Genomic DNA, 103,180 nt, shown 5'->3' with positions numbered 1-103,180 from the left:
AGGCAGCAGGAAGCAGAAGAGAAGCCAAGTTGCTTGAAGAATAAAATTAATGATCAAACAGGTTGAATGTGCATTTTTAAAAGAAGGACCCATGCCCGTTTCCTCTTCTTATTGGCTGACATTTAAGGGCAGGTGAGGCTCTGCCTGGCTGGTTATCCTTAATGACCTGCCTTCCTTCTTTCCTCCTGAGAGCACTCCTGCTAGGTAAGCCTCGGGGCTTGACAGGTTGGTTCCTGCCCCCTTGTGGTCCAGAGTGTTCGTGGTTATGGTGAGACCTGCAGTCTTCAGTCCATCTGGTGGATCAACACACTGAAAATGTTGGTATTGGCCATATGTGTCCCACGAATCTTAGTAGCCTCTGTAGTATATAAGAGGAAATGCAGCTGGACAGAACAGGCTTGCAGACCCCGGGGACGGGGGGGAGGTCAAGGGCTGTAAGTGAATTTATCCAGAAACAAGGTAGAGCCGATTAGAGCCAGACGGCCCAGGATCAAATCCTAGCTCCACATTTACCAGCTGTGTGTCCTTTGACAAGTGACTCCAGAGTCAGGGTTCAACATAGGTCTGCCCTTGTTATTCTTCCTGCCTCTCCTTGCAATGCCTGTGGCTGGGGAAAGCAGGGCTGAGGATCATGTTGAGCAGCAGAATGGGGTGTGGGATGGAGCAGTTGGGGAATGAGCAGCAGCTCCTCGGAGCTCCCTCCTGCAGGCCTGGCTACCTGGTTCCCATCCGAGCCCCACCCCTCCCCAGCTGGGTAGATTTGGGGATTTTACTTAACATTTCTGTGCCTCTGCAAAAGGAGGCCAATAATAACAGTACCTACTGCAAAGGGTTGTGTTGAGAATTCAGTAAGTCATTACAAGTAAAGCACTTAGCTTGCCCCTGGAGCTCAGTCAGCACTCAATAACTGTTAGCTGGTCACTGTTATTATTTCAGCTAAGTGATCTTCACACACCGTGTGCCTCAGAATTGTCCAGAAGCTTATTCCCAGGCTCCCCCTCCAGAGAGTCTGACTCAATGCATCAGAAGTGACCTAAGAATCTGCATTCTTACAAGTCCCATCTCTCCCTCCAAAATTTGGTGATGCTCCCCTGGAAATTCCAGTTTTTCCGTTTTCCCTTTGCTTTCTCCAGGCCACCCTCAGAACCCAGAATCGGTCAACTCTTCCTTTGTCAAACCCAATAGGCCATTCAGAAATGGTCCCCACTCTGTCCTCCCCTGCCACTTTAAGGAAATTCGTCTTTGGATTAAAGTTATACGTGTATATACGTATATACACACATACATATATGTACATATATATACACACACACACATATATATTATATATATAAAGAATGGAACAAACGAATGACTAGATGAACAATGAATTCCATTCCTTAGAAGAGTAATTCTCAAAGTATGGACTGAACCCCCTGCATCATCTCTCTAGGGTGTTCATTCCAAAGGCAGCTCCCAGCACCTCCGCCAGCCCCTTCTAAATCAGATTCAGGAATCTGCATTTAATGCTTCTGCCTTCTCTGCTGTTCCCTGGAGTTTGGGGACCTCTGCCTTTTGCTAGGGACCTGGAATTTCCTTAGGGCCCCAAGGAGAGGAAGTGGACACCCCAATTGGCCATTGGAGATCACAGGTGTGCATAAGCCTGCTTGGCCCAGAGTTCTGCCAGGGGAGGTTCCTGCCTCCTTGTCCCACTGGACAGCTTCTTCCTGCAGCCAGGGATGTGAGACAGGCCCTCTCCCTGGGCACATGGGTACAGACTTCTCACCCTGTAGATCCAGCCACTACTGTCTTCCTTTCTTCCTCCAACCTGCTGAGCCCTTTCCCACCTGAGGGCCTTTGCCATCGTGGTTCCCTCTGCCTGGCTCCCCTTCCACATTTTGATACTCAAGGCTGGCTCCATCACCTCCTCTCCTCCTGGGCTCTGCTCGAATGTCACCTGAGACCTTCCCTAGCCCCAGTCTAATGTGGCCTGCTTGCTATTTCCAATCTCACACTAAGCTTTTCCCCTTAATACAATTTATGGTTATTTGGTTTCTTGTTTATTTCACCTTGTTCTGATTCCCTCGCCAGATGATAAGCTGCTGGTGAACAGGGTGACTGTTATTCCCTAGAGTCAAGCACAGTGCCAGGCACATAGTTGGTCCACAGTAAATAATGGTTGGGTGGATGGATAAACGAATTTTTTTCAAAGTCACACTCCTTGAAAGCCAGTTTCCCAGGAGAGCAAGTGTTTTACCAGTGAACCCATGGGCATGCCTTAAGAGGTCCATGGCAATCCTGGTACTGTGTGCAACATTTTTTAGCTTGGTGCATTTTTTTTTTCTAAAAGACAAACCAAAACTTCCAGTGCATTTTCAAAATGTCCCCCAAGAAGGTAAAGAAGCTTGTTTTAAGGAAAGCTATTTGGAATACTGAAAGAGGCTGCTAATGTGTGAGGCTCAGTGGTGTTCCACAGCTCCAGGGCCTGAGGAAAACAGTATCTGAGGCAGTGCTAGGGAAGGCAAGAGAGCCCGCTGGGATGCCAGCTCAACCTCTTCCTGGCTGGGAGCTTAGGCAGCTGCTGGGTTTCTCTGGGTCCCTGTCTCCTCACCTTTGTAGCGTGAGGACAGCATAAGATAGACCACAGAGCAGGCTTAGCACGGGGAACGGGTCCCAACGGAGAAACACCAGCCCCGCCAACCTCCAGGTAGTTGCTCATTAAGGAGCAGCCCTCACTCCACCACCGTCCTCCCTGAAAGCACCAGCGTGGGGTGCCCAGCCAACTAGGGCTTTTTCCCTTGAATGTCAGCTGAAACTCCACCTCCTCAGGGAGGTCTTTTCTCTGACATCCCTTTTCCCCCATTGACCAGGTATCCCCTCACTGTGCCCTCCCACAGTACCTCCCACCTCCTTCACCGCTGGGCCATACTTCATAATCCTATGCTCAGTTGCAGGGATAATTGAAGACTGTGTCTCCCCACTGGTATGTGAGCTCCATGAGGACAAGGACCCTGCCTGACCAGTCTCTGTGGGATCCCCAGAGCCCACGACTCCTGGCACTCAGTGCTCAATGATTTTAGTGGTTTTATTCATTGAATGAATGACAGCAAAGCCCACCATCTGAACAACCACGCTCAAGCTCACTCCAGGACCATCACATCCTCACTGCTGTCTCAGCCTCTCTGTCATTCCTGCCTGCCTTCTGCAGTTGCATTTCATTCGTGAAAGTACTTGATACAGGTGACTCCCGCATTCGTTGCACACGTGTCCCAGGAACCATCTCAGGACTCTCATGCTCCATGTCACTGACTCCATCAGCTTCCCTGGTTTACAGGTGAGGAAGGCTCAGAGGAGTAAGGACAAGGAGGAGGATCATCATAATAACATGGTTTTGGAGCACTGGCCCAAACATGATTCGCTTTAATCCTCACTATAGCTCTGAGGTCTGCCCTGTGATCCTTTTACAGACCTGGGAGCTGAGTTTGCCAAGAGACAGAGTCAGGAGTTGAACCCTGGTCTGCGTGACCCCAAAGCACATGTTCTGGACTGCATGTGATCCTGCACTGAGTTGGCTTCAAATCCAGTCCCCAGCCCCTGAACAGGGCCCTCTCATCCCTCCAAATCTGCTCTCTCGTCATGCATCAAGCTCTGAAAATCTATACCCTCCACGCTGTCCTTTCATTAGGCTCTGTGGCCCTGAGAACCACAGCCTGTGATGAGGAGGGATCAACAGCCCCCACCCCATTTTAAGATGTCCAAAGAGCCAAGCACAACAGATTTGTTCCTCCCGACAGTGCCCACTCTTCTGTTTTCTTGACAAAACAAACAAACAAACAAACAAACAAATTCCAACCACTTACATAAGACCAGGAAGGCTAGAAAAACACATTTTGAAGTAAGTGATACTCTACAAACATCCCAAGGGGAGCATGAACTCCACGAAAGGACCTCAAATAGGGAAAGCCAACACCCTGAGCCACGGCTTTCTCAGTGTGGTCTCTTACAACACCACAGTAAATTGCCCAAGAACAGCCCCAAGGCTTCTGTGAAATTTGCAAAGGACGTTCCCATCCCTCCTCCACATGGGGCCCTCTACGTCCCCCGCAGTATGGGGAAACAGCACAGGGACAGTGACAAATGCCTTTGTCTCAGAGCTCACAGCAATGGCACCGTGGGGCCCAGACCCCCGAGACCTGTGCTGCTGCAGTATAGTGGGCAAGAGAGAGCTGCAGGCAGTGCGGTCCAAGAGGATGCAGGGACCCTCCTGGGCCTGGGAGGTGTTGTGTGGAAAGTGGCTTTTGCTCTGTGTGCAGTAGGAAATGCTGGACGGTTTTGAGCAGAGGAGTGGCATGGTCTACCTTACATCTTTTTTTTTTTTGGATGGAGTCTTGCTCTGTTGCCAGGCTAGAGTGCAGTGTGGTGTGATCTCAGCTCACTGCAACCTCCGCCTCCCAGATTCAAGCAATTCTCCTGTCTCAGCCTCCCAAGTAGCTGGGACTACAGACGTGTACCACCACACCCGGCTAATTTTTGTATTTTTAGTAGAGACGGGGTTTCACCATGTTGACCAGGCTGGTCTCGAACTCCTGACCTCCTGATATACCCGCTTCGGCCTCCCAAAATGCTAGGATTATAGGCATGAGCCACCGCACCCGGCCTATCTTACATCTTAAAATGACTGTCCAGGCTGCTGTGTGGAAGAGATTGTAGGCGGGCACAGTTAAATGCTGGGAAACCAGCCAGGACCCACTGGCAATAATTCAGACCAAGCTGATGGTGGCTGAGGAGTAGTTGTGAGACGTGGTCATGTTCTGGAAGTGTCAGCAGAATCTCCTGACAGATGGGTTGTGGGAGATGGGAAAAGGGGAGGAAAGGGCAACTCCACGGGCTGGGACTGGAGCAACTAGATGGACTTGGCACCACTTCCTGAGAGTAAGGACAGGGGACTTAAACTGAATTCTCTCTGAATCCCAATCCCAGGGCTCCAAGGTCAACCTGCTGCTTTGGCTTCAAGACTCTGTAAATCTTATCCAGAAAGATAAGATCTATCCATCCAGTCATTCATTCATTTGTAGCATTAACAAACATTCACCAGTACTTACCATGTGGCAAACATAGGAGGCACTGTAGACATAAGGATTAATTAGACTCATACCCTGCCCTCAAGAAACTCATAATTTGGAGGAGATTCAGAGATCAGCCATCTCCATTTATCAATTCAGTCGTTTGGTCACTCAACAAACATTCATTAGCACTCAGTTTCTGACAAGCAAGTGTCATGGTAGAGATTGAAGTGGTTGGTCTTGCCCTTAAGAAAGTCCTAGCCCAAATGGAGAGCTTGGGGTTAGCCATCCTCACTCAAATGTGTTCATTCATTGGTTCACTAAAGAGTCACCAACATCCAGCCTGTGCCAGGGTCTGGGAGAGGACTCCTGTTGGATGACCCAACAATAGGCTCTGGTGAGTGTCTCCAAGCAACAAGGCCTTCCTCTGGAGCCCTGGCCTCCCCCCAGGGTTCCACCTGTTGCTCTCCCAATGTGAGCAAGCCCTGGTGGCAGCTGCCAGGGTCCAGTGTACCCCCTCCCCACAACATGCTGGGGGCTAATTCTGATGTCATCTTTCTGCAGAAAACCATGAGCCCATCCCTCCAGACTGCCACCCTCAAAGCCATCTGCCCAGGCCCCATCTGACACTCTCGACATCCGCAGGTCCCAGACCCTACAATGTGTCCACTCTGGAGGCTCCTCATCCTCCTCGAGTTGCTGGCCTTGCCCTTGGCACCGCGCAAGCAGCCTTGGTCTGGCCTGGCCCAAGCCCACAGAGACAACAAATCCAGCCTGGCAAGAAGTAAGCTAAGCCCCAGGCTCTGCCTGCTGCCCACAGGGTCGGGGAGGTGGGAAGGTGCCATCTGGGCTCCACCGCTAACCTGCTGGGTGACTTCAGGTTAGTCACTTACCCTCTTTTTTTCTTGGACCTCAAGTACAGAAAATTGAGGTTGTGTTGATTATATGCCAACTTCTAGCACATCCTCATTGGCACAAACTACTTCAAGGTCCCCCTTTTGTTTTATTTTCTTATTTCCCCCTTTATCCCTTATTCTCACTCCCGTATCCCTACTGCCTTGGCAGGCACTGCAGTGTGTTTAATGGATATATTTAAATATGCCTGTGTCCTTGTATGTTCGGTACTTTAATTTACATAAATTGTATTGCCATATATATCCCATTCTGGTTTTTTTACTGGTTTCACTCAGCACTACGCTGTTGACATCTATGTTGCTTCAGCTGGTGCAGAAAGAGCCATAAGATTCATCCACCCCAGTTTATTTGGCTGTTCCCCTCTGGATGAACATGCAGGTTGTCTCTAACTCTCCACGATTATAAAGTACACTGAGATGAACCTCCTTGCACGTGTCCCTGTTACGGCCTGTGGGAGAATTTCTCTGGGATATACCCAGAAGGAGAGTGGCTGGGTCCTGAGGTAGAGGTAAACTCAATTTAACCAAAACTGCAGGAATCCTCTCTAGAATGGCCACGTGATCTACACGTGCTCCGGTAAGAAATGACTATACCTGTCTCCCCATGTTCCCCAGCACTGCCGAGTACTGAGCTGTATCAGTCAGCTAGGGCTGTCCTCACAAGATACCACAGACTGGGAATTAAACAACACATATTCCTTTTCTCACAGTTCTGGAGGCTCGAAGTCCAAGATCAAGATGCAAATAGGGTTGGTTTCTGGTGATGCCTGTCTTGCTGGCTTGCAGACAGACACGTTCTCCATGTCTCCATATAGCCTTTTCTCTGTGCATGCAGAGAAAGAGATCGCTTCTGTTTCTTCTTATAAGGACACCAATCCTGTCAGTTTAGGGCCACATCCTAATGACCTCGTTTAACCTCAGTTAGCCCTTTAGAGGCCCTGTCTCCAAAGACAGTCGCACTGGGGGAGGAGAGGACACAATTTGAACTGACATTACTTTTAGACTTTTTTTTTTTTGCCAGTTTGATATGAAGTTGAGTGATAACTACTTGTTTTAGCTTGACTTTATCTGGTGAGTGGGAAGTTTGAGCATCTTCTACTTTTGTTAACCATTTTGACTTTTTTTCTTGGAGACAGAGATTCTCGCTCTGTCGCCCAGGCTGGAGTGCAGTGGCATGACCTTGGCTCACTGCAATGTCTGCCTCCCAGGTTCAAGCGATTCTCCTGCCTCAGCCTCCTGAGTAGCTGAGATTACAGGTGCATGCCACCATGCCCGGCTAATTTTTGTATATTTAGTGGGGAGGGGGTTTCATCTTGTTGGCCAGGTGGTCTTGAACCCCTCACCTCAAGTTATCTACCCACCTCGGCCTTCCAAAGTGCTGGCATTACAGGCGTAAGCCACCATGCCCAGCCCCATTTTGACTTCTTTGAATTCCCTGTTCTTACCTTTTGTCTGTTTTTAAATTTGCTTTTCTGGGTTTTTTTAATCCTCTTTGATTTGAAGAAACATTACTTAATTCTTGATATTAGCCCTTTGTCAGATTTATGCATTGTGAATATTTCTCCCAAACTGTCATCTGTTAACTTTGCAGGTCCTTCCCTGAACAGGAATATTTTCAAATTCATCAATATTTTGTTTTATAGTTTGTGTTTGGAGAGTCTTAAGACCTGGCTCCTACCTCAGACATATTCTACTTTGTTTTTTTCTCATAGCTTTATAGTTTTACCTTTCACATTTAAGATTTTAACCCATCTCTGGAGGCTATCTTTATGTATGCCTGTGTATGTAAGGCAGAGATTCAGCTTCTCTTCTCTGCATGTGACTCAGTTTCCCTAACTCATCTACTAAATGATCAAATTCCCAAAAATGAGGATTCACTGCTAAGCTCCCTGTGCTGTATCTGTACATTTGTTTTACGCCAATAACATAGTATTGTAAATACAACATCTTTGTAAACTGCTGTTTTATCTAACAGACCTATATTCTTCCAAATGAGTTTTAGAGTGTGTTGAGTTCCTTTAAAAAATTCATCTGGTGGGGCATGGTGGCTCCCTAGCACTTTAAGAGGCTGAGGTGGGAGATCACTTGAGCCTAGGAATTCAACACCAGCCTGAGCAACATATCAAGATCCTGCCTCTACAAAAATAAAATTAGAAAATTAACCAGGCATGGTGGCACATGCCTGTAGTCCCAGCTACTTGGGAGGTTGAGGTGGGAGGATCACTTGTGCCCAGGAGTTTGAGACTGCAATGAGTTATAATTGTGCCACTGCACTCCAGCCTGAGCAACAAAGACCCTGTCTCTTAAAAAAAAAAAAAAAATCAGGCCAGGCACGGTCACTCACGCCTGTAATCCCAGCACTTTGGGAGGCCAAGGAGGGCAAATCACGAGGTCAGGAGATCGAGACCATCCTGGCTAATACAGTGAAATCCCATCTCTACTAAAAGTACAAAAACTTAGCCAGGCATGGTGGCGAGGGCCTGTAGTCCCAGCTACTCAGGAGGCTGAGGCAGGAGAATGGCTTGAACCCAAGAGGTGGAGCTTGCAGTGAATGGAGATCACGTTACTGCACTCCAGCCTGGGCAAGAGAGTGAGAGTCTGTCTCAAAAAAAAAAAAAAAAATCATCTGGAAATTTGATTGGAGTTAAAATGAATTTGTTAATTTAAAGGGAGTTGATATTTTTTACTTCCCAATCATAAACGTAGTGTATCTTTTCATTTATTCAGATTTTACTATATATCCCATAATATAATTTTAAAGTCCTATCAATGTCTCAAGCATGATTTGTTAACGTGATTCCTAGAGAATTTATAGTTTTCATTGCCATGTAAATGCTACCTAATCTATTATATTTTCTAGTTGGAATTGCAGGTACAGATGGAAGGAAAGCTGTTGACTTCTTCTGATATTCAAAAGCCTTGCTGACCTCTTTTAGTTTTATTGTTTTATTTATTCTGTGAGTTTTTCTATCTAGAGTATTATATTATCTGTAAGTAGTAATAGCTTTATCTTTCCTCTTCTAAGCCTTACACTCCCTGTGCCTTTTTCTTATCTTGCATTGTAGCCAGAGCCTTCTACAGAAATGGAAATGAATCCAGAATTCCCCTCCAAGCATATTTTCTGTAGGTTTTTGGAATATAGTGTTTATCACATTAAGCTTGTTCCTTATGCCCCTAGTTTTATGAATTTTTCTTAATCATAAGTCAGTATTGACCTTTAACAAAAGTTTCTCTGCATCTAAAAGTTAATCACTTTTTTCCTCCAACCTACTAAATGATAAATTGTATTAATAGATTTTTCTGCGGTTGAACCTTGCCAACATTTCTAAAATGAACGTTTTTATGATGTACTAGTAGTTTTTTGTGTGTGTGTTTGTTGTTGTTGTTTTGTTGTTGTTGTTGTTGTTGTTTTTGCAATGGAGTCTTGCTCTGTCACCCAGGCTGGAGCATGGTGGCGGGATCTCAGCTCATTGCAACCTCCACCTCCCAGTCCAGGTTCAAATGATTCTCCTGCCTCAGCCTCCCGAGTAGCTGGGATTGCAGGTGCCCCCACCATCACACCCTATGGATTTATGTATTTTTAGTAGAGACAGGGTTTCACCATGTTGGCCAGGCTGGTTTCAAACTCCGGACCTCAGGTGATCCGCCTGCCTCGGCCTCCCAAAACATTGGGATTACAGGCGTGAGCCACTGCACCTGGCCAAGATTTCATTAACTAATAATTTGTTTAGGATCTTAGCAAACTTTTCATACATAAAACTAATATGTAACTTTCTTTTCTTGGTATTGTCCTTGAGGCTAGGAAAGTTATACTAACCTCAGAGAATGAATTTAACATCTTTCTGTTTTTCCATTTTCTTTCACAGTTTTCTCTTTATAAAAGTTTGATAAAACTCTCTGTAAAATCTTCTAGGTCAGAAGCTCTTGGAGAATGAGATCTTCAATCACTATTTTTATTTGTTAAGAAATTTCTTAATTTCTTTGGTTATGAATGTTTTCTATTTTTCCTCATCAGAACTTGGGATGTTGTGGTTTATCATAAATGTATCCTTTTCATTTAGGTTATTGAATATATTGGTGTATAATTCTGAATCCAGGTAACCTCATTTATACAATGAGTGCAGTTAGAATGTTAGTTCATGAAGCTGCTTTTCAAACTTAAATGATGAAAAGTATGTGAAAAGTGCTTTGACTGTGCATATGTTTATTGCTATGACCAGTAGCAGCTTCTCTGCAGTAACCCAGAGTTCTCAGCGAAGGGCCTGATCTCAGGTAGGGTCAAGAAGTGAAATTATATTATCAGTTAGAGTACTTAGCAGCAGGCAACAGAAAACCCAACTCAACCTGGCTTACACAATAAAAAAAGTTGTCATTTTACATAACTGAAAGTCAGAGGTAGGACAAGCTCCAGGTTTGGTTCAGTCATGAGTTCAAAGCTTACCTCCAGACTAGATTTTGTCTATTTTTCAGCTCTGCTATCATCATGGTTTTATCCTCATGCTGGTTCCCAGTGTGGTAAGAAAATGGCAACCCATGGCCATTGGCACTATAGGCTGTCTTGCTTCTTTCTGACAGGAGAAAGAGAAAAGAATTTTCCCCTCAAACGTGAAACATGAGCTCTCCTGTTTGGTCTGATAGAGCCAACTGGGTCATGTGCCAACTTTGAACCCAAAACAGTCAGTGAGGGTGAGGCACACCTGATGGTTCAGATAATCAACAGCCTCATCTAGACTAGGAATTTAAAGGAGTACTTGAATCAAATCAGGGTTCAGATGAGGAAGATAGAATGAATAAATGGATAAGTGGATGGATGAATGGAAAGATGGATGGATGGATGGATGGATGGATGGATGGATGGATGGATGAATGGATGGATGAGTGGATGGATGGATGGATGGACAAATATTAGACTGGCAACCACTGGTATCTGCTGCTCACAAATTCCCAAGCACCACTATAATCACGAACCAAGAACTACCAAGAGCTCTGGCCATACCTATAGGTTCACTCTATCCTTGAAACTATTTGTTTAATATTTATCTCCCCTAGTAGACACAAAACTGGTTTGAATCCTCAGTGCCCAGTTTGGGGCCTGACACCCAGTAGATGCTCAATAAATATTTGTTGGATGAATGAATGAATGGTCTTAATATTCCTCACAAGGACCCTGTGAGGTACTGCCCCTGTTATACAGATGAAGAAGCCAAGACCCAGGGAGATGATAGAGCCAGGATTTGAATCATGATCTGCTACTCCAGACACATTCTTGTTTGTAAGCGACAGAAACAAACATTGCTGAAACAAACAGCTCCAAGATGCTGTCTTGGAGGAGGGGGATGGGGTGTGACAAAGGTTTCTGCTACTCTGCAGTAACCCAGAGTTCTCAGTGTGGGACCTGATCTCAGGGCAGGTAAAACCAGTGAAATAATGTGCCCTGTGGTACACTCTGATGTTCATCAGAGCTGGATCCTCATCCCAGGCAGGAGGGTCTAGAGACAAAATAGGCAGGACTTAAGCATCTCCAATAGCTTTAAAAATTCCTTCCTTTGGGAGATTTATTCTTTTCTGGTGGAAGCTCCACTGGGTCCTGCAATTTATTCTAGATATGGTGTGGAGCAATTTACATCTATTCTCTCCACACTTACCCATCTAAATTTTCTCTTCAACCAACATTGACTCTGATCTACATCCCGTATATTAGCTCCGTGCTCCAGACTGAAATACAGTGTTGGGTGAACTTTCAACCAGGATACCCTCCTTTGAGCAGCTGTTTCTGCCAGACCCTCTGCAGGTTTTTTTCTTTATTTCTCACATCAGTCTTGCAAAGCATAATTTCATTTCATAGATGAAGAAGGTAGATCTCCATGGGGAGGCGGTGACATGCACCACTCACTAAGCAATCAGAGCTTGCACCAGCCTGCAACCCAGGTCTCTGAATCCCAAGCCCCCCACCTTTTCCATGACACTGTGCAAAGTCAGTGGTCCTTGTGCATTTCCAGTTATTGCTCAGGGCCTCATAAAGCACAACGCAGAAAGCCGAATCCAGAACATCCACTTTGGGGACAGACTGAATGCCTTGGCACAAGTGGCCCCAGGGATGGTGGGCTGGCTAATCAGCGGCAGGAAACACCAGCAGCAGCAAGAGAGCAGGTGAGACCCTGAGTTCCATCCCTGGCCCTGGAACTCTTTATAGAGCTCTAGATAGAAGGGTGGAGCTGATGGGGGGCTGGAGAGGTTCAAGGCCTGTAAAGAGGGAAGGTAGGAAGATTGAAAGAAGAGAAGGTGGAAGGCCCACACGAGGAAGAGTGGGGGCCCAGCTGCACAAATCAAAACTGTGTGGCACTGTTAGGGCCACTCTGGGGCAGCTTGCAGTCCAGGGCTCCCGCACCTGACTCTTGCCCTCAGAGCATCTATAAAAGAATCACACTCCAAATCCCATTGCCAGGCCCTCTTTATAGACGGGACAGTCTTGTTTCTCAGCAGGAAGCCTTACCTGTTCTGAGGTCCCTCACCCTTGCGGGGCCTCTGCTCTTTCCTTGTGCAGCATCAACATCACCAACATGCAGCTGGACTATGGTGGGATCCAGATGTCATTCCATAAGGAGTGGTTCTCGGCAAACATCTCGCTTGAATTTGACCTTGAATTGAGACCGTGAGTCATACAGAAGCAGCATCTGAGAGGTGCTAGCCCTCCTTGCAGGGAACCTGGGAAATCCAGATCTTTCTGATCCCAACCTAAATTCAAATCCTGGCTTGCAAAGCCACTTGCTGTGTGACCTTGGGCAAGTCACTTCGCCTCTCTGAGCCTTGGTTTCTTCACCTGAAATATGGATTACAATCATTAGTCAGTGGAAGGAAGTCATTTGCTCATTCAAACCTATGAGAGTTCACAACAACTGGGCTTGATAAAAGAGAGAAAGGGAGAACTGCTGTAATCATCTCATCGCCCCTGCTCACCATCCTCCTGTTCAAACTATCCTTTGACATCCACTGCCCCCAAGAAAGGGAGGATGCAGCTAAATGGGAAAGATTTTTGAAACAGAGATTAGCTCTCAACGTTTGAATTTCCAAAGGCCTATTTAAGGGATTTTCAAAGTTACTCTGGCTACAGCTGTTTTCTCTTTAATCACTGACTTCGGGATTTAACTGGGCCTAGTTTGTTGAAAGGACTCAGAGTGCCAGGGGAAGCCCTGACAGTGGACAGTGCCCATCTTTGCCAACACGGAGATTTCTACTCTTTCTCTACCTCCTCCCCTTGCCCTTCCTCCTCCTCCTTTCTCATCTGCAGGCCCTTCGATAACAACATCATAAAGATGTGTGCACACATGAGCATCGTTGTGGAGTTCTGGCTGGAGAAAGACGAGTTTGGCCGGAGGGATCTGGTGATAGGCAAATGCGATGCAGAGCCCAGCAGTGTCCACGTGGCCGTCCTCACCGAGTAAGACCCCAGCTGCCCCTCCCCAGAGCTGGGCCTCCTTCCTGACAAGCCCCAGCTGCAGCGTCACTTCCTGACCATCTCCTAAATTAGTCCAAAGCAGATCTCATCCTTCCCCCAGGATCTGCTCTTCCTCCCGTGTTCCCAACCGTGATGACCCTACCACCCTCCCAGAAGGTGGTAGACTCTTCTCCCTAGACTCTTCTCCCTCCCTACTCCTCAGGCCCATCATCACCAGTTCCCATTAGTGACTTCCTAGTAGCCCTCAGGTTCTCTCTTTCATCTCCATCTCCTACTCCACTACCCGGAGCACTACAAGAGCCTCCTCCTGGCTTTCCCGGATGTCCCCTCCTACTCTCCATTTCCCATCCTGCAGCAGAAATAACTTTCTAACACAGAAATTTGGCCATGCCCAAGCCCCTGCTCCAAAGCCTCCAGTGGTTCCCAGTGCCCTCTGGATAAAGAGCAACTCCCAAATTTCACTCAAGGCCCTGCTTGTCCTCTCCCCTGCCAACTTTTCAGCCCTTTGTCCTCCACCACACACCACGCATTTTTACACCACTGTGCCTTTGCACATGCTGATCCTGTTGCCTGGAATGCCCTTCCCATCTTCCCTGAAGCTCCTCCTTATCCCTCATTCATTCATATGTTTCCCAAAAATCTACTGTATGCCAGCACCACATCTGATGCTAGGGATACAGTGGTGAACAAGACACAAAATACAGCTTTAATAAAGCTCCATAGATTGGCTGACCAAGTCTTTCAATTTCAACTGACTGTAAGTCCCTTGAAGGCAAGATTTGTGCCTGATTTATCTCTGTAATTCTGGAATGCTGAAAGCAATGAAGACCTCAGTGGATGTCTGATCATTTGTTCATCAGATATTCATTGAGTACCTAGATTGTACCAGACATTCATGGGAGGACAGTGTAAGGGAAAGACTCTGGAATCTGGTGCTCTATTGCCATGTTTCTTATATAACCAGCACTTATTAGCTGTGTGACCTTGGGCAAGGTCCAAGCTACCCCTTTGACGATCACTGACAATGATACTTCTGGCATGGGGCTGAGTGAGGATTAAAAGACTGTGGAAGGCGTACTCAACACATACCTCCTGGCTTTAATGTTGCCTAGATTGCTCTGTTCTGTTCTGTACCTCTACCTTTCTTTCTAGGGCTATCCCACCAAAGATGAAACAGTTCCTCCACAACCTCAAAGATAACCTGCAAGAAGTTCTCCCACAACTGGTAGAAAGTCAAGTAAGTTTAGAAAAAACTTTGCATCTTGAGCAATCTTGAGTCCGAGGGTCAAGGCATATCCACTGGCAATTTAGCAAAGGATTTCAAACATTGGGTTTTGGAGCTTGAAATATCTCAATTTGAAACTTCAGGTTGGCCATGAGTTTTGTCAGGCTATCCTAGAGCAAGAGACTTTGCCTCCCTGAGCCTCAGTGTTCCCACCTGTAGTATGGGAACCACCACAGTCCCTGTCTTATATGATGAGGATTTGTGGAGACAAAGCGTGGAAGTGTTGTGCATGACACTGAGCAGGTAGTTGGCGCTCACTACCAGGGAGCCACTCTGGCCATGATTCCTACTAGAAAAATCCCATGGACTTAAAGTTTCCTGCCACAGGCACTTCAGTTTTCCTTTTCCAGCCCCTGGCCTGATCCTTCTCTCTGTGCTGATGGTCCAGGTATGTCCTCTGATCGGTGAAATCCTCGGGCAGCTGGATGTGAAACTGTTGAAAAGCCTCATAGGTGAGTGTCTGGTCCATCCAGTGAGGACTCCTTAGGACTGGCAAGGGGCTGAAAGAGGTACCCCTGTCCCTGGAGCCCCCAGGGAGGCCTGCTAAGGGGCATCTGCATGTGCTGTGAGAACACTTTAGAGGTGACCATATTATGATGACCACACTGTCCCCCAAGAGAGCTGGGACAGCAGAACGTACCCCTACCAAGCAGGCTGTGCCCTGCCAAGTCACTGAAGTCATCAGGTTACCAGGGATTCTAGCTTCTCCCAAGATCTCCACCCAATCCAGTAGGGAGCACTGGTCCCACCCCAAACCTGAGACCATCTCTACTCCAGTTACAGATAAACAGTTACAGTCCCTGCTCATATAGAGCTCATAGACTAGTAAAGTGAAGACACCAAGAAGCAAATAATTCAGCATCATTTGGGGAGGGTTTTCATGTGAACACTCCCGACACCCGCCTTTGGTCACCATGGATAGATGATGGTTTCCCTTCAGTGTGGGAGTTGGGAGGTGGGCACGCTGGTGACAGATGCTACCTTTTCTCTTTACAGAACAGGAGGCTGCTTATGAACCAACCCACCAGGAATCCAGCCAACCCTCTGCATGCCAGGCTGGGGCGCCCCCCAGCTGACTACTGCTGATCAGAAGGAAAGTCCACATCTTGGGACCTTAAGTCTCCCTTAGAGTGGGGCTTCTGCTACCCTAAAAACTTTGCCCCAGACCCTGTGGACATCCCATCCTCTCCCACAATAAACTCTAGCTCTGAAGGATGCACAGGTCCCTCCCGCCTGGGCCCTGGGGTTTAGGTCTAGAAGTCAGACCTGATGAAGTATCCTCCTAAGAACAAATATCCCTACGGTTGCTCATCAGCCCAGAAATGCCGACAAAAAAAAAAAAAAAAATGCAGGGAGGGGCCTGTTGAGATTTCTCATTCTCTCATTCTTTCATTCTATATTTACTGGGCACCTAATATGTGTCAAGAATACTGCTGGGCTCCAAGGGGGTGTAGAGAAAGGGTGAGAGAGTGGAAAAGTGAAACCATGGGCACCAAACACACCTGAGCTCACCTTCAATTCGGCCCAACTGGCAGTTCCATGAGGGTGTAGGTGCCATGCAGCATGGTGACCCATGCCCCAGCATACAGCTGGCACAGAGTGCGTGCTCAGTAAATATTTGTGGCTCAATGAGTGGTTGGATTCTAGTCTTAGGCTCCACTAGCTGCATTTGGGACAAAGCTTGTTACCTTTCTGTCTTCATCATTTGCAAAATGGGAATAGAAATCTTGCAAGATGTGGAACAACAGAAGCCATCCAACGCTGCTGGTGCGAGATCAGTTCTACCACCACTTTATAAGGCATCTCTTAAAGTTAAACATAGGCTTGCTTTACAACTCAGCAATTCCACTACTTAGTGTATTCTCAGCAAAAATACATGCAGGTGTGGAGCAAAAGGCAAGGAAGCTCGTAGCAGCAACGTTCATCATAACCCCAAACTCAGCATCCCCTCATGCCCATCAAAAGAATGAATAAATAGAATGGGCAGATATCTTGTGGGATGGGCACCCACTGGAATCTCTATAGTGATGGAAATGACCAAAAATTGCCCACAGCCACATGGACGAATCTCATAAACAGAATGTTACATGAAAGAAGCCATAGGCAAAAGGGCACGTGTTGCGTCTCCCATTTATGTGAGTCCCAAAACAGCAAAACTAATCCGTGCCACCAGAGATAAGATAGTGGTTACCTTGGGGCAAGGGTTAGATGCTAAGAGGGCATTGAAGGGGGCTTTGGGAGAGCTTATAACATTCTGTTTCCTGATCTAGGTGCTGGGTATGGGAAGGGATGTTTGGTTTCTGAAAACTCATTGAGCTATTTACATATATGCATTTTTCTTACGTGTAATGCACTTTAACAATTTTTTTTTTTTTTTTTTGAGACGGAGTCTTGCTCTGTCGCCCAGGCTGGAGTGCAGTGGCCGGATCTCAGCTCACTGCAAGCTCCGCCTCCCGGGTTTACGCCATTCTCCTGCCTCAGCCTCCCGAGTAGCTGGGACTACAGGCGCCCGCCACCTCGCCCGGCTAGTTTTTTGTTTTTGTTTTTGTTTTTGTTTTTGTTTTTGTTTTTTTTTTTTTTGAGACGGAGTCTCGCTCTGTCGCCCAGGCTAGAGTGCAGTGGCGCGATCTCAGCTTACTGCAAGCTCCGCCTCCCGGGTTCACGCCATTCTCCTGCCTCAGCCTCCCGAGTAGCTGGGACTACAGGCGCCCGCCAACTCGCCCGGCTAGTTTTTTGTATTTTTTAGTAGAGACGGGGTTTCACTGTGTTAGCCAGGATGGTCTCGATCTCCTGACCTCGTGATCCGCCCGTCTCGGCCTCCCAAAGTGCTGGGATTACAGGCTTGAGCCACCGCGCCCAGCCACTTTAACAATTTTGCAATAAAAATATTGGCCGGTTGTGATGGCTCACACCTGTAATCCCAACACTTTGGGAGGCTGAGGCTGGAGGATTGCTTGAGGCCAGGAGTTCGAGACCAGCCTAGGCAATGCAGCAAGACCCTATGTCTACAAAAAGCTTGAAAACTTAGCTGGAGGTAGCAGCACGCACCTGTAGTCACCACTACTTGGGAGGCTGAGGCAGGGGGATTGCTTGAGCCTAGGAGTTCAAGGTTACAGTGAGCTATGATTGCAAAACTGCACTCCAGCCTGGTGATAGAGCAAGACTTTGTCTCTCTAAAAAGTCCATATATGTATTTATAACGCAGGATGCTTGTAAGGAGTAAAGCCATGAAAAACCATTTGCAGTATATTTCATATGTGATGGGTTCATGGAAAATGCTTATTAAATGTCACTTAATCCAGCCAGGCACAGTGGCTCATACCTGTAATCCCAGCTCTTTGCGAGGCCAAGGTGGGTGGATCATTTGAGCTCAGGAGTTTGAGACCAGCCTGGCCAACATGGTGAAACTCCGTCTCTACTAAAAATACAAAAATTAGCCAGGCATGGCGATTTTGTTGCCTGTAATTCCAGTTACTCAGGAAGCTGAGGCAGAAGAATTGCTTGAACCCAGGAGGCAGAGGTTCAGTGAGCCAAGTTCATTCCACTGCACTCCAGTCTGGGCAACAGAGTGAGGCTCCATCTCACCAAAAAAAAAAAAAAAAAAAAAAAAAAAAAAAAAAAAAGTCATTTAATCCATTGTTAATGATTTGACTGTTGATTATTCAATTATTAAATATGGATTCCCACTCTCCTCCAACCAAGAGTTGAAAAAGCAACCTGAGAAATCAAGGGAAAATAAAACACACATATTAATCACAGTAGCACACACATTAAGCACTTGTTATATCCAGAGCTTTTTGGTGCTCAGAGCTTACATCCAGCATCTTATCACTGCCTCCCAGCAACCCCACCAGATACAAAATTTCAGCTCACTTTATACATGAGAAGCCTGACGCTCGGAGAATAAAGTCACTTGTCTAAGGTCACACTTAAGGAAATGGCCACATTGACTGCACTCAGGCAGCCAGCTCTAGAGCCCACGCTCTCAACCACCGTCAGTCCTCCCTCCCAGTCTTCCCTTCCTTCCAACACCCCCCACCCAACCACACACACACTCACACACACACACACACACGGTGGGGACTGATGAAATATGTGTTCAGTGGGACTGACAAGCTCAAATAAGGAAATGTCAACAGCTCAGAGATGAGAATAGGGCAGGAGAATCTCACATCTCTGTCTTTGAATTCAAGCTCCCTAATCCGAAATGCTTCACCGGGGATTTGCAACCCTAAACGCTAATGTTCCCCTTGCCAGCCGTGAGCTTGTGGGGTTCTTCCTGCTCATGATTCAAAGAGCAAACACAGGAGGGCCAGGCCTGGTCCCCAACAAGGCTACCTGGTTCACTGGTGAAGGCAGCTTTTGTCTGCCTTCCTCCTGACCGTTTCTGGGCTGGCGCAGGGCTCCCTGTAGGGACCTCCTTGGGTTTCTGGCATTCTGTTTTCATTTTAAGGTTCATGGAGCACAGACTCATTACATTTCCTCCTGGAAGGGCTTGTTGGACAATGGACCTCTATTAGGATACTGGGGTTCACAATGGGGGATGGTTTAAGGCTCCAATTCAGCCCCAAATGTTCAGAACCTCAGTCCTGGCTCTGCCCTTCTGTGCCTTATAACTTCCATGCCCTCCCACTACTGGGCACTGACTCTGTGCCAGGTATTGGGCTGGGAGCTACATGTGTTTCCCCAAATTGGAGGGGGTGCAAAAAATCAGTTCTAGAGATCTGTCATACAACATTGTGCCTACAGTTAACAAGGTTGTGTTGTACACTTAAAACTTTGTTAAGGCCAGGCACAGTGGCTCACGCCTGTAATCCCAACACTTTGGGAGGCTGAGGGGGGCGAATCACCTGAGGTCAGTTGTTTGAGACCAGTCTGATCAACATGGTGAAACCCTGTCTCTACTAAAAATATTAATACAAAAATTAGCTGGGCATGGTGGCACACACCTATAATCCCAGCTACTCGGAAGGCTGAGGCACAAGGAATCACTTGAACCTGGGAGGCAGAAGTTACAGTGAGCCGAGATTATGCCACGGCACTCCTGCCTAGGAGACAGAGCAAGACGAGAGAGAGAGAGAGAGAGAGAAGGAAGGAAGGAAGGAAGGAGAGAGAAAGAGAGAGAGAGAGAAAGGAAGAAGAGAGAAAGAAAGAAGGAAAGAGAGAAAGAAAGAAAAGAAAGAGAAAGACTCTGTTTAAAAAAAAAACAAAACTCAGTGGCTGTCATGTTAAGTGCTCTTACTACAATAAAATTTCTTAAGGCTGTGCACGGTGGCTTACACCTGTAATCCCAGCACTTGAGAGGCCAAGACAGGCAGATCACTTGAGCCAGATCACTTGGCAAAACCATGTCTCTACAAAAAACATGAAAATTAGCCAGGCGTGGTGGTGCACACCTAAAGTCCCAGTTACCTAGAAGGCTGAAGCGAGAGGATCACCTGAGCTCGGGAGGTGAGGTGGCAGTGAACTGTAATGGCACCACTACGGTTCAGCCTGGGCGACAGAGTGAAACTGTCTCAAAAGAAAAATGGGGGGTTTGGCAGGGGAAGCGCTCCATCAACGGGAGGGCTCCAGGGAAGATGGGCAGGTGCTTTCTGAACTGAAAACTGTGATGCAAACTTGCACTTAAAGTAAGGGCACTGAAGCCAAAGATGACAGTCCGACTTCACCTCTTCCCAGCTGAGATGACCCTGGGCAAGTCACTGTCCTCCCTGAGCCTCAGTTTCCCCACAGGCTTGTTATAGGTGGCATAAAGCACTAGTGTCTCACGAAAGGTTGTTTATCATTAGTAGTAGTATTTTTATTTTTATTTTTTATTTTTTTTGCACTTTAAAAGCAAGATTAATCTCAAAAGCAAGGGAAGCTTGCCTGAAGCAAACCCTACTTGATAATATATATTTGTTTCATCTAAGTTGGGGTTCCTGGCTCTCTGGGAATGCTCTGGAGCTTCCAAGTCCATCTGAAGACCCTCTCTAACTCAGTCCCCATCCTGAGCTTTCTCCTGGGGAGCAGATCCCACATCCCATTCTCACATTCTGGAGAAGAGACCTTTCATACTAGCATAGGTCACAGCCCTTTGAAAAATCAAACCAATTCTGCCCTTTAGAAATGGATCTTTTGTTTGTTTGTTTGTTTGTGACGGAGTCTTACTCTGTCACCCAGACTGGAATGCAGTGACACAATCTCGGCTCACTGCAACCTCCACCTCCCAGGCTCAAGCAGTTCTCCTGCCTCAGCCTCCCGAGTAGCTGGGTTTACAGGTGCGCACCACTAATGCCTAGCTAATTTTTGTATTTTTAGTAGAGATGGGGTTTCGCCATGTTGGCCAGGCTGGTCTTAAACTCCTGACCTCAAATGATGCACCCGCCTCGGCCTCCCAAGGTGCTGAGATTACGGATGTGAGCCACCACACCTGGCCAGACATGGATCTCTTGATTGACAAAACACCCTCAGCAAAGGCTCCCAAACACAATTGCAATCTGAGAAGTAGGAAGGAAAGGCATCACCTACAGTTTCTGAGAAACACATGGGGAGGGTACTGATGTCACCAGTGTGGGGTAAACCTCTTAAAACGTTCATGGTGTGTCCTTCCATTTGTTTCCTGGTGCCTTGAGACCTTTCCCCTGTTCAGGGCATGGAGCATGCAATCCCTGTGGCCACAAGGGAGGGCAGTTTCAACAGAAGCAGAAACAAGGCTCTTGACTTTCAGGAGCCTGAGTTTTTGATAAAGTGGTGGTGGTAGTGACAGAGAACAAACAGGTGGTTGCCAGCAGATGGGGGCAGGGGGTGACTGTAAAGGGACCCATGAGAGCGCTTTTTGGGAGGATGAAACTGTTCTGTACTCTGATTATGATGGTGAGTACACATAGTAAGACTCAAAGGACCATACCACTAAAAGAAGTCAATTTTACTGTAAGTTTTTTTGTTTTTATAGTCTTGGCTTTTGACTTGTTAAAATCAGGGCATAGGGGAGTCTGAGAACAGCACGCACATAAAGAAGGTGAAGCAAAACTTCCTGCCCACAAGACTAGAAAATGCCCTATGTTGGGTTGGTGAAGTGTGAGGGTCCAGGAGAACCGGAAGGAGCATAGTTCTGGTGGGTTCTGATGGTGACTCAGTCCCTTGCTGCTCCCAGGCAGACCTGGGTGTGGGAGGAAGGGAACAGAGTCCCAGGCACATGTGTGGGATCCAGGGACAGAGGGTGTCTGTGTCCACGCTCCCTCCCAGAGCCTGAGCCAGAAGAGAGGATGAGACCCCGGGGAGAGAAGGATAACGGGAAGGTCTAGGTGGATCCAGGCAGGTGGGCTTGGGCAGACCCTCACAGCCCTGTATCAGGCCCAAGGGACTGGCGAACAGCAGAACAATTCTGTGTCTTACGAAGCAGTTGAAAGTAAATGCTAAATCCGAAGGGACCTTTCACCAGGAGGGAAGTACAGTGTCTCCGCAGTCTAGGAGCAGACGGCACATGGCTGTCTCCATATTGCCAGCCAAAAACAGGGACAGGCAGCCCCCTTGGCACAAATGAAGCCCCTAGCACAGACATGAAACCCCAGGGGGGAATGGGGACATTTCTGTTCCTGAGCAAAATGGTATTTGAAATGGTAAAGTATAGATAAATCAGAAAGATGTGTGGACGCCCAAGTTTATGAACTGTGATTCATACCAGCTCCCCAGACATCATCTCCCCATAGCCCTGTGAGGCGGATTTTATTCTCCCCAAATTTTACAGGCGAGGAAACTAAATGAAGTTCAGGGGACTGGACTGACTTGCCCAGGGTCATAGGATTTGAACCAGAGCCGTTTGAGCCCAAATTCACCCACTTTCGGATGCAGCACAGACACAGCCTCCCGACCTCAAACCAGAGGGTGTAAAGCTTTCATTAACTGGCTGCACAAACTCTACTAATTCCTTGCCTTATCTGCCTCAGTTTTCCCACAAGGATAGTAGCAACCTGACCCGACCCACAAGAGTCATACGATGGGACCACTGTGAGGATGACTGCCATGTACAAGATGTGGGCAGAGTCCAGCAAGTACCTTGAATGGATAATGAAGGTCAAAGCCACGGCCCCAAAGCCTTGGAGGCCCCACCCAGAATCTGGAGAGCAGTGGAGCAGGCCGGTAAAGCCCAGTGTGAGGGAGCAGTGTGGCCCACTGATTACCAGGGACTCAGAAAGACATGGAGGGTGGCGGGGTCAACTGACTCCAACACTCACTCGCTGTGTGTCCCCAGGAGGCAGTCACCCTTTCTGACCCTCAGCCTCCTCATCCAATGTATGAGAGACAACAATACCAACCACTCCTGAAGAAGATGAAGTTCAAATATGGAGAGCACCTGGCATGCAGTCAGCGCTTAATAAATGCATATTTCTTCCTTCTCTCTCCACTTTTGCTTATAAGATGTTAGGTTTTGCTGCGCTCACTGGTCCAGGACCTTGGCCTTCCTGTGTCTTCATCTTTTCATCTGCTAAACAGACTCCAAGGGCCCAAGTGGTGGGGATAAATGCCTGATTACTCCACTTAGGGAAAGGTAGAAGAAAGGGTAGGATAGAGACCATGAGGCCTGGGAACCCAGAAAGTCTTTTCCAGGATATAAAAGAGAAGTGGCCCAGCACTTTGGGAGGCCGAGGTGGGTCACCTGAGGTCAGGAGTTCGAGGCCAGCCTGACCAACATGGTGAAACCCCATCTCTACTAAAAATACAAAAACTTTGTGGGGTGTGGTGGCACTTGCCTGTAGTCCCAGCTACTCAGGAGGCTGAGGCAGGAGAATCGCTTGAACCCGGGAGGTGGAGCTTGTCGTGAGCCAAGATCGCACCACTGCACTCAAGCCTGGTTGACAGAGCAAGACTCTGTCTCAAAATAAAATAAAACAGAATAAAAATTAAGTGAAAATTTAAAAAATAAAAAGGGAAGCATGAAAGCATAAAGTTCACAGGTGGGGAAATCAAAACGGCCAGCAAGTGTGGGGAGGCACCTTCGTCTTTTAGCACAGTGATACGGGGAAAGGACCAGAGTGTGGATCTCTCACCCCAGGCCAGCAGTGCATCTCTGGACAGCTCGCCTCACACTCAGCCTCAGTTTCCCCCTTGTAGAATAGGAGTACGGGGCTGTGAGGATTTTGTGAGATGCTGCATGTGAACACGGTGGCAGGCTGGGCATATAGCAGGAGCTCGGCCAGTGTCTGCTGTTGGCACTGTTTTTGTTGTTTTCATTCTCCAGTCAGTTGCATTCTAACTGTGCTGCATCCTTTCTGGGTCTTTGGGCACTTGTCCCCACTGGAGCTCAGTTTCCTCCTCTATAAAAAAGGAGCAGTAACCTCTCTCTCTCAGGGTTCTTGTGAGGACAGAGAGCTCCTGATGTGCAACAGGGGCTCTGAAAACAGAAGACCCACTGTGTTTCACCAACATGGTGAAACCCCGTCTCTACTAAAAATACAAAATCTTTGTGGGGTGTGGTGGCACTTGCCTGTAGTCTCAGCTACTCAGGAGGCTGAGGCAGGAGAATCCCTGGAATGGAGACACACCCCAGATGTCGGATGCAGTGTCTCTTTTGACACTTTAGGAGAAAGAATCCTCCAACAATTGGAGCAAAACAATTAGAGCAGGAGAGGAAAGAGTCCAACAGATGAGACTGAAGTCCCTTCCTGGGCTCAGACTGGCTGGTTGCTCCTTTCAATGCTCGAAGCTACCTAGAGAGCGTGGGTCCGCAACCTTGGCCCCGCTCAGGAAACCATAAAGTCTTGAGTAACATCCCATCTCAGGTTTTTCTGTTTATCTTGTCGACCAAATAGTTTAACCGTCCCACCTGCTAATATGATTGGCAATTATTTGCTTTGGAAAGCCCTGAAAGACGCCGCCAGATTGCAGAATTCTCAATTATCTAGAAACCCATCACCCAACACACGCTTCCTGGTCCCCATACTATAAAAGAGGCTGCATCCTCGGCAGAAGTGAGTGGGGGAGACAGAGGAGACCAGGACAGCTGCTGAGACCTCTAAGAAGTCCAGGTAAGAGCTGTCCATTCTGCAGCCCCTCTGCTACCCTTGACGGCAGGGATCTCAGGCTCCTCACTGTGGGGCAGGCAGACCATACTCAAGATCACTCACTGGGGGCCATGCAAGAGAAACAGACCTGGCCAATGTCAGGGATGTGGGAATGGCCATTTGCTCTGCTGTCCTAAGAGACCAGTAATATTGATATAAAATGAGCACTATTAATGCCCTAAATCAAAACCCCTAAGGCAAAAGTTTTAACTTGAGGTTACCAATGTGGATACAGATGATCCAGAAAGCTCCTAAAATTCTTCTCCCAATTTTAAACATTTTGATGCATTTTTCTGAGACTAGGATCTTTAGCTTCCACTGGATTCATAAAGGGTCTGTTGCCCAAAGGAGATTCAGAGGCTGTGGTCAAAGTTACCTCCCTAAGAAGGGCACAACTGGCTCTTTGGACCAAAAGACCTTTCATTTCCAGCCTTCCACCACAAGAATGGAGCTTTAGCTGAGTCAGCCAATAGATGGAATTTTGCACAAAGCCGCCAGTTGTCTCCAAAGTGTGGGTACTAGTGCTGGCTCTGGACAACTTTACTGGCTGCCAAATAGACCTGTGGGAGGTCTGCGAGCCAAACCTCAGGGGGTGCCCAGAATTCCTCCAGGGCAGCTTGAAGAAGAAGAGAAAGGTGTCAAAACGATAGAACGCATGTTTGTGTCTTGAGTGAGGGGAGGGTTGGGAGACCTGCCTTCAACCACAGCTCTACCATCAATTTATTCTATGACCTTGGGAAAGTCACTACCTCTCTTTGGTCCCCTGGTTCTTTGCATGCAATGAAGACTCTGATGGCCCCAGGAATTCCCCAACACATGTCTGCATGAGATGGTGGCTGTGGCCATGCGATCCCTATATTGTGTGACTTTCAAGGGCATCCACCAACCGTCAGGCCAAAGGACTGAACGGGGATGATGCAAAACAGCTCAGTTCTTCAGCACTTGCATGTTTAACCCTTCTCACTTGCTTTGTCTGAAGAGCAGCAATGATTCAAGCCATTGAAGCAAGCCTGACTGGAGGATAAATCTGACGGTTACTTAATTTAACAGAGGGTTCACCTGGCTCTAGCTTCCAATCCTCTCTCCACTGTGTACTTGTGACCTTGGGGAAAGTTACCCACACTCAGGCCATGAGTACTTGGGTACATGAGTGGTACTTGGGTACATGAGTGGGTTTCAAGAGGTGATGGCAGTACATTTGAAACTCCCAACTGGAAACTCACTTGACCTCTGTGAGCCTTGGTTTCTCCTACTGGAAAATCAGATAACACAACTGTGGGCAAGATGGAGTGAGGTGAGGCTGGGATTCTTGGCAAGGAGGAAAAAAACCCTCTTCCTTGGAATGTGCTGGAGCCAGATACCAGTGGGGCTGTCTCCTTTTCAGGCCCCTGATCAGTGGCCCTCACCTGTGCACTGCAGGTAACAGGTGCCCATGTCTTAGGGTTGTGATGAAGATGAAATTGTGTAAAGCAGTCAGCCTGCTGCCTGGCAAGGAGAAATTGTTCAGCAGTGTTAGCTATTACTAGTGACCCCCTGGTGTTCTGGGGAGCAAACGAATGACAACCTCACCCCCTAGGCGGCAGGGGCAGGTGGTGCATAAATTCCTCTCTGATATCGATGCCCTGTTGGACTTGTCATTCTGTCCACAGATACTAAGAACAAAGATGTTTCAAACTGGGGTCCTCATTGTCTTCTACGGGCTGTTAGCCCAGATCATGGCCCAGTTTGGAGGCCTGCCTGTGCCCCTGGACCAGGCCCTGCCCTTGACTGTGAATCCAGCCCTGCCCTTGACTGTGAATCCAGCCCTGCCCTTGAGTCCCACAGGTCTTGCAGGAAGCTTGACAAATGGTGAGTCTGTGACAACTTCTTTCAGGGGTGTGGGTGTGTGTGTGTGTGACAGAGAGAGAGTGTGTCCAACCCTGCGAAGCGGGGAGGGACAGGGCTGGATGGGGGAGGGGGCCTGAGGATCTGGAATTGTCAGATCTGACCCCCAGAGACCCTTATGCCCATTTCCAGCCCTCGGCAATGGCCTGCTCTCTGGGGGCCTGTTGGGCATTCTGGAAAACCTTCCGCTCCTGGACATCCTGAAGCCTGGAGGAGGTACTTCTGGTGGCCTCCTTGGGGGACTGCTTGGGAAAGTGACATCAGTGATCCCCGGCCTGAACATCATTGAGTGAGTTGCCCTAAAATAGAGCTTTGATCTCCGCCGGGGAACCCCAGGTGAAGATCTGCCAGCCCCAGGCAGTGACACTGAAGCAGTGAGGTGGCAGCCTGAAGGGGGAGCCAGGACTCAGTTCTGAGACCCATCTCCAGTCTGGCAAACCAGCAATGCCCTCAGTTCTAAGCATGTCCTGAGGCCCCAGCATCATCTGTAATCCTCACAACTACCCTCTGAGGTCGATTTAATAATCTTCAGTTTGCAAATGGGAAAACCAAGGCACAGAGGTGCTTGTGTTCCCGCTGTTAGAGTGATGCCAAGTGAGTAAGGCTCTCACTCTACTTTCCTAAGTCCAAAGCCAAGGCTCTTCCCACTACACTGTGGTCATTTTGTTCTCTCTACCTGTGAAATCCCTTAGAACACAGATGGCCTTTGATGTAAGCGAGAGTGATATCACCAAGATATCACCTTGATGATATCAATGTGATGAAGAACAGTGTGATGTCCATGGAAAGGTCTAATGTGGTGTTTCCCATGAGACAGCCAAGAGCTCGCAAAGCACAAAGCAAGAATGGAAGATTGATGCCAGTGAGCTGGGAAAGCCTGGGTCCTGGATAGGACTGGATCAAAGCCATTTCCAAAATCCTACCCACCCAGGGTCTCGCTCCCTGACTTGGAGACAGACAGACTTCTTGACTTCGATTTTCAAATGTACCTGTTGGATGACCTGGGACAGGACACCCTGTCTCTCTGTGCTTGGTTTCTCCATCTGTAAAATGTAGATTATAGAACCCACAGAGGAAGTCTATTGGGAGGACTGGAAAAGGTGTAAATCACCTGGCACAGAGGCTGGCTCAGTGAATGGCTTCACCCATCAAATGGCCTCCCTGCTTGGTGGGTGAGGTCAGACGGCTGGCTTCTCCTGGAGACAACAGGGTATGATGATGGATGGATGGTTGGAAAGATAGGACAATGGGAGAAAGGCTTCCTTCCACCCTCTCTGCACTCTCCCTGACTTCCTGCTCCTCAATCCCCATGATAAACTTTGGTGATCAGCCACCTGACAGAGTGGGTGATTCTTACCCATAAGTGTTTGTGCAGGTTTACTTCCAGTTGCACCTGCATCATTCATTCATCCACTGACCAATCCATCATCCAGTTATTCATCCTTCTACCTAATCACTTACTCTTCCATCCATCCACCCACGTATCCACTATCCACCTTCTCATCAATCCACAGTCAACTAATATGAAGTAGCCACTTTCTTTGTAAGGCTCTTAGCTGGCATACAGGATGCAAATATAATCCAGACACAGTTGCTCTCCTGAATACATCATAGACTGGAGATGAGGAAAGGGCACTGTGTGTGTGTCAGATCTGTTCCAGGGCAGAGGCTGGAAAAGACCTGATGTGTGACTCAGACTCATGTGGCTTAGGCTGCAAGACTCCCCTCCCGTCTCCCTATCCTGGGTGGGAAGTTCTACCTCTGGGATGAGTACTGTTAGGTTAAAGATGGTTTCTGGATTTGGAGTTAGAAGAGCTAATATTTCCCCCTCCAATATTACTCCCTGGACAGTATAAAGGTCACTGACCCCCAGCTGCTGGAACTTGGCCTTGTGCAGAGCCCTGATGGCCACCGTCTCTATGTCACCATCCCTCTCGGCATAAATCTCCAAGTGAATACGTGAGTGGGTCCCAAGAGGGGGTGAGAGGATGGCTCACCAAGGGAGACCCTGGTGACCATGGGTAACCATGGGTAACCATAACAGGGGTATTGGAGTCTAACAGACCTAAGCCTCCAACTTCAGCTCATTTGTTGCTATGCTGAGCAGCCTTGGGTCACTTGGGAAGCTCACTTGACCTCTTAAGCCTTTGTTTCTTCTGCTAGAAAATGAGATAAGTACAACTGTGGGCAAGATGGAGGGAGGTGAGGCTAGCATTCTTGGCAAGGAGAAAATAACCCTCTTCCTTGGAATATGGTGGAGCCAGATACCAGTGGGGCTGTCTCCTTTGCAGGCCCCTGGTTGGTGCAAATCTGTTGAGGCTGGCTGTGAAGCTGAACATCACTGCAGAAATCTTAGCCGTGAGAGATAAGCAGGGGAGGATCCACCTGGTCCTTGGTGACTGCACCCATTCTCCTGGAAGCCTGCATATCTCTCTGCTTGATGGGTGAGGCCAGAGGAGCAGCTTCTCCTGCCCAGAGATGACATGGTGTGATGCTGGATGGATGGTTGGAAAGCTGGGACAATGACAGAATAGATGAGTGAGAGGCTGAAAGGGTGGGAAAATGGATGGGAAGGAGGGAGGGTGGAAAGATGGATGGATGGATGGATGGATGGATGGATGGATGGATGGATGGATGGATGGATGGATGGACTGACAGATGGTTAGTTGGTTGGGTGGATGGAGAGAAGGATGAACAGATAGATGGATGGATGGTTAGATAGATAGATAGATACATACATAGATAGATAGATAAGTAGTCGCTTATCCCTTCTTAGACCAAGATAACCAATTTTATGCTGGATCTAGCAACAAGAAATTGGAGTTTAAGCCCTGCATATTACATAGGAATGGGGATAGAGGGCTTCCTATGTGAACTTGGGTAGTGCTTCTCCAATTTAGTTCTAAGTTTACTTATCTGCAGTATGGAACTGCATTGGAGTTATTGATAGAATCTACCAAGATAATAGGTGTGAAAGTGCTTTGTCCCAGTAAGGGGTAAAATAGACATGGATCCTAACTAGGTTACTTATTTCAGTTACCTGTCACATGGGGAGACTGTGTCATACCTATTATGCAAAAGTTGCCCATGTGGTTAACTTTTAATGAGCACATACATTGGGCTTCACATGTGTCATCTCATTGGATCCTCATGACAACTACATACTAAGTAGTATCCATTCATTTATGGACTCTGCAAAGCCTTATTGACACCTGCTTTTTCTGAGAACCATGTGTTTATCCTACACATACCTGTGTGTGCACTGCTGTACACAAATGTAACTCCCTTTCAATAGGACCCTTGCTGTTGGCCTGCACACGGGTGTAGACAGACAACACTCTGCTTTAGTGACTGAGTGTTGAGACTGTGGGGTTCACAGTGGGGTTCACTGTGGGGTTCACAGTGTCCCCCTCTGGAGCCTTCTCCACACCAACTCCAGGTCACTGCATCACCCATGGCTTTTCTCTTTCAGACTTGGCCCCCTCCCCATTCAAGGTCTTCTGGACAGCCTCACAGGGATCTTGAATAAAGTCCTGCCTGAGTTGGTTCAGGGCAAAGTAAGTGGGCAAGGTGGGGATCCCCTGATCTAAACCAAGTTTTAGAACTTCTTGCACTGAAACAAAGCCCTGGGCTGAGTGGGTCCAAGTCCTTCAATTTGATAAGTAACTTCCATTCATCAATCTATTTGTCCATTGATCCATCTGTCCGTGTTTCTTCTTTACATCTTTCCAAATGCATTGATAAGTCTCTGCTCTAGGCCAGGCCCTGCCTGTCCACACTGAAGCTGAAAAGGATTGGCCCCTGTTCTGAGAAGTTGGAGAAGTTCCCTGCCCAGCTTTCTATGGCCACAGACAGTCTTCCAACCTATGCCTGGGTGTCTCCTATAACCAGAGCACTCCACTCTACTTAGAATCAGATGTGATGTCACAGAGTGAACACTGGGCTTGTGTGATTTGGGGTCCTTCACAACATCCCTCATGCCTCCAGTTTGTCCTCGTGCATGTGTGGTCATTGATCTGTGGGATTGCTTAGAATCACTTTCACACTGAAAAATGACAGGAAATTTCCCCAGAGAACCCCCGCTGGGGATTCTGCTGCTCCAGGGTGCCACTCTGCCTAACTCACCCCTCTGCCCCTGGCCAGGTGTGCCCTCTGGTCAATGAGGTTCTCAGTGGCTTGGACGTCACCCTGGCGCATGACATTGCCAGTAAGTACCTGCTTTCCAGCCCTCTGTCCCCCTCTGCAGGAGCAGCAACTTCCCCCAAGGAGTTTTTTTCCTGCACACCCTAGGATACTAGGTCCCTCTGGCCTCAACTCTCACCATTTTGGGCTTCTTTTTCCCCGGAATAATCCAGATGATTTTGAGATAGACACTGTGTCTCCTGCCTCAGCCCTGACACTGAGGACAGCTGGGCTGGTTGGTAGAAGGAGGCCTGGCTTCCTCCAAGCATGCTGAACACAGTCGGATCTCCAGAGGCCTCCATTCCCTGGCCCCCCACCTTTAGGAATGTGGACTCCTTCACGTTGAGATCATGACTGTGGTCTGTTTTTTTTTATTGTTTGTTTGTTTGTGTATTTGTTTGTTTTTCTAGACATGTTGATCCACAGACTACAGTTTGTCATCAAGGTCTAAGCCTTCCAGGAAGGGGCCTGTCCTCTGCTGAGCTGGTAAGTGCCCCTCCACACACCCCAGGATTTTGGGGGCTGGCTGTTCTTCTCCTGGTAGAAGGCAGCCGGCAGCTTGGGACAATGACATCCAAAGAAAGAGACAAACATCTACAGAGGTACACACAGGGATGCACAGAGAAATCCACAGAAAAGCTGACAGAGGTGGAAGGATGCAGGCAGCACAGCTACCAGGAGAAACACACACACAAATGCCCAGACACATGGCCACTGATACAGACGCACACACTCTCACACCAGCATACTCACACACGCCCACATCGGTGGACTCACCACACACAAGTACACGTGGATACACAGACACACACTCACTCAAACACACGCACACGGAGCCCTGACCCCAAGCCTGATGCCTTCCCCAGGGTCTTGGCCTCCTCCTGTCCCTTTGAGGCATGAGTTTGATGATGAGTCAATACCAGTAACACTCACTGACCTTGAGTCTCCATCCTGATTCGGGTCTTCCCCCAACAGAACTATTTCTTGCTGCTCAATCCATTCCCTCTGGCCCAGCTTCCCAGTGCTCACAGATGACTGACCCATGTGCTGGAAGATGACACAGTCGCCTTCTCTCCGAGGAACCTGCTCCCTCTCCTTTCCCACCAGGCGTGTGTAACATCCCACGTGCCTCACCTAATAAAATGGCTTCTTCTGCATCAGGGACCTTGTCATCCTTCACCATCACTTGAGGGCTCCTGGGTTGGAAACAGCCCTGACCTGGGTGATTGGGGCCATGGCACAGAGTTTGGCACCTACTTTGTAGATCTGAATAGTCTTGAGCAGGTCAAGGAGGTGTTCAAGTGTGTGTGGATTTCAGAAGGCTTTCCCAGGCATCCTTAGAGAGGGGGGATAAGGCGTTCAGGGTAGATATAATACTCCAGGTACGGTTAATGACACACAAGCTTGCCACACCAGGAATGAAAATGGCAGATTTGTATTAGGGAAATGCAAATTAAAACGACAATGAAGGCCAGGTGTGGTGACTCACATCTGTAATCCCAACATTTTGGGAGGCCAAGACAGGCGGATCACTTAAGGGCAGACGTTCAAGACCAGCCTGACAGATATGGCAAAACCCTATCTCTACTAAAAATACAAAAATTAGCCAGGGGTCAAGGCGTGTGCCTGTGGTCCCAGCTACTCGAGAGGCTGAGGTGGGAGAACTGCTTGAGCCCAGAAGGTGGAGGTTGCAGTGAGCCAAGATAGTGCCACTGCACTCTAGCCTGGGTGACAAAGTGAGACCCCGTCAAAAAAAATTAAATTTAATTTTTAAAAACACACAATAAGATGCCATCTCACACCAGTCAGAACAGCTATTATTAAAAGGTCAAAAAATAGCAGATGCCAGCGAGGTTGCAAAGAAAAGGAATGCTTATACTGCAGGTAAGAATGTAAACTAACTCAGCCACTGTGGAAAGCAGTCAGGAGATTTTTTAAAGAACTTAAAATGGACCTACCATTCGACCTGGCAATCCCATTACTGGACATATACCCAAAGGAATATAAATCCTTCTACCAAAAAGATACACACACATTCATTACAGCACTATTCACAATAGCAAAGATATAGAATTAACCTAGATGTCCATCAATGGTGGACTGGATAAAGAAAATATGGTACATATATACCATGGAATACTACACAGTTATTAAAAAATGAGATCATACATGGTGAAACCCGATCTCTACTAAAACTACAAAAATAAGCTGGGCATGGTGGTGCGCACCTGTAATCCCAGCTACTCAGGAGGCTGAGGCAGGAGAATAGCTTAAACCCGGGAGGTGGAGATTGCAGTGAGCCAAGATCACGCTACTGCCCTCCAGCCTGGACGACAGAGTGAGACTTCATCTCCAGAAAAAAGAGAGATCATAGCCTTTGCAACAAAATGAATGCAGGTGGAGGCCATTATCCTAAGAGAATCAATGCAGGAACAGAAAACCAAGCATCTCGTGTTCTCACTTACAAGTGGGAGCTAAACATTGAGTACACATGGACACAAAGAAGGAAATAATACACACCAGACCTATCTGAGGGTAGAAGGCGGGAGGAGAGTGAGGATTGAAAAACTACCTATGGGTACTATGGTGATTACCTGGATACACAATTATCTATACAACAAACCCCCACAACACACAGTTTACCCGGGTAAAACATGTACCCCTTGAATGTAAAATAAAAGTTGGAAAGAAAAGAAAATGGCAAATTTGAAAGATGTTCAGAAGGTGGATCTGGAAGGATGTGAGAGAGGACATGGGTGAGGTGTGTGTCCAGGTGTCAGGCTGAGGAGCTGTGGGTACCTGGGGATCTGGGAGGATGAACTGATTCCAGCAGATAAAGTATGCCCTTGGCTGCGGCTACTCTGTGTGGAAATGCCTGGGACACCCTGAGGATCCATCCAGGAAGCCGACGGTACACAAGTCACCTACCACCCATTTTTTGCTTCCTTGCATGCAGTCATACTGACCTCTTGTCAATTCTGTAAGTAAGAGGAGGACGAAATGAAAAGGACAAACTGGTGCAAAGTGTTCACTGCTGAGGGTTTGAGAAGGACAAACATAGAGAAAGGGTCACTGGAATTGTAAGTAAGCAGCAGCTTCTTGATATCCTGGGTGGGAGTCATATTGTTGGAGGAAGAAGCCTGAATTTAAGGAACTGAGAAGAGGAGGAGAGGTAAGAAAGTTGAGTCTGTGTATGCAGATAAGATTTATGAGGCCAGGCACAGTGGTTCATGCCTGTAATCCCAGCACTTTGGGAAGCCGAAGCGGGTGAATCGTTTGAGTTCAGGAGTTTGAGATCAGCCTGGGCAACATAGGGAGATTCCATCTCTACAAAAAGAAAAAAAAAAAGACAGAAAGAGAGAGAAAGAAAAAAAGAAAAATTAGCCAGGCATGGTGACATGTGACTGTAGTCCCGGCTACTTGAGGGACTGTGGCAGGAGGATCGCTTGAGACCTGGAGGTCAAGGGTGCAGTGAGCCATGTTCACGCCACTGCACTCCAGCCTGGGTGACAAAGCAAGACCCTGCCTGAAAAAAAAGAAAAAGAAAGAAAAGAAAAGATTTATGAAATACTGGCTGTGAGAAGGAAAAAGAATGGGGCTACCCAGACTGAAGAACACTGACCCCCTCAAATAAAAAGTACATACACTCTCAATGTTGAGGTCTTTAGGGACTAGTCCAACTCTTTCATTACACAGATGAGATACTGAGGCCTTGGGGTTGTGTGAATGACTTGCCCAAAGCCACAGGGAGACAGAAAGGCCAATCAAAGACTGGAAACATCCCAGACTTTACAGAAAACCATGTCACTTGCTCTTTGGAGACCTTGTTGACCTTGTGAGAATGAGAAGATTCAAGTTCATGTTTTTCAAATCTTTCTGATTCTAAGAGTAATAAACGAGGGACCTACCCATTCCCCAACCCCTGTCAAACATCAATCATCAAGTCCAGACCTGCCACTATCTCCACTTACTGTTGCCTCCAATCAACATGGCATCCTAGAAGGACAGTCCCATAGCTCAGACTTCGAGATTTGTTGTGCGACACTATCATGTGTCTTCAGGGAGAATTTAAGACAGGAAGCATATTCCACACCACAAAAGTTCTCTGAGCTCAGGTGAGTAATTAAATCCCAGCAAGCAGCTGAATGAGCACTGGGAATGTCCACCTAGGCACTGACCGGAAGTGCAGAAGGACCTTTCAGATAGGAAGCCAGCAACTGCGGCTTCCCGATTGTGCTAGAGAGGCTCCAGGAATCAGCTACCTTCAGGTCCTATCTGGGCAGGCACTGGGTCAGCACTGAGAGTCCCCTGTGTCTGAGGTCCCAAGAACCAGGGTGGATGGAGCATGGGGACACACATCTAGAACCATCAGCGCTGGGCCTTCTGCCCTCTGACCGTTGTGCTGAACCATGTTCCTGCCTCACACCCTTCCCCTGGCCATCTCTGGATATGATTTTCCCCCTGCTCCCCTGGACTTCTTCCTATAGTCCACAGAAGGGTCCTCTCCTCTCTGACAAGTTCAATCTCTAACTAGCTAATCTAGAATTCCCCAGGATACAAGACCTCCTGCCAGGTCAAAACACAGTTATGCCCTTTAAAGAGTGAAAACACTTTCACATTTTAAAAACTCTCTGGGATTATGTCAGTGAAAGTGGCAAAGGAAAGGTCTCTGAAAATTTTTTTCTACATAAAAGCAATGAGAAAACTGACAGAAAAGGTCTTAACTAACATTTTCAGAGCTCTGGAAATTAACCAAAGCTTGTAGCAATCTGGGGAGAGTTTATTCAATACAAATTATGGAATCTCAGCAAGAACAGAGAGCTTTGTGGCATTTTAATTTCTCCCATCTCCCCTTGCTCCAGCTCCATAGCCAACTTGAAAACGAAAAGCCCACAGTGAAAACCAGCAGCCCAGTAGCCACTGGAGAGGTGAGGAGGGAGTTAGAGCAACTCATTCACAGAGAATTGTCATTGTTTGACCGGCCCATTGGTTTCCCAGGAAGACTCATTCTCATGGTTGTCATTACTTGACCTGACACAGAGTTTTCCCCTGGTCTGAACAGCCTTTTCCCCAAATACATTTGTCAAAAAATAATCAGAGGCCACAACATCACAGCTGCCTGGGGGGATTTAATATTTGGAGCAAACAAAAAACTAACCAAAAAGCTGGGGAATAAGATATCTATATGAGCTTTGAAAATCTCCAACATACTCCTAGGACTCTAGGAGGCCATGTGCTTACAGGGAGCTGTGTTTATGTAAGGAGTAAAGATTAAGGCAGAATTGTGTTAAATAAAAATTAGAAAAGGCCACTGTTTTGCACTGAGCTCCTGCACTAGGTCCAATAGACCAGACCAAACCAGAATGGAGCCACTCAGGCATGAGATCACGTCATCAAACTAAATTTTAAAAACAGGCCAGTTTTCCAACCAAGCAGAAGGGGCCCAGTCTACCTGAGCCAGAGGGTAAGAAAGTTCCCTCTTCCTTAACGCTACAAGGAAAGTAACTTTGATATGATCAATCTGCTTTTTGTTCCCTGCTTCCGCTTCTTTTATACCTATAAAGCCCATCTCTGCTCAGCTCACAGGAGCTCACAGGAGCCTTTCCAAATCTTTAGATGGGATGCTGCCCAGTTTGCTAATCTATCAGAAAAGCCCATTAGAACATATTCCTATGTTTAAGGTAAGCTTTGTGAACAGGGTATTCAGTACCTGTGGATCTGAACCCACACGGAGGGTCACACTCTTACTGGGGCCCCCATCAGATTGGCAACATGTCACATGTGGACTATTCATGCCTGGAGGGAAAACTCCAAATACACAGGTGGCAGGTCCACAGTGCTTCAAATCCGCACCTACTGCTGCCACTGCTAATCTTCACCAGTGTGTTGTCAATCTAGGCACTACTGGGCACTCTAATGAAACAAAAAGGGGAAAGATTTGCTTCCCCATCCTCTACCCTCTTCTCATACTTTGTGGCTGGAGGTGTTTCTATTACCTGCAGTGCTGGCTGTCCAGGTATTGCACCCCAGGCTGTGTGTCCGCATCCTGAGACTACCTCTGTGGACACCCATTGCTCTTCCTGCTTGACCCAGAACTTTCAGCCTCAATTGTCCAGTCCAGGAAGGGAGATCATGTACTGCAGAAATTTAACAGGTCTGATGATGTTGCCCACCTGAGTGGAAGGATCAGATGTCCCTGGAGCCACTAATGGGACCCTAACATCCTGGTACTCCTTGGTCTCATCCACTATCCCTGTGGCATCCCATAAAAGAGAGGTGCATCACCACCAGATTAGAGTTAGGGGGCCCCATCTGAGTATTATGACACCCTGAACCACAAACTACCCCAGAGACATGCACTCCATAGGGAAAAGGAAAAAAGGAATGGTTGAGAACACTGAGATTGGAATTTCACAGGCACAGCCTAATCAAGCATTGCCCAGTCCATGTCCACCTCAAGCCCCAAGAAGCTCAGTGTTTCCCAGCATGTGCTGCAGTATTTACTGTGCACACTGCCCTAATCAGGCAGGAGTACCAGCCCATTAGCAGACCACCTTAATGTCCTTTCGTCAGTTGCTACTTGAGTCAGCCACTCCATCATTCATTGGCTCCATTGGCCTGCAGGAGATAGGGTGCACATAAAGTTCATCATATGTCATGAGTTCGAGCCCATTGTTGTGTTGCTTGGGCAGTAAAATATATTCTTTGGTCAGAGCAAAGTCCCACAGGGCATCCAAAAACATGACATAGTTCTTTTCAAGAGCATCCATGGTAGTTTCAGAGTTCACATGTTGGTCTAGAATGGTAATACCACAGCCTGAGTAGATGTCAATGGCAATGAGGATATGAGTGCCCATGACAGGAGGCCAGAGGCCTGTTGTGGCCAATCTGCCACACCAGGGCAGTTTCTAGCCCTCAGTTAATGTATCCCAATTCCTCTCTTAGAACCATTTGTGCCCCTTGGCAAGAATCACAAGATTATACTGTGTCCCTAGTCTTGGCATCTTCCAGGATGCTCGTTCTTGCATCTGAGGAGGATGTCTGAGTCCATTTTGTGTTGCTATGAGGAAATACCTGAGGCTGGGTAGTTTCTAAAGGAAAGAGGTTTATCCGGCTCACAGTTCTGCAGGCTGTACAAGAAGCACGGTGCCAGGATCTGCTCAGCTTCTGGAGAGGTCTTTTGTGTGGTGCCACAACTTGGCAGAGAAGGCAAAGGGGAAACAGGCACGTACTGAGAAGGGCCAAACCCGAGGGGTGTCCTGACTTTGTAACAACCCTCTCCTGTGGGTGCTAATACATCCTCCCAGAACCAATCCAGTCTTGTGAGAGCAAGAACTCCATCACTACCAGGAGAATGACACTAAGTCATTAGTGAGAGATCCACCCCCATGACCCAAACACCTCCCACTGGGCCCCACCTCCCAACACCATCACTCTGGTGATCAAACAAACGATATCCAAACCATAGCATAGACTTTCAGTGGTCAATTGTTGCTGGCTGTTGGGCACAAGCTTAATTGGCACAAGACTTCCATCCATATTCCATTTCCAAAGGTCCTTTGCTATGAGCATCCACTGGAGTGACAAACATTTGTCCCTTCCAGGCAGCAAGCTGCTGTCACTGTTTTTGTTCCCACACAGGGGATCCTGTGATGGTTCATTCACTCAGTTACCATTCTCCTGACAAGATGGCTAGGCTGTTGGCAACGGCCCTTGAGTCAGTGAAAATGTAACAAGATATGGTGGTAGGCATGGCCTCCACAGCTGTCATCACTGCACATAACTCAGCTCATTAGGCAGAATGTCCAGTTCCAATCCCAGCCAAAAAATGGCCATCTGCTGGCTGGGGGGCAGCTGCAGTCCGGTGGATCCCGTTTGCCTTCAGTTTTGCAGAGCCATCAGTAAACCAGGTCATACTGTCAGTAGGCACATCTTTGAATCCTGGGTCCCAGTTAGCCACAGGAAGGTTCAGAGCATCCCCCTGTGGGTTGCTTGGTGCTTCTGGGAAGCTGGCTATTTGTTCATGGAGTCTACTGGTCCTAGTTGACTTGGATGTACCATTCCCAGTTAATGATTGAACTCTGTTGAGCTTGTCCGGTTTTATTCGTGGGATTTGTAAGCACCCAAGTACAGGTCACAGCATCACAGGTGGCACTCCTGCCATAAAATGCTCAGTCTCCTCTAGTGAGTGCCCAATAGCAAGCAAGGAGTTGCCCTTCAAAAGGGGTGTATCTGATGGCCACCACAGGCAAGTCATGTATCCAATAGCCGAGAGGCTGGTGCACCCCAGTGGCAGTTTCCCGTTGCCACAGATTCCAATCAGCATGCTTGGCGGTCATGGACACGTGCAGTCTCACTGAGCTAGCAGGCTCCAAAGGTCCCAAAGGCAGTACCTGAGCCATGGCTTGTTGCACTGCTTCCAAGTCCTGCTGCCACAAGGGGCCCCATTCAAAATTGGTGGTTTTGTGGGTCACCTTGACTAAGAAGGCCAAAAGAACACCCAGATAGGGCATATGCTGTCTCCTGTACACAAATAGGCCTATCAGCTATTGGGCCTCCTACTTATTAGTGGGTGTCACCAGGGCCAACAATTGTACTGGGGATACTTTTTTGACTTCCTATACAAGCGATCCCTGGGAAATACATCTATTGTGCTGAGTCCTGGACTGTATCTGGATTTATAGTCCAGCCAACACCAACTATTGTATCAATGGTCTGTTTTTCAGTAGGCCCTACTATCAGGATGCCATTTATGCAATGGGTGACTAAATCTTCTATGAGGTCTTGGGCTTGTTGAGCGTCAAGCACCACCCACTGATGGCATATCGCAGGGGAACTGAGGTATCCCTGAGGAAGAATAGTGAAGGTATTATGCAGAATAGTGAAGGTATATGCAGAAGGCAAATTGATCACAAGGCGATTGAGTAAAAGCACTAACCCAGTTAATAACAGCATGCTAATCTCCAGTAAGGGTTCCCACTCTCTCAGTGACAGTGATGACATCTGACACCTCATGGGCCCAGGGCAAACCCCAACATTCAGCCTGCATTCTGCCTACCATCAGCCACCATACCCTGGAGGCTTTTCGATCAGCCAGACTGAGCTGTTACATTGACAAGGTAGTTTGTAACATTCCTACAGGAGCACATCCCAAATTCAGAGTAGTATCCTGTTCTCCACTTGGTATGCAGTACTGTGTTTGTGGAATAACCTACTGAGGCTTGGGTAATTTAGGTGGCAGGTAGGAGTGGACACACCTCACTGCTATGGTTCAAATTCTCAGCTGTGAGGGGGAACACCCTCTCAGACAGCGGTGATGTTCTGTGCTACAAGCCGTCAAAATATCAATGCCTGTAATGCACTCAGCACAAGGAACCGTGGTCACCAGCACTCAAAATGGCTCAAAGAGCCTCACTCGCAAGCACATAAGTACCACAAGCAGATAGGCACCATGGATCACCATGTTAACCTTCAAACCATCCAATGACATCAGTTTAATTTTTCCCCTAAGGAAATCCAGAAATATTGTCACATGGGCACCAGTATCCAGGAGCCCCAGAAAAGTCTGAATCTCTTTCTTTTCCCATTTATCTTGACAGGGGTATAAGATCACTGGTCTCCAGTGGGAAGCCAGGGGCCTTGGCCCCATTCCTAACTGTGCCATTCAGCCTGAAACATTTGAGTCTGCAATATTCCTTTATCAAACAAACGCACCATCCAGGCTGTATGAGACTTTCTGGCTTTTGTCCACATTTTCTCTTTTATTGTCTGATGTCCCCTTCAGAGAATGACCTCCTTTCAATAGTCTAGTTTTCAGCAATGCCTTCTGTCGTTCAGCACTTTTTGGAAACAGGCCTTACTTCAGGCCTGCAAGCAACCTGGACCAGGCAGGATTCCCTGCACAGGGCCCCCCATTCCCCCCAGACATCATCTGTTGTCTGGGACACCATGAGAGTTGACACTATGTTCCATTTATCCCTGTGCAGCCAGCACCTCAGTCAGTTTATAACCCCTCTGAGGAGCTGGTACCACCCCTGGGCAATGGGTCTGACAAGCCCTGCCTTTCCATCATGGTCTATTTCTTTGGCAACCCTGCACACTGTCAAACTGTGAAGCTGAACATCCTGTACCAGTGGCCAGTCCCAGGGGAGAGGAACGCCGTGCACGCTTACCAACCCCAGGAGAGGGCTCCAAGCACTTCTGCCCATTTCATCTTGTTCTGGGAGTCACCAAGGAAAACACAACACTTCACTTATGTAGAGAAGGAACAAAGCAAAATCAGCTTCAATCGTATGCATGTGTCCTCCAGGCCAGCAGATCCCCTCAACAGCCAATGCAAGGCATTTGGCTATGGACACCCCTCCCATGCCACGGATGGACTCTGACTCTCTCCTGCGGAGCTGGAAATGCCAAAAGCTGGGGGCATATCTGAGGGCCATTGACATATACACTTAAGCAGAACAAACAGGCACACACTGAGCCTAAAACAGGGAAATAGATTCCCATGCAGGGCCTGGAACAGGCCGCACAAGCCCTTTATCTCTTGGTAAGGAAGTGTTCCAAGCCCAAGACATATTCTTTTTTTTTTCTTTGTGATTTTTTTTTATTATACTTTATGTTCTAGGGTACATGTGCACAACGTGCAGGTTTGTTACATATGTATACATGTGCCATGTTGGTGTGCTGCACCCATTAACTCATCATTTACATTAGGTATATCTCCTAATGCTATCCCTCCCCCACCCACCCCACAACAGGCCCCGGTGTGTGATGTTCCCCACCCTGTGTCCAAGTGATCTCATTGTTCAGTTCCCACCTATGAGTGAGAACATGCGGTGTTTGGTTTTCTGTTCTTGCAATAGTTTGCTGAGAATGATGGTTTCCAGCTGCATCCATGTCCCTACTAAGGACATGAACTCATCCTTTTTTATGGCTGTGTAGTATTCCATGGTGTATATGTGCCACATTTTCTTAATCCAGTCTGTCATTGATGGACATTTGGGTTGGTTTCAAGTCTTTGCTACTGTGAATAGTGCTGCAATAAACATACGTGTGCCTGTGCCAAGACCCATTCTTACATGGCTGAGTGGGGGTCGAAAGGCTGCATGCCTGAGACTGGCTTTCCCAACACAATCATTAGCTGACCACTAAGCTAACTAAGCAGACACTGCAGTAGCCACACATGACAAAGAATACAGACTTTACAGAATTAGTTCAGAAAAATCAAGAAACAAACTACTACAAGAACAAGTAACAGCCAAAAACTCTGGAGAGGAGGGAGAATCCAATTTCTGAAACTGCCATGTTATATTATTTTAAACACCAGTGTTCAACAACAACAACAAAAAAATGAGATATGAAAAGAAACAAGGAAGTATGACTTCCCAAGAAGTATGACACCCAAAGATATCTCTGAAGAATCTCAGATGTTGAACTTACTAGAAAAAGACTTTAAATCAGCAATTTAAAATATGTTCAAAGAACATATGTTTAAGAAACCATGCCTCAGAACTAAAGGAAAATATCAGAATGATGTCTCACAAATAGAGAATATCAGTAAAATTACAGAAATTGTTTTAAAGAACCAAATAAAAAAACTGAAGTTTAGAAGCATAATGACAAATAAAAAATTCAATAGAGGGGCTAACCAGCAGATTTTAGCAGGCTGAATAAACAGTCAGAAAACTTGTTTTAATTTTTTATTTTAATTTTTGTGGGTACATAGTAGGCACTATATATCTACATATAGTATATATAGTATATACATATATATACTATATACTCACACATATATATATTTATGTGTATATATATGGTACGTGAAATGGTTTTTCTTTTTTTTTTTTTATATGGAGTCTCTCTCTGTCACCCAGGTTGGAGTGCAGTGGTGCAATCTCAGTTCACCTCCAAGTCCCAGGTTCAAGCAAGTCTCCTGCTTCAGCCTCCTTAGTAGCTGGGACTACAGGTATGTGCCACCACACCTGACTAATTTTTTGCATTTTTAGTAGAAACAAAGTTTCACCATGTTGGCCAGGTTGGTCTCAAACAGCTGACCTCAGGTGATCCACGCACCTCAGCCTCCCAAAGTACTGGGATTACAGGCATGAGCTACCAAGCCCAGCCATGGAATGTTTTAATACAGGCATGCAATGCTTAGTAACCACATCATGTAAAATGGAGTATCCATCCCCTCAAGGATTTATCCTTTGTGTTACAAACAATCTAATTATACTCTTTTAGTTATTTTTAAATGTACAATTAAATTATTATTGACTATAGTCAACCTATAGTTTATATATATGCTATCAAATGCTGGGTCTTATTCATTCTTTCTAACTATTTTTTGGTCCTCATTAACCATCCCCATCTGCCCCCATCCTTGCACTACCCTTCCCAGTCTCTGGTAACCATCCTGCTGCTTTCTATGTCCATGAGTTTAATTGTTTTGATTTTTAGACCCCACAAATCAGTGAGAATACACAATGTTTGTCTTTCTGTGCCTGGCTTACTTCACTTAGCATAATGACCTTTAGTTTCATCCATGTTGTTGCAAATGACAGGATCTCATCTTTTTTATGGATGAATAGTACTCCATTGTGAATAAGTACCATTGTGAATAATATCCATTCATCTGTTGATGGACACTTAGGTTGCTTCTAAATTTTGGTTATTATGAACAGTGCTGTAACAAATTTGAGAGTGCAGATGTCTCTCCAATATCCTGAGAATCAGAAAACTTGAAGATTAGTCAATTAGGGTTATACAGTCTGAGGAATAGAAATTAAAAATTATAACGAAGACAATAAAAACAGAGTGTCAAAAGACTGTGGCCACCATAAGCATGCTAACATACACATCATAGGAATTTCAGAAGAAGAGGAGATAGAGATGGGGATGAAGAGAGAACATTCGAAAAAAAAAAAAAATACTGGGCCAGATATGGTGACTCATACCTGTAATCCCAGCACTTTGGGAGGCTAAGTGGGTGGATCACGTGAGGTCAGGAGTTCAAGACCAGCCTGGCCAACATGGTGAAACCTTGCCTCTACTAAAAAAATAGCCAGGCATGGTGGTGCACACCCATAGTCCCAGCTACTAGGGAGGGTGAGGCATAAGAATAACTTGAACCCGGGAGGGAGCAGTTGCAGTGAGCCAAGATCACACCACTGTATTCCAGCCTGAGTGACACAGCAAGACTCTGTCTCCAAACAAAAAGAAAGAAATAAAGAAAGAGTGGCTGAAATTTCCCCAAATTTTATGAAAGACATTAATCTACACATCCAAGAAGTTCAACAAAATCCAAGTAGGATAAACTCAAAGAGATCTACATTTAGACACATAATAATCAAACTGTCAAGAGACAAGGACAGAAAGAATCTTAAAAGCAGCAAGAGAGAAGTGACTTGTCAAGTACATTAAAGCCTCAATAAGATTGACAGTTGATTTCTTTTTGGAAACAATGGTGGTAAGAAGGCAGTTAAATAACATTCAAAGTTCCAAAAGAAAAAAAGACTGTCAACAAAGAATTATGTATCCAGAAAAACTAATATTCAAAAATGAAGGAAAAATTAAGGGATTCCTACATCAACAAAAGCTGAGAGAATCTGACACTAGTAAACATGGCTTAAAGGAAGCCCTTCAGGCTGAAACAAAAGAGTACTAGCCAACGATTTAAATCCTAAGGAAGAAGTAAAGAACATCAGTACCAGTAACTAGATACTTAAACATAAATGACAGTATAAATGTATTTTTGTTTGTAACTCTTTTTGTTCATCTGACTAAAAGACAACTGTATAAAGCAATACTTAGATGTGTTGATGAGCACAGAAATGTATAAATATGTAATTTGCACGGCAATACCAGCATAAAGAAAAGGGGTAACAGAGCTATATAGGAACACAATTCCTATATACTATTAAAATTAAATTCACGTTAATTGAAATAGACTGTTCTATGTTAATGATAATTCCTAGGGCAACTACTGAGAAAATAACTAAAAATATATGGTGAAAGAAATGACAAGAGAATTAAAATGGTGCACTAGAAAATATCTATTTAGATAACAAGAAGTAATAATTGAGGCATAGAGGTACATATAAGACATAAAACATATAAAAAACAAATAGCAAAATGCCATGAGTAAATCCTATTCTTTTCTATCAGTAATTTAATTAAATGTAAATGGATTAAACATGCCAGTTCAAACCAGAGATTGGCAGAATGGATTTTAAAAACATAATTCAGTTATTTTCTTTCTACAAGAGACACATTTTAGTGTCAAAGATAAAAACAAATTGAAAGTAAAAGAATGAAAAAAATGTATGCCATGCAAACAGTAACCAAAAGAAAGCTGGAGTGGCTATACTAACATCAGATAAAATAGACTTTAAGATGAACACTGTTACATGATACAAATAACATTTATAATGATAAAGGAGTCAATCCCTCAAGAAGACATAACAAGTATAAACATGTATGCAACTAACAAGACAGCCCCAAAATACATGAAATCAAAATTGTCAAAATTGAAGGAACAAATTAAAAATTCAACAAAAATAGCAAGAAACTTAAACACACAATTTTCAATAATAGATAGAATGACTAGACAGAAAATCAGCAGGAAGTGGAAGATTTGAACAGCACTACAAACCACCTAGAGCTAACAGACATCTATAGAACACTTTTTCCAACAATAGCAGAATGTACATTCTTGCCAAGTACACATGGAACATTCTCCTATCAGAATAGAACATATGTTAGACCATAAAACAAGTTTCAATACCTCTAAAAAGATGGGAATCATACAAAGTATGTTATCTGATCACAATGGAATGAAATTAAAAATTAGGCCGGGCGTGGTGGCTCAAGCCTGTAATCCCAGCACTTTGGGAGGCCGAGACGGGCGGATCACGAGGTCAGGAGATCGAGACCATCCTGGCTAACACGGTGAAACCCTGTCTCTACTAAAAAAATACAAAAAACTAGCCGGGCGAGGTAGCGGGCGCCTGTAGTCCCAGCTGCTCAGGAGGCTGAGGCAGGAGAACGGCGTAAACCCGGGAGGCGGAGCTTGCAGTGAGCTGAGATCCGGCCACTGCACTCCAGCCTGGGCGACAGAGCGAGACTCCATCTCAAAAAAAAAAAAAAAGAAAAAGAAAGAAATTAAAAATTAATAGCAAAAGGAAATTTGGTAAATTTACAAATATGTGGAGATTAAAAACACTGTTGGCTGAGCCAGATTTAAAGATGGGCTGGATACAATATGTGACTATCCGTTTCAGACTTCTGTAATAGAAAGCATCCTAGCTGGGTTGCTAAGCACGAAATGAAATTCTTGATCAGGTGCAGTGGCTCATGCCTATAATACCAGCACTTTGTGAGACCAAGGCAGGGGTTACCTGCCAAAGAAGCAAAACAAGGTTGGCCCCATGTTTTTTTCCTACAGCATATTAGAAGACAACAGAGTTCTCAATGGAGATGGGGAGAAGGCTGAGAGTAAAGGATTCAGATCGATAGTGTTTTCATATTGCTTACGAAAGTAATAAACAGGAATAAGCTATCAAGCTAAGGGTTTAAGGGATCAAAAATGATCCTATAGCTCTGTCCATTTTTAGAAAGCAAGCAATTGAGAAATGAATCTAGCTTAACTTGTGATTGGAAGAGACATAGAACAAAAACAACCAGTGATGGTTTCAGGAACCACTTAAAAACTGAAATACTTTAAAACTCGTTAAATTTGGGACACTACTACATGCCTAGTAGGATGACCAAACAAACAAACAAGCAAACAAACAAACAAACCTGACAGTACTGAATGATGGTGAAAATTCAGGGCAAATGAAACTCATACGTTGCTGGTGGGAATGAAAAACAGTATGGCCCCCCTGAAAGACAGTATTCTAGTTTCTTAAAATGTTAAGCAGATGAGAGATGGACATACCAGTGTCTCCCCTTGGAGGCTGTGGAAAGTGAGTCATGGACTCAGGTCATGGGGCAGCAGCTCCACTATCACCTCACTCAGGTTCCCAAGGGTCAACCCAGGACCCAGCTCCACAGATCACAGCCCCTGCATGGCACTGCAGCCACCACAGGCCTCTGCCCAGTAACCATGGATCCCACAGCCACAGCAAAAACCAAAGAACACCCCAACATTCCACCTGGAACCCAGATCTCAACTAGAAGCCTGGATTGGTCTGTTTTATGGTCAGTTAGAAAGGAAAATTTAGGCCAGGTGCAGTGACTCATGCCTGCGATCCCAGCACTTTGGGAGGCTGAGGTGGATGGATCACCAAGGTCAGGAGTTCAAGACCAGCCTGGCCAACATGATGAAACCCCATCTCTACTAAAAATACAAAAATTAGCCGAGCGCGGTGGCGGGCGCCTGTAATCCCAGCTACTCGGGAGGCTGAGGCAAGAGAATTGCCTTAACCTGGGAGGCGGAGGTTGCAATGAGCTGAGATTGTGCCATTGCATTCCAGCCTGGGTGACAAGAGTGAAACTCTGTCTCAAAAAAGAGGAGAGGAGAGGAGAGGAGAGGAGAGAAAAGAGAAGAGAAAATTTAGAAATAAAGTATGTTTTGTCCACTACTGCTAATGATCATTCTTCTTTTCCTTTCTCATTGTTTTTGTAACTATATAAAATTAAAATGTAGTAAAATGTGCACATGTTAAATGCATTGCTTTATAGAGTTTTAAACTTTATGTTCTTTATAGTATACCACAGCCTTATCAATATATAGATCAAGTTTATTAACACATAAAATATTTCCTTGTGGCTGGGTGCTGTGGCTCATGCTTGTAATCCCAGAACTTTGGGAGGCTGAGGTGGGTAGATCACATGAGGTCGGGAGTTCAAGACCAGCCTGGCCTACATGGCAAAACCCCATCTCTACTAAAAACACAAAAATTAACCAAACATGGTGGCAAACACCTATAGTCCCAGCTATTCAGGAGGCTGAGGCACGAGAATCACTTGAACCTGGGAGGCGGAGGTTGCAGTGAGCTGAGATTATGTCATTGCACTCCAGCCTGGGTGACACAGTGAGACTCTGTCTCCAAAAAACAAACAAACAAAATATCATTGTAACTTTTTAACCAATACCCACCCACTCTATCTATGCAGCCCCAGTTTTGATTTCTATTAACATACATTATTTTAGCTATTTCTTCAACTTCATAAAAATTAATCACAATGTATTCTTCAAAAAAAAATGTTACACATGCACTTAACATATGACCCAGCAACCCTACTTCTAGATATTTAGCCTAGAGGAATGAAACACGCTCACACCAAAACCTGTTCCTTCACGTTTTGGGGTTTCGTTTTTTTTTTTTTTTTTTTTGAGACGGAGGCTCGCTCTATCGCCCAGGCTGGAGTGCAGTGGTGCGATCTCCACTCACTGCAAGCTCCGCCTCCCAGGTTCACGCCATTCTCCTGCCTCAGCCTCCCATGTAGCTGGGACTACAGGCGCCCGCCACTGCGCCCGGCTAATTTTTGTATTTTTAGTAGAGACGGGGTTTCACCATGTTAGCCAGGGTGGTCTCGATCTCCTGACCTCATGATCCGCCCGTCTCAGCCTCCCAAAGTGCTGGGATTACAGGCGTGAGCCACCGCACCCGGCCACGTTATGGGTTTTTTGGTTTTGGTTTTGGTTTTGTGTGTCCGTGTGTGTGTGTGTGTGTGTGTGTGTGTGTGTGTCAGAGTCTCACTCTGTTGCCCAGGCTGGAGTGCAGTGGCATGATCTTGGCTCACTGCAACCTCCGCTTCCCAGGTTCAAGTGATTCTCATGTCTCAGCCTCCCGAGTAGCTGGGATTACAGGCCCAGGTAACCACAGACGACTTTTTTTTTTTTTGTATTTTTAGTAGAGACAGAGTTTCACTATGTTGACCAGGCTGGTCTTGAGTTCCTGACCTCAAGTGATCTACCCACCTCGGCCTCCTAAAGTGCTGGGATTACAAGCGTGAGCCACCACACCTGACCCTATTCCTTGCTGTTTATAGCAACTTTGTTCATAATATCCCAAAACTGGAAACAACCCAAATGCCTTTCATCGGGTGAATAAACAAACTTTAGTGCATCTATACCACAGAATACTACTTGGCAATGAAGAGGAATAGATATTGGTTTACACAACAACTTGAATAAAGTTAGGAAGAGGATCCGAATGCTAACTGCCTGCCTGAGGGATAATTTGATAGGTATCAAAGGTCAAGACATGCCATTATAAAGCAGGAAAAAGATATGAACTCTTATTTGTTTAAAGCTCAAGTTTGTGATGTAGATAAATTCTGAAAAATATAAGAGGAATAAAAACCCCACTCACTTACACATCATTCATACTTTAAATGATGACTCCCTTCCCAATTTCCCTGCCACTATTATTTTCAGAAGCCTCAGAGAGCTTCCTCTTTCACTATGTCAGGGTTATTCTAATTGCAACAAGGAAAGAGTGTCGGTTGGGAGCTAGCCTGTCTTGAATGCTTTGGGTGATGCTGCCGCAATCTCTTTTTTAAGAAAGAGAGAGAAAAAGAGGGAGAGGGGGACAGAGAGAGAGACTGAGAGAGCTGGACTCCAGTTCTTCTCACCACATTATCCAGGAAAACTTAATAAAGGGTGGAAAGGCTTACTCCATCCATTTCCACTCTCCCATTTGTAAAACCAGCTGGATTACGGCAGATGAGGGTGGACCTCCAGATACTTAACACAGTGCCCTGAGTGTTGTAGTATCTTTACTGGGAACAGCCGAATGCAGCCTTAGTTACTTACTGTGGAGCTATATAATCTAGAAAATGTGTTCTTTTCAATACTCAAGGTAACAAGCTCAGAAGCGAATTGTACTCACTTCGGATAAATAACGGTACACACTCGGTCTTGCCCTTGCTCTCTCTTGTTCTTAAAACAAGTTATCCATGGCTGGACACAGTGGCTTACACCTGTAATCCCAGCACTTTGGGAGGCTGAGATGGGTTGATCGCTTTGAGCCCAGGAGTTTGAGACCAGCCTGGACAACATGATGAAACCTCGTTTCTACTAAAAGTACAAAAATTAGCTGGGCGTGGTCCCAGCTACTCAGAAAGCTGAGTAACAAGAATTGTTTGAACCCAGAAGGTGGAGTGTGTGGTGAGCTGAGATCGCACCACTGCATTCCAGCCTAGGTGACAGAGTGAGACCCGTCTCAAAAACAAAACAAAACAAAAACAAAAACAAAAAAAAAAAGCCATCCATTTGTAAATTGCTGATTTCTTTAGGGCATTATCTCCATAAACTTTTCATAAGCCATCAATGATTTCACCAGTCACACATCCAAGTTTCACCATAAATTTGATGTGTATTCTTGCTTCAATTTTAGCAGGATTCATGTTGCTTTGATAGGGTTTTTTTTTTTTTTCCAAAATGATGTCTTATTCTTCTTAGTGCCTCAAACCAGATCCTGTTCAACATGTTCTAACAAATTAGTTCAAGTTTATTTCAGTGCAAAATATTTGTAAATGCAGGCATAGTTTCTTCATAATATGCATTTTCCATAAACTTTTTGGAGAACTTCACAGACTAAGAGATTGATTGTAGAGATTTGACCTTACAAAGCTGTGGGAGTGGGTTAAATGGTCCTTGTTAGGCTGTTGTTTTTGCATCTGGTGCTGGAGCCTGAAGCCAGCAGGGCAGGTAGACAGGAAGGGGAGATGGATGTGAAGTGAGGAAGAACAAAGAAAAACTGAAACCTGCTTTAGGGTCTCTGCACCTCCAAGTCCACAGATGCAGGGGCGCAAGGAAGATTTCCTGCTCCTTTAGTGAACACATTTGAGAGCCTGGGCATTTGGTAAGACCATGGAATAGGAGCCAGAGACCGGGAGCTAGTCCAGACACTGCCCCCACTGTGTGTGACCCTGAATGCAAAGTAGCCAAGACCAGTCACAATCCCACAGCCCTCTTGAGCATGAACAGCAGCGCAACAGCGGAACTCACTGCACGACATCCTCCCCTTTGGGGCTCAGTCTTCCAAGGTAAGAAATGGGAAGCTTTTAGCTGTTGAGTCTTTGCTTCAGATGAAACTCTGTGCCCAAGAAGATCACCAGTTGACGTATGCTAAAGCTAAACTTAGCTCCCTTAGTTTCTCCCTTGTATTAGTTATCTATCACTAATACGTAACAAAGTATCCCAGAACTTCGTGACTTAAAATAACATTATCTCCCAGTTTCTGTGAGTCAGGAACATAGAAACTGCTTAGCTGGGTGGCTCTGGCTCTTGCGAGGCTGGAGTCAGGATGTTTGCCACGATCATCCAAAGGCTTGACTGGAGACTTCTCACTTCCTGGACACCAGAATCTCTGCATTGGGCTGCTTGAATGTCCTCACAACATGGCAGCTGGCTTCCTCAAAACACGTGATCCAAGAGAGAGAAAGAAGGAAGCTGCAGTACCTCTTTTTGACCTCACCTCAGAAGTCACACACCATCACTTTGTGCCATAACCTATTCACTAGAAGTGAGTAAATCCACCCCACATGCAAGGAGAGGAGAACGAGGCTCTCCCTCTTAAGGGGGAGCATCAAAGAATTGTGGATATATTACAAACAACTATACTCCCCTCCATTCTAGATGTTACCCTGGGCATTGCCTTTAGTGGCCAAAGTCCCAGGAGCAGGCTTTCTTAAATAAATGAGTCTTTCCTCCTTAGGTAAATTCTTCAATCTCCCTTGAAAGTGCAAATGGCTATAGTCCCGTGTTTTTGTTTTGTATTCTTGTTTTGATTATTCATTTAATGGTAATTTTTCCTTCCCACTTTTTTCAGACCAGATAAAAGCAGAAATACTCTAGCGGAAGTGGGGTTGAGGGGCACAGTTTCAACATCTCTGCCATCTGTCGCGTCTCCTCCAGTGTTGGCAGGCGCGAGATGACTTTAGATGGTTCCCAGATACAGCATGAAACAACCTTAAGTCACTAAGGGGAAATGTTCCTCTTCCTTTTATAATTCTTCTTTCCTTCTTCTGATTGCAACAAGGAAAGAGTGTCATTGGGAGCTAGCCTGTCTTGAATGCTTTGCGTGATGCAGCCGCAATCTGTTTCTTATGAAAGAGAGAAAGAGGGGGGAGAGAGAGAGAGAAAGAGAGAGACAGACTGAGAGAGCTGGACTCCAGTTCTTCTTCTCACCACATTGTCCAGGAAAACTTAATAACCTTTTTCTCTTCCATTTGCATCTACTTAAGCAGTTACACTGTATTTCAGGAAGTTGATAGTGAAACTTAAAATATGTAAAGTTCCCTGTTATAATAGATGTCTTTAAAAATAGGAAGACACCCAAAAGGAAAACATTAAGTAAATAAAGGTAATGGTGGCCTGTAAATGGCACAAGTCATGGAGGTGATATGTGAATGACTGAAATTCGGGGAGCTTAGGGACCATCCCCCCAATGCCTGACCAGCCTGGCTACTGGATTTCCTGAAGCCCTAGTGGGATTTCCAGGCCCCTAACTTGCACCAGCGCTCACACTGTATGTCCTGTGGCCACTAGAGGGAGCTGTTGCACAAATACATACTTCCCAGCTACCACCATGGGGATGAACACTATCTACGTAGCAGTAACTCCATTAAGGATCTCATCTAATCTTCCCAGAGATGGGTCTCTAAGGCCCAAAGTCACAGAGCTTGTGAGCAGCAGATCCAGCATCCAAATCCCAGCAGCCAGACTCTGGAGCCCAAGCTTTTTGTCATAGGTTGAAAACTCATGAGCTCCAGCCAAATCCAATGCATTGCTATTTTTTTAGATTTTGCTTTGAACACTTGATTGTTCTCCAGTTGGATGCCAAATATAAATGCCCTCATCATATCGCCCAGCTAGCACACCAAGTTGTCTTCCATTATTAACTGTTTGCCTCCTAAAGCAGATTTTCAGATTTACCAGTAAAAATACAGGACACCCAGTGAAATTTACATTTCAAATCAATGACAAATAATTTCTAGTGTAAGTATGTCCCAAATATTCCATGGGACATACTTACACTAAAAAAAATTTCATCATTTATCTGAAATTTAAATATAACTGGGCTTTCTATATTTTACCTGGCAACCTTACTGATATGTTTTGGCTGTGTCCCTACCCAAATCTCATCTCTGTAGTTCCCATAATCCCCACAGGTCATGGGAGGCAGCAGGTGGGATAACTGAATCATGGGGGCAGTTTCCCCATCCTGCTCTTGTGATAACAAGTCAGTTCTCATGAGATCTGATGGTTTTATAAGGGGCTTCCCCCTTCACTGGGCACTCATTCTCTCTCCTGCTGCCTTGTGAAGAGGTGCCGTCTGCCGTGGTTGTAAGTTTCCTGAGGCCTCCCCAGCTGTGTGGAACCGTGAGCCAATTAAACTTCTTTCTTTATAAATTACCCAGTCTTGGGTATTTCTTCATAGCAACGTGAGAACTCACACTTACTCTAAAAACATCTTTGCATTTGAAACTCCTGCTCTGTCCCTTATTCCCCCACAGAGGGGAATATTTATAGAGAATCTACTATCTGCTAGTTTTGAGTGGGACCCAGAGAAATAAAAGGCTCTGCAGCAGCTCCAGGCTGCAGTTCAAACAGCCCTGATGCTTCAGCTATGTGGTAGTCAGGCAGACCCCCCCCATGGTACTGAAACTCTCTGGGATCTATGAAGATGCCATGTGGACTTTCTGGCAAGCCCCAATAAGGGAGTCACAGACTGCTAGGTTTCTGGAGCAAAGCCATGCTGTCTTCAGCAGAGAACTGTGCACCATGAGAAAAACAGCTTCTGACATGCTACGGGGCCCTGGTCGGGAAGGGGCACCTGATCACAGGGCATCAGTAACCATGAGGCCAGAACTGCCCATCAGGAACTGGTCACTGTCATCCACCAAGTCATCAGGTCAGCAGGACCAACAGCAATCCTTCATCAGGCAGAAGTGGTGTCTGATCTAGTGGGGGCTGATCCCTGGGTGCACACCCATGGTGCCATAGATGTTCCCCAGGATCAGCTGATAGAGAAGGAAAAATTCTAAGCTTGATTCATGAGTATGTCAGCTCAGTACGTTGGAAGAAGCCAAAAATGGATGATGTTTCACACCCTCAGGAGTGACCCTGAAAGGCAGCAACCTGAGGAAATCCCCCCAGGAGTAAAGCTTCAGGCTGTGCACTTGCTTATCCACTTTGACAAAAGAAACCACTGAAGGTAAGATTTATAGGCCAGGTGCGGTGGCTCACACCTATAATCCCAGCACTTTGGGAGGCCAAGGCGGGAGATCACTTGAGCCCAGGGGTTTGAGACCAACCTGGGCAACATGACAAAACCCTCTGTCTACAAAATATAAAAAATGAGCCAGGCGTGGTGGTATATGCTTGTACACCCAACTACTGGGGAGGCTGAGGTGGGAGAATCACTTGAGCCTGGGAATCTGAAGCTGTAGTGAGTCATGATTATGCCACTGCACTTCAGCCTGGGTGACAGAGAGATGCTGTCTTAAAAAAAAAAAAAATGTATAGACACGTGAGCTGGGGGAAAATGATTTAATTGTTTAGTCAGGGACCTGGAAGAAACAAGATTGGAAGACTGGGGACACCAAGGCTGATCTAGTAACTGCCAGTGAGTGTGTGACCTGTCAACCACAGACAAACACTGACCTCCTGCTATGGTACCATCCATTCAAGAGCTCAACTAGCAGCCAGTGTGTGGCAAGTTGATTACAATAGACTCCTTCAGTCCTGGAAAGGGCATTGATTCACCCTGACTAGGACTGGCGTATGTTTTCAGAATGGGTTTGCCTTTCCTACCTGCTAAGCCTAAACAACCATTACTAAACAAGCACTGGCAGAATGTCTGATTCACTGACACCAGGTCCCCCATATCATCACCTTGGACCAATGGACCCATTTCAGGAAAGGCACTGTGGAGTGGGCACGTGGTCGTGAGATCCACTGGTTTGACTATGTATCAACCATCTGGAAGCTGCCAGCCTGGTAGAATGACAAGAAGGCTCTTGAAGAGGTGCCATCGTGTAGATGATACACTGCAAGGATGCAGTATGGTACTGTCTACTGCTGTGTAGAAAATTATCCCAAAGTCAGGACTCTAAGATCATAAACATTTGTTATTTAACAGTTTTTTTGAGTCAGGAATTTGGGAGCTGCTGGGCTGGGCATTCTGGCTCTGACTCTGTTATGAGGTTGCAGTTGAGTTGTTGACTGGTGCTGCAGTTTCATCTGAAGGCTCGACTGACTGAACCTGCTTTCAAGTTTACTTTAGTGGTTGTTGGTCGTCCTCAGTTCCTCACCGGCCATTGACCAGAGGCCTCTTTCCTCACCACGTGAGCCTCTCCACAGGTGGCATTATCCTAATAGTATGGTGACTGGCTTTCCCTAGAGTATGTGATCCAAGAGCTCAACTTATAACCTAATCTCAGAAATGACATAGCACAACTTCTGCCACATGCCATTGGTCACACAGACCACCCTGGTACAGGGTGAGAGGGGACAGCACAAGGGTGTGGACACCAGGAGGTGGAGAATTGGAGGCCAACTTGCAGGCTGGCTGCCATGGGCGTTATCCCTTAGGATCGGAAGTCAGGCCCAGCCAACAAGGAAACCCAGGAGTAGCCTCTCTCAGGAGCAGCAGATACCGAAAGTACAGAAAGGTGAGGGGGGCTGGGGAAGGCAGCGGTCCCAAATGCCACTTTCCAACGCTAAGGAAAACAGTGGAAGAGCATCTGTGATGCTCCCACCTTTCAGTGGGCGTCCTCACTCACCCACTCCACAGGGCTGGGCTCCTAAGTGTCTTTTTCTCCCCTCCTGGGAGACTTGCTGATTAAGTGAGTAAATGTTAGCACAGGAACCCAACCTCTGTGCGTGACTTTAAGGGAGGTGCCCTGTGGTTGCCCCATGCTTCCCTCCTGGCCAGCAGGAATCAGGACAAGCAAAGAACATGACATTCACAGTCCAGGGAGGTGGCACAATTCGGAAAAGGTACAAAGAGTTTGGAGAACTTACTTCATTTGGTTTGGGAGCCTCTGCTGGTGGACACGGTAAGAGATCTTAATCTGACTCACACACTCTCAAAAAGAGAGCAAAGGCATTTCTCGATGCATCCTAGAGAGCTTGGTTGAGGGTTGCCTAGAAGTATGGGCTGCCTACCACACCATTGGTGGTGGTGAGAAAATGATTTACCTTCCTACTCTCTCTCAGTTGTTCTGAAGATATCACAGAGAAAGGCTCGGCACAGTGCTGACATGTCTTCAACGCCTCTCCAACCACTCGCTACCCTCCCCTTTAGAAACATTTGCTAGCCAGAGTTCAACAACATGTTTCCACTTGTTTTCGTTGTGACTTTGGAAAGGGCATTTCACCTCTGTGAACAACATCACTTGCCATAAACAGTCAGTGATGATGGGACTACAGTGACGATAATAAGGGCGACAAGTTTAGTGAGTACTTATGCTCTTGGGAGTAAAAGAGAACCTGGCACGTGGTAAGTAATCATTAAGCTTAATCGCCACCCTTATTATGGTCACTATAGTCCTGTCATCACTGGCTATTTATGGCAAGTGATGTTGTTTTTTTCACTTTGGGTAGCATACAGTTTTCTGTTAGAAATAGATCAAATTGGCTGGGCACAGTGGCTCACACCTGTAATCCCAGCACTTTGGGAGGCCAAGGAAGGCAGATCAGCTGAGGTCAGGAGTTGGAGACCAGCCTGATCAACAAGGAGAAACCCCGTCTCTACTAAAAATACTAAATTAGCCAGGTGTGTTGGCACATGCCTGTAATCCCAGCTACTCGGGAGGCTGAGGCAGGAGAATCACTTGAACCTGGGAGGCAGAGTTTATGGTGAGCCAAGATCACACCACTGCACTCTAGCCTGGGCAACAAGAGTGAAACTCCATATCAAAAAAAAAGAGAGAGAGAGAGAGAGAAAGAAAAAGAAAGAAAAAAGAAATAGATCAAATTTATTTGAGTTTGCAAAAGTGATTTCGTTTACCAAGATGCGTGCTGAGTCCATAACAACGCAGGCATTGGCAGATATGGAGAAGCTAAAGGTGGTTGTCAGGAGTAGGTGAGGACAGTATATAAATGACAGGTGCTTGGGAGACGCTGGCCGAAGGTGAAGAGCATAGGCTTTGCAGTCAGATACACCCGAGTTTACATCCTGGCTTTTTGTCACAGTAGCTCTGTGACCTTGAGCAAGTTACCAGGCCTTACTGCACCTCCATTTCCTTCTCTGTGCCATAAGGGATAACAGTGAACCTGCAGGCCTGAGCCTCAGCTAGGCCGGTAGTGAGAACTCAGAAATGGGAGGACCATTGGCCGGGCACGGTGGCTCATGCCTGTAATCCCAGCTCTTTGGGATGCTGAGGCGGGTGGATCACTTGAGACCAGGAATTTGAGACCAGACTTCCCAACATGGTGAAACCTCGTTTCTAGTAAAAGTATAAAAATTAGCTGGGCATCATGGCACATGCCTGTAATCTCAGCTACTCAGGAGGCTGAGGCAGGAGAATCACTTGAACCTGGGAAGCAGAGGTTGCAGTGAGCTGAGATCACGCCACTGCACTCCAACCTGGGCAACAGAGCAAAACTCTGTCTCAAAAAAAAAAAAAAAAAGAAAAGAAAAGGAAAAGAAAAAAGAAATAGTAGGGCTATTTATGTTCTATATTTCATAAAGCTCCCTTCCTTTCATACATTGTTGGCCCCAAAAACTGTGTTTCAAAGTCAAATGTGTGGAAGATGAACAGAGGGAGGGTCACATGGTTTGTGTGGGAGGTGGGGGGCAGGGGTGTTGGGTGTTGGTTGGGGGAGGGCATCCAGGGTGTTCCCAGGAGGCTGAACCTCTCATGAGCCTCTGATGGTGTCGTTTCAGGATCCTACACGTGTTCTTATTGTTGTTCAGCATCCTCATGACTGAGATAATTGCACACTGTGACTGTATATTTATTTGTCTGTTTCTTGCTCTCCCTCTGTCTCTGTCTCCCCAGAAGACTGTGAGCCCCAGGAGGGCAGGGGCTGGTCTATGTACTCCCTGCTATATCCAAGGCACCCAACTCTGTGTCCACGCAGAGGGTATGTAATGTGCATTTGTTGACTGACTGACTGACTGACCTGCTAGCTGACTGCATCTCTCTGATACACCAGTCTTGAATTACTAAAGAAAATGAGAGGGTTGGGAGAGAAATACTGGGGGACTGACCCCTGAAATCATACAAGCCCCGCAACATAGCAAGGTCTCAGGCTCTAGCCTGAGCTCCAGCCTCCCTGGCCCTGCCCTGGGCTGCTAGTGGAACCTCTCCCGCCCTCCTGACCTGGAGAGACTGGAGATGGGGTGGGGGTGGGGGCTGCCCCAAGAATCCATCTCCAAGGATGGCCATCTGAGGGGAGATGAGGCTAAACCTCCGAGCACCCCAAACTGAGGCTCCCAACTTGAGGGACTCAGCTGCCCCCAGGGGCCTAGTCCAGTGATTCCCCATCTCCCAGGGACCCCTATATCCCAGGGACCTGCCCATTTCCCAAGCCCCCTACTCACATAGCCACACTGTTTTCAAGGACAGGTAGCCACTGCTATGGGAGAGTTCTCACAACAGCTGAACTTTGTAAGCCACACCTTCCTGTCTTCCTTTATCTAGTTACAGCTAGGCAATACGACACAATATCAATCAGAGCAACTGTAATACCAGTCATAGAAATCCCAATGTCAAGAGCTGCTTCTGGGGTTCCCAGCTCCGCTTTAAGTGAGCGCGCTGTGAGTCCCGGCTCCTGTTCCCTGCAGCACCGCTGTTGTGAAGGCGAAGTGAGATAACACCATGCTCAGAGCAGGGCCTGGAAAGAGGACCTGCTCATCTGATTGGGTGGTTTCCATGTCAAGGCCAGGCACAGCATGGGCTGACAGCTGGGGCCCAGAGCCCCTTTTGCCAGGCCCAGACTACAGGCACAGAGAGGTGAGGACATTTGCCTGAGGCCACACAGTAGGGGTGGGTCACCTCCTAGTGTGTCCCGGTGCGCTCTCCACAGGACCCACAGCTCCCTCCTGAGCTTCGGAAAGCACCCAAGAGATGGGCAGAGAGAGGAGAGAGAGAGGGGATAAGAGAGAGACAGGACAGGGACAGGCCGGGGACAAGGGAAGGAGAGACAGAAAGAGAAGGGGATGGCAAGAGCAAGACAGAGACCTCTGGGAAAGCCAGACAGTGAAGACAGCAGGTTACCCGAGGCTGAGGATCTGAGCACACTGCCCCTGCCTTGGGGGGAGGCTCCATGCAGCCCGCAGCATTCTGGGAGGCGCTGAGGGCCTCAGGACCCCAGCCCTGCTTGTGCTCCATTCCCATTCCCAATCCCATCTCACCTCTAGCCGCCAGTTCTGGTTCCTGATGAGAACATCCCCTGCCCACCTTCCCTGCCACTCACCCTACTCCCTTCCCCTTCACCGTGACTCAGACAAGCTCCCAGACACCTTTCCAAAACCCACCCTCCTTCCTTTGCCCCTGCAAGGCCCCCACTGTGGAATACCCTCCCCTCCTAACACATTCCTATCCCTTAAGCCCAGATCAAATGTCACCTCTTCCAGGAAGCCTTCTCTGAATTGTTCCCCAGGGAAACATTGCGATGCCATTGCTGATAGCAGCAACAAAAGCCCAGTCACGCCAGTCCCAGAACCACCAGGAAAGAAAGAAAGAAATCATTTTTCCCCTCCCCAGTAAGGCAGGGTATCCCCTTCTGAGCCCCACCAAGCTGCCAGCGACTGTCACACACGAGGCGGGTGCCAGCCTCCCTCTCTCTCGGTGCTGACCACGCCACCTGTGTGTTTGCCACTGTTCTACTGTTTGACATACTTGACCTGTGCTGACCTTATTAAGCCCAGCCGGTCTGCACCCTGGCATTTGTATTGCTTGTCTGGCCCTAATAACAATCCCTGTGTCACCTCTATCCTGGTGCTTTGCACACTTGGCCAAGGCTCATGGCTGTGAAAGCAGCACATCACCCTACCTGGGTTCCCATTCCTAGAGCTCTGAGCCTACACACTTTCTGCCCACATGGATGAAAATCCCAGCACTCAGCATGCTGCCTGCATCCGCCTCTGCTGGGTCACCCAGCACACCTTCATCAACTGGACCGTGAGCCCCACAAGGGCAGAGATCTGGTCTTTGTCTCCTGCCCCCTCGCCACCCCGGGAGCTAGGACAGCTTCTCACTTAGCCAGGGTTCGTTTGCACTGGATTTAATCTATTCCTGTCCCACAAAAGAGGGATTATGTTGTGAGGTTCCAGTAATGATTTCTTTCTTTCTTTCTTTCCTGGTGGTTCCGGGACTGGCATGACTGGGCTTTTGTTGCTGCTATCAGTAATGGCATCGCAATAATTCCTCAGAGTCCCAGGCTGGTGGGGGCTGCGGGTCGAGCATTGGGAAAGGAATGAGGTTTCCTCCACTCCCTTGTCCTATGCCCAACCTTTATTGACTCATTCTCAAGCCATTTAGTGGGGTTGTTTACATATCCAATACATGTATTTACTGTAAACATTTTTTTTAATTCTGAAAAATACCAAGAAGATGGTGAAGGTCACCTGTGATCACACCACCAAGAAACATGTGCTGTTGATGCATTTCCTTCCAGTACTTTTTTCTAGATTTAAAAAAAAAAACAATTTTTGTTAAAAAATAGAAGAAACGGTTTCCCTTTTCCCTTACTTCCATTGGTTTGTCTACATTGTTTTGTGGCGGCTGCCTGGTGGCCCACTGTTTATTTAATAACTCCCATCACTGGACGTTAAGGCGGGTCCCAATGCCAGGTAATGCCACAGTGAGCATCCTCACAGTTCTCTGTGCTCAAACCACTAGCCAGTTCCCTTGGCAGAACCTCCACTGACCCTGGGTCAATGGGGATGACCTTCCTAACAACATACTTGACCTCAGAAACAGCCCAGTCCTCACTGCATAAGAACTGAGCCCCCTCCGCTATAAGCAAAGGTCATCACAACCAGCCTGGCCACAGCATCATGGAGCCCAACATCTTTATTCTACAGCTGGGGAGACTGAGGCCCAGAGAGAACTGACTTACCCAAAATCATCCCAAAGGTAGTGACAAACTCCATGTCATCTAGGGATTTTCTCCCCACTCCATTATCTTTAATATTTTGCAAGAAAATCCATAATCTCTAACAAGGATGCTGGGGGGATGTAGCAAGGATGAAGCATGTGTGTCTGCTCATGGCCAACATTGTTAATCAATCACCAAACTGTCTTCTGCTGAGCCCAGACCCTTGAGAGCTTCAAGAGCCATCACCAGGCAGCTGAAATTGGCACAAGAGAAAATTCTTCTGCCATGCTGGTGGAGCATCTTTGGTGCCAACAATTGAGGACCTGAGCTTCTTCAGGAGTGGCTTGAATTGTTTCTTGAATTCTTTCCTTGTTTCTTTCGAGCCAGTGACAGTTGGCAAGGCCTCTGATTTCCATCTGTCCGCGTCATCAGAAACCCTCTCTGGTTTTCTGCATGACTGCAGTCTTCCCAAGAGAGCTTGGCCCTCATTCCGGTGAGATGGTAGGGCAGGCTGGGTGTGTGAGCAGAGCATGGGCTCTCACTTCAGACGGAAATGGGTCCCAGTCCTGGCCCTCTGCGTTATGGTTGTGGGACCTTAGGCAAGTCAATTCCCTTCTCCAAGACCTACTTCATCTGGAAAATGGGAGGATAAAACCCCTGTTCTCTCCTCTCTTGGCCTCAGTTTGGTGATCTGTAGAATGGAGATGATCTTTTCCACTCTGCCATCTTGCTGCGTCTGAGCACCCAGCTTTGATTTAACATCAAATTATCTCCCCACCCCTAACCGAGGCTTCTGTGGATCGGCTTAGTGGGAAATGGGAGAGGAGATGTGTGTTCTCTCCTTGCACTTCCCTCTCCTTCCTGCGCTCACTCGCGCGCTCTCTCTCTCTCTCTCTCTCTCTCCCCCCTCCACCGCCATCCAGAAGGAAGAAAAGGGGCAGGAGAATTTTCCTTTGACAGACATTGTTGCCAAGTAGCTCCCAACTCTTTGGGGAGCCCAAAAAATATTGACAGCCAAGTCTTGTCAGCACCTTCAAGGAGGTATTCTTACCTCCCTGTGGGGCTTCTTGAGCTGCACCCCCCACACCAGGGCAGAGCCCCTTCAATGTAACTGTCCAGCAGGCCACCCCAGTCACTCCCAGCCCCTGGTTGCCTAGCATCCTCTCCAGATGGTGATACTAGGAAGGACTTCAAGCAGCACTAGACTGAACTCCGTCTTGCAGGATCCACACCTGGCCCTGAGAAAACACACACACACACACACACACACACACACACACACACACACGTGCGCTTTGACCCTGCCCAGAGGAAACAGATAGCAGTAATTTTTCACTTACAGAAGTCACTTTGCCCAACATGACTTCAGCTCATCAGAAGACACAGCCCAGTCCATTGCAAGCCCCAACTCCAGGGGACACAACCCTCAAGCCCCCAAGTGGTCTCCGAAAAGGTCCCTCCTGCTAGGCCTGCAATGAGGCCCAAACACCTCCTGCCCTTCTCCCTGGGAGAGAAGGAGGGACCACGGCTGTCTTCCAAGAAATACCTCTGCGATCTTCCTCTCCCTTCTTGGCCCTTTTGTTTCCTTAACGTGGGTCAGGGCCCCCTGCACGGGAGACCCAGGAGCTCTGCAGCTGGTTTTCAGCCACTGCTTGAGCTGTGGCCCAGGCCCTCTCCTTGGTATACAGCATCTGGGAAATCATGGTGCCTAGAACAACACTCCAGTTTTCAGACCCAGTTCCAGTAAATGCTAGTAAGGACACCCTCAGTGTGCAGCAAAAAGAGCCCTGCCTTAGACAGGGTGGCCCCCTTGTCCCCCCAAGGAGGCAACACTGAAGCTGAGACTTGGTGAATAAGAAGAAGCCAGAACAAGAGCTGGAAGGAGAGCACTCCTGGGAGAAGGCCAGTGCGTGCACGGGCCCTGGGGTGGGAGTAAGAGGAGGGAGGGATGAAGTGGAGAGAGATGAGGACTGAAAGGTGGCCAGCAGCCAAACATGCTGGGAGGAGGACATCCGGGCCAGGTGGAGCAGCAGTCAGGCAGCTTTATGCAGATGTTGCCTTCTTTTTTGTGTATGTGAGACAGAGTCTTGCTCTGTCACTCGGGCGGGAGTGCAGCGGCGCGATCTCGGCTCACTGCAACCTCGCCCTCCTGGGTTCAGTGATTCTCCTGCCTCAGCCTTCCGAGTAGCTGGGTCTACAGGCACATGCCACCATGCCCATCTAATTTTTCTTTTTTAAATATTTTTAGTAAAGACAGGGTTTCACCATGTTGACCAGGCTTATCTCAAACTCCTGACCTCAGGTGATCCACCGGTATCGGCCTCCCAAAGTGCCGGGATTACAGGCGTGAATTTACCACTTGCTGAATTCTCTGATGTTCCAAGCATTTCTCATCACCTTATGAGACCCTCAAAATAGTCCCATTTTACAATGGAGGAGACAGTCTCATAGAGAAGAAGCAATTTTCCCAAGGCTGATGGCTGTCAGTACAGGAGCAGGAATCTGAGCCGTGTCTGTCAGCCTCCACAGGCTTCCTCCTGCCCTCCTGCGCTTCTTCCCAGACAGGGCACGATTAGGTTTTCGGGGGGTGAAGACGGTACTCCAGAAAGAGGACACGGCACAAGCAAAGGCCTGGGAGCTGAAGAGAGGTGGAGCCAAGGCCAAGAGACCCCAGCAGCCTGAGGAGGGGCCACGCGGTACTGAGGGCAGGTGTGGGGTCTGGGGCCCATGGGCCTGCAGAGATGCAGCCAGCCTTGCTGTCCCAGCACATGGCAGGAAGCAGGAGCTGATGCAGTCCCAGGCCCTGGCACTGGGCCCCAGCACCCCACAGAGGGGCATTGTCCATGGGCAGTGGGCATGGCCAGCTGGGAAGCCAAGCAGGGGCATTTGCCTCTCTGGAGATGTGCCCAAGGGATTGGCAGGGTCCTCCCGGGAGCACTCTCGAAACACTTCACCTGTAGGTATTCAGAGCTTTTGGTGTGTTTGCAAACACAGCCAGACAGCAAACGCTCTTCACCTTGTTCTTCTTGTCAAAAAGCAGGAAGAGGAGACCAGCCAGGGCCTGGCCACATACTCTGTGACCTCAGGACACTTGCTTTCCCTGTCTTGTCCACTGCAGATGGAGACAGGATTCAACAATGGCCATCCCAGCTCTAAACCACAATTCCATGCTTCTAGACCAAAACCAGGTAGCAAGGATAATTCCCCAGATGACATCAAGAACGATGTTGGTGTCACCACCACCTCTAGTGCTAAGTTGAAGTCTCTGGGGAAGGACAGTGTGGCCATGAAGAGGGTCCGGTCTGGACTAGATGATCGGGCTCAGGTCCCAAAGCCGGAATCCCCGGTCACGTGACCTGGAGCAAGTCAGTCGCCTCTCTGAGCCTCAGGTGCCCTCTGTAACATTAAGGCTGCTGACGTCCACCTCTGGGTGACTGTGCAGGCTGCATGCGCCAAGGTCTGGGCCCAGGTGGTGGATGACAGGGTCCTGCTGGGCTCCGACATTTGTCCTTTGGGTTCATGGTCATCCCTCCTTATTCTTTTGGTCCACAAGTGCTCACGGAGGTTCCTAAAGATGCAGACAAGGTAGAACAATTCCAATTGCTGTGGAATAAATGAATGAATGAATGAATGAATGAAATGAAAGCCCATGCTAAGTGCTGTGTAGGCATTCACTTCAGCTCATGCTCTTAGCAACCTATAAGGAGGAGCTACTATTATCCCCATGCTACAGATGAGGTCACTGGGGCCCAGAGAAGTGAAGTACCTTGCCCAAGGGCACACAGCAAAGCAGTGGCAAAAACAGGATTCAAATCTATTCTCCTGGGTGAATTAATTGATGGAAATGTGTATCCTTGATGCATTTAGGAGTAAGGGGTGGGTAAGGTTACTCCTTCCTTTTCCCAATTTGATTATCTGGACTAAACAATTGTTGTAATCCCTCTACAAAGGCTCATCCTATTATAAGCAGTAATAATATTAACAGCAATGGCCACTCACATTTACGGAGTGCTTATTCTGCTCTATGCACTGTGCTTCTCTCAGCCTGGACCTTCCTTTCTCCAAACCTCAGGAAGCTGGAGTCCCAAGGCTGCCTCCGGGCGGGGCTGTGGTTCACCAGAAGCCACAAATATTTACCTTGGAGACCTTGGCCCGGTCTGAGGCCTCTGCCCAAAGACAAAGCCTGTGCTGGGGTGTGCAGGATATAAGGCTGGACTTCCAGACCCAACTCCTGGGAGAGGAGAGGAGCGGGCCGAGGACTCCAGCGTGCCCAGGTAACAGTAGGGAAGGGGTTGAAAGCCGAAGTTGCCAGGAAGGTTCTGAGCTAGAGATACCTGTTGGGGTCAGGTCAGGAGCACAGGGGAGGCTCGCCCTCAGTGAAGGGCCCTCGGTGAGTCAGGATCTGCTGAGGGTCAGGGCCGGGTGTAGAGAGATGCCCAGCTCCCTCGCCCAGAGGACCAAAGGGCAGTGACAAAGGGATGGGGCTGGCTGAGTCTTTTCCTGATCTCGTCCTAGTGACATAAACCCACTCTGCACATACCTGTTGCTCTGTGCCCAGCTGTGCTGTGGTGGTGCTGGGACAAAAGAAGCATGAGACGCAGACTCTGTCCCTCAAAGAACTCTCAGTGTAGGACAATGTGGTGCCCGAGGAAGACCCAGCGACATGGGAGTGGAGGACAGTCAAAGAAGGGTTCCTGGAAGAGGTGATGTGTTGGTTGCAAAGCCGAGTAGAAGGTGATTGGGCAAAGGAAGAGAGTGAGATAGTCCACGAAGGGGAACAACAGAAGCAAAGGCCGGGAGAGCAGGTGCCATATGACAGGGGCGTGTGTGGTGCCTGGATCTGGGGGAGGAGAGGCTTTTCCACAGGAGGGAAACGGGGATGCTACCATCCTCGTGGGTCCCTGGGTTCCTCTGATCCAAAGAGGACTGAGCAGTGTGTACAGATAATGCAGGACAGACAGAGTCAAGGTATTTGCGAGAAAAATATGGAGTGGGGCCACAGGGGCGCCTGGATGCGGGGGTTCAGCTCTGTCTTCTGGCTTTGGCTGTAAGATGTCTCCTTCTGACTCCAACATTAGTAATAATACCTGTCATAATCATCGTGGAAGCTACTATTTACTGAACACTTGGCCATGCCAGGCCACAAATAGATTGTCTCATTTAATCTTCCCAAAAAGCATGTGACATAAGTACTGTAATTATTCCCCATTTTACAGATGGGAAAACGGAAGCTCAGAAAGGGTAAGTCACTTGTCGAAGATCACAGAGCAAGTGGTAGAGGCCGGCCTCCAACTAGAGTTCGTCTGGCTGCCAAGCCAATAATATTTTCCTCTCCACCCTCAGGCCTCCTAACACTAACCTTTTCAGCTTAGCAGGCTCAGATTTCCAATTCTTTCGGGACTCCCAGAGGCTATGTATTTATTCAGCAGCCATTTATTAAGCACCTGCTCTATGACGAACGCTATACTGGATGCCAGAGGCACAGCAAGGAGCAGGCAGACCCAGGCCTCCCTCCCAGAGCTCACAGCTTGGTCAGGGAGGCAGAAGCTGAATCGTTATTGCAAGGGTCTCAGAAGAGCTCACACTGCTCCAGGGCACAGGAGACACATGTCATCCGGATGCCACATTTGTCTTTGGCAACGAGAAACCCACATGCTAAACCAAGCGAGGGCTTCATATCTCTGCAGTGTCTCCCCTCCCTCCAAGCAGACAGTCCACAGGGGCAGGCGCTTCCATGGGGGGCTGGCAGGCAGAGCCAGGGTGCAAGCTGGAGAACTTGGGACTGGGTTACAGGTGTTGATGCCCCACCCCTGTGGAGGGAGGGGACAGAGCAGCCAAGGGGCCAGAATACCCCCAAGCTCCTCTCCCTGGCATGAGCTACAGGGCCCTTTCTCTCTCTCTCTCTCTCTCTCTCTCTCTCTCTCTCTGTCTGTCTCTCTCTCTCTGACTTTCTTTCCCTGGCTCCAAGAAGCCATCCAGTCCCTCTCCAACCCCCTTAGTATTGCAGATTAAGCAAACAGCTTTTTCACAACTTTGAGTCCTACCTGGCTCCTCATTGCCTTCCTGCCTCCAACCTTCATGTCCTGGACCCCAGGACAACATTTCATTTCTCCAAGTGTAGTCCAGGGTCCCTGTCTGCAGGACAGGGGAAGCTTTATAGGGAAAGTGAAAAATCTTGGCAGGGTTTCAAAGGATGAATAGGAGTTCATCAGGGAGATATGGGAGGAGAAAAGCATTCCAGGAAGCAAGGAACAGCAAGAGCAAAGGCACAGATGCAGGAGAGAGCAGAGTATGTTCTGAGACCTTCCAACTGCTTGGAACTTGCTAGAACAACGGGAGAGAAAGCAGGAGGTGAGGTCAGCGGAGGGTGAACCATAGAGGGTTTTAAGTGTCAGACTGAGGTGTGGTGGACATAGGAAGCAGAATTTCTTTGTTCTCAGTATTGTTGCTGGATTTTCTGTAAGAAAATGGCTAATACATTCCAAGTGCTTACCATGTGAAAGACACTGTGCTAAATGATTTCCAGATATTAACTCATTTAATCCCTCAACTCTGTGAAGTTGGGGTCATTATCCCCATTTTTCCGATAAGAAAACTGAGGCACAAAGAGGTTATGTTGATTGCCTAAGTCTGCACAACTAGCCCAGGCAGTTAAACACTGCACACTAAACAGCCTCTCCTGGACACCGTGCCCCCGGTCACTGGGCATCATGGGCCTGCCCTTGGCCTCTCTGCCTCACAGTCCTCTGTGCTCACCCCAGGTCTGGCATCCAGCACTTGCTGCTCTCTGACACCCGGGAAGATGGCCGGCCCGTGGACCTTCACCCTTCTCTGTGGTTTGCTGGCAACCACCTTGATCCAAGCCACCCTCAGCCCCACTGCAGTTCTCATCCTCGGACCAAAAGTCATCAAAGAAAGTAAGTTTTGTCCCTCTGGACCTGGCTGCCAAAACACAAGAGGGTAGGTGGGGCCGCTTCCCAAAGGAGGGAGAGAGTTCCTCATCACGGGGGGTGTGCAAGGCATGGCTGAGATCCCAGGACGTGGGTGAACATGAGTGGTGAGTTGTAAAGGTCTGGAGAGTCTGTGATCTCAAGAGTCCACGATTCCAAGAACCCCTTCTTAAATTCCACAATTCCAAAAACCCTGAGTTTCCACAGCCTGCAGAAGGGGCGTGCGACCACTGTGTGCAGTGATGCAGCTGCCTCTCCCACTTTCCTCACCTAAAATCTCATCGTCAGAGCACCCCCTCTTAGTTAGACCCAGTGTGCTCCTCCTCCCCAGAGCAGAGACCCTTGACTGCAAGTGTGGCAGCCTGGGTCCCAGGCACAGTGTATCACTCTCCAGCTCTGGAGCACTGGGCCAGTCCCTGAGTCTCAGCTTCCTCCACGGGACACAAATAAGAGGGCTTTCCTCACTGGGTCACTGGAATTGACTAGAGCTTTATGAATGCTATGGCCATGCTTCTCAACCTCAGCACTTCTGACGCTGTGGGCCAAACAACTATTTATTATGGGGGGTGTCCTGGTCACTTTAGGATGTTTAACAGCATCCCTCACCCAACTGTGACAACCAAAAAGGTCTCCAGACATTGACAAATGTCTCTTAGGGGACAAAATCATCCCAGTGCAGAACCACTGCTCTAAAGTCTCATCTGTCACCTGTCAGCTCTGGAGGCCACCTGAGCACTTAGAGGACCAGACCCCCGCATTTGGGGGACTAGGGACCTGGGTCATGGCCAGAGGGGCAGGGGCAGGTCCTGTGGGACCAACAGGCTCCGTAGCCAGAGGATGGATTCCCAAGTAAGGACAGGAAGCAGAGAGCTCTGAGAGGTTGGAGGGAAGCAGAGGTGGCCCGGATCCACACCGTGAAGCTCAAGCGTGTGGAATTTCAGCCAGAAGGAACTTAGAGAGGAACAACCGTGCTTTAGGCGCTCCTAAAAGGAGTTGTGTACAAGTGGTTGGTTTTGAAGGTGATCCCAGAAACACCTACAGGAGTGTGGGGAGGCAAGGCAGGGAAGGGAAGGCATCCCATGAGGGGTGCATGTCCAAGCCAGTTACCACTGTGGTGAATGGAGCTCAGTCCTGCCTAGCAACTGCATCTGTTAGGGCCAATCACAAGAGAGAAACCACACAGTAATCCCAACAGGTAAGTTTAATGTAAACAAGTATTATCAGAGGATTGGAGGAATGGGGAATTGGCTAAGAGGGAAAAGAGAGCTCTAAAGGATAACCTAGGGATGGAGGGGCTAGCCAAGGACAGAGCAAGCTCAGAGGTAGAGAGTCCTCCCCAGCCCTCATTGTAGAGGGTGTGGTTAAAGTCCACTGTGCGGTGGTGAAGTTTGCTGCCTTGTCCCAGAGCTGGTCCACAGTTGGCAAACTGAGGCTAGTGGGTGGAAAACTATCTGCCAGGGAGCTGATAAAAGTCTCTGGGAAGCTGCGCCTGGAGGAAGGGGGCTGCTGTTAACTCACAGGGAAGCTATCTCTGGGGAACCGCCTAGAAGCTAGCCAGGGTGCCTGCAGAAGTCACTCAGCAAAAGCCACTGGGCAATGACACCATAGGAACCTGGCAAGAGGAGCACACCAGGGCCATGAAGGGAATCCCCTTCCTCCCCCATGCCCCTCCAGAGTCTCCACTGAAAGGGCTTAACACTGTGCCAAATGGCAAAAAACAAATATTCACAGGGCCCAGTTCCATTATCACAGAGCAGGCAAAGTGGGTGGATTTGCAGCTGAGAGGCTATAACACAGGAGCTCTGATACACAATGAGGGACACACATCTGAGCCATCCTGCCTAAGGGGTGAGGGAGCTGAGGTATTGATACACCAACTCTCACCAATCACTGGCTGAAGTCTCCTCCTGGGGCATCAGCTCTCCAGCACTTCTGACCTGCTCTGCAGAGGAGCCAGATGGGCTCCAGCTGCTCACAAAAAGTTGGCTGGGATAAGAACCCAGGGCTCCTGAACCCCTATGCCTCTGTCCTGGCTCCTCCTTCCTCTGCTCAGCACCTGAGGCTTTTTGGACCACATATCTATAGGATATGAATGCCAGACAATTGTTAACAAGTGTGCTTTGGCAGCAAAACAGCCCCAAACAGGGTTTTGAGGGTTCTCTGCCTCTTGGCTCTAGAAGTGCTTGCAACTGGCTAAGGGGATGAGTGCAGGTCCAGGTGCTGGGTGTAGTGGCCAACAATCCCCACAGAGGCTGGCAATGCTCAGGGGTGTGAATGGTCCCAGCCTCACTCCTGATGTGAAAATGACCCATCTGGGCTACTGTCCTCAAGGCTACATCTACACGGTGGGGACTGGCAGGCTGGTCCTGACCTCTACCATAGTAGAGATGGCTACACCCTCGCCTTACCTCAGGCAGCCTCGAGTGATACCCCTCCCCAGCCTGGAGCCCCCACCAAGCCTTCCTCCTTGCCCCTCCTCCTGAGCCCTAATCTCTGAGGTCTGCCTCCAGAGCTGACACAGGAGCTGAAAGCCCACAACGCCACCAGCATCCTGCAGCAGCTGCCGCTGCTCAGTACCATACGGGAACAGCCAGCCGGAGGCATCCCTGTGCTGGGCAGCGTGGTGAACACCGTCCTGAAGTACGTCATCTGGTGAGTGGAGCGGGACCACACCAGGAGCTAGCCCCTTTCTGCCTGGGACACACTCTGCATGCTCAGTCAACCAGTCTGCAAGCATCGACCTGTGTCAGATCACAAAGAATAGATCAAACAAAGCCCCTCCTTCAAGCAGCTCCCAGAATAGTTAACAAGAACCATAAGACAGTGATGCAGGAACCCCTAATACAACAACCCCAGAGCAAAGCCAGGGACGGTGGCTCAAGCCTATAATGCCAGCACTTTGGGAGGCCAAGGTGGGCAGATCACCTGAGGTTAGGAGTTCGAGACCAGCCTGGCCAATGTGGCAAAACCCCATCTCTACTAAAAATACAAAAATTAGCCAGACATGGTGGCAGAAGCCTGTAATCCTGGCTACTCAGGAGGTTGAGGCAGAACAATCGCTTGACCCTGGGAAGTGGAAGTTGCAGTGAGTCAAGATGGCACCATTGCACTCCAGCCTGGGCGACAAGAGCGAGACTCTGTCTCAAAAAAAAAAAAAAAAAAAAAAAAAACCAGAGCAAGGTTGTCTGGGGTGGCACAGGGAAGGGATGAGGTGATGTTTCTCACTGGAAGTGACAGTTGAGCCGATGACTCAACACTCACCAGGAGGCAAGCAGCAAATGGCATCCAGGTAGAGAAATCAGCCTGGGCAAAGGCATGGAGAAGTGACAGTCAGTCAGAATGGCTAGAGCTCAAACCTCAAGGCTAGGAGTAAGGGATCAGCAGGGTCAGGTCACAGAGGGTCTTATGAGTCAGCTCAAGGAGCTGGGAGTCACCACCTAGAAGAGAAGGCACCACGATAGCATTGTGAGCAGGACTGGAGGGGAGGGATGGAGGCAAGACCATCTGGAGAGGAGTCAGTGGGCAGGACTAGGGTCTCGCTGCTGTCTAGGCACTCCAGGAAGACAGGAAAGATAGAGAGGGAGTGAGTTTGGGAACAATGAGTGGGAGGCATGATTCTGATCTCTCCTAAACCCCATCCAGGCTCAAGGTCACCACAGCTAGCATCCTCCAGCTGCAGGTGAAGCCCTCGGCCAATGACAAGGAGCTGCTAGTCAAGATCCCCCTGGACATGGTGGCCGGATTCAACACGTGAGTGACCCCTCCATCAAGTACAGTAGGATTGATAGGCTCATCTGCTCGTTCCCCCTCCCCCACCATGCAGATGTCTGGAAAAGAGAGCTCCGAGCAGAGAGAAGAGCAAGTGCAGAGGCCCTGTGGCAGCAGTGTACTTGCCTTGCTCAAATAAAGGCAAAGACAGGGGAAAGAGAGAGGGGGCATGGTGGGAGATGAGGCCAGCAGGCAGCCGAGGCCAGATCATGCAAGGCCTCTTGGGAGAAGATAAGGACTTGGCTTTTGCTCAGTAAGACGGGAGGCAGGGAGGATTCTGAGCAGAGGAGGGATGTGCTGTGCTTTAACATTTTTAAAGACTCCTGGCTGCTGTGGGGAAAAAAGACTTTCTGGGGGCAAGAGTGGAGACAGGAAGGCTATCCCAAAGCTACTGCAACAATTCAGGAGAGACAATGATGGCTTAGACCAGGGTTTGGGGCAGGGAGGTGCTGAGAAGTTGATTGGATTCTAGATATGTTTTGGAGGTAGGTGGAGACACCAGGATATCCCGGGAAACTGAGTATGTGTGTGTATGCGGGGGGAGAGAGAGGGAAGTCAAGGATGACCCCAAGAGTTCTGCCTACACCACTGGCAGGATGGACTGGTCAGTAACCAAGAGAGGCAAGGCCATGAGAGGAGCAGGTCTGGTGAAGAGACAGTCCAGTGTTGCATGCGCTAAACTTGAGAAGCCCATGAGACATCGGAGTAGGGGGCTGGGGGTATGTTTGGAAGTTGTCAGCAGATGAAAGAGGTTTCAACCAATGAGGAATCTGAAAACTGAGCCTGGGACATGCTGGGGTGAAGCTGGGTAGAGATGAGGAGAAACCAGCAAAGGAGACTGAGAAAGGAGGTGAGGACTGGAAGACAGAGATGGATGGCAGGGGTGCTCCAGCCCGAGCTTGCCTGGTGCTCACATGGTCAGGTGCCTCCACCCGCCAGGCCCCTGGTCAAGACCATCGTGGAATTCCACATGGAGACTGAGGCCCAAGCCATCGTCCGCATGGACACCAGTGCAAGTGGCCCCACCCGCCTGGTCCTCAGTGACTGTGCCACCAGCGATGAGAGCCTGCGCGTCCAACTGCTGCATAAGTGAGTGTCGCTGGCCGCCACCCGGGCTCCCATTCTGCCTGGAAGGAACGCCAGGCGGTGGACTTCCCCCATTTTACAAATGGAGAACACTGAGGCCTAGAGAAAGAAAGGGGCTTATCCTCTCCTGATTCCTGATCTGGGGCTCCTTCCAAGGAATCTGTGATGCCAAGGGAAGTTCAAGACCTCAAGGTCGGAAGCAACAATGGTGGGTTTCAGGCATGACACCAGAAGGTGGGGCAAATCTTTGAAGGTGGAGGCCTAGAAGCCACTCCAAACACCCAGGGCAGGTGTAGGTGGAGCCAGGGGCAAAAACAAAGTCGTTGGGTCTGGCCAACGCATTCTCTTCATTTGCTCTCCGGGTGATGGTGGCCAAGTGGCCGCCCTGTGTCTCACTTTGCTCACCTGTAAAGTGCAGGTAATGACACCTTCCAGGCAGTGGTGAGAAAACTGATCAGGCAACAGCCATCAAGCACTCAGAACAGTGCACAGGCATGGTGGTGCCCAAAAACATGGCACCCCCCCCTTCCCTTCTTAGCAGGAGGACAGGGAGCAATGCCAGCTCCCATTATCCCAGTATCCAGCATACAGTTCCAATGACAACACCCAGCCGCTGCTTTCTGATAACTCTTTGCTGCTGCCTACACCTGGCTCAGGGGCTACTCCCAGCCCAGCCCCATCTCTAACACGTCCTGTGACCTTGGGCAGGTTCCTTCCTCACCTTGATTCAGCTTCTCCCTCTGTAAAATAGGGGAGGGGGTGATCATCTCTCACCTTCCTAATGTCTCTCATGCTCTCTTCCCTGAAAGGTTCTCCTTCCTGGTGAATGCCTTAGCTAAGGAGGTCATGAACCTCCTGGTGCCAGCCCTGCCGAATCTAGTGAAAAACCAGGTGAGTGGAATCAGGGCCTCTCTGGCCTGTGGACATTGCGCCCCTGTAGGGCTTGGGTGGAACTGCAAGCTGGTGCTAATTGACGGGAGTCTCCTTGGATGGGCTTTGCTGAAAGAATTACCCCGGGCAGGATAGCAGAGTCATGGAGTAGGGTGGGCCATTGACCCAGGCAGACAGTTGAGGTCAAGGTCATGGGACTGCTAAAAATCAGCCAGGAGCCCTTGAACAGTGACGTGCTGATAAATTTTTAATAGTTGTCTCTGGAGGGGTTGTTGAGGGAAGGCAACCCTGATTTGTAGCTTTTGCGGATTTCCCTGGTGGAAATACTTCCTTCGGGGCCAATTTTAGGCGACCAGTGTGATGTCACTGAACAGAGTTGGCAAAAGATGTACAATAGCACACGACCGTATATTTCCACTAAACAGATACATAAACATGACCTCAGGAGTAATAGATAGTAGTAAAATACAGCAAAATAATTAGGAAGCAATGCATTTTAAGCTTTATTAAATTTGTTTTAACATAATTTATTTAATTGTGTTTATATATTTAATTTGTAACAATGTCTGGGCTTAGCACCCAGCTCAGAAATTTGTGAAAATTTAACAGTTGGTTCTCAAAAGCTAGTACGAGCTGGCTCTAGCATGGCACAGTCACACATCAATCTGGCTATGGTCTTCAGGGCTGCACCACCCACCAGGTCCTTTTGGATTTTTTTTCTGAGTCAGTAAACACAGGTGATAGTTGCCCCTATTTGTCACAGGTATACTAAAACTTTGTAAATTGAATTCATCCACATTGACCAGTGATTTCCACTGTAAATTCCAAGATGTGATCCTAACAATGGGCCACCCCATCTAGGGTCAAAACACCTTGTCAAATAGCTAATATTTCTTGTAATAAGACTTTTTTGTTTGATTTTTGTTTTTGTTTGTTTGTTCTGAGACAGGCTCTTGCTCTGTTGCCCAGGTGGAAGTCCAGTGGCGCCATCTCAGCTCACTGCAAACTCCGCCTCCTGGGTTCAAGCAATTCTCATGCCTCAGCCTCCCAAGTGGCTGGGATTACAGACGAGCACCACCAGGCATGGCTAATTTTTATATTTTTAGTAAAGACAGCGTTTTCGCCATGTTGGCCAGGCTGGTCTCAAACTCCTGACCTCAGGTGATCAGCCTGCCTCAGCTTCCCAAAGTGCTGGGATTATAGGCATGAGCCACAGTGCCTGGCGACTTTTTTCTTTGAAAAGATGATGCAATAACTAAAAAAAAATTGGTGAAAAAATATCCATAATCCTTTTACTTTCATCCAGGAGCACTTTGATCTTTTGCAGATTGCCTTCCCACCTCCATCCACATACACTAGTATTTTTAAGAGGCTGTTCTTGGTGTCAGCCTTTAAATCAGATCTATGTTTTGAAGTCATTATACAATACTTGTAATTATCAAATAGGTACATTGTATTTAATAATTTACAAAAACATTCCAGGAAATCCTTTTTAAAATAATGTGATTTTATTAAGAGTTCTTTAAAATGACAGTAGCAATATTTAAAACAGTATTTTAGGCCAGGGCCAGAGGCTTACGCCTATAATCTCAGCACTTGGGGAGGTCGAGGCAGGAGGATCACTTGAGCCCAGGAGTTTGAGACTTGCCTGGAAAACATAGAGAAACCCCATCTCTACAAAAAATAAAACATTAGAATAGCTGGGCATGATGGTGTGTCCCTGTGGTCCCAGCTACTCGAGGGGCTGAGGCAGGGGGATCACTTGAGCCTAGGAGGTTGAGGCTGCAGTGAGTCACAATTGTGCCACTGCACTCCAGCCTGGGCAACACAGCAAGACCCTGTCTCAAAAACTAAACAAATAACACAATGCTTTATACAAACAATGTGATTTTATTAAGAGTACTTTAAAAAAATGGAGATTTTTATTTTTCTCCAAATTGGTTTCCATGTCCTTACCTTCAAGAAAAATACAGTAAATCATTTAATCTCCATTTTGTGAAATATACATCAACTGTACAATATACGATTATGTTTGTTTCTCTATTAAGCTGGAGTTATGATTTTCAACTTCTGCTTCTGCACTACCAAAGCTTAAGAGTAGCATGTATAGTCAAAGGAAGATCCATTATTTTAATAGTCGAAATATCTACATATTAAAGAGGCCAGGGAAAAATAGGTGAATAATCAAAAACTAAATAAAGCTCAAATAAGATCTTAAAAGGTTAATTTCAGAAGCAATGTTGATTCAGCCCAATTCAAGCTACCTTTCTCCAGTACTTTTTTGGAAGAGAATGGGGAGAGACAGAGAGAGAAGAGATAAGAAGGGAGGAAGTGAATATAATGAATTAATGAATTGTGTGATATAATGAATATAATGAACAATGAATATAATGAATTGTGTGATATCAGAGTGCAAGACAATAGCTTGTTAGAGTTAGAATGTTGAGACTCCGACCTGTTAGCAAAGGTACATATCCAGGAAGTTTTTTAAAGGGAATCCAAAAGTGAAAAATTTCATAAAATTGGAATTTTCTTATGTAAGAAAGAAAATTTTGTTTTTTTCTTCGAATAATGTTATTTATCTGTTTTAAGGTGGGAATTTCATAAAGTAGGACCCAGCTGTAAATTTTCTTCCCAGCCTCCAGCAAAATCATATTTTATTTGGCATCACACTTTAATAGTTAAAAATATATTTTCCGGCCGGGCGCGGTGGCTCAAGCCTGTTATCCCAGCACTTTGGGAGGCCGAGACGGGCGGATCACGAGGTCAGGAGATCGAGACCATCGTGGCTAACATGGTGAAACCCCGTCTCTACTAAAAAATACAAAAAACTAGCCGGGCGAGGTGGCAGGTGCCTGTAGTCCCAGCTACTCGGGAGTCTGAGGCAGGAGAATGGCGTAAACCCGGGAGGTGGAGCTTGCAGTGAGCCGAGATCCAGCCTGGGCGACAGAGCGAGACTCCGTCTCAAAAAAATATATATATAAAATATATATATATATTTTTCCCACTAGAAAAGATGACAAAAACTTAGAATTATACAATGCTCCTTGCACAGTATCTGTCTTTAATGGTGAAAAGCTCAGCAGGAAGAACAGAGTGAGAAAGCCGGCATCCCATTTATCATCAGCAAATCCACTGCACTCACTGGATTTGATATGATGGTCTTAGGAATATTTTATTTGGCATGAAGAGAAAAGGCATAGTACGTTTGAGAGGTGAGCGTCTCATTTAGAAAATGTTGAGACCAGACGCAGTGGCTCACATCTGTAATCCCAGCACTTTGGGAGGCCAAGGCCAGTAGATCAACTGAGGTCAGGAATTTGAGACCAGCCTGGGCAACATGGCGAAACCCCATTTCTACTGAAAATACAAAAATTAGCTGGGCACGGTGGTGTGTGCCTGTAATTCAACTACTTGGGAGGCTGAGGCAGAAGAATCACTTGAACCCAGGAGGCAGAGGTTGCAGTGAGCTGAGATAACGCCACTGCACTCCAGCCTGGGCGACAGAGAGAAACTCTATCTCAAAAAATAATAATAGTAATTAAAAATAAATAAATAAAATGGGGATGATGTAATGACTTGCTTTATATAATTGTGAGTATTCCATAAGATGCATGAAAAAAATCTGGCTAGGCTGGTCCTGGTGGCTCACTCCTGTAATCCCAGCACTTTGGGAGGCCAAGGCAGGAGGATCACCTGAGATCAGGAGCTCGAGACCAGCCTGGCCAACATGATGAAACCCCATCTTTACTAAAAATACAAAAATTAGCTGGACATGGTAGTGGGCACCTGTAATCTCAGTTACTCAGGAGGATGAGGCAGGAGAATTGGGGAGGATGAGGCAGGAGAATCGCTTGAACCCAGGAGGTGGAGGTTGCAGTGAGCCGAGATTGCGCCACTGCACTCCAGCCTGGGTGACGGAGTGAGACTCAAAGAAAGAAAGAAAGAAAGAAAGAAAGAAAGAAAGAAAGAAAGAAAGAAAGAAAGAAAGAAAGAAAGAAAGAAAGAAAGAAAGAAGGAAGGAAAGGAGGAAGGGAGGAAGGGAAGAAGGGAGGGAGGGAAGGAAGGAAGGAAGGAAGGAAGGAAGGAAGGAAGGAAGGAGGGAAGGAAGGAAGGAAGGAAGGAAGGAAGGAGGGAAGGAAGGAAGGAAAGAAGGGAAGGAAGGAAGCAGAAAGAGGGAAGGAAGGAAAGAAAGAAGGGAAGGAAGGAAAGAAAGAAGGGAAGAAAGGAAGGAAAGGAAGGAAGGAAGGAAAGAAGGAAGGAGAAAGAGGGAAGGAAGGAAGGAAGGAAAGAAAGAAGGGAAGGAAGGAAGGAGAAAGAGGGAAGGAAGGAAAGAAAGAAGGGAAGGAAGGAAGGAAAGAAAGAAGGGAAGGAAGGAAAGGAAGGAAGGAAAGGAAGGAAGGAAAGAAGGGAAGGAAGGAAGGAAAGAAAGAAGGGAAGGAAGGAAGCAAAGGAAGGAAGGAAGGAAGGGAGGGAGGGAGGGAAAATGTTGAAATCTTTTTCAGTGAAATCCATGGATCTCAGCCCTGGTTGTACATCAGAGCCATCACAACCTCAGAAGCCTTTAAAAAATACTAATGGCTAGGCCCTACCCCTACCCCAGATTCGGAAGTAACTGGTCTGGGTGGGTCCTAGTATCCCAGAGGACTCTACTGTGTAGCCAGGGTTAAGACCTGCTGATAGAAATGAAGGATGGGGAATTGTGGGATAAAATGCAGAGGTTCCCCAGGAAACCTTTCCAGTGAGAAACGGGCTCCGCTGGCAGTGCCTGCTGGGAGTCTCTGAGCCGAGAGTCTTCCATTGTCTCTGGGCTCCAGATTGGCAATGCAGCCAGGAGCAGGGAACGGTTATTCATAGGAGTTAACATTTCTCAAATGCATTGTCATTCCTCGAGAGTATTAAGGGGTGGTCAACAAGACAAAAAATGTCCTCAATAATCTTAGAGCACTGCCCTGAAAAGTGAGTCAAATGTTTGACCTTCTCCCTAAGCAGAACAGCTCAGGTCAGGGTTAGGTGAGGTCAGAGTTTCTCAACCTTGGCACTACTGACATTTTGGGCTGGAGAATTCTTTGTCAGGGCTGTCCTGTGCACAGTAGGATGTTTAGCTGCATCCCTGGCCTCCACCCACTAGATGCCAGTAACACCCTCATCCCTTCCAAGTTGTGACAACTAAAAATGTCTCTAGAAATTTCCAAATGTCTCCTTGGGGACAAAATCGCCCCCTGTTGAAGACTGCTGGCAATTTTAGGACAAGAAGTGCCCGGTGAGCAAAGGGATGTGTTGGACTAGAAAGCCACAAAGGAAAGGACACAAAGAGATTGCCCAGGAGTCTGGTCAGGTCTGCCTTGCTGGCCTCTGTTCTAGAGTTTGACATGTGGAAAGAACTCAGTAGCAACTTGCTGTACGAATAAACAAATTCTCCATTTGACTCTTTTTTTTTTTCTTTTAAAGCAGAGTTTTGCTCTGTCACCCAGGCTGGAGTACAGTGACGCGATCCCAGCTCACTGCAACCTCCACCTCCCAGGTTCAAGCAATTCTCGTGCTTCAGCCAACCAAGTAGCTGGGATTACAGGAGTGCATCACCATGCCTGGCTTTTTGTATCATTAGTAGAGATGAGGTTTCACCATGTTGGCCAGGCTGGTCTCAAACTCCTGGCCTCAAGCGATCCACCCACCTTGGCCTCCCAAAGTGCTAGGATTACAGGCATGAGCCATTGCACCCAGCCTCCATTTCACTCTCATGGAAAACACAGACTCTTGTGAGCAAGACAAGGAGTCAGAGAGGGAGGGCTTCTGGCAGGCCAAGCTCACCCTGGGCACAGGACAAGGGACGAACCACTGTAAAAGGTCCCAGCTGGCCCTGTAGGCTGGGGTGAACGTATGAATGAGTCCTCAACCCATGGATGGAAACTGGTTGGCCGTGGGCACAGCAGGAGGACTCAGGCCAGGTGGGCCGGGCACAGGTTCCTGTGGGGCCACATTCTGGCCCCTCCCTGATGGAACCCCTCGCTTATGCTGTTGCAGCTGTGTCCCGTGATCGAGGCTTCCTTCAATGGCATGTATGCAGACCTCCTGCAGCTGGTGAAAGGTAGGTGCTCTGCTCTCTCTCCCACTTTTTCCTTTACTATGGAGCTGGCCTCCAGACCCTGACTCCACCAAGGGAAGGCCTCCTCAAGCCGGGCCTGAGCTGCCACTCAGGCCCAGCAGCAGGTGAGACAAGCACCAGTTGATCCCTGCCCAAGATGCGCAGACAGAAGTTCGCCATGACTAGGACTTCATGAGCTCCTACTATGTGCGCGATTGTCAGGCCAGCGGATGCCCCAAGTTCAATTCCCAGCTCTGCCCCTGACTGGCTCCATGACTTTAGGAAAGCTACTTTACCTCTTCATCCTCTGTTTTCTCATCCATAAAATGGGGCTTAACCATCCCTACATCATAGGATTGTTAGTGAGGAATGAAAGTCCAAAAGAAAGTTCCGGGCACATAGCAGGTGTTCCTCCTGGCACAGAGAAGCGCTTACAAATGCATGCTAAATAGATGGATGGACAGATGGATGGATGGATGGATGGACAGACAGAAGATGCTAAGACTACAAGCATGAGCCATCACACGCAACCCCGGACTAGTTTTTACAGATCCTTTGGAAAACTGCAGCATCAAATAATACTTCTATCCATCTCGTTGCAGTTTTAAATTTTCCCTCCATCCAAAGGGTTTGAGGCATCTGAGAAGTTAAAGCATGGGTTAAAAACTGAGATATCTGGTTTAAAAAATAAAAATCAGAGATGATTCAAAGGGCGAAGATGGAAAGAAGTCATTTCTCCCTCCCCCAGCGTAGCAGATATGGGAGGATACAGGCTCCTGTCCCCACATCAGAACTCTGTCTTGCTCAGGCCCCCAGAGTGGAAACTGGCAGGAAAGAATAAAAGTCTACCGACTGCTGTTTGGGATCAGAAGAGGCTCATTCCAAGGGCGACCAGAGAGGAGAAGGGAGAGGAGCGTGCACTGAGCACCACAGGGCATCTGCCATGGGCCACGCCCACCCGCTGGGTGTTTTGTAGGCGCGTCTCACTGACTCCTCAGACAACTCCACGAGGTAGCAGTCATGACCCGCCTTCACTGTGATTAAACAGTCTCCCAGCAATTAAGTCACTGTCCAAGCTCACAAGGCAGTTGGTGATAGGGGAAGACTCGAGTTCCGAGCGGGTGTCATTCAGATTGAGCCGTTACTAGGTGCCGCTTCTATACATGAGGCAGGAATTACTATTCTACCGCCGTTTCTTTCCTTTTTTCTTTTTTAAAAATAATTTTTACAGGAGTCATGCTCATCTTCTCTGTGTCCTTCCGATTTTAGTACATGTGCTGCCCTGGCGGGCACTATACCCTCATTTTAAGACGAGGAAACAGTTTCAGAGGCAAGAAGAGACCAACCAAGGTCGCTGGGGCTCAAACCGAAGTCCAGCTGGCTCCTCCGCTGTCCTGAGGACGGGCCCGGAGCTCTCCCTGGAGCAGGAGGCGGCGGGTCCCTGGCTCCTCCAGCACTCGCCGTCCTCGGCCATACACCGGGGCAGGTGACTCGCCACCGCCACCTGGCGGCCAAGTGGGGAATTCTGACGCGAACACGAGATCTTCGGGGGAGCAGAGGAGCCAGTTGGATTTCGGAGTGGATGTTACCAGGCCTCTGACTTCCAGCCTAAGCTTCCTTGAGATCCAGGTGCTCATAGGGTGTCCAGACCCAGAACCTCCTGCGTGCGGGGACGCGGCTTTTAGTCTGGTAGGGGCGGTGGAGTTACAAACAATAGTTCAATTTCGTTCCAATCCGGGACTTTGGCATAAAACCGACTGGGTTCACACGCTCCCGCAGTATGGCTTTAAACAGGTCATTTCACTTTCCTCAGCCTTGGTTTCCGCATCTGTAAAAGGGGGTAATAATAAGACCTACTTCCTAAGCTTATCATGCAGATGAACCAGCTGACATGCAGAGGCCTGGCACTTGGTGGATGCTCGATAAATGTCAGTCAATGTCATCACTGTTTGCATCATATTATCAACATCATTATTACCTGCTCCTCCCTACCTGCCCCCCATGCAACAGTACAGCCCCCCCTGGAAGCAGCCCCCCAATTTCCCCCTCCAGTACTGCCCTCCATCCTCACAGAACTTTCTTCTTGTCCCCGAGCAGTGCCCATTTCCCTCAGCACTGACCGTCTGGAGTTTGACCTTCTGTCTCCTGCCATCAAGGGCGACACCATTCAGCTCTATCTGGGGGTGAGTGTCCCACGACCTTGAGGGTGAAGCGGGGACATCACTGCCCTTCTCTGACCACCAGGAGTCAGATAGCATGGGCCTGTATTAGGAGAGAAAATCCTGGTCACCGTTAGGACACGCGGGCTGATCTAGAAAAATCACTGCCGGCTGAATACCTCCCATGCAAGCCATGCTAAGGGAAAAAAGCCACCCAGCAGAGCCCCAAAGCCAAAGAACCTCCACCCGGGAGATCTGCCCTCACCCCGTTTCCCCACTCAGGGGCCCGAGTGGGGACACTGGGTCCTCAACCTTTCTCTCAGGCAAGTCCCTGCCAATCCTCAAACCTCTGACAACCTTGAAACAAAAGCCAAGGACCAAGAAACACAGACCTAAGTTTCTCTCCCAGCTCTGTGACTCCCTGGCTGTGTGACTTTGGGCAAGTTCCTTCACCTCCCTGAGCCTCAGTTTCCTTGTCTGCAAAATGTCAGCAATAATGGCCACTGAGGAGAGGATGAAATGAGACCACACCATGCCTGGCAGACGGGAAGCGCCCAGTAACAGTCAGCTCCCTGTCCCGTGTGGGGCTGCACAGCCATGCTGTGGCTGGATGCCCCGAAGGGCCAGACCATCCTGGTAGCATAAATCCCAGACCAGGTTTGTTTTGTTTTGTTTTTTTGAGACTGAGTCTCACTCTGTCACCCAGGCTGGAGTGCAGTGGTGCCATCACAGCTCACTGCAGCCTTGACCTCCTGGGCTCAAGCAATCCTCTCACCTCAGCCTCCTGAGTAGCTGGGACTGTAGGCACTTGCCACCATGCCCAGCTAATTTTTTGTGTTTTTTGTAGAGATGGGGTTCCACCATGTTGCCCAGGCTGGTCTCCTACTCCTGGGCTCAAATGATCCTCCCACTTTGGCCTCCCAAAGTGCTAAGATTACAAGCATGAGCCACCACGCCTGGCCCCTGGACTAGTTTCTGTGGATCCTTTGGAAAACCGCAGCATCAAATAGTTTCATCCATTTTGTTGCAGTTTTTAATTTTCCCTCCATCCAAAGGGTTGGAGGTATCTGAGAAGTTGAAGCATGGGAAAAAAACTAAGATGCCTAGTATAAAAAATAAAAGTCAGAGATTATCCGAGGGGCAAAGATGGAGTAGATGTTGCCAGGCACCTGAGTTCCAGGCTAAGCTTCCTGGCAACACATGCAAAAAAAGGAAACAGGCTAAACGGTGTCATTTCCTTCTAGGTTGTTACTCGGTAAGCTGCAGAATTAAAATTCTCAGGCCACTCCCTGCTCTGTCTCCTCAGGCCAAGTTGTTGGACTCACAGGGAAAGGTGACCAAGTGGTTCAATAACTCTGCAGCTTCGCTGGCAGTGCCCTCCCTGGACAACACCCCATTCAGCTTCATTGTGAGTCAGGATGTGGTGAAAGCTGCAGTGGCTGCTATGCTCCCTCCAGAAGAATTCATAGTCCTGTTGGACTCTGTGGTAAGCCTCAGCACAAGACAGAGAATAGGGCCGCCCAGGCTGCATCATAGGAATTTCCTGCACAGGGTGCCCCTAAGCAGGAATCCCCCATCAGGTTCAGTTTAAATCCTTCCAGTAATGGAGAGCTTACTCCCTCCCCTAACAGACCCTGCCTCTGACATAGCTCTAAACCGAAAATCCTCCCTGTAACATCCAGCCTGTCATGGTTCTGCCCTCTGGAATCTGATGCACCTGTTTCCTCTACCAAACCACAGTCATGTGGAATCAAAAGGCATCTGAGATACGCAGTAGTCCAGGGCTGATAAATACATCTCAGATAGTGAGTAGTCCAGGGATGGCGACTGTGCCACTGCTCACCACTATGGCACTCATGACAGACATCACTAATCGATCAGGGCTGTCCTTCCTACTGAGTCTGGATGCTGACACAACCTTGGAATCCTTATTAACAGGGCACAGCAGATAACCACCACCAGTCAACTATGTTGTGCCACCTCCCCCCGGGTGACTGATGGGGAAATTGAGGTCCAGAGGGGGAAAGGTTGGTCCAATGTTATGGGAGGATGGCAGGACTTCAGAGCAGCTGACAGACAACTGATAACCCAGCTCTTGGGGGACTGGGATGGCGGGAAATAGGGAGTGTCACCAACTAGCCCATTCATGGTTGTAGTGATAATGAAATCACCTCTCTATATCCTCTGAGATCAGCAAGCTGCCCGCAGCCCCACAGCCATCACCAGCCCACAGTAGAAGTCCAGCCCAGCAGGACCCCATGGCCCATAGAAGCTGACCTAGGGGCTGTTTTTCCACCAATGACAGACACATGGCTTGGGTCACTGGGCCCACCCAGCTTTTCTGGGGTCCTGGGAAACCTTCCTCCCAGCAGTGGGGTGCAGGAGATGTGCCTCCCTGTGCCCTCCAGCTGACCTTCTCTGGCTCCTCTCACCCTCAGCTTCCTGAGATAGCCCGTCGGCTGAAGTCAAGCATCGGACTGATCAATGAAAAGGTTGGTGCGTTTGCCATCCACAGCTTGATGGGTGTTTGCTGATGGATTCTCCACACAGGCCTCTGGGGAGGAGAATCTGGTGGGACTAGCATTTCATTCCAGCACTGGGACGCTCAAACCGCATCCCTGTCCGCACAGAGATTTCAGTCTAGCAGGCCAGTTTGACCTGAAGCAAATCATCACACAGATAGTGTTTCCATGACAGGTGCAGTAACACAGGACAGGTTCTAGGGGCCATGAGAACACTCTGGGCCCCTGACATAGTCTGGGACACCAGGGAGGGCTCCCTGAAGGGAAGGGTATTCCAGACAGAGGGAACAGGAGACCAAAGGCTGCCAGGTAGGGAGAACAACACAACATTCAAGGATCTGCAAGAAGGACAGAGTGGCTGGAGCACGAGAGGGAGCAGGGAGCCCACGAAGGCAGGCAGGGCCAGGCCACACAGGGCCTGTGGGCCATGGTGGGCACTTGGGAGGCCACCTGTGGCTCTGCTCTCCTTCCAGGCTGCAGATAAGCTGGGATCTACCCAGATCGTGAAGATCCTAACTCAGGACACTCCCGAGTTTTTCACGGACCAAGGCCACGCCAGGGTGGCCCAGCTGATCGTGCTGGAAGTGTTTGCCTCCAGTGAAGCCCTCCGCCCTTTGTTCACCCTGGGCATCGTGAGTTCAGCTGTCTGCCATGTTGGCAGCAGCCAGGGGGATCCTTCTGTCCACTTTTCCTGTTCACCCTCCTGCTTTGTTAAACATTGCCACCACTCTCATCACTCAGCAGGGACAGGGGAAAGGGAGCTCTGAACCAAGAGCCAGGAGCTTTGTGGGCCCAATTCTAACCCTGTGACTTTACTAGTCAGGGATCTCTGGGCAGAAACTCAACTCATATGCATAAAAGGAATTGTATTAGCTCCTGTAACTAAAAAGTCTCGATGCTCTTGGCTTCAGGAATAGCTGGACCCAGGTGCTCAAACAATATCCTCTTCATTCCCCTCTCTTCCACCTAGCAGCCCTGTTTTCCTCCGTGCTGCCTTCCTCCTCAGGCAAGCTATTCCCTCACGGAAGTGCCCAGGCTGCATTAGGCTCCTATCCTATCAGCTTGGCAGTCCTAGCAGGAAGAATCTATCTTTCCAATAGTTCCAGCATCTCAGGGCTGACTCCCATCGAATAAGCCTGAGTCAGTTGCCCATTCTTGAGCCAATCAGTGTGTCCAGAAAAATGGAATACGAAAACTTCCTGAGCTGGGCCACCTACACACTAGGGTAAGGGAGTGCAGGCTCCATGCATAGTGGCTGCTGTCGTCATCATCATCATCATCATCATCATCATCATTATCATTCCCTACAGCAAGCCTAGATTGTCATCTGTGAAATGGGGAGTGGGTACAAGTACTATCTCATTTAACAGATGAGGAAAGTGAGGCCCAGAAAGGTCAAACCCTTTGCCAAGGTCACAGAGCCAGGAACTGAGATTCAGATCCCAGAGCCTCCCGGCATAACCCCTAACTCCACACTCGGATCCTATTAAGAGCCACGGGGCCTGATCTTCTCTTGTTGCAGGAAGCCAGCTCGGAAGCTCAGTTTTACACCAAAGGTGACGAGCTTATACTCAACTTGAATAACATCAGGTAAACACAAAAATCCTCATGAAGATTCTGCTGATGGAAATGAGTCCCGCCCAGTAACCATGGGTTTCTTTAAACACTGACTGTGTGGCTGTCAGGTGAAGGCAGCTCCAGGGCGGGCAGGGAGGTCCCTCCCGGATGCTCCTGCTGACAAGGACTGCACGTGAGGGAATGGGGAGGAAAATGAGGCAGGCTTTGCAGCAGCCACAGCACAGGCAAACCCTGGCCACAGGCAGCCCACTCTGGACACCTCCCAGACCGTGGCAGTGACAGTCACCCGGCACGGAAGTGCAGGGCTCCAGCTGCCTCCTGCACCCCGCCTGTTCTCCCACCTCACCACTTCCCTGTGACCCCAGAGTGAGTGCAGGGACTGCCAGCTGGAGCCTCTGGGGACAAGTCAGGCCCAGGGCTGTTTTGATCAGCCCACACAGGGCTGGACTGTTTAATATAAATGAGTTGTGAACATATCAAATCAGACTATCTGGCTGCCCTTTGCCCACAATCCTACATAGCAACAAACTGTGGAGCCAGGAATTGGGGCGCCCTTTGAAGGGGTTTGGGCTTCCTTGTCCACCACAGCCTTGACTCCTGAGGTTGATTTTTTTTTTTTTTTTTTTTTTGAGACGGAGTCTCGCTCTGTCGCCCAGGCTGGAGTGCAGTGGCGTGATCTCTGCTCACTGCAACCTCCACCTCCCAGGTTCACGCCATTCTCCTGCCTCAGCCTCCCAAGTAGCTGGGACTACAGGCGCCCGCCGCCACACCCGGCTAATTTTTTGCATTTTTAGTAGAGATGGGGTTTCACCATGTTAGCCAGGATGGTCTCCATCTCCTGACCTCGTGATCCGCCCGCCTCGGCCTCCCAGAGTGCTGGGATTACAGGCTTGAGCCACCGCGCCCGGCCCCTCAGGTTGATTTTTCTGCTTATTGGACTGCTATTTGTTTTCTGTGCCTCCCCCATGGCCCCCACCCCACCCCTGCCGTTAGAATGCAAGCTCCACAAGGCAAGGACTTTATGTGGTTCACTAGAGCCCGCACTGTGCCTGGCACACAACAGGTGCTCAGTAAATCGCCGTTGAATGAGTGGATGGTGAATGAGTGGGACTCCAGGGGCCGCTCTCACAGGCATCTTCCATTGCAGTTCTGATCGGATCCAGCTGATGAACTCTGGGATTGGCTGGTTCCAAGTAAGTGTTAACAGGTGGTGCCTGAGGGCACAGGGGATGGCCTGGAACGCTCCACTCTCAAAAGAGATATTGCCCAGGACTTGCTTCAAACAAGGTCCCCACAGAAGCACCAGGGGGTGCTGGTCAGTCTCCACCAAAGTCCAACTTCCTGGCTCGAGTTTTCTGTTTTACAGTTCTCTGTTTACAGAGAACCCATTGTGTGTCAGACACAGCTGAGAACACACACATGCACACACAAATACACTCACAGATACACACTTTCTTTCAGTGAAGTTTTGATCCTGAATTAGAACACAAGTGCCCTTGACCCACAGTCTCATTCTGCGTACATAGACACGCCTCAGTGCCCTAGACAGCCCCTGCCTGCTGGGAGTTAGACCAAACCGGAGACCTCAGTCCAGCGTGTGTTCTCTGGTTTTTATGACTTGTTTTTCACTGTTTTTGACTTTTTTTTTTTTTTTTTTTTGAGATGGAGTCTCACTCTATCGCCCAGGCTGGAGTGCAGTGGTGTGATCTTGGCTCACTGCAACCTCCACCTCCTGGGTTCAAGCAATTCTCCTGCCTCAGCCTCCCAAGCAGCTGCGACTACAGGCGCCCGCCACCACGCCCGGCTAATTTTTTGTATTTTTAGTAGAGACGGGGTTTCACTGTGTTAGTCAGGATGGTCTCGATCTCCTGACCTCATGATCCACCCACCTTGGCCTCCCAAAGTGCTGGGATTACAGACGTGAGCCACCGTGCCTGGCAACTAGTATTTTAAAATAGGGAGAGTTCCACATGCAAATCAGGACTTCAGGCTTCCCTCCAGAAGTCAGAAGCTCAGGCAATGCAGGGCAAAATTCCCTCAGGGCAAATTTGGCTGCAACAGAGTGGTAGGGCCCAGAGGATGGCGCATCCTCCAATGCACCCCAATCCCCTCATCTACCAGGCCCCAGGGGCAGCTGAGTTCGTGCCCGTCCCAGCCCATCTGGTCCCTGGGAGCTCCCACAGCTCTGATCAGCAGGGGACTTGGAATTCCTACATCTCCACCAGCCGCCTTCGCCCGTGGGGAGGAGCCATACCCACGCAGAATGAGGGGGGGTACTTCGGATTCTCAGCCAGGGTGACAATCCCCCATTCTCTCTCTCACAGCCTGACGTTCTGAAAAACATCATCACTGAGATCATCCTCTCCGTTCTGCTGCCAAACCAGAATGGTGCGTACCTCTGCCATCTGTGCCCCCTCTCTCCCCAGGGCCTGGCTTTACTTCCCCTGCCCTCATCTCCATGAATGGGGCCCTTTTCATTCATCTCCCAGCCATCCCTCAGAGCCTGCTTCAAAAGCCACCTCCTCCCAAGAATCTTCTCAGCCCAATTCCTTTGCTAGTGCCAGAGGCTGGGCTTGTAAAGATGAACCAAGCAGTGGGCCAGCCTTGCAGGGCTGGAAGGAGACAGAAGTGTAAGCAGACAATGCAACGAGAGAGGTGAAAGAGACAACTGGAGGTGCCTCAGCAGACCCTGTTCCCCGTCTTGCTAGTGCCTGGCCTTGGTCAAGCTGCACGATCCTTCTGAGCCTCAGTTTCTCCATCTGTAAAATGGGGACACAGAAGTACCTTCTTCAGAGGCACAAATCAGGAGGTGTCTGGCACAGTCAGTGCCCAACACTCTAATTCAGCCCCAGGTTGAATGAGGGGTGGGAAGAGTTTGTAACCTACACCAGCTCCATCTTTTTAATTTCTTTATTTTATTAGACTGGAAAATCTCAAAGTATAGAAACCTCTGCTGGCGATAATGGGAGCCCCTGATGGTTCTTGAGCAAGAGTGTAAGAGAATGCGAGGATTACATTTTGTGAGGAGCCAGAAGCCAGTGCCTGAGGCAAAGGGAGGGTAGATGAGGCTGGGTCGATGCTGGGGCCAGAGAACACGCGAACAGAGGCATAGAGGGCTGTCTGATCAGGCCTGCCAGGCCGGGGCTTCCCTTCAGGAACCCTGAGCCTGCCCCTGGCTGCCCAGTCTCACCCCAGGCCCATCAGTTTCTGACCATGTTTGTTATTTCAGGCAAATTAAGATCTGGGGTCCCAGTGTCAGTGGTGAAGGCCTTGGGATTCGAGGCAGCTGAGTCCTCACTGACCAAGGTGAGTGGGTGTGGGCCTAAACATCGTGCCCCAGGGAGGGCACAGCCGCTGAGAGCCCTGTCTGGCAGGTGGGGCCTGCACTCCAATCCCAACCTGCAGGTGACCCTGGGCAAGTCCCTTCCCCTCTCAGGGCCTCACCTCCTCATCTGCAAGTGAGAAGGTTGGCTGTGCTGAGGATGGGACCCTCCTAGCCTGTGGTCAGTATACTTTTTCCACCTCCTCGTCATTCATTCATTCAGCAAATATTTTTCGAGGGTCTTCCATACACAAAGCATGCCTCTGAGTGCTTGAGGCCACTGAAATGAACAATTGGAAAACACTCCCATCTTTTTCAAGCCTACCTTCTAGCAGAAGAGGCAGATACATAAATCTAAAGATATGACATCAGGCTGAGTGGAGGAAGGCTGAGAAGAAAAATAAAGCAGGTTCAGGAGGAGAGAGTGATGTCAGGCGAGGGGTGCTGTTTCAGATGGGGTGGTCAGGGAGGGCGTCTCTGAGGAGGTGACATTTGAGCCAATGCCTGAGGAAGTGAAGGGTGAGCCCTGTGGGTAGCTGGGAGAAGTGTCCTGTCAGAAGGACAGGGTATTAGGCCGTTCTCGCACTGCTATAAGGAAATACCGGAGGCCAGGCTCAGTGGCTCATGCCTGTAATTCTAGCACTTCAGGAGGCCAAGGTGGGTGGATCGCCTGAGGTCAAGCGTTAGAGACCAGCCTGGCCAACATGGGGAAACCCAGTCTCTACTAAAAATACAAAAATTAGCTGGGCATGATGGCAGGCACCTGTAATCCCAGCTACTTGGGAGGCTGAGGCAGGAGAGTTGCTTGAACCCAGGAGGCAGAGGTTGCAGTGAGCTGAGATCGTGCCATTGCACACCAACCTGGGCAACAAGAGGGAAACTCCATCTCAAAAAAAAAGAAAAGAAAAGAAAGGAAATACCTGAGACTGGGTAATTCATAAAGAAAAGAGGTTTAATTGGCTCACAGTTCTGCAGGCTGTACAGGAAGCATGATGCTGGCATCTGCTCAGCTTCTGGGGAGGCCTCAGGAAACTTGCAATCACGGCGGAAGGCGAAGGGCAAGCACACACATCACATGGCCCAAGCAGGAGTAAGGGGTGGGAGGCGCTACACACTTTTAAACAACCAGATCTCACGAGAACACACTCACCATCACGAGAACAGCACCAAGGGGATGGCCCTAAACCATTCACGAGAAACCAGCCCCATGATCCAGTCAGCTTAGGCCCCACCTCCAACATCAGGTGCCACAGTTCTACATGAGATTTGGGCAGGGACACAGATCCAAACCATATCAGATGTCAAGTGCAAAGGCCTTGAGGTAGGGATTGTTGGTGTCCTAGGAAAGATGAGGAAGGAGGCCCAGGATCGAGGCAGCATCCAGGGCAGGTACCTCATAGGCCTGAGATGCACTTGCACACACATACACATACACACACATGCACACCTTTACACACCTATACACATACACACACACATACACACACACCCCTTTACACACCTATACACATACACACACACACGTACACATTACACATACACACACACCTTTATACACCTATACACATACATACACACATACACACATATACACTGCACACATACACACACATACACATACACACACACACCTTTATATACCTATACACATACATACACACATACACACACCTTTATACACCTATACACGTACATACACACACACATATACACTGCACACATACACATATGCATACACATATACACACATACACATATACACACATACACACACCACACATATACTACACACATACACATATACACACACATACACATACACACCACACACACACACACAACACACGCGTATACACACACACCATGTGGCCAGATGGTCTCAGCTCAAGACCGGGATCAAGTCCATCTTGTCCATGCCTCTGTCCCCAGTGCTTGGCATGGCCTGGCACACAGTAGGTGTTCAATAAATGCTTGGTGAGCAAATGACTCTCCATGGCATCTGCTGGTGGGGAAAGGAACTATAGCAGTGTCACCCTCGCTCCCAAATACGCTCCCAAATACTATTCTTTCTTGAAAAGAACAGCCCACAGTCACTGTGTGCCAGGCTCTGGGGCATCTCTCCGCCGCTAGAGTAGAGCCGAAACTCCAGGAAGGCAGGAGTTTCTGTCTCCTTTGTCCTCCGTTGTGGCCAGTGGCTGCACACAGTAGGTGTGTAGTAAATGCCTGCTAACTGAGATGGGCACCTTACTGTCATTAGGTCATGCAGAGGAGGGGCCCAAAGCAGGGGGTGATCAAGGCAGGTGATGAGTGCAAATCCCACTTCTGCCACCTATTGAGTGCGTGACTTTGGAAAGGGGATTGCCACCTTCAAGTCTCAGTGCCCCCATCTGCAAAATGGAGATGACATGAGGACCCAGTGTGGCATTAATGTTCACACACAGACCCTCCACCCTTGACCTTTCCAAGAATTCTGTATTTGTGGGTTCAGGGTCATGGTCCCCCAGTGACAGCAGTCACCTTACGGAGGACAAAACCAGCATAAACCACAAGGCAAGAGGTTAAAGAAGCCTGTTTTCTGACTTTTCCCCTCCATTTCCAGGATGGCCTTGTGCTTACCCCAGCCTCCTTGTGGAAACCCAGCTCTGCTGTCTCCCAGTGAAGACTTGGATGGCGGCCATCAGGGAAGGCTGGGTCCCAGCTGGGAGTGTGGGTGTGAGCTCTACAGACCATCCCACTCTGCAATCAATAAACACTTGCCTGTGATGCCTGCAGTCTGGAGTCTTTTTGTCCTGGCACAGGAGTCATTTTGCCCCTGGCAGGCTTAGGGACTGGATAGCTGAGCCACACCTGGGTCACATTCAGGCACATCTGAGCCAATCTGGGTGATGTCTGAGCTGTCTGGACCACATCGGGCCACATGTGGATGATGTCCACGGTCTTGACCACCTCCCCGTGCTTCAGGAATCAGAAAGCCAGCTATTCCCACCTGCCTTCATGTCAGCCTCAAGACCATCTTCAGTGGGATGTCTTTTAGGGTAGGGGACATATATTTTGTTTATCTTGGCAGTATGGTGGACAGAGGACTCTGATCAATGTGGATCTGGGGGCAGATGAACTAGGCTTGGAGCTCTGGCCTGGCCTCTTAATGCTTCTTTGACTCTGGGATGTAGTTTCCCCTCTGTGGGCCTCAGTTTCCTTCTCTGTAAAATGGGAATAGTCATTGTCCCCTCCTTGGAGGGCTTTGGTGAGGAGTAAATTTTGAGAGAACAGTTCCAGGTACATGGTAGGTACTCAGTTAATGTCATCTGTGGGTGATGTCATCACTGCTGTTGCCTGGCCTCTGGAGTGTTCAGCCTTATCACCAAAGCACCATCCTGCTCAGACAGTGGGTGACCGCCTTGTCTTTCTGGCCTCCCTGATGTCAGGATGCTTGGGACAGACAATAGGGCCCGTGTTCTCCAGACCTCAGGCCTGCCCAGTACCCAGAGCCCTTTAGTTACATGAGGAGCCTCGTAGGAAGGGATGGGGTAGGCATGCCAGGAAAATGCATTGCTCATCATGAGAGCACAAACAGGCATAAGAACAGTTCACAGCCCGGAAGGGCAGCCAGGGAAATCGGACAGGCCAAGAGGGACACAGAAGGGCCAGGCCACGATCTTGCACAAGGTGCTTACGCCATTGTCAGTGACCACTTACCCAACAGCTGCCAAGTGCCAGGGCTGGGTGGAAGCTCCCCACCCATCCCAGCTCCCAGCCACACTTTGGGTAGGATTTTGTTCCCCACACATCACATTCCATTACTTTTCTAAATCATATTAAATCTGCATTTGAACTCCAACTCGCAAAGAAGGTGAGAAAGTCTATCTCCATCTTACCCAGGGTCGGTCTCTTCTGGCTCCCTGGGGTCGTAGAAGGATCTACTGGAGGCTTCCAGGGAGCCTGGAGGGTGGGGCAGCCCCTCTCGGCTGGGTTCCACCTGGTCCCGATGAAGGGATCCCTGTCCCAGCCCACATGACCCTGTCAGAGGCAAGCAACTCCTCCACCCCAGCCAAGCGGGGCAGAGGCATCCTTCTCCAAAAGAGCCCTAGACGTGTATCCTCCAGGTCCCACCACCCACATCCTCTGGGGCTTCCTAGGGGTCGGCGGATAAATAACCCTGGCTTCCTCACCCTTTGGGGCAGGGAACAACTCTAGGGCACCTGCTATAGACGGGCTCCCAGCTCCCCAGCGGGACTGGGCCCCAGTTGCCCATGCTGGTAACCAGCTTGCTGACACAGTTTTTTGTTTGTTTGTTTGTTTTTTGTTTTTGTTTTTGAGACAAGATCTTGCTCTGTTGCCCAGGCTGGAGTGCAGTGACACAATCTCAATTTACTGCAGCCTCAAACTCCTGGATTCAAGTTATCCTCCCACCTCAACCTTCCAAGTAGCTTGAATTATAGGCGTGCACCACCATGCCCAGCCCGATGTGCTCTTTGTAGGTTGCCTCGCCTCTCCGCCTCACTTCCCCACTCGCCTACCAGTGTTCCCTAGGGTCATCTCCCAAATCAACTCCCTGCACTCCAATCCTGTTCTCAGGGTCTGCTTCTGGTGAACCTGAACCAAGACAGCCATTTGCTCCATGCAGGCACTATTTGAAGGATCTTCCAGACCTCCGCTCACGCCACCATCCTCCATGAACTGCTGAGGCTCCCCCAGTCTGGCAACTCCATGACTCCAGTGCCTTGCTGGGCTGTGGGAGGAAAACTCCTCCATTTCCTGCTGTCTTACCAGCGGCAGCAAAGAGAAAACACCAAGAGATCTCATTCAATCATCGTGCCTTGCAGGAATTAGTACTGTGTTTGTCTTACAGATGGGAGATAAAGTAGCAAACAGCTGGTGACGTGATGGGGCTGGGGTGGGAACCCAGGCCTCACCCACTTTGCCCTGAGCCTCCCACCTGAATCCACACCATGTTTAGATCCAGTTTTCTTTCTTTCTTTTCTTTCTTTTTCTCTTTCTTTCTTTTCTTTTTCTCTTTCTTTCTTTTCTTTCTTTCTTTCTTTTCTTTTCTTTCTTTCTTTCTTTCTTACCCCTTCCTTCCTTCCTTCCTTCTTTCCTTTCTTTCTTTTTTTTTTTTTCCTTTTAGACAGGGTCTCACTCTGTTGCCCAGGCTAGAGTACAGTGGTGCAATCCCTGCTCACTGCAACCTCCGCCTTCCCGGGCTCAAGCAATTCTCCTGCTTCAGCCTCCCAAGTAGCTGGGATTACAGGCATGCGCCACCATGCCCAGCTGATTTTTGTGTTATTAGTAGAGATGAAGTTTTACAATGTGGGCCCGACTGGTCCCAAACTCCTGACCTCAAGTGATCCGCCCGCCTCGGCCTCCCAAAGTGCTGGGATTACAGGTGTGAGCCACCGCACCTGCCCCCAGTTTTCTTATTCCTCAAAATAACGGTAACAAGTAGCAGCCTCTGCTCCCAGCACAGTGTTATCCACTTCCTGTGGGATGAACATTCCCCTTTTACAGATCAATAAACTGAGGCTCAGAGAGAGGCAGTAACAATGTCTTGCCCATCTCCATGTCCTGCCTAGGGCTTCCCTTTTGTGGAAGACACCCCCACGAAACCTCGCATCTCTGTAGAGATTAGTCAATGAGGTAAGCATATGGAGGCCATGGGGCTCCAGTCTTTTACATTTAGAGACCGGATTTGGGAAGGAAAGAAGACCTCAGCGCCTCCACTAACATCCTGCTCCTTCCTGGTGACTCAGGTGAGCAATTAACCCCAGAGCCTTTCTCTGCCCTCGGCAGAAGGAATACAGCCCTTCACAATAATGTTGAGACCAAGTTTGCAGAAATGAAGGCGACCTGTTAACTCTTACAGCATCTTGTAACCCAAAAAATCTGAGATTCTCAAATGAGAATATCCCATCTAATCTATGTTGCCAAATCATATTAGGTTGATGCAGCAACCTAATACTAACACTAGTCATTCGCTTTTGACGTTAGCCAAAATGGGAACTTCAGAGCTGTCATTGACTTTGTGCTTTCTGCATAGCTGCTGTCTTCTAGAACCAGCCCTTCAGGCTGGGAGCGGTAGCTCATGCCTGTAATCCCAGCACTTTGGGAGGCTGAGGCGGGCAGATCATGAAGTCAAGAGGCGCGGTGGCTCAAGCTTGTAATCCCAGCACTTTGGGAGGCCGAGACGGGCGGATCATGAGGTCGGGAGATCGAGACCATCCTGGCTAACACGGTGAAACCCTGTCTCTACTAAAAAATACAAAAAACTAGCCGGGCGAGGTGGTGGGCTCCTGTAGTCCCAGCTACTCCGGAGGCTGAGGCAGGAGAACGGCGTAAACCCGGGAGGCGGAGCTTGCAGTGAGCTGAGATCCGGCCACAGCACTCCAGCCTGGGCGACAGAGCCAGACTCCGTCTCAAAAAAAATAACAAACAGATACGAGATTGAGACCAGCCTGGCCAACATAGTGAAACCCCATCTCTATTAAAAATACAAAACTTAGCCGAACATGGTGGCATGCGCCTGTAGTCCCAGCTACTCGGGAGGCTGAGGCAGGAGAATCACTTGAACCCGGGAGGCAGAGGTTGCAGTGAGCCGAGATCGTGCCACTACACTCCAGCCTGGGCAACAGAGCAAGACTCCATCTCAAAAAAAAAGAAAAAAGAAAAAAGAACTCACCCTTCCACTGTCAGCCTCTCTGCCCCAGGTCTCCAGCCAAAGAACACAGTGTAACACCTGCTCTGTCCATGCCTCTGAGTTGTGAAAGGGAAAGACATTAACCCCAGGAGGAAACCCTATGAAAAATCTAAAAGCCACCTAGAGACAAGTCACACCTGCATTGGGGTGACCACGCTAGACAGCAGTGAATGAAGCTGTCGATGCTGACGCAGCCAGCTGTGCACACTCACAGCGGGGATGCCAGGATTCCCACATCAAAAGACACTGGCACAGCAGTTTGGTTGGGAGCGAGGTCTCCGAGTCTGGGAGCTGCGTGGCATAGTGACACCAAATTTCTCTGTCACTGAGTGGTCGGACCCCTCTCTGGGCCCTGATTTCAAATCCCATCATTATCATGGACATGCTGTGTGACCCAGAGCAAGGTACTTGACTTCTCTGAGTCTCAGTTTTCTCATCTATAAAATGCAAGTTAAAAGAAGTAACTTTTTGAACCCTTCCTATATACTAGGCCCTGTACTGACATCTACATGAGTGGCCTCAATGAACCTTCACCATACCCAAAAGACATAAACGGATTTATCATTCCCATGTTACAGACATGAAAAGTGAGGCTCAGAAGAGAAAGCCACTTGCCCACAGTCACACAGCTCCTGACTGAAGGTGGCGGTTTGAACCCAGGCCTGTCTGGCTGCAGAGGCCATGCCATCGGTGACCACATTATAGCAAAAACCGATGGCATGGACAACATAGAAAAGGCATAGGTCCTGAGACTTGGCAGAGCTTGAAAGTAATTTTAAAATTTAAAAAAAATAATAAAAAGCCTATAGAGAATGGCCACCAGAAGGTAGACCCCAGAGCCTCCCTGCCTGGCCCCTGCCACCTGCCTGCTCTCCTCCCTCTGCCCCACCCCCACACAATCACTCCCTTGGGCTCTGTGACTGCCATACCCTATACTAGGAGCCCCCTCAGGGCCCCTCCTGAGAGCTGGGGACCTTGCCAGGGCTCCACAGCTCCAATGACGTTCCAAAGGGAAATGAGCCCTCCTCAAAGCCACAGGGCCCCACCCACCTCCTCCCTAAAGCCTGTTGGTCCAGGGCTCAGGGCCTGCCCCTCAAGCTTCAATTTTGGCCAGAAGCCCCTTGCCACCCAGTGCCGAGAGGACCTCTCCCTCCACTGAAGAGCTCCTCTGAGCCGCAAGCCGGGCCAGGGGGCTGGACTTCCTGTCCAGGCTTCCGAGCTCAGGTTAAAAGAGTTGTCTTTCTGGGAAGCTGGAGACAGAGGCCAGGGAGAGACTCCAGATAGTCCCATTCTTGGAGAGGAAGGCCAACAGGGTCAATGGGGCATTTCTCAAATATTTCTTGAGCACCTATAATAATCTTGTGAGGTGGCACATAGATGTTTAGCACCAGGCGAACCTGGGCCGGAGTGCCGGCTCTGCCGCTCACTACCTGTGTCACCTTGGGTAAGTTACTTCTCCATTCTGAGCCTCAGTTTCATCATCTGTACCTTAGGCCTCATATCAATGATCTCAGACCATTGGGGCGAGGACTCAATGATGCGATGAGGCTTGTACAGCTCTCAGCATGGTGCGTGGCACATAGTATGGACTCCAGAAGAAGTCCGGGCTGGTATGGCTGGCTCAACCCAGGAGGTGGAGAGGGTGGAAAGATGAGGGTGCTGGGCTGAGAGTAACAGGGGAGAGAGACCTGACTTGAGTGAACTGATAGAGAAAAGCATCTGCCATGGAGACTGACTAAGTGCTGGTTGGATGAATAGTGGATGCATTTGACATCAGCCTGGAAGAGCTAATGCCACAAGCACAAATTTCACAGGCCAATACAAAGCACAGTTTGTATATGCAAACAAACGCAAAACCATTCTCTTTCTGTTATCCGATTTGGTCACTGTTTTGAACTCCTGTGCCACCAAGTAGCAAAAAACTGGATATTCAAGGCAATGCCAGGATATTCTAAGGCACTCCAGAGTAGGCTTAGCCACTTTGGGGGTCTCCTCGCCTTGCTCAAGGGCAGCATCTACCTTCTGGGAGGCTTCTTCATGGGCGCGGCATGGGGGGCAATGGTAGTTCCTCTGCGGGCCCTGACATCTGCCCTAGAGATGTCTGCATCTCGGCTGGTCCCTGCCTTGCAGTTCCAGAGGGTTCGTTTCCTAGTGGAATGCTCCTGCCCACCCAGAGAGCCACCCAGACAGCCCCTGCCTGCGATTCTGGGGTTCCAGCTATGCCCTTTTGGACACTTGGCAGAGCTGAGGTTCTGCTGCTAGAAACTGGTATAAATGCAGTGTCTGGAATATTTCCCTGCTAGCTGGTAAAGATCTGTAGCTTTAAGTCCCCCAGATGCCTACCCCTACCACCCCTCTGGCACCTCCCCCAGGACCCCTATCCCATAGCATCCTCAAGATTCAGAAGCCTCCAGTGTTAAAAAGGAGTGCTAGGCTATGAGGAGTGACTCAAACCTGTAATCACGGCGCTTTGGGAGGCCAAGGCAGGAGGATCTCTTGAGTCTAAGAGTTCGAGACCAAACTGGGCAACATGGTAAAATGTCGCCTCTGCTAAAAATAAAAAAATTAGCTGTGCATAGTGGCACGCTCCTGTAGTCTCAGCTACTTGGGAGGTTGAGGCAGGAGGATTCTTTGAGTCTGGGAAGTCAAGGCTGCAGTGAGCCAAGATTGTGCCACTACACTCCAGCCTGGCTGACAAGGCGAGACCCTGTCTCAAAAAAAAGGGGGAAGTGATACATCCTTTAACCTCTCACAATGTTATCCAGTCATATGAACAGCTGTTGGACACTGACTGCTTGCTAAGTGCTTTGCACATATTATGGAACATATTCCTCACAACGACCTAGAATTGTCCCTATTTTACAGATGAGAAAACTGAAGCATGGAGCGGTCCTGTGACTTGCTCAGGTCCCACCCTCAGGAAGTGGCAGTGCCCACACTCTGGAGAAGGGCACTGCAGGCCGAGGGATCCGCAAGCACAAATGTACAGTGGCAGGAAGCCCAGGAAGTGCAGGCTGTGTTCGAGGACTAGCGGATCTGGAGCTGGGGGCAGAGGCAAGGGAAAGCTGGAGAGATGGTCCTAGGAGAGGCAGAGTTGGGAGACAAAAGGTGACAGGTCCCCAGTGAGGACGTCAAGATTCCCACCTCTGCGTCTGCAGGTCCTGGCCAAGAGGATGCTGCTGCTCTGGATGTCACTGCTTGCTGGACGTTGCTGCTCCAAGCCCAGGGGAAGGCCCAGCACCTACTCCACCTGCAGAGCCACAAGAATCAGCGGGAAAAGGTAAATGTTAAGGGGTGAGTGTCAGAGGCAGGAACTCAGGAAAGGCCAGGGGTGGGAGACGGTACCACCTCCCTGCTCAATGATTCTCCTCTACGGGCCTTCCCCTTGCCACAGAATTCACCTTCCTTCACCCAGAGCTGATCCTGTGTCTCCTTTGCTCTAACACTTGCCATGGCTTCTCAGTGCCCTCGGGAGAACCTCCGAGGTTGCCCCTTACACTGGCATTCAAGGCCCTGTATCTCCAGCCTCTTCCACTGCCTCCTTCCACTGCCTCTTCCACTGCCTCCTTCCCTGAGCACCCCCACAGATTTCACAGCTCACTCCTTTGCTAGGCTGTTCCTCTGGCCTGAAATGTCTTTCCCTCTTGCTCAACCTGGTGCATCTGGGCCCATCCTTTAAGGCAAAGGCCTAACCACCTCCTCTGGGAATTCCTCTCGATTTCCCCAGGCAGAAGGAATCTCTCCTTCCTCTGAGTTCCCACAGCCCTTTGGTAAGGCTTCCTCTGTGGCCTTATGCTTGTTCAAGTGTGCTGCGCCTGCTGTCCCGTCTGCCTGTTGGGCTGCTTGCCTCTGTCCCTAACTCCTGACTAAGCTGCTTGTCATCCATCCAGCCCCATCCCCGCTCACCACATTCCAGCCTCACTCCACTTTCTGTGTCCTACTGCGCCAGGCTCACCAGCACCTCAGGGCCTTTGCACGTTCTGTTCCCTCTGCCGCCATGGCTCTCCCTGGGATCAGCCTGAGTGATGGATTCCTCCACCTCACTCAGGCCTCAGCTCAGAGGCCTCCTCCTCAGAGAGGCCCTCCCTTATCACCCCATCGGAAACAGATCTTCGTCCTGGTCATGCTCCGACTCCGCTGTATTTTTTCTTTTTGCAGCACAGATCACTCTGGAATATTGCCTTGCTTGCTGATCGGAGTGCTCAGCTTTTGTCTCTCTCCCTAGCAGGAAACTCCATGAGGGCAGGGGCCACACTGCTCCTGTCCCCTGAGCCCAGGAGAGAGTAAGAGCTCAGTAAGTGCTGGCTGCCGAATGACTGAGTGAATTTGGTGAAGGGTTGAATGAACGGTACAGCCCCACACTGAGGCGGGGCTTGCGTCCTCACACAGTTCAGACCTGTTCTCAGAGCACGGCATCCTGGGCTGCATGCTCAGCCTGCCTGTGACAGGGGCCAGGAGCAAAGGTGTCCCTGTCCTGGACCACCTGCCCTTTGTAAGCAAATGTCTTTCCAAGAAGAGCAGTGGGCTGGACCTGTCGCAGGTCGATCGGGGACCTGCTTTCAGGGAAGAGCCTCCCCCTGCTGTGGGAGCTTCTCTGGGCAGGTGGGTAAGTGGAGGGCCAGGACTGCCTCTGGCCTTTCCTGGTGCCCTGAGCGGCTGTGTTCTCAGCACGGTGTCTTTGGAGGTTCTCTATAGCCTGGAAAGTGCTAAGCGAGTCTACTTTTCTTGACCTTATGTCTCTCCAAGCCGCTGGCAATCTTCCTAGGAAGAAAGTAGGGTCTCAATCTGGGACCTCAGCCCAGCAGCCCTCCTGCCCTCTACATTCAGCCTACAACTGGGTTTTTTGCAAATCTGCATAGGTTTTTGAAAAGTATTTTTAATGAATTGCCAACATATAAAAATCTAGAAGGTTTTAATCAATATCTGGGTTTCCCAATTGTATTAGATTGTGAGGACTGCCATAACAAAGTACTATTAATGCAAACTGAGCGGCCTGGACAACAGAAACATATTGTCACCAGGCACAGTGACTGACACCTGTAATCCCAGCACTTTGGGAGGCCAAGATGGGCAGATCATTTGAGCCTAGGAGTTCAAAACCAGCCTGGGCAACATGACAAAACCCCATCTCCACAAAAACTACAAAAATTAGCCAGGCATGGTGACGCATGCTTGTAGTCCCAGCAACCCTGGAATCTGAGGTGTGAGGATCACCTGAGCCCGGGAGTTCAAGGCTGCAGCAATCCATGATTGTGACACTACGACTCCAGCCTGGGCAACAGAGTGAGACTCTGTCTCAAAAAAAAACCTCCAGGTCAGGCGAGAGGGCTCACACCTGTAATCCCAGCACTTTGGGAGGTCAAGGCGGGTGGATGACTTGAGATCAGGAGTTTGAGAACAGCCTGGTCAACATGGTAAAACCCCATCTCTAATAAAAATTCAAAAATTAGCCAGGTGTGGTGGCACAAACCTCTAATTCCAGCTGATTGGGAGGTTGAGGCAGGAGAATCACCTGAACCTGGGAGGCAGAGGTTGCAGTGAGCCAAGATCTCACCACTGTACTCCAATGTGGGCAACAGAGCAAGACTCCATGTCAAAAGCAAACAAACAAAGCCCACTGGAGCTGGCACAGTGACACAAACTTGTAGTCCCAGCTTCTCAGGAGGCTGAGGAGGAGGATCACTTGAGCCCAGGAATTTGAGGCTGTAATGTGATTGCACCTGTGAATAGCCACTGCATTCCAGCCTGGACAACATAGCGAGACACCATCTCAAAAAAAAAAAAAAAAAATCCATGCTAAACGCAGATATACAGCAGGGAGCCTGACCCAGCCAAGCTTTCCTCCGGCATTTGAATTTGTTGCTGCCTCTTCCAGTGGGCACCAGATGAGTCACCAGCTTGTACCTAATGTTCAAAAAATACCTAAAACTCGGCTCCTCTCAGCTCAGGGAGGTGCTGGTAGCTGAGGGTGCAGAAGGAAGCACAGCAGATGGGTCCTGAGCAGATGGCAGAGGGCTCACCTGCCACCTTGCCTTCCCTGACTCTCGCTGGCCTGCTTCTCTTTCGCAGATGCTTACGCTCCTCTATTGTTCCCTCCCCCGTTTTAGAGAGGCTGACACTGAGGCCCAGAGAAGGGAAGGGACTTGTCTGGGTCGTCAAGCCTTGGAAACTAGAACTAGAGCTCAGTGTTCTACAGCTGGGCTGGGGGCAAGGGAAGGGGTTGTCCCAAAGCTGCTCCCACCCCTCCTGGGCTCTGCCCCTACTCCAGCAGATCCAGATACCCACACCCCACAGAGTCACAGAGGTCTGGCCAGGCCACACCAACATCCTCCATGCCTCTCACAGGTTGATCACAGAAGACACCAAAAGACCTGACATCACCCTGCAAATGCTAAGCAATAGCCTGTTGCAGGTCACATTGCGCTGCAAACTGTACCTCTCGCTCAAGGAATAAGTACACATGGGCACTTCTGCATCACCCATTTGGGTGCCAGGCAGACCAACCCCTCACTGCCATGAATCAAGAGGCAGCCATGTAGGGCTAGCAAAAGTCATGTGCTTCATGTCACCACATGATCTTTTCCACTTGGGCATGTTTCAAAGCCATTTTTACTGGTAAGGAAACTGAAGCACAGAGTGGGAGAGGAACCTGCCCAGAACACACAGTAAGTCAGTGGTGCAGGTTGGATAAAACCTTCCGACTTTCATGCCAGGGGACATGAGCCTACCTGAGCAAATGGGCAGGACAGTGTATTAACAGGATGACCCGAGGTATGGTTCAAGCACACCTTGGAGTCTGACACTCCTGGGCTGGGTAACTTGGGCAAGGGGTGTCCATTCTCTGGGCTTCAGCTTCCTTATCTATAAAATGGGTATAATTTTTCTTATTTTTTATTTTTTTCAGACAGAATCTTGCTCTGTTGCCCAGGCTGGAGTGCAGTTGTGCAATCTGGGCTCACCACAACCTCTGCCTCCCAGATTCAAGCAATTCTCATGTCTTAGGCTCCCGAGTAGCTGGGATTACAGGCATGCACCACCACACCCGGCTAATTTCTGTATTTTTAGTAGAGACAGGGTTTCATCATGTTGGCCAGGCTGGTTTTGAACTCCTGGCCTCAAGTGATCCACCCGCCTCAGCCTTCCAAAGTGCTGGGATTACAGGCATGAGCCACCACGCCTGGCCAAGCTTCCCCCTTTTAATAGAGATGTGAGTACAAAGAAATATTTATTTGATAGACACATGGACACAGAGAAATATTTCTCTGCTAAATGATACATATATCATTCCCCTTGTAGGGACAGTGCAGTAAAA

At 48.5% G+C, this 103,180-nt stretch overlaps 3 protein-coding genes across 6 annotated transcripts; all 3 read left to right on the top strand.

The window, feature by feature from the left end:
- The first annotated feature begins 5,471 nt into the window (after positions 1 to 5,471).
- Positions 5,472 to 15,962, top strand: BPIFA3 (BPI fold containing family A member 3). 2 transcript variants are annotated; one of them, XM_025399942.1, is made up of 7 exons: positions 5,472 to 5,826; positions 11,956 to 12,106; positions 12,501 to 12,608; positions 13,245 to 13,394; positions 14,565 to 14,649; positions 15,086 to 15,149; positions 15,694 to 15,962. In XM_025399942.1, exons 1-7 carry the CDS (start codon positions 5,703 to 5,705, stop codon positions 15,771 to 15,773), a joined length of 762 nt encoding a protein of 253 aa, XP_025255727.1. In that variant the 5' UTR covers positions 5,472 to 5,702; the 3' UTR covers positions 15,774 to 15,962. The 2 variants fall into 2 exon arrangements, with proteins under 2 accessions (XP_025255727.1, XP_025255728.1); XM_025399943.1 differs by lacking the exon at positions 12,501 to 12,608.
- An 8,678-nt stretch (positions 15,963 to 24,640) lies between these two features.
- Positions 24,641 to 31,966, top strand: BPIFA1 (BPI fold containing family A member 1). 2 transcript variants are annotated; one of them, XM_025400017.1, is made up of 9 exons: positions 24,641 to 24,704; positions 26,390 to 26,588; positions 26,757 to 26,913; positions 28,476 to 28,583; positions 28,916 to 29,068; positions 30,097 to 30,181; positions 30,768 to 30,831; positions 31,217 to 31,292; positions 31,821 to 31,966. In XM_025400017.1, the coding sequence occupies exons 2-8, from the start codon at positions 26,405 to 26,407 to the stop codon at positions 31,255 to 31,257; spliced, it is 792 nt and encodes a 263-aa protein (XP_025255802.1). In that variant the 5' UTR covers positions 24,641 to 24,704; positions 26,390 to 26,404; the 3' UTR covers positions 31,258 to 31,292; positions 31,821 to 31,966. The 2 variants fall into 2 exon arrangements, with proteins under 2 accessions (XP_025255802.1, XP_025255803.1); XM_025400018.1 differs by having other exon boundaries at positions 31,782 to 31,966.
- A 23,684-nt stretch (positions 31,967 to 55,650) lies between these two features.
- On the top strand, positions 55,651 to 91,948 carry BPIFB1 (BPI fold containing family B member 1). 2 transcript variants are annotated; one of them, XM_025400181.1, is made up of 16 exons: positions 55,651 to 55,823; positions 67,578 to 67,733; positions 70,277 to 70,418; positions 71,409 to 71,516; positions 72,474 to 72,623; positions 73,430 to 73,511; positions 79,536 to 79,599; positions 81,694 to 81,779; positions 83,062 to 83,241; positions 84,194 to 84,247; positions 84,751 to 84,909; positions 85,800 to 85,867; positions 87,003 to 87,048; positions 88,180 to 88,243; positions 89,085 to 89,161; positions 91,777 to 91,948. In XM_025400181.1, the coding sequence occupies exons 1-16, from the start codon at positions 55,724 to 55,726 to the stop codon at positions 91,834 to 91,836; spliced, it is 1,596 nt and encodes a 531-aa protein (XP_025255966.1). In that variant the 5' UTR covers positions 55,651 to 55,723; the 3' UTR covers positions 91,837 to 91,948. The 2 variants fall into 2 exon arrangements, with proteins under 2 accessions (XP_025255966.1, XP_025255967.1); XM_025400182.1 differs by lacking the exon at positions 55,651 to 55,823 and adding an exon at positions 64,971 to 65,090.
- The last annotated feature ends 11,232 nt before the right edge of the window (positions 91,949 to 103,180 follow it).

The sequence above is a fragment of the Theropithecus gelada genome, chromosome 10 (genome assembly GCF_003255815.1).
Source record: "Theropithecus gelada isolate Dixy chromosome 10, Tgel_1.0, whole genome shotgun sequence".
In the NCBI taxonomy this organism is placed as follows: domain Eukaryota; kingdom Metazoa; phylum Chordata; class Mammalia; order Primates; family Cercopithecidae; genus Theropithecus; species Theropithecus gelada.
The sequence above is the reverse complement of the archived record's forward strand: the minus strand, read 5'-3'. Positions and strand labels throughout refer to the sequence as shown.

Bases quoted from the DNA above. Each gene is read 5' to 3' on its own strand.
- BPIFA3 (XM_025399942.1), top strand. From the start codon at position 5,703: ATGTGTCCACTCTGGAGGCTCCTCATCCTCCTCGAGTTGCTGGCCTTG. The intron at 5,827-11,955 runs GTAAGCTAAGCC...GTGCATTTCCAG, and splicing joins CAAATCCAGCCTGGCAAGAA to TTATTGCTCAGGGCCTCATA. The intron at 15,150-15,693 runs GTGAGTGTCTGG...TTCTCTTTACAG, and splicing joins ACTGTTGAAAAGCCTCATAG to AACAGGAGGCTGCTTATGAA.
- BPIFA1 (XM_025400017.1), top strand. From the start codon at position 26,405: ATGTTTCAAACTGGGGTCCTCATTGTCTTCTACGGGCTGTTAGCCCAG. The intron at 28,584-28,915 runs GTGAGTGGGTCC...TCTCCTTTGCAG, and splicing joins ATAAATCTCCAAGTGAATAC to GCCCCTGGTTGGTGCAAATC. The intron at 30,182-30,767 runs GTAAGTGGGCAA...GCCCCTGGCCAG, and splicing joins CTGAGTTGGTTCAGGGCAAA to GTGTGCCCTCTGGTCAATGA.
- BPIFB1 (XM_025400181.1), top strand. From the start codon at position 55,724: ATGACATTCACAGTCCAGGGAGGTGGCACAATTCGGAAAAGGTACAAA. The intron at 79,600-81,693 runs GTAGGTGCTCTG...GTCCCCGAGCAG, and splicing joins CCTCCTGCAGCTGGTGAAAG to TGCCCATTTCCCTCAGCACT. The intron at 83,242-84,193 runs GTAAGCCTCAGC...TCTCACCCTCAG, and splicing joins TAGTCCTGTTGGACTCTGTG to CTTCCTGAGATAGCCCGTCG.